Source organism: Aotus nancymaae, unplaced genomic scaffold (genome assembly GCF_030222135.1).
Source record: "Aotus nancymaae isolate 86718 unplaced genomic scaffold, 86718_ANA_hifiasm-v0.15.2.pri h1tg000011l, whole genome shotgun sequence".
NCBI classification, from domain to species: Eukaryota; Metazoa; Chordata; class Mammalia; order Primates; family Aotidae; genus Aotus; species Aotus nancymaae.
The window spans coordinates 82,867,848-82,996,070 of record NW_026988422.1 but is presented as its reverse complement, the minus strand read 5'-3'; the positions used below and the strand labels follow the sequence as shown (position 1 = coordinate 82,996,070).

The 128,223-nt window shown below is 56.2% G+C and overlaps 1 protein-coding gene across 1 annotated transcript; it reads left to right on the top strand.

Annotated features, from left to right (window-relative positions):
- Positions 1–40,514: 40,514 nt before the first annotated feature.
- CCDC85C (coiled-coil domain containing 85C) lies at positions 40,515–127,007 on the top strand. Its single transcript, XM_021675215.2, has 6 exons — positions 40,515–41,307; positions 106,111–106,184; positions 119,591–119,698; positions 124,465–124,560; positions 125,311–125,409; positions 126,108–127,007. The coding sequence occupies exons 1-6, from the start codon at positions 40,515–40,517 to the stop codon at positions 126,195–126,197; spliced, it is 1,260 nt and encodes a 419-aa protein (XP_021530890.2). The 3' UTR covers positions 126,198–127,007.
- The last annotated feature ends 1,216 nt before the right edge of the window (positions 127,008–128,223 follow it).

Sequence of the window (128,223 nt, the reverse complement as noted above, 5' to 3'; positions counted from 1 at the left end):
CTCGCCTAGGGGAGGTAACCCCTGAAGCCAGCCGTCCCCGAAAGCTCTCAGGGAACAGCCTAAACATGGGGGTGCAAGGGAAAGGACAGGAGGTGTTTCCCCAGGACTCTCAGGGAGAAGTGAAACCTGGCCTGGGGGGGAAGGGGAGGGAAGGGAGGGGAGGGGAAGAGGGGAGAGGGGAGGGAGAGGGGAGGGAGGGGAAGGGGATGAGGGCGGAGCAGCCTCCCAGTCCACCCTTTGCCCCCACTGTGGGCTTCTTCCCAGTCTCTGCTCCTGGGCTAGCGATTCCCCTGCAGTCCAGGACCCACTGGGGCTCCCCCTTCCAATCTCCATAGGGAGCTCTGATGAGTCTACCTCCGCGGGGGCGGGGGGCATCTAGCCCTTTATTCAGCTGGTCCTGCTGGAGCTTCAGACCCAACCCCCACACCCCCACAGAGACACACATACACAGACACACACACAGACACATACACACAGACACACACACAGACAGACACACACAGACACACACACAGACACACACACAGACACATACACACAGACACACACATAGACACACACATAGACACACAGAGACAGACACATACACACATACACACAGACATACCTACACAGACACACACACAGAGACAGACACATACACACAGACACACATACAGACACACACAGACACACACACAGACACACACATAGACACACAGAGACCGACACATACACACAGACACACAGACATACATACACAGACACACACACAGATACAGACACACACACAGACACACACATAGACATGCACACAAAGACATGCACACACAGACACACACACACTGTCTCACCTACCCCAGAATCTCACAACACCAAAACCACCCAGGCATTTTCCCAAGCAGACCTCAGCATTTGCTCTTCCCTGGAGTGCCCTTCCCCATCTTCTCTGTCCAGTGAGCTCCTACTCCATCTTCATGGGCCCCAACGTACACATCCATCCTCTGCAGGTCTCTTTGGACTGTCCTGAGGAACCAGGTCTGTCCTTGGGCGCATGCTCCTGGCAGAGCTGGGGGTGGAGGGTGGATTAGAGGCTTCAGGGATGGAGCATGCAGAGGTCAGCGGCTCTGGCCTGAACAGGTGCAATGTAAGAGACGGGGTCTCCACACGAATCCAGACATCACTGAGTATTTGAAACACAGGCAATTTAATGCAAAGAATTGAAGCCAAAGAGGCTAAGAAGTCGTACAGGGGTCAGTGAAGTAACCTTGAGATCAGCCACAGTAGGAACAATCCCCAGGTCCTTGATGCAGGGAGAGCAGGAGATGTTGCAGGAATCAAGGAGCTATGGTCACCTTGTCAAAGCTGGACCCTCACACGGCCTGTCTGGCCAGAGCTGGAGACAGCCACTGTCAGAGATTCTGCACAGACAGAGCAGGAGGATACCCCAGCTTCTCCCTGCCACCTCCCCTCCAACTCCCACCTGTGCTTTTCATTGGCTGAAGTTAGCAGGGGTCTGCTAGGGTGGGTCATGCAGCCTGCAGGGGCTCCCTGCACAGAGAGCTGGGCACAGGCAGAGCCAGGATGGAGTCGGAGGGCACACAGCCCCAGGGAGGGCAACTACGATGGCCCCTGCTTCCCAGCTGGGACTCAGAACTGGGTGATAGTCACACATCAAAACAGGGCTCCAGATGGGTGTACGCAGGCAGAAGTGACACAGAGCCTGGGCCATAGTCATGAGGTCTGGGCTCCTACAGCCACAGAAGACGTCAAACACAGCCCAGCCCCAGCCAGAGCAACGTAAATCCTCACCCTAAGACCTACTTACCTCAGTTCCTGTTATCTAGTACATCCTGGCTGGCTCACCAGAAAAACAACAAGGCATGAAAAAAGATAAGAAAAGTCACAGTCAGAACGAGCATCAGAGCGAGCCTGGAGCATGACACAGATGCTGACATGAGATTTAGAATAACCATGACTAATACGTTAGGGGCTCTGGTGGAAAAAGTTGACAACATCAAGAGCAAACATCTCTGAGTATTGACAAGGACACTGGCAAGGACAAATGGGTAATAGACGCAGAGAGAGGTCCACTTTAAGAAAAAAAATTAAAAGACATATTAAGAATAAAAAACACCGTAACAGAAATAAAAATGCCTTAGGCAAGCCGGGCGCGGTGGCTCACGCCTGTAATCCCAGCACTTTGGGAGGCCGAGGCGGGTGGATCACGAGGTCAAGAGATCGAGACCATCCTGGTCAACATGGTGAAACCCCGTCTCTACTAAAAATACAAAAAATTAGCTGGGCATGGTGGCGGGTGCCTGTAATCCCAGCTACTCAGGAGGCTGAGGCAGGAGAATTGCCTGAATCCAGGAGGCGGAGGTTGCAGTGAGCCGAGATCGCGCCATTGCACTCCAGTCTGGGTAACAAGAGCGAAACTCCGTCCCAAAAATAAAAAAGAAAAAATGCCTTTGGCAAGCTTATGAGTAGACCGAGACCGCCAAGAACATCGGCGAGCTTTACGATGCACCAACAGCAACTTCCCGAACTGATAAACCAGAGAAAAACAGAAGTTACAAAAACAAATGACAGAATCCAAGGACTGTGGAACAATTCAAAAAATATAAATATAGATAACTGGAAGATGGAAAAGAGAAAAAGGAGCTGAAGAAATATTTGAAGTAAAAATGGCTAAAAGGGTGAGCGCGGTGGCTCACGCCTGTAATCCCAGCACTATGGGAGGCCGAGGCGGGTGGATTACCTGAGGCCAGGAGTTCCAGACCAGCCTGGACAACATGGTGAAACCCTGTCTCTACTAAAACTGCAAAAATTAGCCAGGCATAGTGATGGGCGCCTAATTTCAGCTACTTGGGAGGCTGAGGCAGGAGAATCAGTTGAACCCAGGCGGCAGAGGTTGCAGTGATCTGAGATCACACCACTGCACTCCAGCCTGGGCCACAGAGCTAGACTCCATCTGGAAAAAATTAAAAAATGGCTAAGAATTTTCTGAAACTCATGATAGATACGAAACAGCAGATCCAGGAATCTAAGAGGCATAAGCAGGAAAAATACCAAAAGTTGACAGCGAGGCATATCCTATGCAAATTGCAGACAAGCAAAGATGAAGAAAAACCTTGAGAGAAGCCAGAGGGGGAAACATACCTTACCTAAAGAAGAACAAGGAGAAGGATTGCAGCAAACTTACTATTAGAACCCAGGCAAGCAAGAGCGAGTAGGGCGAAATAATTAAAGTGGTGGGAGAGAGAGAGGAAAAAAAAAACCCATCAACAGGGTTTAGATCCGGTGAAATTATCCTTCAGGAGTGAAAAAGAAAAGAAGGTTTTCCCAGAAAAACAACAATGGAAGAAATTCATCACCAGCAGATCTGCCCTACAAAAAAAAAACACATTAAAAGAAGTTCTTCAGGCCGGGTGCGGTGGCTCATACCTGTAATCCCAGCACTTTGGGAGGCCAAGATGGTTGGATCAGCTGAGGTCAGAAGTTCGAGACCAACCTTTCCAACATGGCGAACCCCCCCTTGCTACTAAAAATACAAAAATTAGCTGGGCGTGGTGGTGGGTGCCTGTAATCCTAGCCAGTAGGGAGGCTGAGACAGGAGAATTGCTTGAACCCGGGAGGCAGTGAACTGAGACTGTGCCATTGCACTCTAGCCTGGGTGAGAGAGTGATACTCTATCTCAAAAAAAAAAAAAAAGTTCTTCAAAGAGAAAGAAGATGATATAGGTCAGAAATTCAATGTTCTGGGTGGTTATAGCCATGAATGAATGAAATCGATGATGGCAAAGTCATGAGATGGGAGGAAGGAACTGGAAATTCTGTTTTAAGTTATCACACTGCACATGAAGTGGTATAGTGTTATTTGAAGGTGGACTTTTATTAGGTTAAAAAAATGTATTTCCTCTGTACTATATGCTCACATTTTTCTGCAAATTGAAAATGGTTGAAAAGGTCTATTAATTAAAAAAACCCGGCTGGGCGTAGTGGCTCACTCCCGATATTCCAGCACTTTGGGAGGCCAAGGCAGGCGGATTGTTTGAACCCAGGAGTGAGACCAGCTTGGGCAGCATGACAAAGCCCTGTCTCTACAAAAAATACAAACGTTAGTTGGCGTGGTGGTGTGCACCTGTAGTCCCAGCTACTTGGGACACTGTACAGCTATTGGCTCCACAGGGTCGTGGGGTGTCCCTTATGCTGTGCTGAGGTGCAGGGTCCGAGAAGTAAAGAGACAGGACACTGAAGAACTGGTGAAGAGCAGGTGGACTCAGGGTGCCACACCACCTATGATCAGAGACAGGTGAGGCCTCGAATGCCCAGAAGTGTCTGTATTTATTAGGTACAAGCAGGAGGAAGGGTTGCAAGTGAGGTCATCATCTACAGGCTTAGTGATGGGGCATACATAATCACGTGAGTCACAATCGAGGGGGCCACCCCATTACGTCACCTGGGCAGAGAGGTGGGCTGTGCACAGTAGGGGGCTGTGCCATGCACAGTAGTAGAGGGTCGTGTACAGAAAAGGGGTCCACCCCCATTAGGTCATGAGGCAAGGAGGTGGGCTGTGCGCAACAGGTGTCGTGCGCAACACTTCTTATCTGAGGGCTGGAGACTTCAAATGGTTTCTAATAGATAATATAAGCCAATGCCATGGGAGCGGATAGACTTGTGCTAGGATGATTTGAGCCAGCACAGAAGCGAAGAAAGACTGACAGGGTGTACAGCCGCCGTGACTGGTCACACCAGAGGGATTCTTCTCCCTCAGTTATTTGTGGGATCTCAGGCCTGAGGTCTACTTTCCACAGGAACTGGATGCAAAGTACTACAACTCCTTTATCAGGAGGAGAGGCACTTGCTCCAAGCCTGCCATACAGAGTATGCCCTTTCAGGCAGGGACGCCACCGCCTGGGTCTTTGGTTCTCATCCTGGTCTGGCTGTTTTCCCATGTACTGCTTCTGTTCTGTGACTGCTCTAGGCATTCCTCCTACTACAAACTACTATATGGTTATATAGAAGGATTATATAAATCAGCACTAAATGTGTCCGTACACCTCTGACTACAATACTATATGATTCTATAGAAAGTATGCTAGATATAAGTACTAAGTATGATTATGTAAGCTAGATATCTGTAAGCAGTAAGTTACACTTCAGGCACTAATTCTATAAACTAATACATGATTATATATAAAGGAAATAGCTGAGTAATAACACTATAAACTAAGATATTCTTCAGGCACTAATTGTGCCTGGGGTTTGCACAGCTCTCCTTCCTCGGTGCCCATGTGGGGGTTACCCATGGGAGCCTGAGGTAGGAGGATCACTTGAACCTAGGAGGTTGAGGCTGTGGTGAGCCGAGATTGTGCCACTGCACTCTAGCCTGTGTGACAGAGCAAGATATTATCCCAAAAATATATAAATAAAAATTTTTAAGTTTTAAAAAACACATAAACAAAATATGTTTTGCATACTCTAACCCAACCATTAAAATAATTGTAAAAGAAATATAATTGATATGCTTTAAAAGAAGGTAAAATGAAATCATATTAATAAATGCTCAATTTTTAAAACCAGAGAAGGTAGGTTAAAAAAAAAAGGGGGGGAGGCAGCAGCTGGGTGTGGTGGCTCACACCTGTAATCCTAGCACTTTGAGAGGCCAAGGCAGGCAGATCATGAGGTCAGGAGTTCAAGACCAGCCTGGCCAACACGGTGAAATCCTGTCTCTACTAAAAATACAAAAATTAGCTGGGCGTGGTGGCAGGCATCTGTAATCTCAGATACTCGGGAGGCCGAGGCAAAAGAATTGCTTGAACCCAGGAGGCGGAGGTTGCAGTGAGCCGAGATCGCACCACTACACTCCAGCTTGGGTGACAGAGCAAGACTCTGTCTTGTAGATCATAATCCATCTCTATCAACAATCACTTTAAATCTGAATGATTGGAATAGATGAATTAAAAGACATAGATTGTCAGAGTGAATCAAAAAACAAGGTCTACCTGCCATGGTGGCTCACGCCTGTAATTCCAGCACTTTGGGAGGCTGAGGTGGGCAGATCCCTTGAGCCCAGGAGTTCAAGACCAGCATGGGCAATGTGGCAAAACCCTGTCTCTACAAAAAATCCAAAAACATTAGCCAGGTGTGGTGGTGTGTGCCTGAAGTCCCAGCTACTTGGAGGCTGAGGTGGGAGGATTACTTGAGCCCAGGAGGTCGCGGCTGCAGTGAGCCATGATCACACCACTGACTGCACTTCAGCCTGGGTGACAGCGCAAGACCCTGTCTCACAAATATAATAATAAAAAAACAAAAATAAATAACCAAGGCCCAACTATATTCTGTCTACGAGAAACCCACTTTCAATATAAAGACTGAAGGTTGAAAATAAAGAGATGGAGAAACATATACCATGCCACCATGAATCAAAAGAAAGCTGGAGTCACCATATTCATTTCAGATAAAGCACATTGTCATGATATAGAAGCCAGAACCAGGCTCCCTAGTCTCCACCTGTTAGGCAGCTCCCTGAAGGCAGGGGCCCCACTGTGGAGCCCCAGTGTATGATATCTGGCACATGATGGACATCTTATTATTTGTAAGAACAAATAAGCACATTAATGGACAAAAGGATGAATGAATGAATGAGTGAATGAATGATCAAACGCTCTGACTTGGCTATTTCTATGGCCCAAGCTCCGGCCACAACTGGACAATTCCACCCAATGCCATCTGGAGCCAGGGCTGTCGGCGTGTTGGTGGGGTGTGCGCCACCAGGGCAACAGAGACTCAGCTAGTCTTTTGGGCCAAAGATGCCTCACGCTCCATCGGACAGAAACGCAGCTTCGGAAGCCAGACCTGGGGCTTGGAAGTCTTCCAGTTTTCTTCAGCAAATGATTCAGGGCCCACAGAGGCTGCCTTGCACAACGGAGCTGCCTGGCCCTGCTTCAAATTCCCCATGCAGGACTCTCCCTCAACACAATCTCTGTTTCCCTATCTCTTGAGTGGGAGTGGGGAAGAGGTGAGACCATGCCTTTGCTGGCCCCTCTGGGGCATCGGGCGTGGGGTCCAGGAGCATTGCCCACATTTCCAGGAACCCAGCAGGCACCATCGGCTGCCACAACCAGGTCACACAGGCCAGTGGACACCCAGTGCCTCTCTGGCCATACTGGGTGGGTGTGGGCAGCCACGCATCAGCTCCCGCAGACCAGGCTCTGCTAATTCCATGGTTTTAAGTCCCTTCTTCAGAAAGACTGGGAAGGCCTCAGGCAGCCTCTTCCCCAACAGGCCGCCCGTCCCCACTGTCTCGAGGAGAACAGCCAAAGTATTGGTGAATCTGTTCCCCCCAGGGCCCAGGCCTCCTCTGCCACTCTTAGCTGCAGCAGGAGAATGTGCCAGGACCCAACTCGTGAGTGCTGGGGAATGAGTGGGTTGTTGCTCTGCCACCCTGGCAGCCGGGATACCTGTGTGATATGGATCATGGCCAGGCAAGGGCCCCGGGGCCAGCAGAGGCCTCAGGCCAGAGGCGGTCCTTGTAAATATCCTTATGGAAAATTACCAAGAACAGAAGAAGGAACTCCCAAGAACACACCACCAGACTTCAACCATGCTAGTGTTTGACCACGCCTCCTTCAGGTGTCTGAAATCTTCTCTAAAACACGAAGTGTGTGCCGCAGTGTGAGAGGCAATATGGGTTGGTCACGAAGAGCGGTGGGTTCGAGCTCTGGCTCTGCAACTTACTAACTGTGCAGCCTTGGACAGGGCACTTGACATCTCTGGGCCTTGGTTTACTCATCTGTTAAATGGAGGTAATCAATGAGGCCATTGGAAGAGTGCCTGGCATGTAGTATGTGCTCAATGAACAGGAGCTGTTACAGACCCAGTGGGCTCCCAATACCATGCCCTCATGTCAGCCTCAGAACCTTTTCCTCTGCTCAGGGAATGTTCTCTTGAAGGTGGCTGTGTGCGGGCTCTTCAGAGAACACCGAGCAGCATCTGGCATGTTCTTAAACTTTGTATAAATGGTCTCTTGCCATAATTTTCTTTTTTTTTTTTTGAGATGGAGTCTCGCTCTGTTGCGCAGGCTGGAGTGCAGTGGCATGCTCTCTGCTCACTACAACCTCCACCTCTCGGGTTGAAGCATTTCTCCTGCCTCAACTTCCCAAGTAGCTGGGATTACAGGCACCTGCCGTCATGCCAGCTAATTTTTTTTTGTTTTTTTTTTTTTTGTTTTAGGAGAGACAGGCCTTCACCATGTTGGCCAGGTAGGTTTCAGACTCCTGACCTCAAGTGATCTGTCTGCCTCGGCCTCCCAAAGTGCTAGGATTATATAGGCGTGAGCCATTGTGCTGGCCTCTTGCCACATTTTTCTTTTTTTCTTTTCTTTTTTTTGAGAAGGGTCCTTCTCTGTCATCCAGGCTGGAGTGCAGTGGTGCAATCACAGCTCACTGCAGCCTTAACCTCCCAGACTCAAGCAATCCTCCTGCCTCAGCCTCCTGAGTAGCTGGGACTACAGGCATGCACCCCCACACCCAGCTAATTTTTTATTTTTTGTAGAGATGGGTCTTATTATGTTGCTCAGGCTGCTCTCACACTCCCGGGCTCAAGCAGTTTTCTCCCCTCAGCCTCCCTCCGTGCCGAGGTTGTAGGCGCGCGCCACCACGCCTGGCCTCTTCCTGCGCTTTGCTTTTCGTAACTGCCTCCTTTCCTCCCCATCTGGTGTTGGAGATTTGGCTACGCTGAAGGGCAATTCACTCCATTTAGCTGCTGTCTAGGACTCCACTCTGCGCAGTGACACCGTCTGCAGATCTTGCAAATCACCAAAAAGCAGCTCAGACTGTCCCTGAAGTCCTGCCTGCTTGACAATCTGCTGGTCTCTCTTCAAAACATCTATTTTAAAATTTAAACTTGGAAAAGGAAAAAAACAAAAGACAGAAATGGGCGTTTCTTAGGGACCCACAACTGGCTAGGAGCCTTGCCTCTGCCACGTCATGTGGGCCTCACGGCAGCACCAGGTCCCAGTGGGACCACGTGGACCAGGAGGTCATCTCTCCCCAGATGCTGCCCCACCCCACCCACGCGCCAAGGGAACTCCACCCCAGGTCTTCCCACGTATCTCTGAGTCTCCAGGGGTCCTGCCTGGACTCAGGGGCAAGTATTCTGCAGCCTCCAGGACATCTCTTCCCTCTCACACCCAGCACCCGGCCGATCATTCCCCACCACATGCAGATGAAGACGCTGAAGCACAGAGAGGTGACAACAGCGAGTCATAATCAGGTCACAGAGTGGAGGGGTCAGGATTTGAACCCAGTGCCCGGTGGCTCCAGAGGCAGAGACTCTTCCCTGAAGCCATATGTGGAGTTGGTGGCAGTGGCAGGCTAGAACCCAGGACTCCTGACTCCCAGGCCAGTGCTCTAGCCGAGACCCTCTGAGACCAATGCGCAGTAGGACTCCTGCTCCACATTTCAACCTTATTGAAGGCACGAGATAACTTTGCATGAACATACATTTGCATATGTGCGATTCATTTGAAAGAGAAGCACCAAGCCATAGCGCAGCTCTCCTCTGCCTCCAGAGGCTGGTCATGCTGTCAACCCTAGCAGGCATCTTTCTCTGTCCCCGCGTATCCCTCCTGGGCTGCAGGGCCTGAACTGCCTTGTATTTGTGGGCCTGGGTGCAGCCTCTTGCAATGTAGGAAATGAATGAATGAATGAATGAATGAGGTGGGTTCACCACTGCAGGGAAGACTGGGGAGGTTGTAAGGGGAGCTTGACTCTTGGTAACCACAGAAATAATGATGCCCTCACAGGAGGAGACCCCAGAGTCCATGTCCAATCTCTGACGGCCCAAGCAGGGAAACTGAGGCCCAGGGAGGAAGAGGCCCAGACCCACCTTCCTCTACATGCTCTGAGGGTCACTTTCCTTTTCGGGGAGGTTTTCCCTGCTACCCCTGTCCCTCATCTGATTCCCCTGCCTTTCAGTCCAAAGCCACTAGATTCTTTACAGCAGGGACAGGGACGGGCGCTCCCTAGATTATTTTGAGGGAAACACCCCATCTGTCCAAACTCTTCAACTGCTTTCCCCTAAGTCGCACTCAGGACGGCAGGCAGAGAGCCCTGGCTCTCATGTTTCCTGGACACCCCAACTGTCTGGCAGCCAGTATTTCCCTGGGGCTGTCCTATTGGGGTCTCTGGGATGCTTCCCCCCGGACCCCCATTTCCCAGACCCCAACTCTACCTCTTGAGTGTCCTTCCCCTGCCCTCACTGCAAACCCACTAGATCCCTTCTGGGTCACCACTGAAGACCCCGAATGGGGATTTGCTTCAAACTTGCCCTTGGGAGGGGAGGTAGTGAGTGGAGGTCGGGACACGAGACCAGCCTGGAGTTGCTGGCAGGTGGCGTGGGTGAAGGAGATGGAGGCTCATTAACTGCCCTCCCGTCTGCAGGTGTTTGAAGTTTCCTGTTAGAGGAAGCCTGAAAATCAATTCATCAATAAAAAGAAACTCATGAAAAACAACAGCACCCCCGCTGCAGACTGCCAGCCTGGCTCTCGGCCTGCCTTCCTCTTCTGACTTGGCACGGCTATCTGACCACACGCCCCTGGCTAGACGGTCCTGGGACCAACTCCACCATCTTTCCGACGACGGCATGACGGGGAAGGCCCTCACTGAGCCTCCGTTTCCATATCTGCACCACAATCACATGGCCCAGCTGTTCCGGGAGATTCCGATTTCAAATGTTCTAACATTTCCCATGCTCTGTCCTGTAAAACACAGTTTCTCAGCACTCTTCCCAGGAGCTGGGGCTGCGTAGGGTGCCGTAGTCAGAGAAGTATGGGAAACATCACATTCTAAGGCCCCCTTAAAGATTCAGGAGACAACTCGGCATGCTCTGAGAAGTCCCGCAGCCAAAGCCCGGTTGATTGACTTGCTTGAGTTCGACTTACTTCCCCAGCACACCTGTGAACACTTCTAGATGAGAACCCTCATGGGTGGCTCCCTTGTTTGGGTGGAAAAGAGTTAAATGGAAAATGCAATGGGAAGGACCACCCGCCACCACGTGGGGACTGACAGATGCCTCCCCAGTGCCCCCCACATCTCCACCCCCAGCCCTGGTAGAAATGCACACACTCGCACAGACACAAATGCGCCCTCTCTCACTGCTCAGAAGCCCCGGGGACACATGTCTACACACTCTGAGCTCACTGGGCTGGGAGATTTTCCAGAGGCAACTGTGAGTGCTCCTGCCTCTGCGGAAAGCCCCTGCAGCCTCCCTTTCCTCACCACCGCGTCCCAGGAGGCCTGAACGGCAGCTTTGCTCCTGCCCTGCCAGGTTTCCAGGCATCCCTGGGCTACAGCCCTGCACAGAGACAGGCCCTGACTTCACACTCAGTGCTTTTCTCACACACCAGGGGCCTTCCAGTCCTGTCCCGGACATAGGGGAGAGGGGGTGAAGCTATCAGAATGCCCGTTTTAAACCTGAAATTCCAGGGACAATCCTAGCACCTGGACATCAGAGCTAGAAAACAGGCTGTCATGTTACAGACCGGAAGGCGGAGGCTGCCTGCTCTCCTGCTCCCCCTGCAGCAAGGATGGAGGCCCCTGCAAGGGAGGGCGGGGTCCTGAATCCCCCTCCTGATAGCCCCAGATTGAGTAAGTGGGAGAGTTAAACCCAATTTCCAGCACTTCCCAGTCTCATCTAAGCCTGCAGCTCCCCTGCCCCGGACCCCTCTGCAGTGCAAATCCAACTGTCACTGGCACCCTCATCCCAGCTTCAGGGGCCCCTAGCTGGGCCCAGACCTGGCTCATCCCTCCCAACTCTGCAGGTCTCAGGCCACAGGGGCCCACACTCCATGGGCTGTGACATGGCTCTGGGGTCCCCAGGGTGGCATGTGTCACAAGCAGGTCTGCTCAGTTACTTTAGGGGCGGTCCGCCGGACATCACGGACTCTCTCGGGTGTCCCCACAGTGCCTGCCCGGCTTTCCTGAGGCTGCAACTGAGAAAACAGAAGATGGAAAGGCAGAGGTGTGCAGCCTAGGCTGGGACGAGCGCGGACACCGGCAGAGCCGCCCCAGGGGTTGGCGCACCCTCCCCCGGGGGCCACCTTCTGGGCTGCAGCGTCTTGCAGGGCTCCCCTGGGGCGGCTCTGTCGGCGTCTCCCCTTCCCCCAGCCTAGGCTTAGCCGGGTATCGGTTGGGGCTGATTGAGGAGTAGTTTGAATGGCAGCTGCTTTCTCTGTATGCAGGGCTTCTCGCCTTCCTGTGCGTCTCTCCTGGCACTGGGAGGCTCCTCTGTCTCTCACACAAATCCACCCACCCAGCCACCCACTCACCACTTGGCCAGACTCACCCAGATGGGTCTGAGTGTCAGCTCCATGACACCGCAGATAGGACCCTCCCTCACCCGCTCCTCACTCCCCCATCTATACATGCAACACACATGCAAACAGTCTCTCTCTCTCTCACACACACACACACACAAACACACACACACACAAACACACACCCATTTGTTCATAATGTGGGTTTGAAATAGCCTGAGGCTGGCAAGAGAAGAATTCACATGATTGACGCAGGCTTCCGAAGGCTGTGATAGGCTGGAGTGATGGCCAGCGCCCCACCAAGCCGACACAGAGGGAGAGACTTCAGTCTAAACGCTTGCCTGTACAGGACAGCGCAGGAGGCAGATGCTGGAGCAACACCTGTGAGCAAGTCCAAGCAGAGGTTGGGGTGATGCAGTCACCCAAAACACCACTGTGGTCCTGGCTGCATTAATAGAGGTCTAACACTCAGAACAAGGGAAGTGATAGCCCGCTCAGAGCTTGGCTACTCAGAACCACTTGTGATAAGGTCGAATGGGAGCATATTTAGAGGTGGAGGGGGAGAGGTGGGATGGGGTGAGGACTGGAGGTTCTCAACAGAGAGAAGGAAGCAGCCACGCGCTGTGAAGCCACAGGGTGAAGCTGGGGCCAACAGAAAGAGGGTTTCCGTTCAGTCTAATGAACGGGGATAGGGTTTCCCCCAGAGGCAGTGAGCTCCTTATCCTTGGAAGCAAGTCAGTAGAGGCTGCAAAGATGCCTCTGGGAGTGCAGGTAAGAAATGCCTGCTAGGGCCTGGATAACGTTTAAGATTAAGCGCAAGCAAGACTTCGGGATTCTCAGAAACACAGGCACCTGCGCATGTGCAAAGCTACTCCTGCTCCTTCTTCCTCCTCTACCTGGGAGGATGACAGAGACTAGCACAAGATCCAGAATGTAGGTCAGGCAGGCTGTGTCTGGAAGACGGGCCGGATGCTGGTGGTGTTCTGGTCTTACCCCCACTGGCCCTGTCCCATGCTCACTCCCAGTCTTACTCCCAGACTCTGTCCGAGGCCCCTCCCAAGCGAATCTTCCTGAGCTGTCCTTGTGCTTAGAGCCCCACCCCTCATCCCAGGTGGTCTGGGGCATGGGCTTGGAGCCAGAGGAGGGGCTCCAGGGCACTTTGGGCAGTAGGACAGTCAAGGCCCAAGGCAGGAGAGATCCCTTTGGACCATAGGGCAGAGTTGAAGGCAGGGGAGGGCAGAGTTGAAGGCCAGACATGGTGATGCACACCTGCAATTCCAGCTACTCAGGAGGCTGAGGCAGGAGAATTGCTTGAACCCCGAGGCAGAGGTTTCAGTGAGCTGAGATGGTACCACTGCACTCCAGCCTGGGCAACAGAGTGAGACTCCCTCTCAAAAGCCAGAAGTCACAGAGGATCCGTACAACTGAGCAGAAAGGATCCTCAGAGCATGGCTAGTCCAACCCCACATGCCCCAGGCTCCACATGAGGAATTGAGGCCCAGAGAGCAAAAGTGACTCCCATGTCTAGGCGGGGTTGGGGCAGAACTGTAGGGGATCAGTTACGAGCTGAACTGTCTCCCCAAAGTTCATATGTGGAAGCCTTGACTTCAGCACCCCAGAAGGTGACCATATTTGAAAATGGAGCCAGGCCAGGCACAGTGGCTCACGCCTGTAATCCTAGCACTTTGGGAGGCTGAGGCGGGCAGATCACCTGAGGTCAGGAGTTCAAGGCCAGCCTGGCCAATATGGTGAAACCTAGTCTCTACTAAAAATACAAAAATTAGCCCAGCATGGTGGCAGGCGCCTGTAGTCCCAGCTACTTGGGAGGCTAGGGCATGAGAATCACTTGAACCTGGGAGGCAGAGGTTGAAGTGAGCCGAGATTACACCACTGCACTCCAGCCTGGGTGACAGAGTGAGACTGTGTCTAAAAAAAAAAAAAAAGAAAGAAATTGGAGCCACTGAAGATGGACTTAGTTAAGGCGAGGTCATTAGGGTGCGTCCTAATCCAGTAGGATTGGGGTCTTATCAGAAGGGGACATGTGGACAAAGAACATGTGTGCAGAGAGAAGGCCATGTGCAGGCAAAGGCTGGGATCCAGTGATGCTTCCACGAGCCCAGGAACACCAGGATTGCCAGCAGCCCCTGGAGCCCAGGAGAGAGAGAGGGGACAGAATCTCGACCTCGCAGCCTCAGAAGGAAGAACCATTACTGTGAACACCTTGATCTTGGACTTCCAACGTCCAGAACTGTGAGAGAATCAACGTCTGCAGGTACAGCAGCCCTAGCCAACTAACGCAGCGTCCGTGTGACCGGGAGGCCACATGTCCTGTTCCTGAGACCCACATGCCACATGCTGGCCGTGGCCTTGGGTGGTGGACCCTGCTCCTCCACCACCTCCCGGGCTCTCACCACACCCCACAGTGCCCATCACACCACTCTCCCCCTCACAGCCACTTCCGGGGTGAGTCCTGTTATGAACCCCTATCTTATAGATCAGAAAACTGAGGCTCGGGGATGCTGAGCCGGCATCTAGGCTGGCTGAGGCCAATGAGCACACCCACTGCAAGGGTGTGAGCATCCCACCTCGGGGGCCAAGGCCCTTCTGTAAAGGCTGACGGAGGAAGCGGAGTCAGATGACAAAATGCAAGGGAATGACAGGGACTGCGGATGGACCAGGGGCTTCCTCCCCATTGTTGCGCACCACTGCCTGCCAGGCGTGCAGCGGGGGCGGGTCCTGCATTGGCTGCAGCTTCCACCAAATGGCCCCAGTGCCCTGCCCGTGCTGAGATCCCAGAAGCTGGATACCGAGCTCCTCAGGGGCTGAATCCACAGCCACTGTCACCGGTGGGGGCTCGGCCAGTACTAGTGATCTTACAGACTCCCACTGGGTTATCTCGGGAAGGGGGTAGAAACCAGGGCGACGCATCTGACGCATCATCTCACAGAGAGAGCGTCTTTCTACACCAGAAGCTGGCTGCTTAAGGGGTGAGCACCCTGTCACTGGAGGCAGGCAAGTAAATATTGCCCAGCAGCCTCCTGTCAGTTCTGCTGTAACTGAGGGGAAAACGAGGACACTTCCACGCTGCTTTCTGTTCCTGAGCCTGAGTCTATGACTTCTTAGATCTTTAGTGTAATTTTAAGTATAGACAATACTTTTATATAGTTCAAAAATCAGAAAGGGCTGGGTGCGGTGGCTCATGCCTGTAATCCCAGCACTTGGGAGGCCAAGGCGGGCGGATCACCTCAGCTCAAGAGTTTGAGACCAGCCTAGCCAACGTGGTGAAACCTCATCTCTACTAAAAATACACACACACACAAAAATAGCTGGATGTGGTGGCATATGCCTGTAATCCCAGCTACTTGGGGAGGCTGAGGCAGGAGAATTGCTAGAACCCAGGAGGCAGAGGTTGCAGTAGCCAAGATCGCACCGCTGCACTCCAGCCTGGGCGACAGAGGGAGACTCTGTCTCAAAATATAAATAAATAAATAATCAGAAAGTCCAAAAGGAAATCCAGTGAACATGGGTCCCTCCTACCCTGTGCCCCAGCCCACAGCCCCGCCTCCCAGGTAGCCTTCCAGAAAACCCAGAGTGATGCCAGTCTCTTATGTAATCCTCCAGAGACAGCCTGTGCCTGCGCCAGCATACTCGGTCTTTATTTTTAAGGTAAATACATATTCATGTCATGTTTTATTTATGCTCTGCCTCTTGCTTATTTCACTGAGTTTTGGCAGCATAGTCCAGCCTGTGGCTGTACAGCAGCCTGAGGATACGGAACAGTCCCCTGGAGGTGGGCACAGGTATGAAGTGGGGAAATGCCCACCTCACAGGGCTGCCAGGAGATGGTGTTTCCCTGGTCTGGGACCCAGCGCAGGGCCTGCATGTGGTCTTGGTCCCCAAGAAAGGGCCTACATCAGCGGGTGTCTGGGAAGGACGCCTGTGCCAGTGTGGCTGCAGCAACTCCTCAGGCCGCCAGGGGGCCCCTTGGTGCCGCTGGTCTTATTGGCGGCCACAGCGCAGCGCGGTGGTGACCAGGATAACAGGGGAGGCTCCTCGGAGGCAGGGAGGCACCTGGGCTTGGACTTGGCATCTCGAATTTCCAGAAGCACTACCTCGTCTTCTGTCCTCCTGCCATCCTTCACGGTGGGCAGAGCAGATATGGCTAGCTCCATGAAGCCACAGGGAAACTGAGGCCTGAGAGGGGAAGAGACCTGAGGCCACACAGGAAGCTATAAGGGACCACTGGATGGTGCAACCTCAGGCAGGCAGGAGGGGAGGGCTCCAGGAGTTTGGGAACAAAAAGCTGGGGTCACCTGTGACCCCCACTCACCTACCCAGGAAAGGAAAAAAATACATGTTTACTAAACCTTGTTGCCTTGTTGGTATTTTCTTTCTTTCTTTCTTTCTTTCTTTCTTTCTTTCTTTCTTTCTTTCTTTCTTTCTTTCTTTCTTTCTTTCTCTCTCTCTCTCTCCCTTCCTTCCTTCCTTCCTTCCTTCCTTCCTTCCTTCCTTCTTTCTTTCTTTCTTTCTTTCTTTCTTTCTTTCTTTCTTTCTTTCTTTCTTTCTTCTTTCTTTCCTTCTCTTTCTTCTTTCCTTTCTTGGGTTGGAGTTTCACTCTTGTTGCCCAGGCTGGAGTACAATTGTGTGATCTCGAATCACTGCAACCTCTGCCACTCGGGTTCAAGCGATTCTCCTGCCTCAGCCTCCTGAGCAGCTGGGATTACAGGTGTCCACGACCATGCCTGGAAAATTTTTTGTATTTTTAGTAGAGATGGGGTTTCACCATTTTGGCCAGGCTGGTCTTGAACTCCTGACCTCAAGCCATTGGTGTTGTTCTCATTCAGAGAGGACAGAAAGGAAGAGACTTCCCACACACGAAGTCACGGCATACCTGCCCCATCCAGTCCCATGGCCTCAGCACCTGGACCCTTTGCCAAGCTACCTGCGGACCTGGGCTTCCGCCTGCCTAGGAGCACTCTCTGTGGGACCCTGGCAGCTCTCGCCTCTCTCTGGGCCTCAGTCCTCCCACTGGCACTGGTCATCTGGCCCATCACAGTAGTCCCTCATGGCCTGCCTCCTCCAATCCATCCCCCTCTAGAACTGCCAAACTGATCGTGCATCTTCCCTGCCTAACAGCCCCCTCTCCCACCACCTAAAGAATCAGGTGCAGACCCTTGGCCAGGTATTCCAGCTCCTTCTCCTCGGGGACTTTCCTGCCCTCTCCTAGCCCATCCTGACCTCACGGACTCTGCTCTGTCCATCGGTTGTCTCCAAATGCACCTTTCCCGTCCTGCATTTACATGTGCTGCTGCCTCTGTCTGGGCTGCCTTGGACAGTTCCCCCCAAGTTTGCCTGGTGGCTTCCTTTCCAGCTCTCAAGGCCTGTTCCAGTGCTCCCCCCACCTCACTGTGTTCTCCGGCCAAGCCCAGCCTACCTGGGTTTCAGCAACACTTTCCTGCCTCTTGCAGTTGCCCGAGCTTCCTGGGCTGTCCTTCCAGAGCACTTGTTACCCCAAGTGCCACTGAAACAATGCCCAGACCTGTCTCTCTAGCCTGAATGAGTGTCAGGACCTCTCCTCATTCATCCCCGGCACCCTGGCACCTGGCACAGAACCTGGCATCCACTAGGGGTTTAGAAGATGGGTACTGAATGAAGAAATCCAAACAAGGATGGATGCATAGGTGGACAGATGGATGGGCAGACAGATGGGCAGATCAATGAACAGATGGATGGATGGATGGTTGGATGGATGGATGGATGGATGGATGGATGGATGGAAAGGCAGATGGATGGATAGATGGATGGGAAGATGAAAGAGTAGATGGATGGACAGAGGGGCAGATAGGTGGATGGATGAATGGGAAGGTAGGTGGGTGAGTGGATGGATGGATGGATGGATGGATGTGTGGGTGGATGGATGGATGGAAAGGCAGATGGATGGATAGATGGACGGGTGGATGGATAGATGGACGGATGGATGTGTGGGTGGATGGATGAATGGAAAGGCAGATGGATGGATAGATGGATGGGTGGATGGATAGATGGACGGATGGATGTGTGGGTGGATGGATGGATGGAAAGGCAGATGGATGGATAGATGGACAGGTGGATGGATAGATGGACGGATGGATGTGTGGGTGGATGGATGGATGGAAAGGCAGATGGATGGATGGACAGATGGATGGATAGATGGACGGATGGATGTGTGGGTGGATGGATGGATGGAAAGGCAGATGGATGGATAGATGGATGGATGGATGGATAGATGAACAGATGGATGTGTGGGTGGATGGATGGATGGAAAGGCAGATGGATGGATAGATGGACAGATGGATGGATAGATAGGAGGATGGATGGATGGATGGATGTGTAGGTGGATTGATGGATGGGAAGATGGAAGAGTAGATGAATAGATACAGGGACAGATAGGTGGATGAATGGATGGGTGGGTGGCTGGATGAATGGATGGATGAAAAAGGTGGTGTGGCATTATGAGTGAGAGCTCTGTCTCTGGGCTCTGACAGACTCAGGCTCAAGTGTCCTGGTTAGCACTAACTCCATGTCATGGACAGTCCCTGGTGCTCTCCCTATCCTGAGCCATTCAGTGACATATCACTCCCTTCCTCACTACCCCAATATTCCCCCAGGGATAAGCCCTGAATCAGGATCTGCAGGGAGGAGCAGATTCAGGGAGCCAGAAAAGGGGAGTGCAGAGGAGCCTGCAGGCCCAGCTTTCAGAAGGCCCGAGCTGAGCACTGCTAGCCCCTGAGCCCTGTGTTGTGTCACCTAGGCATAGAGTGCGCAGGGCAGACATCAGGGAGAGAGGAATCCTGGCCATCCCCCAGATGCCCAGGACCTAGAATGCTGCCTCAGACAGCAGAAAGAAATTAGCCCGGCCCTTCTCAGGCCTGTGTCTATGGAGCCATCCCTTTCAGGCAAACCGCAGTCTGGGCACCCATGCTGTTGGGAGCTCACAGGGCCAGCTTGGGGCTGACTCAAGCACTGGACTCCCTGATCTCCAGACTGTGGCCTTGGCCTCTGATCCCAGAGTTGGGGTAGCTGGATGGGCTGTGTCCTGCAGGCCAGGAACAGTCCGGACGGTTTCCACATCCTCCCCACAGTCTGGGCTGGCAGGACAGGGCAGAACAAGATGCAGCTGGAATCCTGATGGGAGCAGGAAAGCCGGAAACCTGTTTGGCAGGCTCCCTGCAGTCTCAGAGCCCTGAGGATCACACGCAGACACACACACACACACACCTGTATCCCCACAGCTAGCAAGCTCTCTGGTTTCACCAGCCCACAGCAGCTGCCTGCTGGGGTCCTGGGAATGTCTCAGCCACAGCAGCCACACATCTACTAACCGAGAGGCCACCACTCCTGTAGGGTCAAAGTCAGTCTCAGCCATCTCTCCGCGACTCCTCCAGCATCAGGCCGACCGCTCCTCTGGCTGCACCCACCTGAAGGGATAACAATGCAGACGTTCCTCGAGCATGGATATGGCTGCCCATATGGCTACACAGGTGTAGCTCACTTAATCCCCACAATGACTTTGAATTTTGCACTGTTATGCAGATGGGGAAACCGAGTAACTTGTGGGGAGTCTTGCTTGCTGCGTGCCTCAGTCACCCCGTCTGTAAAGTGGGCAGCCCACTTTCACATGAGGAGTGGGCACAGGCACCAGGTTTGAGCTCTGGAAGTCTGGGCCCAGAGTCCATGCAGGAGCCTTTGAAACTAAGGGTCTTGGCTGGCATGGGGACTGTTTGATAGAAGTGGTGTGTGCCTCTGGTTGAATGTTTAATGTTCACATCCATGAATCTCCACTCTATCCATCACCAGAGGCCTCCAGGGCAGATGGGCATTGGAGAGGCTGCCTGTGCCCAGCACTGGATGGAGGGTGGGGTGAGGCCCCAGGCTGCTGACCCAGGCTGCAGGTTGGGCTCAGCCTCCCATCTCCAGCATTCTCCTAGTGTGGATATGGACAGGACCTGCCTCGTTGTGGGCACTGGTCAGCCACCAGGCCCTGGTGACACGGAAACCGAGACCTGTCTGCCTGGAGAACAGCCCTCCACAATATTCGTAATTACGACAACTATTATCAGTATTCTATTGTGGTGACCATAATAACCAGCTTGGCGTCGTGGTCAGGAGACCAGACTCTGTGCCAGGCAGACCTGGCTGCACCTCCCAGCCACCTCTTGGCTGTGGGACCTTAGAGCAGTGACTTGCCCCCCCACACACCTTAGCTTCCTTCTCTGCAGATCAGAGGAGGTTACTCAGATGCCTTGGTTCCTGCCTGCCTCAGGGACGGGGCTGCTCGGGCAGAGTTCTGGCCACCCCGGCCTGGGATGGTGCCTGAGCCGCAGCCACAGAAAGGCAGGCCCCGCAGCACCGTGTGTTTTCAGGGCTGGCCCACCTGGCCTCCTAAGGGAACCCATGATGAAAGGTTCCTGTGGCTACGCTGCTCGTCAGTAATCAGCCCACGCGCTGTTTCACCTCCTGTAATGACAGCCCTGGGCAGTGGCTTACCCACGTCGCATGGCAGGCACCGTGCAATTTTCATGAGGTCACATATTCATTATTTCTCCAGATGACTCTCAGGGAGATGGGAATTTGATGGGCTGCCCACTTTACAGACGGGATGACTGAGGCATGCAGCAGGCAAGGGCTTGCTTCCGGCCTTGGAGAGGGCAAAAGGGCAGTGGTTCAAGTAGGGCTTCTGAATTTGGCCTCTGTGTGGTTCCCTGAACGAGGCTCCTGGGGAAGAGACTGGGGAATCACAGTTGCTGGGAGTGGTGCATGGAGGGGCAGAAGGCGTCGGTGGCCTGCAGGGGCCGCTAGGCCCCACGAACAAACTCACGCTCACTCACAGGCCAGCTGCTTGGGCCGCTGCCTGCCCTGTCCTCAGATCCTCAGATCCCAGGATGGGGACGTGGGGACAGGGAGCTGGATCCCACCCCTGCTGCTGCCAAGGTCGGAGAAGGGGTGGGGTGTGCCTGGGTTGGGAGCTGGGGCTGTAAATGCCTGACCACGTGGGAGTTGGTAAAAAGACGACACAGTCTTGCCCCTTCCTGAGCCCTGGCTCGGGTCTGTGTCATGGCCTTTGCAGCTCCTTCTGTCCCAACCATAACCCCGTGGGGTCAGTGACAGCAGGTCTGCTCCCGAACCCAGGCCCCAGTGCCCCAAAACCCTGCAGTAGCTCATGTCACACTCCAGGGAGCTACAGCTAGGGAGGAGCAGCAGCAGCAGCAGCAGCCGAGCGCTGCGGCCGGAGTGAGGGTGGAGAGTCAGTTCTGGTTCCCGTCCTGGTCTGCCAAGCTCTTGGCAAGCCTCAGGCCCTTCTGAGTTTCCATTCTCTCACCTGCAGGGGTGAGTAGCTCCCCCGCCTGGCCCAGCTGCCTTGTGGGCTCAAAGGCAATGTGAGAGGTGTCCATTTCATGCTTGGCACATAGTAGGTACTCGAGTACAGTAAGTTTCCATCTTCCTTTTCCCTCAATAACAGAGCAAAGTGTTCCCTCTCCTAGACAAAATATTTACATTTTAATAGAGGCCCTTGTCTCTAGAAGGGGGATGAGTGACGATGGAATTCTAGGCAGCTTGTCGGGCTGGCATTGGGGGGCCCATTAGGAAAAGCTCCCCGAGCTCCTCAAATCTCAGGAACAGCAGCCTCTGGAGGGGAGTCTGGCGCTGCCTGCTGCAGGCAGGGGTTTCCACCTCCTCTTCCTTCAAGAGTGTCTATCCGGGTCAGGTGTGGTGGTTCACACCTGTCATCCCAGCACTTGGGAAGGCCGGGGCTGGAGGGTCGCTTGAGATCAGGAGTTAGAGACCAGCCTGGGTAACATAGCAAGATCCTGTCTCTACGAAAAACAGACCAACACAAAATCAGCCAGGTGTGGTGGTGCACCTTTGTAGTCCCAACTACTTAGAAGGCTGAGGCGGGAGGATCACTTGAGCCCCGGAGGTTGAGGCTACAGTGAGCCATCATTGTACCACTGCGCTCCAGCCTAGGGGATAGAGCGAGACCCGGCCTCAAAAAAAAAAAAAAGTGTCTATTGTCATCTCAACTGCACTACTTCCCAAAACTTACCCAGATTCTCCTGGGCTGAGTTCATTTCGTAATCTCATGCTAATGGGGAGTGCTTTCCCTGGACTCATACCTTAAGGAATTGTGGTTCTCTCAGAGCCAGCCTTAAAGGGTAACAGGTATTCAAAGTTGCAGACAGCTCCCAGGCACCATTACACTTCTATTGAATCACACACACCAATAAAAGGATAAAAGCCGGTGCTGGCAGGGCTGTGGGGAACGTAGCACGTGCGTACATGGCTTTCTTCCTAGGATGCTCTTCCCCAGCTCTGCTGCCTAGAGGAATGGGAGCCCCTTAGGGCTCAGCGCACTAGTGACGCCTTCCCAGCTTCCCAGTCAGAATCGCTGTCCTTCCCAGCAGTTCCACAGCACATTGGTCTTGTTTACCACACTTAGCGCTGTCTCTGTCTTACTCCCAGGTAGGCTGTGAAATTGATGACGGGGGTGGAAGCTCATTTGTTCAGTCCACAGCGTGCTGGGTGCTTTCTGCTCTTGGCCTGTGATCCTCACTACCACCCTGTAATGTGGTGACCATCCCCGTTTTACAAACGAGGAAAGTGGGGCTCAGAGAGGTTCAACCATTTTCCCAAACCTGGCTGACCCCGGGCCTGGGCTTTCAACAGCACAGTGCTGCCTCTGCAGGGGCTCCACCCTCGGCTGGGTTGTGGGGAACCCAAGACCCCCCGGTGGAAAGGGTGGCCAAGCAGGTAGGCAGACAGGGCCAGCACAGTACGTTGCTACCATGATTGTGGACCCTGGGGTTTGGTGGGAGCCCGACAGGTTGGGGGAGCATGGGAAAGAGCTTCACAAACCTGTGTCCTGGCACGAGTCAGTCAGGTGAGGAAGAAGGACAGGGTTTCAGTGCCGAAGAGAGCACCATGTCACACAGCCATGTGACAGTGACAGTTGTCTGGGGAGCAAGCTCTTCATGCTGTCACTTGGGCAGAATGGAAATTGTAGGCTGGAGAGCAGGGCAATGAGAGGCCCCGACTCCCCGGACAGAGCACCCAGGGGTGACACTCTGTAAATCAGTGCAACCTAGAATTAAAGGGTCTCTAAAGGTGGGCCACAGGTCTCTACCTTCATTCCTGCCTGTTTCATCAAGTCTGGATGGAGCCATTAGAGTTTATCAGATGTGCCAATGGCAATATCACGAGAACATTACACATTTCCAGAAACCTCAGCAGGTGGAAACAGAGACCGAAACCAACAGAAGGGAACAGAACAGAGAGAACGAGAATAGCCTGCCTTCAGGTGCAAAAGGTCAATTGCACAAACTAAACTGACAAGTTGATGGCAAGGTCTTTTTTTCCCCTTGGCTTCTGAATTGTGTTTAAAAAGGGAATTTGCAGGCCAGACACGGTGGCTCATGCCTGTAATCCCAGCACTTTGGGAGGCTGAGGCGGATGGATCACAAGGTCAGGGATTGAGACCATCCTGGTTAACACAGTGAAACTCTGTCTCTACTAAAAATTCAAAAAATTAGCCGGGCATGGTGGCACATGTTTGTAATCCAAGCTATCTGGGAGGAGAATTGCTTGGACCCAGGAGGCGGAGGTTGCAGTGAGCTGAGATTGTGCCACTGCACTCCAGCCTGGGCGACAGAGCAAGACTTTGTCTCAAAAAAAAAAAAGTGAATCCTCTGAGGCTGAGATGGAGAGATCTGTTTGCCAGGCCTGCCCACAGAAGCTTCTCTAAAAACATCTGTGGTCAGCGGGTCCTGGATTGGTGTCCCGACCTGGAGGAGTCCTTGCAAGGAGACAGCCAGTGCTCCTGCACCAAGATGGGGCTAAGCCAGCATGACTGTGAGGCTCCTGTGCCCAGTCACAACAACTGGGGTTGCTGTAACCTGCATAAAAGCTGGCAGGGCATGGCGGCTCACACCTGTGATCCCAGCGCTGTGGAAGGCCGGGGCAGGCAAATCACCTGAGGTCAGGAGTTCAAGACCAGCCTGACCAACATGGAGAAACCCCGACTGTACTAAAAATACAAAATTAGCCTGGCATGGTGGCACACGCCTGTAATCCCAGCTACTTGGGAGGCTGAGGCAGGAGAATCACTTGGACCCGGGAGGTGGAGGTTGTAGTGAGCTGAGATGCACCATTGCACCCCAGCCTGAGCAACAAGAGCAAAGCTCAGTCTCAAAAAAAAAAAAAAAAATCCCCCTGTCCCACCCAGGAACAGACATCCCAGTTGCCTCAAGACCAGAGAGGGCCATCGCCAGCTGAACAGCAGCAGTGGGGTGGTGAGGACAGAGGGTGGCTTCTGTGCCTGCAGTGAACTATCGCTTGAGCCCAGGAGTTCAAGACTAGCCTGGGCAACATGGTGAGACCCCATCTCTACAAAAAAAATACAAAACTCAGCCAGGCATGGTAGTCCCAGCTACTTGAGAGGCTGAGATGGGAGGCTGGTTTGAGCCAGGGAGGTCAAGATTACAGTGAGCTGAGATTGCACCACTGCACTTCAGTCTGGGTGACAGAACAAGACCCTGTCTCAAAAAAAAGAAAAAAAAGTGGGTATAACGTGAAGAGCAGGCACATCGTGGTCAGGCGGTGACCTAAGGTGGGGACTCACAGTAAGCACTTCCTCCATACCTCTGCCAGATGCCCATGCTCTCAGCTTGTTCATCTCCAGGGACAGGGAACTCACTACCTTGAGCCTGGGACAGGGCAGACCCCAGTCCTGCCTTCGGAGAATCGGCAGTCTCATGGGGAAGCGAGCTGGTGGCAGTGGCAGGGCCGGCCTCCAGGTCTGACTCCCACTGCTCCTTCAGAGAGTGTCCCCAGAGGAAAACGGGCCAGAGTGCTCCAGAGATGGGCCCTGCCCAGAGGCCTGGCCCCACTATGTTCTGCAGGCAGAGGGCGAGTGGCCCTTGTGCCCATGCAGCTGCCCAGAGCCCTTCCTTCCTGTGGGAAGGGGGGAGGCCGCTGCCCACAAGTGACTCTCTCACAACGCCCCCTGCCCCTCCTTCCCTCACTGCTCCTGATCCCCTCCCCCACCTGAGTGGTGATAGCTAGGAAGGGCTGATGCCTGCCCTCAGCCCCCTAGGGAGATGGAGGGGCTTCCTTGAAGAGGAGCCTGGGCACCCCCCCTCCTGTGCCCCTCAGAGGGTGGATCTAGCTGGGGGCCCCTGACCTGGATGTAGTGGGGGGGTGGGGAGGAAGAAGAAGGGGGAGGGTACTCCCTGCAAGAGGCCCAGGTCAGGGCTGGGGGCGGGGGTAGAGGGGAGGTTCCTGGCCCCTCAGCCAGCCATTCCTGTCCAGCAGGTTGGAGGGACCAGAGGCCAGAAGCCCTTTGTTATCTAGAAGGGCAGAGGGATTATCTGCCCACCGGGTTTCAAGCCCTCCTTTCTGCCCTCTCCCAACGCTGCTGACAGACCCGCCTCCCTGCGGAGCTGAGGAACAGCTTGTTTCCTGTGATCTCCACAGAGAAAAATCCATCACCGGCTGGCTGAGCAATCCAGGCGGGTCCCAGAAAGATGGCATTGAGTCACCTGGGCCCTCACTGCCCTGACAGCCGTGAACGCATCCAGCGGTAATTAGCCCTTACAGGAAGGGGACAGGGCTGTCATTTTCCTCCGGAAGTGCCAGGCAGTGATTGCCTGCTGCCCCTCCTTGAAGCCAGAGAAAGGCCGGATCCTCATCCTGGGGCCAGCCTCTGTTAAGGATGTGGGCCAGGGATGGGAAAATATCCCTCCTTCCACTTGGGAATCCCACTTCTGGGAACCTATCCCAAGGAAACAATCCAACAGGAAAGCAAAGCTGCGCACCAACACGTCCCCATGGGAGTTCTGTGTAACAGAACCGGTGCCCAGCAGCGGGAACAGCCACGCACCACGGCTGAGCTGAGTATCACCTGGTTGTGAAATCGGGCAAATAGGGAGGATGGGGGGCGGGGGCTCGGAGGTCCTGGGCTAGCACTCTGGGGTTCCTGGACATCCCAGCCCGACCCCCATCCTGACACTGGCAAACAGACCAGTTCCAGAACTCAGAGGTGGTGACTCCATCTCTAGGCAGGGGACCTGGCAAGCAAGTGTCCCACTGAGTCTTCATCATGCAGGTGTGAGAAACCCTGCTTACATTGCCTCTTCAAGGATGCATTTATTTAAACTCTCAGTCTTAGTTGTGGCATCTGTAAAATGACCCCAGCACCAGGGCTGGCCCCCGGGGTGCTAGGAGGGATAGTGAGATCATGATGAGGCTCGGTGAGTCTCTGCTACCAATTACAAATGACACGGCCCCTGTCTCCCTCTCACCGCCCCAGTCTCCAGCCCACACAGGCTGCTTTGAGTACATACCAGTACCCAGAGCTGTGCCCAGTCCTGGCAGGAGGTTTCTGCAGGACTTCTCCATGCTCCCCCTGCCCAGCCAGGGCCTGCTCCAGTCTCTTTGGAGAGGAGTGAGCTCCAAGGTGCACATGGCCAGCCCCCTACACCAGATGTGCTAGGACCTCTCCCAATCCTTTCCTCCCTGGGTCCCCGAGAGCCAGCAGTGTTCCTGGGGTGTCTTAGCCTCTGCTCTGTGCCCACACGGCCTAGGCATTGGGAAGGACCCCATGAAGAGGAGGCACCTGAAGGAAGCAGCTGAGATGAGTTCCAGAGAATCTTCGAGAAAGAAGGAAAAGCCAGGCAGAGGCCCTGCCGACGCTGTTAGGTTTTCAGCTGGGGGTGGGGGTGAGGCCAGAGTGGACATCAGGCAGTGGCTGTTTGCACAGGTCAGGGCTGGAGATGTAGGCTTTAGGGACATCAGGCTACAGCGGGGACTTAGAAGCCAAAGCTCATGTACCTCCTGGCGACCATGAGGTGAAGAGAAGACCTAAGTGTGGAGTCCATGGGGGAGCTGGGCGTTTCGCTCCTTGGGTGAGTCCCTCCTAATGGGGCTCAGTATCTCCAAGTGTTCTCTAGGATCAGACCAGTTCAGTGCTCCTCAGCCCAGGTGGGCCTTCCATGGTCCGCTAGGCAGCCTGGCCACCTCCCAGACTAGCTCTCCCATGGGCGTCCAGGACAGAGTTCTGGGATTCCAAGGATGCGTAGTCTTCGTGCAGCCCCAGTTGGTGCCAGCCCTTCCTCTTCGGTAGCTAGCGGTGTCCCCTCTCCAGGGCAACCCCCACCTGCTTGGAGAAGGGCTCCCTCTGACAGACACTGAGGGTGGGATGTGTGACTAAGAACACGCTGTACAGTCAAGGGAAGGGTTTGCAGCCATCCCGCTGGGAGCCCCTGGACCAGGCAGGGTGCCTCCCTGCTCTGAAATTCCAGCTGGGACTGCCTGTCTGTTGCTCCTGGGTCCTCCACCTGCCTTCACTGGCATACCTGCCGTGGGATAAATCTGCTACAGACCCCCAACACATGCCCCAGCCCCAGCTTCTGTAGGTAAAATGGGTACAGTCATCCTTGCCCACGTTGCAGGCTTGTCGGAAGGATGAGAGGAGGGAGGAGCCTAGAGAGTGCTTTGCAAACTGGAAATGACTGGGGAAACAGGGCTGACCAGGCTTCCTTCTCCAGCAGGGTGGCCTGGGCCTGGAGTGTTGCTGATGAGGGTCTGGTCTGGGGGCTCCCAGCAGGGAACATTCCTGACCTTCCTTACGTGTTTCACACGCCACAGCCCAGAGCTAGGTTATCACTATTTAAATAAATTATGTTTATATTGTAAATAAAATAATGCATGCACTTAGGGTAAAAACAGCCCAGTAACACTAAAATGCCTGCAAGGAAATGAGATGGTTGCGTTTCCTCCTTTTCCCACTCCCCAGAGCAACCCGTTTCCACATTTAGTTGTTCTTTCTGGCTTTGCAGTCTCCACATTTCTCATAAGATGTTTACGTTGCTATTTCTTGATTTTTCAGTTCTAGACATTTCTGTTCCTTTCTCATGGTGACAGATGAGGCTTCAGCTCTCTGAAACCCTCCCACTGCCGCCTCCCCTCCCTCAGCCTCTCTAGAGGGCTTTATGCATTTCTAAATTAACAGCTGGTCAAGGGTTTTATGATGATGATTGCGTAAATGTTATTCCGTGAAAGGAAGTGGTCAATGGCGGTTTCTTGCACAGTTTTATTTGTGTATGCCCTGGAGTGAATGCATCTGTTTGTAACTTGCAAGGTATCATGTGTCTCTTCTTAATTTTTCATCTGATCTACTGGAAACCGAGTGCTGCTGCTGTCAAATGCCCTGACAGTCTGCAGTCTACTCCCTTTTGCCCTAAGCTCCCCATCTTCTGCTCTGGGGCCACTTCTCTGTCCCCCCTGCCCCTGGAAGGATCCTTCCTCCTGGGTGATCGCCCACTCCCTGGTTGTTCTCAGCTCCCACGACAGTACCTGCAACCAAAGCTTCCTAGAAGGTGCACAGTCGTTCTGGTCTATTTAAACTTAAATTTCATTTTGAGGTTCTGCATTTTTGCAAGGTTTGCAAGGTCGATCCTTCCTGTGGACATGCAGTCCAGGCAGGAAATCCTTTTCCCCCAGATTTGAAAGGCAGTTGATTGTGTTGTGGCCCTCTAGCTTCCATTGTTGCAAGGAGAGGTCCAATGCCAGGCTTTTTTTTTTTTTTAATTTAAAAACACATGCATAGAGTTTCAAACATAAAACTATAAGGCTTATTAAAAACACAGACACACACACACACAAAGAAAAAAAAGTCCCTGCCTTCTCTCTCTCCACCCAATTCCTACTTCCCAAAGGCAACTTTTCTCTGTATTTGAAAACAGCACACTTGTCCTGTTCTTTATTGACTCTCTGGCTTGAGACACTCTCGCTTGCTTTTCTCTTACAGACAGGAGGCTTCAGGCCACTTACGTCCCCACCCCTCCCCCCACACACAGATCTCCTCTCCCATCCTCCCAAAGTGTCTACATCAGAATTTTTGGTTAAATTAGTATTGTTGACATGTTACAGTCGCGTGTCACTTAACTGCAGGGATATGGTCTGGGAAATGCATCATCAGGTGATGTCGTCCTTGTCACGGAGCGTACAGTCCTAGATGGGATAGCCCACTACGCACCCAGGCCAGATGGTCTAGCCTATTGCTGCTAGGCTACAAATCTGTACAGCATGTGCCTGTACTGAATATTGTAGGGAACTGTAACCCAACGGCAAGAATTTGTGTGTCCAAACATAGGAAAAGTACAGTAAGAACACAATAGTCTCTGATGGGACCACTGTGGTGTATGTGACCCTGACCGAAATGTGATGAGGCAGCACGTGACTCTATGTAAACATCATGGCCGGCTGAGCCACGCTATGGACTATGATTGGATTTCCTCCTTGTACGACTTCTGGGTTTCCCTGGGGATTAATAATTGCCTCCTTGCCAGGTTTTTTTTCTGGCTTTTCACCAAAGTTTTACAGAGCTCTAATATTCTTCTCTAAACAGCTAAGGCCCCCAGGGAATCCAGGAGCTTGGGCAGCTCCTCTGGGAGCCTCCTTTTCCGTCTGGTCTGCGTTGATTCTTCTGTCTGCAAAGTCCTCCCCCTGGGCTTCCCTTTCCCTGTTGTCTGAATCTCATGTCTTGTTTCTTTTCTCTTTTCTTTTTTTTGAGATGGAGTCTCTCTCTGTAGCCCAGGCTAGAGTGCAGTGGCGCAATCTTGTCTCACTGCAACCTCTGCCTCGCAGGGTTAAGCAATTCTCCTGCCTCAGCCTTCCAAGTAGCTGGGATTACAGGCGTGCACCACCAAGCCCAGCTAATTTTTTGTATTTTTAGTAGAGATGGGATTTCGCCACGTTGGCCAGGCTGGTCTCGAACTCCTGCCTCGGCCTCCTAAAGTGCTGGCATTACAGGCGTGAGCCACTGCGCCTGGCCTCTTTTCTTTCTTTCTTTCTCTCTCTCTCCCTCCCTTCCTCCCTCCCTCCCTCCCTTCCTTCTTTTCCTTTCTCCCTTTCCCCTCTCTCTTCTTCCTTTCTTTTCTTTTCTTTCCTTCTGACACAGGGTCTCACTCTGTCACCCAGGCAGTGGGTGCAGTGGCGCAATCACAGCTCACTGTGGTTTCAACCTCCTGGGCTCAAGTGATCCTCTCACCTCAGCCTTCTGAGTAGCTGGGACGACTGGCATGCATCAAGCCCAGCTGAATTTTTAAATTTCTTTTTTTTTTTTAAGAAATGGGGTTTCACCATGTTGGTCAGGCTGGTCTTGAACCCATGACCTCGTGATCCACCTGCCTCAGCCTCCCAAAGTGCTGGGATTACAGGTGTGAGCCACTGCACCCAGCTTAATTTTTAAGTTGTTTGTAGAGATAGGTTTCCCCATGTTGCCCAGGCTGGTCTTGAACTCCTGAGCTCAAGCAATCCACCCCCTTTGGCCTCCCAAAGTGCTGGGATTACAGGTTTGAGCCACCATGCCCGGCCTTCATGTCTTACTTCTTGGTTTAATTCCTAATTTTAGAGAAAGGATGTCTGGGAAATAATTTTTCATTTTTTTTAATTGGAAAATGTCTCACTCTACCCTCCCACTGGACTGCATCAGTGCTAAAATAGTTTTCCTTCAGAATGTTGAGACATTGCTCCATGACCTTCTGGTTTCTGGACTTACTGTTGAGAATGTCAACACTATTCTGGTTCCTCTTCTCTGCACTCTACCCAGCATGGTTGGAGGATTTTCTCACCCCTGGTGTTGTGAAGTTTTGCAATCATGTGCCCAATATGGTCTTTTTTTCACTTTGCTGCTGGCCCTTTTTACTGGGAGACTTGTGTCCATGAGTCCCAGAGAAGTTTTGGATTTTATATGTTTATTACTTTCTTTCCTTTCATTTTATCCCATTAGATATGGGGCAAAAAATCGGGGCATTAAGCGAACGCTATCCTGAACTCCGGAAACCCTAGTCAGTCCCCTTCCCCGTCACTAGACGTATGCATTCCAAGTAGCACGTCTGAGGACTATCTGGGGAATCTGGATAAGCTTAGAGAAAGATCTCTGTGTCAGATGCTTGGGGAGGGGTGTGCCCCACAGCAATAGGGGTGTCTCCTTCTAGCTCAGCCTGATGCCAGCAAACAAGCATCTCATGTAGCCCAGAGCATCTCTGGCTGCTACATCACTGTCTCCCAAGATTCTGATGGACTTGGTCTGGGGTGGGACCTGAGCATCTGAATTTCACACGCTTTCTGGTGATTCTAAGGGTGGCTGGGTCTGAGAGCCCTGGGGCTGACCTGCTGCCCTTGCTCCGAGAGCCTGACCAGCTGCCTCTTGGGCCCTGATTTGCCCACAGGGGTTCTGTGAGTCCAGGGTGCTGAGGTGGAGCTTCCTCGTTGCAGAGTTCTGTGTCTGGGGGTTGGGGCTGAGATGGGCGAGCTGCTCTTGGGAGGAGGCTTGGCTCTTCAGTTCGGTTTTTAGATGCTCAGGAATACTCTGGGCTCCGGAGCACTCACAGGACTCAGCCCGTTCCCGAGGAGAACAGCCCCTCCCACCTCACCGTGTGGCCTGGGGTTCAAGCCTCCTTTTCTTGTCACTGGACTATCTCCCATCTTGCAAGGAGGATGAAATGTCCTATTTCCAGGTCCTGATCCAGAGGCTCAGAGAGGGTGTACAGCTTTGCCTAGGGCCACCTTGCTGGTAAGGGTCAGGCCAGAGACACAGACTCTATATCTGGGGTTTTTCTACTTAACTCAGCTTCCTCCTTTATCATTTATTCATTCAACAAACATCTCAGGCTCTATGCTGGGAACTTTAAATTTTATTTATTTATTTATTTTTGAGATGGAGTCTCGCTCTGTCGCCCAGGCTAGAATGCAATGGTATGATCTTGGCTCACTGCAACTTCCCGCTCTTGGGTTCAAGTCATTCTCCTGCCTCAGCCTCTGGAGTAGCTGGGATTATAGGCATGCATCACCACGCCTGGCAAATTTTTTTGTATTTTTAGTAGAGATGGGGTTTTACCATGTTAGCCAGGCTGATCTCGAATTCCTGACCTCAAATGGTCTGCCCACCTCAGCCTCTCCAAGTGCTGGAATTACAGGCATGAATCACTGTGCCCAGCCTAGAATCTCAAATTTAAAAACACATTCCGGCTTGGCGAGGTGGCTCACATCTATAATCCCAGCACTTGGTGAGACTGAGGTGGCAGATTGCTTGGGCCCAGGAGTTCCAGACCAGCCTCTACAAAAAATATAAAAATTAGCTGGGTATGGGGTTGTGCACCTGCAGTCCTAGATATTCAGGAGGCTGAAGTGGGAGAACTGCTTGAGCCCAGGAGGTTGACGCTGTAATGAGTTGAGATGGCATCACTGCATTCCAGCCTGGGTGACAGAGTGAGACCTTGTCTAAAAAAAAAATTTAAAAAACCCACAGGCATGGAGTTTCAAAGATAAAATTATAAGGCTTATTTAAAAGAAAAAAACAACTAAAAAAAAGAAGCTTGGCATGGGGGAACAGTGGGCCTCCTGGTCTGGTTGCTATAGTTACTCATGTCACCACTTCTCTCTGGCCAGCTGGGGCTCCTGGGACATCTCCATCTCAGTCCAGCCTCACCCAGGGCAGGTCATGAAAAGGCCTGGGGTGCACAAGGAATTACTGTTACTGCTGTTGTATCACACAGGAGGGGGCTGGGAGGGCCGGGCCTGCAGCCAGCAGAAGCTACATTAACAATTAAGGTCTTTGCGACTCATTCCACCCTCATTGCATGAAATATTCAGGCACCGGAGAAGATTGGTCTCAGATCTCTGTGGTGGGCAGGGCAGGGCAGGGCAGGGCAGGGCCAGGTGGGGTGGCTCTCTGGGTTGTAGGCCTCAGGCCTAGGGCAGTACCCAAGGCCTGGCATGCATGCCATTCAGAGGCTGGGGGGGGTGCTGGAGGTGCCTGATCCAGAGGGGGCAGTTGCAGGATGCCCTAGGGCACCCCTGGGGCCAGGCACTGAGGGTCCCAGAGGAAAATGAGGCTTAATCCTCCAAGAGTGCACAGCTGGGGAGGAGGCAGAAACACCCCCACATCACTCACGGGCCTGAGCCTCCCCACTCCCAGCACAGTGGAGCGACAGTTTCAGAAGTACATAGCTGGGCTCAAAGAAAGACCATGTGTCTGGGGCCTGGAACTTGTGACTTGAAGTAAACCCCGTAATTATTTTATAAGTAGCATAAATCATGTTGCATTGTATTTGTGTACGTGTGAAAGCATCAATTTGATTAATACAAACACTTCAATTAAATCCCAAGTGAGTAAACCTGCTGTGCTGCTTCCTCTTCTGGTTTTTCTTCCTAATGCTTGGGGCAACTCCAGGATGAAAGGGGGCCTGGGCTTCTCTTGTGCTCTGAGAGCCTGATACGGTTTGGCTGTCTCCCCCGACATCTCACCTTGAATTGTAGTAATCCCTGTGTATCAAGGGTGGGCAAGGTGGAGATAGTTGAATCATAGGGGTGGTTTCCCTTATAGTTAGTGAGTTCTCACGAGATCTGATGGTTTTATAAGGGGCTCTCCCCATCGCTGGGCTCTTGTTCTCTCTCCTGCCACTGTAACTGTTAAGTTTCCTGAGGCTTCCCCACGATGTGGAACTGAGTCAATCAAACCTCTTTCTTTTGTAAATTACCCAGTGCTGGATATTTCTTCAGAGCAGGTGAGAATGAACTAATACAGAGCCTCAAGAAAGACAAAGCAGGCCAGGCACAGTGGCTCACACCTGTAATCCCAGCACTTTGGGAGGCCGAGGCAGGTGGATCACCTGAGGTCAGGAGTTCAAGATCAGCCTGTCCAACAGGCCCTGTGAAGAACTCCCCTGACTCAGTTTCCTCTGCATGTTGAGCCTCCCTCTTGGCTTGCTCCATCAGGCGATGGTGTGAGGAGATGTCGGCAGCTGAAGCGGGAGAGGGAGAATTTCCTCGGCTCTGGCTGGGAAGTCATGGAAAGGGAGGGGTTCAGATGCTGACAGCTCCCATCCGTCTCTTTACTTCCATTCCCACTTGGCTCTGGCCTGCCTGGCTTCAAAGCCTTCTCGCTGTCTGCCGGCCTCGGTGGACCATGCCCTGAAACCTCCTGTTGGATGCTCTCTAATCACACACAAGTCTGGCCAGATCTCTCCTCTGCCATAAGCCTTCATGTGGCTCCCCACTGCCATCAGCTTATACTTGAGGCTTTTTGCCAACATGTGAGGCCCTTTGGGCTTCGGCTTCACCCAGCGCCCTGTAACATCAGCGGTTCTAGGCAGCCGTCCTGTGCAGGGCAGACTTCCTGAGCTCCAGAGAGATGCCTGGAACACTGGTTAACTGTGGCAATGAAGGAACCCATCCTCCCCTCGCCCTCTCACTGCTGCTCCCAGGGGCCCAACATCTAGGCAAACTGGTAGTCCCAGCTTCATGCAGTCTCCCCACTATAAATATGGGAGTTGAGACACATGATCTCTCAACTCTGTGTTCTTGAGGATCCCCATATTCTGGGCTGGACCCACCTGAAAAGGAAGAAGGTGTCAGCCCAGGGCCATACTCAGAATCCTTTGTAGCCCAGTCTGCCAGGGGCAAGCATGGGGTTTCCTGGACAATCCTGTTTCACTGGACCTCAGTGTTTGCCTCTGGAAAATGGGTATAAATATCCTCACGGGAAGAGTCCTGGTGCAGAGGATGGGAGAGGAAGCACAGCTCCCTTCCCCGGAACTTTGCATGAGCTCTGTCAGGTGCTTCACACTAGCTTTGTCAGGGAAGACTTGGATGAGAAAACTAGGGCTCTGAGAGGGCAAAGGACTGGTCTAGGGACACCCAGCAAGACAGTGATGGAGTTGCCGGGAGACTGAGCTAATGACATGCAGTGATCTATCAGCAGAAATAGCTGGAAAGCTCTGACCACAGGTGCCACCCAGAGGCGCCAGAGTCACTGAGGCTTGGTCACAATGTGGAAAAGTGGCAGGAAATGGGTTCATGCACCTTGAGACACCCAGCGTCACAGAACCAGAGTCACAGCGGAAGAGACATCACAGAGCATCCCCTCCATTCCTCCTCCTTGAGAAGGGAAACTGAGGTATGGGAGAGAGTAGTCTATGGGGTCAGGTATGCTCCTGAGCTCAGATGGTCCTGGGTTCAAGTCCTGGTTCGGCCACTTGCTAGCCATGTGACCTTGGGCAAGTGACTTAGCCTGTGTGAGCCTCAGTTTCCTACTCTGTAAAATGGGAACAGAGGGTTCTTACTGCATCAGTGAGGATTCAGTGAGACAATCTGTGAAATTCTAGCACATGCTGGATACCTAGAAAGGGCGCAGTCAACGCTGTCCATATTAGTAACACTTCACCGCTTTCCAGTGGACCCTGGCTTCTTGCTGCTGGGTAGGCTTTCAGGATGATACCTCATAGTCTGGCCCTGACGTGACCAGCCGCTATCCCCTCACTGTCCCAAAACAGATTCAGCTACCACCAAACACTCTGTTGGCCACACCAGAGTCCGTGAGTGTCCACAAGCCTCTGAACACTGCCTGTAAGTTCACGCCCAACGACCTGAGCTCTGTGGAGGCAACCAAGCCGACAAGAACCCACGTTCAATCCTCGAAGGGCCAATGACACTTTACATAGGTATATTATAACCCTCAAAAGAGGGCAGGTTAGAATCCTTGGCATTTACTGGGTCCAGGGTAAGTGGCAGGTGGTGTTGGTCATTCTTGTCATCGCTATTATTATTAGCTATCAGAGCCCCCAGGGAAAGGCCCAGCTTCCTTCTGAGGCTTTACAAGGCCCTCCTCCACCCAGCTCCATCGCTCAACCTCTTCCTGACTTACCTCGACCTGCTGTTCCCTCCTGGACACCCCAGATGTGTGACCGCGTCTCTCCACGCCCCTCGCCTGCTCACCTCTAGGCCTTTGCTGGTACTGTTCCCTCCACCCGGAGCGTCCTCCCCACGCACAATATGACAAACTCCCTCAAGATTCAGCTCCTCTAGGAAGCTACTCCCAGCGCCTGAGACACTCTGTAATGATGTGTTCCTGCCCATTCTCATTTGCAGTACTTACCACAATGCACTGCAATGCATATATACATGCCAATTTAAATGCGTTTGTGCATAAATGCATATACGCTCACAGATTTCCTCTCTGTTCAGTGACCTAATGAATGAACGTGATCTTGGGCCAGGCATCTCCCTTCCAGGGCTCTGTTTCCTCACCTTCAAAATGAAGGCCTCGAACTCAATCTGTCATACACTGAGAGGTCTGACATTCACTCAGCAAACACCAAATGGTACCACTTCTGGGGTTGGAGCTCAGAGCCCCAGTCACAGAAAATAATAAAGAAGCCTATTCCCACTGAAAGCGGGGGGCACACTCTGCCTGTCACCAGCTTGCACCAGCACCCCCCTACGGACCCTAGGTTTTGGAGTATTTTGTCTACCACGTGTTAGCGTACCTGGTCTTGGCCTCAGCTGACTCTCACAAATGCATGTGGCTTTAAATGAACACACACATCCTGGGAGATTCTTTAAAAAAGGGGTGTGGGGGGAATGTTGGTGAGGCACCTTTATTTTTTAAAAGACTCACGACGACTTTTCCTGGGCATCTAGAGTATGACTCTGTGAGAGCACCATGATTTGCTTTTACTGTTTTCATAACAAAGCAGGGTTGTCATGACCAAGGGGCTTAAAAAGCAAAGTCATTGAGGCAGGAGGATTGGATCGCTTGAGCCCAGGAGTTTGAGACCAGCCTGGGAAACAGTGAGATCCTGTCTCTCCAGGGGGTGGGGGTGGGGCAGGAATTAGCCAGGCATAGTGGTGCTCCCAGCTACTCAGGAGGCGGAGGCAGGAGGATCTCTTGAGCTTGGAGGTTGAGGCTGCACTGAGCCAGATGGTGCCACTGCGCTCCAGCCAGAGAGACAGAGTGAGACCCTGTCTCAAAAAAAAAAAAGGCAGTCACATGATATTTTGGGATCCTGGTTCTGTTGGGCTGTGAGTGCTCTAGGGGGCGTGGCACCCACTGCTGGACCCTGAGATATGAGCCCGCAGGGAGGGGGCTCTGGCCTGGGGAGCCCCTTTGCCTTGAGGACCCTGTTTCAGCCATGGGCCTCTCGCCTCCTCTGTCCTATGCTGTTCTGCCCAAGCATTCCCAGCCCTGGTGTGGGGAGCAGAGAGACCCCCCTTAAGCCACCCAGTGACACCACCACTAGCACCTTGTCTTTGTTCTACCCTGAGGATGTGAGCAAAGCTATCAGGACTCCACAGGGGAATCTTGGTCCTTGGTCCACACAGCCTGTAGATGATGCAAACAAACCCCAACTAGATAGAGGCTTCATTTTTTTCTTGGAAGTTCAGCGGAAGCTGCCAGCCCTGGAGGATCGGGGGCAGAGATAACAAGCTCCAGGAACCACCTGGGGCCAAGCACGGATGGGGAGGGGCTTCTCACCAAGCACAGTGCTGTCTCAGCAACTTTCCTGGTGAGCCGGTGGGTTTTTCCTGCGGTGTACTCTGTTTACCCTTCGATCTCCCAGGAGCAACTCTGTGTACAGGTTTCATTCTGCAGGGGGGCTGCAAAGAGCTCCTTGAAGTTAATCTGGCTTCCTGGGGGTAAAGACAGACCCTCGGCTCCCCACGGCAGAATGTGAAAGCCCCTCCCTCTCTAAACCTAAACTGAGCTGTGCTGGGCCAGCAGAGCAGTGCCTCAGAGGGGAGGATGTCCCCTCCCCTCAGGGACTGGCTCACTTGGGCAGAGCCTGGGAGACCCTCAGCACCTCTGGGTTTAACCCTGGAAGCTGTGCTCTGCCCATCCTATCCCCACCACCCTCTCCTGACCATCTGTATGAAGAGGGGTGAGCGGTGAGCAGGTGGGAGACAAGATATTGAATCTGGATCTCTCTGTATTCTCCCCCCATCTCTTCTCCACACATGGGCCAGGGTGAGCCTCTTAAAAGGTAAACTAGGCCGGGCGCGGTGGGTCACGCCTGTAATCCCACTACTTTGGGAGGCTGAGGCAGGAGGATCACAAGGTCAGGAGTTAAGAGACCAGCCTGGCCAGTATGGTGAAACCTCATCTCTACTAAAAATTAGCCAGGCATGGTAGAGGGCACCTGTAGTCCCAGCTACTGGGAAGGCTGAGGCAGGAGAATCACTTGAACCCGGGAGGCAGAGGTTGCAGTGAGCAGAGATCTTGCCACTGCACTCCAGCCTGGGGACAGAGCAAGACTCCATCTCCAAAAAAAAAAAAAAAAAAGATAAACCAGGTCATGTTGCTTCTCTGCTAAAACCCCCCACTGCCTCCTCAGCACGCCTTGGAATCATGATCTGGCCCCTATGACCTCTGACCTCATCTCTCAAGCCTCTTCCCTGGCCCACCCCCAGCCCCACTGGCCCCCTGGAACAGGCCCCTAACAGGCCAGCCCCAGGGCCTTGCACTGGCTGTTCCCGCCGCCTGGCTTCCCCTTCCCCTTATCTTTGTACCTTCCCAATCAGACTTCAGCTTAGATGTGCCTCCTGAATCCCTCCCTGACCGCTGGATCTAAAGTAACTGATTATGCTTTCTGTGACAGCAGTTCGACTGAATGCTCCGCACAACACATAGGGCAGTCTCCTCGCGATCTAGTTCGTCTGTCTTCTCCCTCTCCTGCTTCCAGGAGGCCAAGTCCCCCGCAGAGGGCAGTGGCCTCTGCTGTCCCGAGCCCTGCAGAATCCCCCGGGGCTGGAGCAGGCCCCGCGGCGAGTAGGCGCCGAGTACACAGCTGAATGAACGGCTTAGCAACTGTAAATGGGGCATCAGCTGCTGCGCGGGCGCGCGCTCCAGGCCGTGGGCCGCTCACTGTCGCGTGCGCGGGTTTGATCTCGTTGCAGGTTCCGGGGGAGGGACACCCCCGTGAGCCCGCTGGCGGCAGACGCGCCGTAAAAGCGCTTTGGGGACCAGAGGATAACAACACAGACTTACAGGCAGTGGGAAGCCGGGGGGGGGTCCGACGAGGCCGCCGGTGGGGAGGGAGTTCTGAGTCCGGCTCGGCGCCCCCGGACCCCGGCTTTCAGGCCCCAGTTGGATACCTTCCCACCCTTCCCAGTGGTTTCCACCCCGCGAATCGCAGATTATCTCCCGAATCCCAGGGACTTAGCGGTCGAGTGGCAGAAGGGGGAGTGGGGCTCCGAGCGCCGCTCTGGGCAGGGGCAGGTTCCCGGAGCCCTCGCCCCATCGGGGCAGAGTACGGACCGCGCTGCGGGACGCGGCTGGCAAGGCCCTGGCCCTGTCGGGGCGAGGACGCGGGAGGTCGGCTCAGCCTTGGGCTGGGAGTGGAGACGCAGCCCCGCCGCGCGCTCCGGCAGGGGACCCGGGTGGAGACGGGGACGGAGGAGCCTGGGGGCAGGGAAGGGGACAAAGAGCCGTCCTGCCGCGGGGGAGAGCGACCCCAGAGTCACAGTCCTATTGTTCGCGGTGTCTCAGGCTGCCCTGAACTCTGGTGCCCCCGGGAGGGAGAAGGGGCGCTGTCGCCCAGATCGTGGGTATTTGTTTATTTGGGGAGAGGGAGGAGGGCGGGGGACGCGGGCCCGGGAGGGGGCTCGACTGCCATTTCCGCGCGTCGCCTTTAAGGGAAGCCCGGCCCTACCTTTCCCACCGTCCCCCTCCCCGCAGCTGTACCTGCATTTTAAAAGCGCCCTGTAGCCCTGGGATTGGCCAAGGCCGCGTCCTCCGGGCGCAGAAACTTGAACCGCCGGGAGCCGGCTGCGGGCGGGGGTCGGAAACCCCGCGGATGGACCGTACCACTGCCGCGGCTCCCCCGAGCGCGCCCCGCCCCTCCCGCACACCCCCGGAGCGGCCCAATCGCACGGGCTGGAGGGCGGGACCGCAGCCGGAACGCGCCTCTGAGAGGGCACCGGCTGGGCGGGCGCACCGCGCGGGGGGACAGCGGGGGCCGCGCCTCGGCTCCCCGGTCGCCCTCGGGGGCGGGGTCGGGCCTTGGATCCCCGCCCACTCCCCGCCCGCAGTGGGCGGGGCGGCGGGGGCTCCGGGAGCGGGGCCGGGGGCGGGCCTCCGCCTGCCTCGCCACAGCCGGGAGAGCGCCCGGCACCTCGGCCGCCGACGCAGCAGCCGCCTCCGCTCGCTCAGCCCCGAGGCGCGCGGGGTCCCGGGCAGCCCCGGCGGGCGCGGCGAGAGGGCGCGCGAGGCGGCGTGGGGCGGGCCGCACGCGCCCCTGGCCGCCCCCCGCCCGCGCGCGGACCGGCCCAGCGGAGCCCCGGCGCGGGGAGCGCCGGCCGGGCGAGGGCGAGGGCGATGCCGCGGTGACGGCCCCGCCATGGCGAAGCCCGCGGCGACGGCGGCGGCGGCGTCGGAGGAGCTGAGCCAGGTGCCGGACGAGGAGCTGCTGCGCTGGAGCAAGGAGGAGCTGGCGCGGCGGCTGCGGCGCGCGGAGGGTGAGAAGGTGGGCCTCATGCTGGAGCACGGCGGCCTGATGCGCGACGTGAACCGGCGGCTGCAGCAGCACCTGCTGGAGATCCGCGGCCTCAAGGACGTGAACCAGCGGCTGCAGGACGACAACCAGGAGCTGCGCGAGCTCTGTTGCTTCCTCGACGACGACCGGCAGAAGGGGCGCAAGCTGGCGCGCGAGTGGCAGCGCTTCGGGCGCCACGCGGCCGGCGCCGTGTGGCACGAGGTGGCCCGCTCGCAGCAGAAGCTGCGCGAGCTCGAGGCGCGCCAGGAGGCCCTGCTGCGCGAGAACCTGGAGCTCAAGGAGCTGGTGCTGGTGCTGGACGAGGAGCGCGCGGCACTGGCGGCGGCGGGGGGCGCAGGCGGCGGAGGGAGCGGCGGCGGCGGCGCCGGCTCCCGCAGCTCCATAGACAGCCAGGCCAGCCTGAGCGGGCCCCTGGCGGGTGGCGCGCCGGGCGCGGGGGCCCGCGACGTGGGCGACGGCAGCAGTACGTCCAGCGCGGGCAGCGGCGGCAGCCCCGACCACCACCACCACGTCCCACCCCCGCTGCTGCCCCCCGGGCCGCACAAGGCCCCCGACGGCAAGGCAGGAGCCACACGTCGGTCCCTGGACGACCTGTCGGCGCCGCCGCACCACCGCAGCATCCCCAACGGCCTGCACGGTAAGGACTTCACGGGCCGGGCGGCGTGGGTTTCCCGGGCTGCAGCCCTTTCCCCAGCCTGCGATGAAGGCTGGGCCCAGGGGTGACGAGAGGAGGTGCGGCCGCCACTCCAGACCCCTCCTCCAGCTGTCATGGATCCTGGGCCAGGGGATCCCGCACCCACCCGAAGTTCGGCTTTGGGCGGTGGTGGGCCAGTCCAGTGGTGAAGCGTGTTTCTGTCCAGCTCAGAACCTGCAGCCGGTCTGGTCCCAGAAAAGTTTCTCTCAGGCGTAGTTGCCAAAATTATCGTCTGGCACTGCTGGGCTAGCGGTGGGCGCCTTATCCCAGCCTTAGAAATCCTTGCCCAGCAGCGGGAAGTTCTAAACAGAAAAGAATACAAGGCCCCTTGAGCGCAAGTGAATTTCCCCTCTTGCAGCAACAGGTGTCCTCCAAACCAAACAGTGTCCACGTGTGCGCAGTGGCTGGAGTTCTGCAGTAAGGCGTGGGGATTGGGAAGGAGCACAGGCAGCCGCCTTGAGACCCAGAGGCAGCTGGGAAGAGGCCTGGGGCGAAGAACCTTTCTGGTTTGCCATAAATTCTGCCCTTCTGGTCCCAGGACCTTTCTCAGCCAAGGCTCTAAGACTTTTCCGAGGGAGATGTATTTGGAACTGATTCTAGCTTTTCTCCTCTGTGTGCCTCAGTTTCTTTGTCTGTAAAATGGAGATGATGACCTCTGCCTCGTGGGTTTGAGGCGGAGATAAACCTTCTGAAGGGATTTGTAAACTGTTGATCGCCTTACAGGAAGTGCCGTGGTCGTCTGCGACCAGGGTGTGGGTGGGAGGACCTTTGGCCTCTGGAAAACTCAGCGGCTGTCTTCCACGCCCGTGTTCCTGCTGCGCCCAGTGCAGAGGGTGGCCCCAGCTTGGGGCTGTGGGATCCTGCAGGCTACCCCCTCTCCCAGCCCCCTGCTCAGGTCTACTGCTGCCTGCCTGCCTGCCTGCCGGCTTTCTGGTCCCTGCGGAGGATCTGGGGCCTCCCTGATCGTCACACTTTTGGTAGCTTGGCTTCTAGTTCTGGTGGTAGTTGCAGCTGCCTGAACTTTTTGCCTGGTGGTGGAGAATCAATAGTCCTTTCTGGTTCCCTTTAAAGCCTTTCCTAATTCAGAGAAAGTGTCTACCCTCCCCAGAACCCCTCAGCCTGAGCTGGGGAGGGCTGTTTTCTCCTTGGTGTGGTGGCCAAGTGGCCTCTGCAGGGGTGTTGGGGTGGGGGCTGGGGTGGGAACCATACCCTTGGAGCTGGGGCAGGGGGGCAGTGCAGCATGTTTTTCCTTTATTTACCATCCTGGGTCTGTAGGTTCAGGGCAGGACTGGGTTTAGAGGGATATTTGGTTACTGATTAGCAATCTATGGCTACAACTCGGGTTTCTCTTTGTAACACTGTATCCACCCCCACCTCCCACTACGGGCTGCTTCAGGCCAGTGTGACTAGTGCAAAGTTTGCTGGTTTAATTTGTTGGGGCTGTTTAGAGCACCTCAGTCTCTTTGACGTCGCCATCCTTTTGAAGGGTCAGTTATCTGGGCCTCAGTTTCCCCAAGTGCAGTACAAAGGAGCAAATTGCTGCAGTCTCATGGCTAGAAAATGAAATGTTTCTGGTTTTTAGCTGCGTCATCAGTGACACTTGGCGAGCGTGCCTCTCTGCAGGACACTGGAGGGCTGGAGTGTTCAGAGCCTACTTGCAGGAAAGGCTCTGTCGTGTTTTGGGCCAGGAGATGCACCTGATCTGACTCAGCCTGGCTCAGCGTGTCAGCTGCCAGAGTGAATAATGCAGGAGTGGAGGACTAGGCTAGACTGAGTTTTCTACCCCACTGGGGGCCAGTGGGGGGTGAAGTATAGGGTTTTCCACAGAACCCATCCTCTCCCAGGTCCACTTAGCACAGGACTGCTGCATGTGGCAGCAAACCTTTGCTTTGGGGTAAAATGAAAATTCAGCATTATTATTATAAATTTCAGTTACAGAAGGAATTATTCTTATGTAGTTTTGTTTCTTAAAGCCACGTGTGGCCTTGAGAGGTTGTCCCACTAATAGAAATAGAATGCTTGGAAACCAGGAAAGGTCTTTCTCTTGGAAACTGAGCTTTTCCTTTTTTTCGAGCTAGGGTGTCACTCTGTCACCCAGGCTGGAGCACACTCATGGCTCACTACAGCCTCAACCTCCCAGGCTTAAGTGATCCTCCCAGCTCAGCCTCCCGAGTAGCTGTGATTAGAGGCGTGAGCCACCTTGCCTAGTGAAAGTGGGCTTTTCTATTCTGAGACGTGTAGCTTTAGTTGAGCAAAGATTTCCCCTGAGCTGAGGGAGATAATGGGTCTGTGTCTGGGTGGTGTCTAAAGTGGGGTCACACACCAGGCTTGTGCCTTATATGCTTGGTCTTAGCTCCTCACAGGAACCCTGGGGAAGTAGTATTGTCCCCATTTTACAGGTAAGCAAGGCTTAGAGGGCTTCCTAGCCTTGCCCGGGAAGGTGGCTGACTGGCAGTGTCTGTCCCGGGTGGGTTTGCTCCCAGGATCATCTCCCGTTCAAGGCATGGGTCTAAACCTCTTGTGCTTTTAGCCTGTTGTCATGTTTGCTGTTACTGTTAATCGGGGACACTGGCGATTCCCTATTCTTGATTCCCGACCCAGGTTTGCCCTCTTTCTCCCATGCTGGGAAGTGTCACTTCCTTATCGGTGGCCACTGAGCAGATGGCTGATAACCCCATTACCCAGAGGCCAAGGCTGACTCGAGTCTGAGTCTTAGCTCCTCCATGTATATTGGGCAAGTTATTAACTGGCCAAGCCCCACTCCGCGCCTCTTCTGTAATGTGGACGGAACCCACAGTGCCCCATTGTCTACACGAGGTTGAGTGTGATCAGGATCTACACACAGTAGGTTTCACCTGCTGTGCAGTCCTTGGGGGTTCTCCCAACAGACCTTGGTTTCCTCTTCAAAACTGCTGGCTGTTAAGACAGCTCACCTGAATTTTGCATCTGAGCGCCTTGTGTGGCCACATTTGCTGATGAGCTAGCGGGGACAGTGGCCCTGCCGTCCTTTCTGGGGAGCTGGTGGCAGTTGCAGCCCTGCTGGGTGCCCTGGGAGGACTCCAGTGACTGAGGTGGGACGTGGCCCATCTGTATGCAAGACAGCCCTGGCTGAGGCTGGCCTGGCAGGCCTGGGTATGCACATGCAAATAGGCTTTTCTCCTTGGCTGGCTTTTTTTTTTTTGAGACAGGGTCTCACTTGTCACCCACACTAGAGTGCACTGACACTATCATGGTTCATTGCAGCCTCAACCTCCTGAGCTCCAGTCATCTTGCCTCAGCTTCCTGAAGCTACTGGGATGACAGGCATGTGCCACCGTGCCCAGCTAATTTTTGTATTTTTTGTAGAGACAGAGTCTCACTATGTTGCCCAGGTTGGTCTCGAACACCTGGGCTCAAGCGGCTCTCCTGCCTGGGCCTCCCAAAGTGCTGACATTGCAGACGTGAGCCGCTGCACTTGGCCTTGGCTACCTTTGATAGAGGTCTGGTCGGGGCTGACTGGACTTGGGAATAGGGTGTGCTGTGCTCTAATCCAGTGTGAACCCCAGACACCAGAAAGTCAGGTTCTCCTTCATGAACTGATAGGATTTTCAAACCAAACAAATTTCAGTTCTTTTTCCACCTGCCCCTCCCCTGTCCCGTGTGCCCACCACAGGCACCAAGCCCCCCTCCTGCCCATCCCCAGGCGATTGCTCCCCTCCCCTGATTACCTCCCCTCCACTGCCCACTCCCCTTCAGCAGCACAGAGGAACCAGAACTTCTTCCAAGCCTGTGCATGAGCCCCATTTATGTTTTAAAGTTTGGACTAACTTTTTGAGCTTCTCAAAACGGGACAGGTTTGTTCTCTTGCTGTTGTTTTTGTTGGTTTAAGAGGGAGGATGGAATGGGGTGGTCTGGGCCTTTAGAAAAAGACAGAGCATGCTGACTCTGAATAGGGCTTTTCTGTGCAGCAGCTTCACTAATAAGGCCGCTTTTCCTAAACCCAGCCAGGCCCAGGAGCAAAGGTCAGTGAAGACAATGGGTGGGTTAGGTAAGCCTTTCCCCCTCCTTCCCCAGCCTGTCCCAAGGGATCCATCAATGGCCTTAGGATGCTGGGCCTCAAAAAGGAGGGCTGGCCTTGAGAGGCTCCCAGGCAGATGACCCGGGGGTGGGTGAGCTGTGCTGAGCACTTCACAGTTTGCCACAAAGAGCGTCCCAGTCCCAACTCTAGTCTGTTCAGAGCTTCCAAATGGTCCCAGGAGGGAGCCCTCAGCGTCTCTGTATCTTAGGTGGGGAAACTGGGGCTTGGAGTGGTGGTGCAGTGACTTGCTCTGGGTCTTGTGGGGCTGGAGGGGGCGCCTGGGTTGCGTCTTGGGTCCCTGTGTCAGAGTTCTGAGGCTGTGGCCCTGTGCCCACTGCCCAGGGAGTTCCAGGGGAGTGGTGACCTCTGCCACAGGGCACCTCCTCCCAGGACGCCAGGCCCTGGGCTTCATTCCTGCCTCCCAGTGTCCTGGCATGAAGGAGGGTGAAGCCTGCAAGGGCTGTGCCTCCTCCCCTCCCTTCTCCTCCTGAGGCTGGCTTCCCACCTCGGTGGTCGCCATACCAGTGCTCTTGCTCAGACCCGGCTCCAAGTTCCCAGACCAGCACGTGATACGTAAGGAAATCAGCGATTGCTCTTAATCCGTTTTCCACCCGTGGGGATTTTCCAATCCGTGCTCATGGCCTTCATTTGTGCAGAGAATTAGAATTCTGTTAGGGAAGTTCCTGAGCCTCCATGGGCCTCTGCTTTCTCATCTGCAAAGTGGGAAAATGTTACCAGCCTTTGTGTTGAGGGAGGAGGGTGTGTAATGATGATCCATGTAGCCTGTGCGGTGTGGCAGCTCCTGGTGTGTGAAGCCCCCTTCTCCTCCTGCAGCACTCGGCACTGGGCATGCCGGGGGCAGTGTGGCCCTCTGGTTAGTGTTCTGGCTCCAGGGTCAGAGAGCCCTGGCTGAATCTTGGCCTTGCAACCTGCTTTATGACCTCGGCAGCTTACTGAACCTCTAAGCCTCGGTTATTCACCTGTATCCTGAGGCTAACAAGGCCTTGACCCTAGAACTGGCCCTTAAAAGATGGGTTCCATGTCCTTTCATTATTTCCTGGCCTCTGCGGATCTGCCTCCCTTGGGTGGGGGTGGGAGATCCACTGACATATGCTTGTGCCCAGTCTAGGGTTAGAGCCAGTCGAGTCCTGGTCTAGTTGAGGGAGCCGGCATTCCAGGCAGGAGTAAGAGTGGCTGAAGTCTGGAAGTGAGGTCTGGAGCATGGCATTGAGAACCGGGGGCCTGCAAGGTGGACCCAGGATGCATGTGGGGAGATAGCCCTTAGCGGGGCTAGTGCTGTGTGCAGCCCCACAGGGCGGACCCCAAAGTCCCAGCTTTTCAGACGTCAGTGTCCACAAGCAAGATGGCCCCCGTGGACTGTGTTGCCTCCCGGGCTGGGGAGCGCTGTGGCAGGGGAGGGTGTGTGGACACCCCAGACAGCTCTGGGAATCTGGTTGAGAATTGTCAGAGGCGAGAGGGCAGGGCTGGGTTGTCAGCCAGGCAGGAGGCGGGACTTGAACTCACAGTCAAGTGAGGTAATTTGCTCTTCAGGAGGAAGGGAAGTGTCAGCGGACTTCACTGAGCATTGACTGCCCCTGAGGTCGGAGTGCCCCCCGCGCAGCGATTCCTGGAGTCTGGCTTGGGGGGTGGTGGTTCTGGGGCATCACTCTGTTGACCGTCGTGGTGTGGGCTGGGCTGGACTGGGGGTAGCAGAGGCAGAAGCTGAGGGCCTCTGTCGGAAGGAGAGTCCTGGCCAGGAGAGTGGCCACAGGACAGAACCTTCTCTGTAGGTCCCAGACCTGGTGAGTCTGCTCCAAAGTCCTGCTCCCAGCTGTTGCCTTCTCATGACCGCTGACCTCTAGGGCAGGCGTCCTGAGCACTTGGGCAGGGCTCAGGCAGGACAGCGTCTGTGGGAGATGCTGGTGTTCCCAGGTGGCCGCTGTGTGGTCCTACCCTCCATCCCCAGCACTGGTGCTGCCCCCCTCCCCCCTACTCCCACCCCTACCACTAGGGTGGTTGGGATCACCATCTGGGATCCAGGCAGGGACCGCTCTGGGGTTGAAAATTCTCATCTCCCTGCTACATGATAGCAAGAGACCCTAGTGGCATCCCCAAAGGCTTGGGGACAGAGGAAGAAATTGTCTGCTGAAGGGACTTGATGCTTCTTTGATCACAAGATGTCAGGAATGGCCCCCCTCCCTTAAGCAGGTACCCAGGATTGGTCACTCACACATCCCCTGTCCCCCTACACAGAGAGTTCTGGGCAGGACTGGAGCCGGGTCACCTGAGGATGGGTGCCTGGTCTTCAGCAGCTCACCGCTGACCTTCAGCTCTCGGGGGGAGCAGGGCAGAAAGAAGAGCAGGATTGTATCGATTGCCTGTGTGTGCTTGGGTTTGCCTTATGTATGCTGTTCAAACAGAGGTGTGGAGCATCGTTTACTTAACGTGGATGGAGGAAGTGAGGGTCTGATTCCCTTTCCTTCTTCCTGATTCCTCAACGGCAGAGACATTCTGCCATTTCCTCAATTCAAAGCTGGGCATTTTCCCTTCCCGGTTGTAATGTGGGGCGTGTCTCAGAGCCCAAGTGCACATTTGCTGTTGGGTCTTCCCCTCTCTGCCCCGGAAAAGCTCTTGAGTAGACTGTGTATCTGCGGCTGATGGTATCTGAGAGTAGATACCATCTCTCCATGCCTGGGAGAGCCGGAAACCCCTGAGCAAACAGCACGTAGTCCTAAGGCACTAAGAGACTTGAGAAAGACAGGGACCTGCCCAGGGCCAGCCACATGGGTGCCGGAGCCCTCCCTGCACTCCTGGGGCCCTCTGCCATTATGGTCTGTCCATCTGGGAGTTTATCAGCCTGGGGCTTTGGTCCTCTTGACTCCCAGCCTTGACACAGAGTGGCAGGTTCTAAAAGTCTTTTGGATGAAGCCAAACCTGTGCCTGGCAATATGCTGAGAACAGCTGGGTTTTTTCTCGCTCGTCTCCCATAACAGTTGCTAGTTTCCAGTGGGGTCCCCATTTCAGCTAAGGAGCAAGCCCAGGGTGGTGAGGCAAGTCACAGCAGGGGTGGGATGGGGCTTGGCCAGGCCAGGGGCTCCAGTCCAGCTAACCCCGGAGCCTGTGCCAGCCGGCGTGTCCTGGTTCCCCTGCCTTGTGGGGGTGATTATTCATCATGCCCCTTTATCTCCAGGAAGTGCCCAGGTTGGGCTCTTAACCTCTGCACGTATGCTGGGAGCTCGGAGGAGGGGTGGCTGAATTGGGAGTTGAGATGGGCCTTGAAGATGGAGTTAGTAAAAGCAGAAGAGAGGTGAGAAGAGAGACCAGGCTTCGCAGAACGAACAGCTGAGCCGGGCAGATCACCTGAGGCCAGGAGTTCAAGACCAGCCTGGCCAACATAGCAAAACACCGTCTCTTCTAAAAATACAGAAATTAGCTGGGTGTGGTGGCACGTGCCTGTAATCCCAGCTACTCAGGAGGCTGAGGCAGGAGAATCGCTTCAACCCGGGAGGCAGAGGTTGTAGTGAGCCGAGGTCGCTCCACTGCACTCCAGGCTGGGCCACAGAGCAAGACTCATCTCAAAACAAAACAAACAGCTGAGCAAAGGCATGCAGTGGGCATTTGCCTGCACCTTGGGCTCAGCCGGGGTGATGGATGATGAGTGGGGACTCAGGACAAGGGTTGGGGCAGTGAGCAGGGCCAGGCCAGGTGAGGTCTCGGAAACCCCTCCCGCTGTCCCTGAAGTCCCTGGGTTGGGCTTTCCTTCGGGGCGTGGGCAGTTCCAGCTCTAACCGTTTCTGATGGACTTTTCCAAGGGGACCCAGAGTTACCTGTTAGAAGTCCTATTAGAAACTGTAACCTTTTTATAGCCTGTCTCTATCTTTGTTTCCCTTGCTTCCTACCTGATAAATATGCAGACATGTCACCTGCTGGGTCAGAGTGGCCTTGTCAGCTGACATGCTCCCTGCCTGGGGGTCTTGGGAGATTACCACTGTTCTGTGGATTGGACAATCCAGACAGAACCAGCGACTTCAGTCCACTTGAGACCCAATCACGTATAAGTCCATTCCTCTCCCTGAGCCCTCATTTTCCCAGCTATCTGTAAAATGGGAAGCTTGGATGGGCTGAGGCCGAGGAAGGGGTGGCCTCCCCTGCTCATCCTGCCTCCTGTTGGTCACTCTGTGGTCCCATGAGCCGGCTCTTTTATATTCCTGGGGATTCTCTTCCTATACCCTACAGCCCGGGTTTTGTCTCCTGCCTGGTGGTTGGTCCTTGCCTTGGGGCAGGTGGGGATGGTGTGGCTGCCTGTGACCACATGGGTACCACCATGGGGCCTAGAGATGGCGACCCGCTTAAGCGCTGTTTGAGACGGAGACCCCTGCCCTCCTGCAGGGCCCCAGTGGAAGTACCTGCCTCCCCTCTCTAATTGCCTCTGCTTGAAGGACTCAGTACTGGGTTTAGTGCAAGAGGAGAATGTTGAGCTTCGATTCTTGGTGCAGGTTTGCTGGGGACAAGGCTGCTTGTTCCTGGACTCGAGCTTCCTCCACTTGCTGTCCTGTCTCTCTCCCTGTCCAGAATGTTGTTGTGATGCCCAGTCAGTGTTGGAGTGAAGCGTCCTGGAGGTGTTGACCAGGTGCCAGTTGGTGGTTGACCCACTTTGGCCACCTGCCTTTCTTTTCTCATTTGTGTACTTGGCACCAAGTTAAATAAGCTACTTCCGCACCCCAGCAAAATCAGACCTCCCCAAGAGGGTGGTGATGTGTGCAACCCCACCTTCCCCATTTCCCCTGAATAATTACTAAAATCTATACCTTTTGGCTTTTCCCAGTCGTTCCTAACTGTGGCTGTATATTAGCTGTCACTCAGGGAACTTTAAAAAATACCAGTGCCTGTGCCCAGCCCCAGAGATGGATGCAGTTGGTCCTGGTGTCGTTGGAGGCTGTGAAGGCTCTGGGGGTTCTGCTGGGTGGCCAGAGCCAGGATCCCGGAGAGCAGCCACGGGCCCTGCCAGCAGGCCAGCCAGGGGCGAGGGTGCGCCCACACTGGGCACCACAGGGCCTGCTGGCCAGGGTTGGGAGGCCGGTGTCAGTTCATGTTAGCAGTGATGGGGAAACAGGCCTTCCTGTGTTGCCCCCTCGCTGACCTGTGCTGCATGGATGCCGGGGAGATGGCTTTGGCGAGGCCATGGAATGCTGCTTTGGGCTCTGGACGCACCCAGTTTGCACCCGTACCTCCTCACCCCAGGAGCTCATATCAACTGCCAGGCATCCCCATGGAGGTGGCTGCCTTCGCCACCCCCTTTTGCAGGCCTGGGCAGGCGAGGTGGAGGGCTTTTTAGGCTGTTTTGAAGGGGACAGATGCAGGCAGGGTCGGTGGCACCGAAACGGCAGCTACGGAGAAGAGTCGACCCATTTCCAAAAATAGACCATCCATTGTCAGGGGAGGCATCTCTTTGTCTTCCCAAATCTGTCTTTCCGTTGGCTCCCAGGTTGTAAGGCAAGAAGGAGGCCCACTCTTGTCTAGGAATCAGAGGCTCCCTTGAGCGCGGTGCTCCCCCTCCCGCCACAAGGGCCTGATTGTGTGGGGCCCTGAATGCGCCCGCCTGTCCCCGCGTGCGGCACCGGCCCGGCTCCCTAATGAGCCCGCTCTGGGAGTGGCTCTTTGTGGCAGGTTCCGGCCACACTGTCTATGCCAAGCCTCCATTTCCCGGCTGCTTAATATCTCTCAGTGGCCGCTGGGACATTGGGACGCTCCCCCCACCCACCCACCCACCGTTACCCCAGAAAATGAAGAAGCGAGTTTCTCCCTCTTTCAGCGCCTTCTGTCCTGGTTGGCAGAGGAAGGCTCCCTCTTTTCCCGTGCCTTGGCCCAGCCCCTCCTGTGGGACCTCCCCCTGCCATTGTCTCCTTTCTCTTGTTCCTTTTGGGTCTGTCCTGGCTCCTTCCCTGCAAACAGGCTCACGTTTCCTGGACCAAAGCAACACAGACCCCCTCCCATCTACTGCTGTGCCCCTCCGCCTTCCCCCTTCACCAGGGGATAAACCCTAGAGACTGAGGCCACCTCCTTCCCTATGTTTGCTCCTTGGCCTGGGCAGTCCCAAACCCTGGGAATGGTGGCTGTGGCTGTGCCCCACAGCCTCTTCTCATCTCGACTTCCTGGTGGCATTGGGTGTCCCCCTGGCTTGTCTTCTAGAAGGGGGTGGTGCTGGTCACCTAGGACCTTCCTGAGCAACTTTCAGCACTCTCTCCAGCCCCTCTTGCCCTGGGGAAAACATGGCCTGGGGCTGGGCTGAGCCGAGTATCTCCTTGGCCTTGAGGCTCAGGTGTCCAGATTGCTACTGGTCACTATGCTGTTCACCTTGTGTCTTCTGGGTTTGGGCCCCTTCCTCACTCCCCGGCACTCATCTGCTCCCCTGCCTAACCCATGATGCCTCCCAGTCAAGGTTTCCTGGCTCGAAGCCTGAGTGCTGTCCACTAGCCATGTGTGGCTGCTTCAGTTTGCTTTCGTTACAATTAAGTGACATGCAGCTGTACCAACCACCCTGCCTTCGCACAGGCTGGTACCCTGCTGACAGCGAGACAAGGAAAATTCCATCATTGAGAGAATTCTGCTGGGCAGCGCTGGTCTAGACGATTCTTCCCTGGGCTGTGCGACTCCTACTTGTCCACAGAAAGAAACCTGACACCTGGTGGGGCTCAGTGGCTCATGCCTGTCATCTCAGCACTTTGGGAGGCTGAGGCAGGTGCATTACCTGAGGTCAGGAGTTTGAGACCAGCCTGGATAACATAGTGAAACTACTAAAAATACAAAATTAGCTGGGCGTGGTGATGCATGCCTGTAATCCCAGCTACTTGGGAGGCTGAAGCAGGAGAATCACTTGAATCTGGGAGGCGGAGGTTGCCATGAGCCGAGATTGTGCCATTGCACTCCAGCCTGGGCAACAAGAGCAAAACTCTATCTCAAAAAAAAAAAAGAAAGAAAAAGAAAAGGAACCTGACCCCTGAGCGTGGAGTCAGGGCTTCCTGCCACCTCCCCGCAAGCTATGGTGCTTTACTACCCTGTCCCTGGAGTTGTGGCCCCACGACCACTTGCTGCACAGAAGGCACATGGCAGACCCTCAGGTGACCTGCCCCCCTCGTCCTGCCTCCTGCATGGACTGAAATCCTGCCCTTCCTCTGAGGTGCAGGGCAGCCTTTGGAGGTGGCTGGGCTACAGGATGTGGGAGCTGCAGCCCTCTGCACTCAGCATCCGTGGGAGCTGTGCGAGCCTCTGCAGCCCCAGGCCAGGCTCTTGGAGGATGCCCTGCGGCTGTGGGTGCCAGGCCTGCTCATGCAGGAGAGGCTGGTAGCCTTGAGCGGGCACATGTGGGGGTCCATGTGTCTGGGCAGGAAACCTAAGCCCAGAGAGGGCTGCACAGCCACAAAGCTTCAGGATCAGAAAACAGAGCGTGGCTTTTAAACTGGTGGGTGGTGGCAGATTGGCCACCAGCCAGTGAGGCACCCTCTCCCTCCCAGGGAGGCTGCAGACTGCCCTGGCCTTGTCATTAGGGCTTTGAGCGTCCTCCCCTCCTGCCCTCTGTTCTGCTGTCTCCACTTGGCAGCGTCTGTGGCAGGCAGGCACCTCTTGGGGTTAAATGAGCCACGTGTCCAGCTGCCGGCCATTACTCTGGCTGTCCCTGGTGGATGAGGCCATTAGCACTGCAGCTGAGGCTCTGGCTCTGGGCTTGGCCCCTGCTCACTGCAGTTTCATGGTGCTCTCCTGTTGTGACCTGCTGAGCCTCTGGTATGTTGGGGGAGGCGTCAGGGTGACATCAGTGTGATCATAGCAACAACTCACAGAGGCTGGACCTGGGTCACACTGACCCCAGCCCAGCTCCCAGCCTGTCCCCTGCTAGGACTTGGCTGGCACACTGGCTTCATCCATAAACAGAGGCTTCCCTGACCTTGTGGATTGGGAAGGTCACATGAAAGCCCCTTCTATTTTTTTTTTCTTTTTTAAGCCACTAGACCACCAGGAAGAAAGATCTTTCTAAACTGCCTCTTTCTGGAAATGGAATGGCAGTGTCGACGGTGGGGGGAGCCGTGGCAGTCAAGGGGATCTCTGATGTCAATGGCCCTGGAAGCCCCGGTACCCCAGACAACCCATCAGCCTTCCGTTCCCCGCTGCCCCTCTTTTGCTCAGCTGTCCCTGTCAGCCAAGGGTTTCTGGTGAGCCTGCCGCCAATGCCTCTGCCTGCTTCAGCCTCTGCCCTGCCCCATTCTTTCTGCTGACAGATTGGATGGAGCAGTGCAGGGAGTGTGGTCAGGAGGCCCTCGGGATGCTGCCCGCCCTCCTGCAGGTGCCCCTACCCTGGAGAGTGGTCCCCAAGCCTGGGAGTTTGGAGGATCCCAGGAGGGGTCAGGAGGCCCTCGGGAAGCTCCTTACCCTTTGCTGGCGTCCCCACCCCAGGGCTGCTCTGATCTGCGGAGCCTCTAATCCCTCTCCACTGAGTTAAAAGCTTGTCCCTGTGAGTGCTAGTATGGTGTGGACAATGTGATCCGCTCTGCAGTGTGTGGTGCTGAAATGTTGTGGGAACCGTGGATGAAAAGACGCCTTGTTTTGGTGCAACCCAAACTCTGAGCAGGAGGGAGGCAGCGGGAGAGCAGCCATCACTGGTGTCTGCCTTCCTGCCTGCAGCAAATGCGCAAATGCGCAAATGTGGCTGTAGTGGAGGGGTCACTTGGGCTCTCGGAACCCCTGGGCGCCGGCAGGGGTGTAGGCAGCAGCATGATCCTCCTGGGTTGCTTTATTTTGGGGGTCATGACAGAAGGTAGATACCCTGCTGCCTCTGAGCAGCCTGCCCTCCTCTCTACACTGGTCACGTGGACAGAGGCCTCTGCAACCCATCAGCTGGTGCATCCTCAGTGGACTCCTTAACTGGAACCCCTGAACCCCCAAAATGACTGTGCACTCATGCATTTTTCCTAGATTAGAGACCTCAGCTTTAATCAAAGCCCAAAGTGGTTCATGACTCAGGAAAGATGAAGAATCCAGGTAAGAGAGTTGGTGAGGCTCCTGCCTGAAGCCTTTAAAAAGTAAAAGTAGATCAGCTGAATGCACGTTCACGGTCAGGAAACTCCACACAGAACACAACGCATAGAGTCGAATAAAATCCGAGTGTTCCTCGGGTGCCGGGTACCCTGGGTACCCTGGGCACCCCGCCGTCCTGGCGGCGTCTGTGGTCCGGCAGCTCCAGGCTGTGGCTCCATGCTCACCCCTAGCCGCTGTCCTTTTCCTCAGCACTCACTCTGTTGACACTGCTTGGGCCTCTTTCCTGAAGCTGTTTTTGTTTATATGAGGGCTTTAGGGTTGGGTGGATGTTTTCATGCAAACATCTGCTTCCTGGACTTCTTCCTCCTGATTATTTTCTTTCTGCCTCCGTCTCTGACCAGTCTTCCCAGGCCTCAGTTTACCTATCCGTGAGGTGAAGCAGTTGGATCAGATCCATGGTGCTGGGAGACCCTGGAGGAACTTGGGAAAGTTCTAGGAGCCCAGGCCATCCTGTTTGTCGGCCTGGCCCAGGTCTGCTCCTAGCCTGGCCTCTTCTCTCCGTCTAGTAGAACCCATACTTTTGGGGGCTTTTGTGGATATTCCTGCTGCTTGGGGCTGTGAAGATCTGCAGTGCACTGGTCTCTCACTTCGGGACCTTTCTTTGCAAGCGCTTAGCCGGATGGGGGAACGACCTGACCCCCAGACCAGAAAGGACAGCCGGGGGAACCTTTGCCACCGCCTGTGCCAGGCTTCCCTTCCCCAGCTCGCCCCCTCAGCCCTCCTGGGGCAGCGCCATTGCCAGCAGGAACAGAATAAAAATGGGAAAAATCCCATTTTCTTTTGAATTGCAACCTTGATCTTCGTACTCCCACATCAGGCCTCTGGTGACTTTTGGATGGGTCCGTGGGCTCCCCCTCCCTTTTCTCTGGCTAAATATACAGGTGTTGACTGGCATTGGCGTCTGGAAATGGCAGGCTTGGGAGCACCTGGGTGGCGGGGGGGCCTGGGGTGAGGAGAAGGCGGTTGTGCACAGGACTCACTGGCCTGGCTGAAGAGCCACCCTGGGTGGGTGTCCTCACCGATGTTTGACTCAGAAAGATGCTGGTGTACCCCCATGCCAGCTGCACCCCAAGCGGGGTGAACTCAGCATCCCTTTGTGGTGGGAAAGGCTGCCCTGAGGGGGACTCTCGTGTTCTGCTGAGATGCCCATCTCCCCAGTCGGCCCTACCCGTCCCTTGTTGGTTTGCTGATTGGCAGCTGGAGGAAGTGGGAATGACGGACCCAATGGGGCATCCGGCCCAGGAGGCCTGTGCAGGCCTGGGGGCGGGGAAGGGGACTTGGGTGAGGGGTGGCAGGCACAGGCGAGCTGGGAGGGCCAAGGGGAGACCGGTGGGCACTGGACTGGGACTTGCCACGTTATCCACGAGGACAGGAGGACAGCGTGGCTCTGTTACTTGCGTAGCAGACATTTCTGTGACTGGCTGTGATGTGGGGGCTCCAGGCTAGAGTAACCCCCTGCCTGCTGCACCATCTTACTCCGTGCCCAGGGATGAGCCTGTGGGAGAGGTAGAGCCAGCCCCCCGCAGCGTGGGGGCGCCGAGGTCCTCAGGCACGCGCTGTGCAGGGTTCTGCTCCAGGATCCCCGCTTGGCCAGTCTGCCTCCTGAGACGCGTGGCTGTCCTCAGGGGCTCGGGCCTCTCCCCCAGGCCAGGCCCATGGCCTTTCCCAGTTGGAAACAGTGAGTGAGGCAGAGTGACCCAGAAGTGGGTGGGTGACTGACCTTGCCAAGGGGCTGTGAGGGACGGGCTAGCTGGGGTCTTGGAAGGTTTTTGTCCCCTGAGAGGCAGACCCTTGGCTTAGCGCTCTCTGGGGCCGTCCCACAGTGGGGTGGAATAAACCCATGTACACCGTTCTCAGCTTTTCTTTTCTTTCTAAACAAAATCTCTCCCAGAGGCCTTAAACGAGACTGAGTTCTGACTGCTAACTTCAGGCGCTGAGTGGTTTTTTGGTCAGGAGGCTCCGAGGGCTTTCGCAGATGGTTAATTGCCCTGCGAGGATGTTGGGGAAGGCCTTGGAGGAACAGGCCGCAGTGACTCGTCCTGCTCTGAACCTGGGGTTCTCCTGAGGCAGGGGCGGCCTGGGATCACGTGTCAGCACCCAGCTTCTCTCTCCTAAGATTTGATCCTTTTAGTGCCCCAGGGTGGCGTGAGACCTCTGGCAGGCCCGGGGTGGTGAGGGTTGGGAGGAAGAGGGAGGGCTCCTTGCAGAGACTGCTCAGAACCTCAGGATGGGGGTGGGCTTCAAGGGGCTGGAGGGCCTGGCTGGGACCTTGGCCGTTGCTCTGTTGGGATGTCCCTTCCACTCTCACCCCCAGAAGCAAGTAGGCCCCGGGTAGGAGGGCAGAGGCCCTCTGTGAGCACAGGAGTGCCACCTGTGGCTGTGGGCTGGGCTGTGGTACCCCAGCCCTGAGGCTGCCTGGCAGGATTTGGGGTATGCCATAGGTAGGGGTTCCCTCTGGCAGGGGGGCCTTGATGGACAGTGGCAGGCATAGGGCAGAAGGGGTGGCCGGTGGAGCAGAGGGGCTGGCTGGGGGTCCCCGCCGACACATTGCTGCTGTCCACGTTTCCAGTGGCTCAGTCAGGAAGAGGCTCATGTGCGACAGTGATGAGTTGGCATCTGGAAATGATACCTCATTAAAGAGGCTTCTTTCTAAAAATGGATGCATTTATCATGAAAGGGCTTCAGTAGGAGGAACCCTTGGGGCTGCATGAGTGTGGGAAATGTGCATATGGGAAGCAGAGCCCCTGAGTCTATGGCATGTCACATGTACCCCATCCATGCCCCCACTCTAGCATATTCTAGTGAGTTCCCTAGTGTGGTGTTCAGACAAGTGCCTCCCCACCCCGTGCCTCAGTTTCCCACCCGGGTAGGTAGAGGTTTTGGTGATTCAGCTCCCCAGACCTTTTCCACTCCAGGCTGGGCCATCTTCTTCAGCAGTGCTGCCACCTGTGAGGGGCGTTTGTGGCAGAGGGGACTGTGCCTCTGGTGCCTACTGATGGTCACGTCCCCACCACCCAGGCTGTGCCTTGCTTGCCAGTGTTTGGGAGACAGATGGGGCCTGGTGTCTCTGAGTTGGCCCTTCTGTGTGTGGGGAGGGGCAGGGGCAGAGTCCTCTGTGGGAGCCCTCACATCCCATGGGAGGGCCGAACAGGTGTGGTATGGAGGCAGTTCTTCTTTTTGGGGGTGGAGGGGACAGGGTCTCACTCTGTGGCCGAGGCTGGAGTACAGTTGCCCAATCTGCGCCCAGTGTCCCCTTGCTGCTAAATAATCCATTGCTCGTGGTGGAAATGCTTGGAAGATACTGTAATGTTCAAAATCACGATTTAAAATCATCTCTAATCCTACCCTCACAAGAAGTTGCAAAAGTAAGTCAGGCACGGTTATGCGTGCCTGTAGTCCCAGCCACTTGGGAGGCTAAGGCAGGAGGACTGCTTGAGCCCAGGAGTTGGAGGCCAGCCTAAGCAACATAGTGATCCTCCCTTCTCTACAAAGAAGAAAAAGAAAGTTGTAAAAGTAGTACAAAGGGCTCCTGTGTACCATTCCCCCAACTTCCGCCAGGGGTGACATCTCAAGTAAAGAGTGCATTCTCCAAGCCAAGTCCATGATGGTGGCACAGCACAGCAGGCTGGACTGCAGACCTGAGCTCAGATTGCACTTGCCTTTTACGTGCACTCATTTCTCTGTGTATGCGGCATTTTATGAGATCTTATCGCATGTGTGTGTTAGTTATACACACTTTATTTTTTTTGAGACAGTTTCACTCTTGTCCAGGCTGGAGTACGATGGTACGATCTTGGCTCACGGCAACCTCCGCCTCCTGGGTTCAAGCAATTCTCCTGCCTCAGTCTCCCAAGTAGCTGGGATTATAGGCATGCACCACCACGCCCAGCTAATTTTTTGTATTTAGTAGAGAGGAGGTTTCACTGCTTTAGGCTGGTCGTGAATTCCTCACCTCAGGCAATCCACTTGCCTTGGCCTCCCAAAGTGCTAGAATTTCAGGTGTGTGCCACCATGCCCGGCCAGTTATACACACTTTTAAAAATAAACTTTGTTTTTTAGAGCAGTTTTTCTTTTTAAAAAATTTTTAGTTTAATTTTTTTAAAGGCTTTAAAAAAGAATGTTTTTAAAGGCTAGTCAAGCAAAACGATGGGAGTGGAGAAGGAATAAGAAATCTGTACCTGGTTGTGATCAATTAGTTGTAAAACCCACTGCACTTGGAACAGGCTAGGGCCGATTTTAAATTTATGGAAAAATTAAGGAGGTGGTACAGAGAGTTTCCGTAAACTCTGCATCCAGTGTCCCCTGTTAACTTCTTAACTGGTCTCGTGTGTTCATTACAGTGAATGAATCCATATTGATTGGTATCAATTAGAGTCCATTCTTGATTCGGATTTCCCTAGTTTTTCCTTTTTTTGAGATGGAGGCTTGCTCTGTCACCCTGCTGAAGTATAAATCTCAGCTCACTGCAGCCTCCACCCATTGGTTTCAAGCGCGATTCTCCTGCCTCAGCCTCCCAAGTAGCTTGGCTCACAGGCATGCACCATCACACCCGGCTAATTTGTATTTTTAGTACAGATGGGGTTTCACAATGTTGGCCAGGCTGGTCTCGAACTCCTGACCCCAGGTGATCCAACCGCCTTGGCCTCCCAAAGTGCTGAGATTATAGTCGTCAACGACCATGCCCAGCCAACTTAACACTTTTTTCTGTTCAGGATCGTATCCAAGACATCCATTTCCAGCCGAGATCAGGTGCGTTCACACTGGTGTGGCTGTAGACAAGGCATCCATTTTCAGAAATATGTTTTGCCACATGGTATTCCTATCATTTTTGATCCCAACTCTTTTTACATGTGCAGGTGGAGATGATCTTGTCATACCACCGACTGTTCTTTATACACCTCATGTGAGGTGGCTGTTTGCTTGTTCCATGGTGTGGACGTCCCCCCGGGGACCTTAGGGTGGTCATCGTCAGAAGTGCAGCTGTGTCTACTAGGCTGCACCTAGCCCTTTCTGACAGTGATGGGGGGCCAGGCATGGCACCCCCTTTCATGCCAGCATCCCTCCGCCCCTGCTGGATGTGGCCACCTGAGATGGCCGATCCTGAGTGAACACAGGGATGTGTGTTTGAAACAGCCTAGGCTAGGTCACACAAAGGGATGTGCCTCAGTTTCCTGAGCCTCAGCTTCCCCTTGGGGAAGTGGGGCACACTCTGACATCCTTCGCAGACTTCTTGGGAGGAGCCAAAGAGGGTTCACAGAGGGAAGTGACTTGCCGTGACCGCATCAGTCATGGTCAGTCACGGGAAGACGCAGGTTTTAGTTTTTAAGACTGAACGACCTTTCTGACGAGCTCCTTATCTACCACTCAGCCCGAAGATGGCTCAGTTTAAAATAGCTGCTCACATCTGGGGCCATTTACAAAGGGTCCTCGGGCCCCCATCCTCCTTTGTGGCCTTTCAAGGAAGGCCCCGAGCAGCAGGTCCTGCAGACAGGATGTTTCCCTGTGAGCCCATTGAGAAATCCCCCAGGAAATCCTCCTTTGACCTGGCGCAGGCAGGCGAGAGAATTGCAGACAATGGGGAGCCGGAGAACAAAGGGAGCGATTGTGCAGCGGCCCAGGCAGGGGTCACGGACGCCCCAGGCCAGGCAGCAGCCCTGCACCGGTCACTGGGTTTCCGCCCACCCGTGGAGTAGGCAAGAGCGCTCCATGGAGGAGGGGGATCGAGGCCAGACCCCTGGTCTGAGGCTCCGTACTCTGTCCTCCTGCCTGACAGCACTGTCCCAGAAGGTAGTTCTCTTCCACGTTTATCTTCAGGGGCTGCGTTCTTTGCAGGCGGGGTCCGGCACCCAGTGGGTCTGAGCAGCTTGGCTGGTGGTCTGCCCGTGGGGCTCTGGGTTGACCAGGCCCTGCCCACCCTGCCTTACTCAGGTCTTTGCCCTGGAGAGCCCCGAGGTTTGAGCATAGCTGTGACCTTGGTCAGGGAAGGGTGGCACTGGGCACACCTGCCGCCCCTTCTCCAGTGCTGATGGTGGGGTTTCACCTTCCCTGTCCTCCTCTTTGCTTCAGTGATTGTGGGACCAGCCTCCCAGCTGGCCTCCCTAGCTCCGGGATGGTCTCCTCCAGCCCTCACTCTGTCCTTCTGGAGTGTTCTTCCTGAAACACTCGGCCCTGTGATCTGGCTCAGATGCCTTTGCCACGCTCCTTTCTCATGTCTTTTGGAAGGAGATGAGTGGAAGTTCTTTTTTTTTTTTTTTTTTTTCCTTGAGACAGAGTCTTGCTCTGTCGCCCAGGCTAGAGTGTAGTTGGGTGATCTTGGCTCACTGCAACCTCTGCCTCCTGGATTCACGCCATTCTCCCGCCTCAGCCTCCCAAGTAACTGGGACTACAGGCGCCTGCCACCACGCCTGGCTAATTTTTGCGATTTTAGTGGAGGCGGGGTTTTACCTTGTTGGCCAGGCTGGTCTCGATCTCCTGACCTCAGACGGGCCTCCCAAAGTGCTGGGATTGTAGGTGTGAGCCACTGCACCCCGTCATGAGTGGCAGTTCCTTAACAGCATTACCCAGGCGTTTCTGTACCTCCCTGCTTTCTCTGTCTGTCTTCTCCATCTCCAGTTCCCGCTCTGTGCCCCCTTCCCCTCCTGGCCTCACTGGGGAAGTCCCGTGTATTTCTCTGTGCCCGAAAACCCCTCCTGCCTCCACTGCACTCACAGTGACTCTTGGAGGTGTGCTTCTGTCTGGGCTGTGCTGTGTTAATGGCAGTCTCTATCTTGAGCTCTTAGGACAGCGCTGTATCTTAGCTGGTCTGTCACCCACTGTGCAGGGCTGTGTCCCTGGGAGTGGCTGGCGGGGGCTGGGGACAACCTCAGTAGGGCAGGGGAGACCTCACACCAAGGGCCGGGTGTGCCGAGCTTCGGGGTCACATGTGAGTCGCCCAGCCTCTCCTTCCTTTGGGAGCACCAGGGGCCAGGCCTGCTGGCTGTCTGTCCCAGCAGCTCCAGTCACCTTGCTGACCGAGTTCCTGGAAGGTGTCTACTGTCTAGGAGTGTAAGGCCAAGACAAAGGGGCCAGCCCTGCCCAAGTGACTCACTGCAGGGTATGTGGGGTTTGTCACTGTGGCCCGCTGCTAGGTCATTAGTGCCCTACCCTGGCCAAGACTCCAGAGCCTTGGGACTGAGCCAGATGGTGGTGGGTGGGGTGGGCTGGCCTTGGGCAGCCGCTGGTAGACAGCCTAACAACCAGCAGCCATGTGTGCCTCAGTTTCTTCATTAATGGGATGGGTGCCCCTACCCCTGCTCCTGAGTGGGATGGGAAGGAATCGGGAAAGGTGAAGGCAGGCAGGAGCTGGCATGTGGGTGCCTCTCTTCTGCTGCCCTGGACTGCCCAGGCCTGCCCCTGCCTTCCCCAGGCCATGTGTGCCTCACCTCAATCCCAAATCCAGTCCTCACCTTTCTGGCCCCTCCTCTTCCTTCTGGGTTTCTTGCCTGGGCTGTCTGGGGCTGGCCCTGGAGAAGGCTCCAGGAAGAGTCAGGAGCCAGTCAGTCAATAGGGCAGCGGGGAACGCACACCCTGGGATCTGGGCAGAAGGACCAGGGAGGGGAGGACAGGGCAGGGGGAGCCCCCAACCCCAGGCCCCTGCCAGCTCCCCTGCAGGTCCCACTCACTGTGTGAGTATCCCTGAGCCCACAGCAGACTCGGAGTCACACTGAGCCTCCCTGCCCCCTCCCAAACTTCTCTGCCTCCACCGGCAGAGCAGGTTCCAGAGGTGTGGATGGGACACCACAGAGACACTGTGTCCAGGACGGTGCCTGTGGGGGCAGCCCTGCCACTTCTCTGGCTTGTTTGGTGGAACTTCAGCCCCAGGACAGGGGTCTCCCCGACTTCATCTCACAGGGAAAAGGCACTCAGGAGCCCAGGGGACTGTGTGTGTCCCCAGGTGGGCACCTCTGGGCTTGGGGCTGCCTGGGTCAGACAGGCCTCCATGATGTGACCTGAGCAGCTCCCTCGGGCTCTGTGATGACTCAGTTTCCTCACCTGCAAGAGGGGTTTCATGAGCAATGGAGAGGGTTCTCAGCCCGAAGTGTTGGCAAGAGAGCACCCTCCTCCACGCCCCAGCAGGGCTTGGGGATGGAGGCGGGGCAGGGAGTGTGTCAGCACCAGCAGGGTGACACGGACCACATCCACCTGTCACCTAGAGCCTTCCACGGCACATCGCACCTTCCAGCAGGTTGTTACATCCTCGCCTTAGAGAAGCGCTGAGAGAAGTCAGCTCTGTTCTTGGAAAGGGGCTGGGGCAACAGCACTTGTATTAAAGGAAATAAAACTGTCCTCTCTCCCGATTACACGTGATGAACTCACTGCTGCGCCAACAGCCCAGCAGTTGTGAGCATTTCACTAAAGGTCAAGAGCAAAAATAGAAGCAGCGGGGAGGGATGCTTTTAAACCATTGAACATGACCAAGAGGAGTGTGCAGGCTGTGGAGACACACACACATGCACACACTCACACATACACACACAGTGACAGGACATAGGTACAGGCCATGTGGGTCTCAAGACACGTGCACACGCACTCACACTCACACACACAGTGATGGAAGTAACAAACACAGTGAATAAGCAACCACATCACTACCATTTAAGAACCTACTGCATGACGGAGGACACAGCTGTGGGCTGTATGGGTGTGGTGTGTAGACACACACACACTGATGGGGATTCAGGATGGGCTGTATGGGCACGGAGATGTGTACACACACACACACACACACACTGATGGGTTCAGGACGGGCTGTATGGGTGTGGAGATGTGTATACACACACACACACTGATGGGGATTCAGGACGGGCTGTATGGGCACGGAGATGTGTACACATACACACACACACACACTGATGGGGATTTAGGACGGGCTGTATGGGTGTGGAGATGTGTACACACACACACACACCTGATGGGGATTCAGGATGGGCTGTATGGGCATGGAGATGTGTACACACACACACACACACACACTGATGGGGATTCAGGATGGGCTGTATGGGCATGGAGATGTGTACACACACACACACACCTGATGGGGATTCAGGACGGGCTGTATGGGCATGGAGATGTGTACACACACACACACACACACACTGATGGGGATTCAGGATGGGCTGTATGGGCATGGAGATGTGTACACACACACACACACCTGATGGGGATTCAGGACGGGCTGTATGGGCATGGAGATGTGTACACACACACACACACACACACACACACACACACTGATGGGGATTCAGGACGGGCTGTATGGGCATGGAGATGTGTACACACACACACACACACACACACACACACACTGATGGGGATTCAGGATGGGCTGTATGGGCATGGAGATGTGTATACACACACACACACCTGATGGGGATTCAGGACGGGCTGTATGGGCATGGAGATGTGTACACACACACACACACACACACACACTGATGGGGATTCAGGATGGGCTGTATGGGCATGGAGATGTGTACACACACACACACTGATGGGGATTCAGGACGGGCTGTATGGGTGTGGAGGTGTGTACACACACACACACACTGATGGGGATTCAGGATGGGCTGTATGGGTGTGGAGGTGTATACACACACACACAGAGATGGGGATTCAGGATGGGCTGTATGGGCGTGGAGGTGTGTAAACACACACACACACACACACACACCGATGGGGATTCAGATGGGCTGTATGGGCATGGAGGTATGTACACACACACACACTGATGGGGATTCAGGACGGGCTGTATGGGTGTGGAGGTGTGTACACACACACACACAGATGGGGATTCAGGATGGGCTGTATGGGCGTGGAGGTGTGTAAACACACACACACACACCGATGGGGATTCAGATGGGCTGTATGGGCATGGAGGTATGTACACACACACACACTGATGGGGATTCAGGACGGGCTGTATGGGTGTGGAGGTGTGTATACACACACACACACACACAGATGGGGATTCAGGATGGGCTGTATGGGCGTGGAGGTGTGTACACACACACACACACACCGATGGGGATTCAGATGGGCTGTATGGGCATGGAGGTGTGTACACACACACACACACACACACACAGATGGGGATTCAGGACAGGCTCTATGGATGTGGAGACATGCACCTCACCCCTTTCCGCTCCATCCTATACATTCCCAAGTGCAGTTCCTCAGCTCCCCGGCTCCCCAGCTCCCCGTCTCAGGCCTGGCTCACTGTAGGACTGTTTCCCCGAGCCCACCTAGCAGCTGGAGACCCAGGCTTGGAGAGGTGAGACGGCGTGCCCAGCAAGTGGGCTGCAACATGGAGTTACCCTAGGCCTTCCTGCCTGTCCTACCCACCCTGTCCTGGGCCTGGGGAGCCCAGTGTGACTCCATGTCTGCTGCCCACTTGGTGGACACACCATCTCCCCTCTCTGAGCCTCAGTCTCCTCAGCTGCTAGGTGGGCTCGGGGACGCTCCCACAGAACTCTGCAAATCGGAGGCACACAGTGGCATGCGGTAGGTTCTTAAATGGCAGTGAGGTGGTTGCTTATTCAGTGTGTGTTTATTAAGCGCTGTGGGCAGGCCGCCTGGGAAGGGGAGTGAGGAGTAAGATGCGTACTTGGAACCAGAAAGGAGCCAAGCCCAGGGGTGTTGTTTTCTGAGGTTTGAATTGGCCCAGCTCCATGCAGCCCTGCCCCCTGAGATGTCTGCTCTTACTCCCCAGGCCTCCAGCCAGCTGTGGGACTGATCAGGGAGGGGAGGGCAGGGGTCCTGGGCGTGGTGTTCACTGGTGTCCACGGTGCCTCCAGGCAGCCTGGGGGCGAGGGAGACTCAGCAGTGGGTGTGGGTAGGAGCTGTGCCGAAGGCATCCAGGGAGATCCGGAGAGAGTGCTGCCTTGCTGTGCCATCTTGGGCATGTGGCTTACCCTCTCCGAGCCACCACTTCCCTGTAGACTGACTGATAGTCTGTTCCACCCTCTGAATCCCCAGGGTGTCATGGGGTAGGAAGATTGTAAACCTGGAAAGACGCCATGCGATTGTTTGCTGCTATCCAGGCAGCCCTAGTCAGGAGCCGGGATCCCACCAAGTTTGGTGGGAAAGGGAAGGCTGGGGGGTTGGGGCAGGTGTCGGGGAGCTCTGGAGCCATTTGCATCCTGCCTGCCCCTGGCATCCCTGTGCGGACTCCCTGGGCCTCACAGGTTCTCAGAGGCTAAGCTGCAGGGCGAGAGAGGCAGGTCCCACAGGCCAGTTCATGAGAAGTGCATGGACAGCACCATCCCGTCCTGGGGGATGACAGGTCAGGAGTCTCCAGGCGGAAGTGAGGGTGGGGCTCCCGGGAGCTGCTGCTCGCAGGGACTCAGTCCTTCTCTTGGGCCAGCTTGGTCCTGCATGTTGGAGCAGGAAGAGGTACCTTAAGCCCTGTGGCCTGGGGACCCTTGGGACCACCTTTGCGGTGGCCCTGGGTTTTAGATGGGGTCAGAGGGTGGGCTTCAGGAGGCCTGTGTGCATAGCAGCCATGCTCTGAGTTTAACTTAAGGGCTCCTAAAATCCTCACCCAGTGTCACAGTTCAACCTGTGGTGTGTTTATGCCTTGGACGCATCCCTGGCCCTCTTTGTGGGATTGTGGCTACTCTGGGGATGGAGGGAGATGCAGTCATTAGTGTGAGCCACCCCCATTAGAGAGGCACAGACTGGTGAGGTTTGGAGGAGGTCATAGCAGCGGGTTTTCCCTCGGTTTTCTGTTGCAGCTCAAGTTCTGGAAGGGAGTGCAGGGGTGTCGTCTCTGCCCACATGTGTGATTTGGCGTGGTAGGTGATTTGGGGTCCTGATGTCCACCCCTGCCCCTGGTAGGCCTCTGTGAAACACAGGTGGTCTGTGGAGGTCAGTCTGTGTAGCATTGCTCCAGCTTCCAGCCTGGGTGTCCCTGCGTGGGCCCCTTGCTCCGGAAGCCAGCTCCCCACTTGTCTTGTTTTATCTCTGACAGCTGGTGATGGCCCTGGTGGCTCAAGGCAGGCTGGTAGAAGCCTGGAGGCGATGACCTCATGGCCTGCTCATCCCTGGCAGCCTGCAAGCCTGGCACATGCAGGCCTGCCGTGCACAGCACGATTCATACAGGGAGGTCCCACCAGCAGGTGGGACACACGGGGCTGCCTCCCTGTTGTCCATTTAAGGGGAAGAAAGTTAGCGGGCACAGATGTGTGTGGGTGATTCCCTCTGGTGTTGGCATTTTTGTAGTGCTTTCAGCTCTCGAGACAGTTGTCTTCCTTCCTCAACGGGTCCTCCTGGTAACCCTTCGAGGTGCATTACCAACAGAAGGGGTAAGGCTCGCTGAGTGATTGCTGGACGCTGGTGCCAGCTGAGCTCTGGATTGCAGACAGGCAGCTGGGGCCCTGGTGGCAGAGGGGACCCAGGAGCCACGCTCATGAGTCGTGGGGCCTCTCCCAGGCTCCTGAGGGCCTTGCCACTCCCCTGGCACCAATCGCTAATGCGTACTAAGCATCCTAATCCCCTGCTCTGGCTGAGGGTCAGGAGGTGGCCTCACCCCACGGAAGCCTCCTGTGTACAGAAACTCAGGTGGAACTGGGCCGGATCCTGGGGCCAGTGCCAGTTAGCAGGAAGGAACGGTACCCCAACCATCCCCGTGGAGGCTGGGACCAAGCCCCCTTCCAAAAGGCCACCCTCTGGCTGTAGTCTTGACTCTCCAGGAAGTCTTTCTGCCCCTCCTTGAAGGCATTTGCCTTGCGACCTTGACCACTCACTGGCTTCTCAGGGTCTGTGGGTACAACCCTGGGGATGACCCGTGGGGTGGCCAGCGTCCCACTCAGCAGCTTCCACCGCCAGTCCCTGGGTGGAGACCTGGCCCCTGGTGTAGAATCCCCTGCAGGCCCTCCACTAGTCCCTTTTGCAGATGTGGAAGCAGGTTCAGAAATGTGCCCAGGTCATAGCTGTGAGTGGTGAGGCCACCTGGCCTGGCTGGTGTCCCTCGGGCAGATACCAGGAGCAAGAAAATCAGATGGTGCTGATGAAGCCCCTGCCCAGCAGGCTAATGCCATCAGCACCACTGCCTCTCCTCCCTGCTGGCCTCTTATCTCCCTGCATTCCCTAAATTCCAAGCAGGCCACCCTGCCTCCCCTGCTCACAGGCCGGGAACTCCCCACCTCCCTCAGCTTTATGGCCTCCCTGCCCAAGGTCTGGATTGAACTTGGCAGGGTTCCCTGTGCCTCAGCCTGGGAGGATCGAGTGGGGATGGGGTGAAGGGAACAGGTGGGAGGGTGAGCGGAGCGTATGGGGTGCGTCGGGGCCTGGTTGGGGGAGAGTGAGCCACCACAGAGAGCAGCCCCGTGTCCTCCAATCCAGGAAGGATTCCAGCGGGGATCAGATCTAATTGCTTCTGCCAGACAAAAAATCCCCAGGGCAGTGTTCGCTTCTTTGCTGCTTCCCTGGCGGGAGGCTGAGGTCTTGCTGGTGTTGCTGGTGCCGAGGGCAGGTGGCAGGTCAGAGAGCACAGCTGGGTGGCAGCTTCCAGCACACGGGCTTGTTCTGGAGGCTGGGCGGGCACGGGGAAGCAAAGAGAGCAGCTCTCCTGTCTCAGAGTTTAACTCCTGCGTGTCCCTGGCATGCATGCCCAGCCCTTCTGTCAATGAGGACGTTCCATCAAGATCCAAATGCCAGTGCAAATGGCAACTCATGAACGTGGCAGTCCCTGACCACCATTGCATCCCAGGATGAGATGAGTTGATGAGACAAGGAGAATTGCACCAAGGGAGGCTGTGGGAGGCCCTGGTGGGTGCCCCTCACTTGCATGGTGGCCCTGGAGTGCTTAGAGGCCGGAGGAGCGATGCCATGCGCTCTAACCAGGCTTCTGTGGGGAAGGAGTGGAGGGGCTGGATGGGTTGTGAGGGGTGCATCTCCTGGAGGGCTGTCATCCCACCCAACAGCAGCACCACTGCCCTGTGATATGGGGACTGCAGGGCTACCCCAGGGCTATACAGAGCAGGGAGGTTGGTGTCATTTAGAGCCAAGGTCTGCGGCTGCGGGCCCCTGCCCTGGAGGGAAGTGTTGGCATCTGGTTGCACCCTGTCCTTCGAGCCAGAGTGTCCAGGCTGGGGCTGCCTCTTGAGTGACTGCCTGCCGTCAGCAAGGCTCTGGGTAGCCAGTGCCTCCATGGGGAGACTGACGCCCAGGGTAGGGAAGGGGCACCGGACCTCAAAGGCGTGGCCTCAGCTGGTTTTCCTGCAAGTCTTGGGTGACAGCTGAGGGTTCTATGCTTCCATTTGAGATTCAATGACTTTCAGTGGAGCTCAGAAGAAAACTCTTCTAAGGGGATTGGGAAAATGGGGGCCTGGAAGCAGCTTCTGAAACTGCTGGAGCACCCCACCCATGCAGCAGGCAGAGCCAGCTCTCTGAGGGTTCCCGCTAGAGTCCTGGCCACCCACGGCTCAATCCCCTGCAGGGAGCACCTGGAGGTCTTGTTTGCTCTAGGTGGGAGGCTGAGTGACGCTGGACAGCTGAGACTGTCCCCGGTGGGGACTCTGGGGCACTGGGGAAATGAAGTGGTGCCAGGCGGCCGCACGCCTGAGTCCCTGCCTGGTCTGAGCCTCTGGAAACAGCCGAGGCTTCACTTGTCCCCTCTCATCTTTGGCACCATGCTCTGTCCTCTGCCTTTATGTATGGCGTCTCCTGCGGTCACCAGAGTGCCTTCTGCCCTGAGGCAGCTGCCATCCTGTCTTGCAGGGGGTGAAGTCAGGGCCTGGGACTTGGGGCAGACATTCCTTCCTCAGCCATTCATTGAGCATCTATTGCACACCAGGCCCCATTTCCATGCTCCTGGGATACTTCCATGAGCAAGACAGACAGAAGTCTCCTTGGGGAGACAGATAAACCAGCAAACAAATCCGTGGACGGGATAGTTTCATATCCTGGTGAGTGCTAGGAAGAGCAGAAAACAGATGGTGGCGGGGGAGGCCTCTTAAGGGGGGGCCAGGTCACCTGGGGCTTGCATGATAAGGAGCTGTTGTCCCTGGAAGGTTTCCAGCAAAGGGCAGATGTGACAGCTTTCCCAGAGCTGACCAGGCCCTGTGGCTGGAGTCTGGTGACCGGAGGGCAGGGAAGGAGGAGCTACTGGGGTTGGGATTTTATCTTAAGCTTGGCGGAGGCGTGATACCTGGTCATTTACACTTCTGAGGCCCTCTGGCTTTTCTGTGGAACAGGGGCTTGGGGTGGGGGTGGGAGCTGGGATTGCAGGCTGGACACCAGCCCGCAGCCCCGGCAGTGTCCCGTGAGGAAGGCCATGTGCCACAGCTTCCAGTTTCCTTGGGAAAGTAGCGGGGAGGAGGTGGCAGTGATGGCATGAAAAGACCCAGCCGTCCCCTGCAGATGGAGGTGCCCTCGGGGGGGGGCCACAGCCTGGCCATTCACTAACACTGCTGGGGCCAGGACCACTGAAGCCCACCCTGGAGGTGCCTCTAGGGACCAGCACCCTGTAAATTTGACCCCTCAGGCTTGGAAGGACATGTGGGGAATCTGACCCTTGCCTCTGCCTTCCAGAGACTTCCAGGTGCTGTGTTAGGGTTGGGGGCTCCGGGCCTCCTGCTCTGAGATGCCCCATAGGCGGCTGCCTACAGCAGGCAGTCCCCAGCTCCGTAGCCCACATGCTCACCCCTGGTCGCCTCCAATTCCTTCCCCTGAGGCTTCTAGGCCAAGCTAAAGGGGGCAGGAAGCTGGATAGGTGTGATGTTCCAGGCCATCCACGTGCCAAGAGGTGCCAGAAAGCAGGAAGGAAAGGAGCAGGTGGGATTTGTTGTTCTGATCAGCTCACGGGAGACAGGCTCCCTGTTACAGGGGGCACCCAGACGGGCATCTGCCTGCCTGAAATATTTACATTGGCAAAGGCCCCAGACAGGCCACAAATTACCCTGTGCCTGTGATTCCATTTCCCATCCACTTTTTTTCTCCAAGGAGTTGCTAGTATTGTAAATCTTCCTGCAAACAGCGGGGAAGAAAAGCATCTGAGATGCCACAAAGCACGTTGAGCATCCATGACTGTCTTTCGGGTGGTGGAGGGGCCCGCCTGCTCCCCTGCGGACGTGGCTGAGCCTCCCGGCCAGGGCCGCCCAGTGCTGCTGCCTGTGGGCCTGTGACTCTACTTCCTTCTCTGGTCTGCGTCTCAGCCTTCCAGTACAGCACGGCTGTGCACATTCACCACCTGCACGCCCAAAAGGCACTTGGTCATCACAGCAGCTGGAGCTGGGGGTTTGTTGTAACCTGGTAGCCATTATTGTAATTATTATTGCTGCTGCTGTGGCTGCGATCGTTCCAGTAGCTCTGGCAGTCAGGCCTCGGCGAGATGGCCAGGGGTTGGCGGGGTGGGGTTTGTGAGGTGCAGGGTAGAGTCCCACGTGTTGGTTCTGGAAGGCACTTGGTGTCTCCCAGCCCCTGCCCCATGTCCCCATCTCTGGCCGGCCCCTCACTGGGCTGCTTTGTCCTCCTCATCCTTTGTCTCCATGCCTCCTTCCCATGAGGGTGGGGTGGTCTGCTGGAGAGGGAGTGCCCCTGGCAGGTGGGGCCACTGGGGCACAGGCAGGGGTGGCAGGGCTGGCTTTGTGCCGTCTCTGAGTTGGAGAAGCCTCTCATCAGATCTGGAAGACAGGATGGGTCGCCTTCCCCTGCCCCTTGGAGGGAAGGAGGCCCCTTTCCATTTCCTGGGACCACCCTCCGCCCTTCTTTTCTGCTGATGCCCTGACATTTGTATGCAGGTCTGGGTCTTTCTGCTCCTCTTCCAAAGTTTCAGGGCCTGTGAGCTCCACACTTTCTCTTCTGCCCAGGGGCCCGGGAGGTGAATCTCTAGATAAGGTGAATCTGGTGCCATGGGTTGTAGGTCAGCTCTCTCGAGGTCCCGGAATGCATTTTGTGTCTCCTGCCTGGCCTGGAGGGTTATAGCCCTGACCCCACACCCTCTTGTGACCCTCTCCTGCTGTCCCCCAACCCCCAAAAAGGAGCACCTGAGGACCAGCCTCCAGCCCCTGTCATCTGGGCTCTGCCGGGGCTCCTCATCCACAGAGTAGGGTCGGTTGATTTGTGTGGAAGGGTCGGGTGTGGCAGGGGCTGGGCAAGCAGGTGCTGCCGGGCTGTCTGAGGTCAGTGCCTCTCCCACTGTCCTGACCATTCTGAGCCTGGTGGGAGGGAAAGTCCTGTCCAGGGCCCCAGGGCCTGGCTCGCAGCAGCCCCAGCATTGGTTGCTGTGTGGCCCTGGGCTTGGTGAACCTCTCTGCGTCTCTTTCCTCAGGGGTAAAGTGGGGAGATTCTAGAACTTTCCATATTGCAGGGCTGCAATGAGAGCTGGATGGGATGAGGTGTGTGAGGCGCTCAGAACAGATGTGAAGGCTACGCGTGGATGCCTCTGCCTGGCAGGGGTGATTTGGTCTCAGGAGGGCACATTCCAAGCTCCACTTCCTTCTTGGAGCCCTCCCTGTCCCCACAGGTCCGTGTCCTGCCCAGCTGCGAGCCATTCAGGGTAACGCTGGGCCTGGGCTCCGACTCTTTTTTCTTTTTTTTTTGAGACAGTGTCTTGCTGTGTCACCCAGGCTAGAATACAGTGGCACTATCATAGCTCACTACAGCCTTGACCTCCTGGGCTCAAGCTGTCCTCCCGCCTCAGCCTCCCAGAGTGCTGGGATTATGACAGGTCTTTCCAGCCTCCAGCATCTGCAGATGTTCCAAATGAGTCCTGCCTGGGTCTCGATCCCTCCCTGCGTCACCTTGGGGCATTGCACCTGAAATGTGGGTGTGTGACGTGTTGGAGGGAAGCAGAGGTGCAGAGAACTAACAACGTCTGCACTGATGAGGTCGCCTGGGGTGGTGTAGGACCCGGGTTTGAGGCCGGATGTGCCTGGGTTCAGCTCTTGGCACTGGAGTGGCCTGGCTTTGTGGCCTGGGACTGTCGAGTCACTCACTGTCTCTTGTCTTTTCAAAGCCTTCCTGGGTAGGTGGCTTTTGTGGCTGTGGGTTTGGTCCCTGCCCCAGGGCAGCCGTAACTGCTTAGTCCCCAGACAGTGGTGGGTGCTTCTGTGGGCAGGGCAGCCTGGCGGAGCTGGGACCTAGCCGTGGACATCCAGGGAACCCTTTGGAATACTGTCTGGTGCAGCCGAGCGCACATCCCATTGGCCCAGGAGCCTGTTTGTTTTGGGGACATCAACGCTTCAGGAACCAGAGCCCCGTGTCGTGCGATTCCATTTCCTGGTTCCTTGTTGTCAGCCTTTGCACTGGAGGAGCGCCCCCGGGAGTCGGGAGGATTTACACCTTCCTTCGTAAAGATGGGTCGATGTGGGCCTTGCTGCTTTATTCTTTGGTTCAAGATGGATATTGCTGTGGCTGGGTGTGGGGACGGGGATCAGTGGACAGTGAGGACACAGGCCAGGAGTTGGGATTTGATGTCCCTCTTTGCAGCTACCTCTCTCTGCAGTGAGCCCTCCTGGGTTCCCTGGAACCCTCAGCTAGCCCATGGACCTGAGGCTGTGCCAGGCGCCAGCCCTCCCAGGAGAGAGAAGTTCCTCCTGCCTCCAGAACCCATGTTCAAGGCGAGGTGACGCGTGGACCCCGCAGAAGCCTGCTGGAGCGCCCCCTCGTCACGTTTCCTGTTCTGTCTGTGACATGCTGACGACTCCCTGCTTTGTTGACGGTCTGGCAGAGAGGCTGACTGAAGTCACGTTTTATCTGCCCTTTTCTCAGAGCCTGTGTCTGGCTTTGGGCCAAACCACTCATAATAAAGCAGCTTGAAGTAATCCTCACGTTTGTGGGATGTGCGGCCCAGCGGTCGGGCCCTCTTGCCCTCCTGCCCTGAGGGAGGCCCAGCCGCGTCCTCCCAGAGTCTTACCCTGTTGCCCCCGTTAGCTTCTCTGCAGCCCCCTAGGGTTGGCACTGGATCCGACGGCCATATCTTTCCTGAGCGGGGTCCTCATGTTCTCATGCAGGCTGGCCTGTGGCACGTGGGCGTGCTGTCTTCTGGGTGCGCAAGGACATGCTCCCCACCCGCAAGGAAGCTGGGGAGGTGGGATGTGCCCTGAGATGCCTCAGGCAGAGGTTCTGAGAGAGGAAGGCCAAGGAGGTAGGAGGAGTTAGGAGGGGCTGGGCACCTAGAGCCCCACCACTCCAGCCCTGTACGCCTGTCTCCAGCTTGCCACCTTGGGGCCGGGAACCTGCATCACTCAGGGTGCCACAGCCACATGAAGATGCCAGCACTCTGTTCGACAGCTGCGGGTGACTCCAAATACACAAGACTGGCCCTCCCATCCCCGGAAGAAATAGTTAAATGCCTAGGAGCTGAAGCAGGTCTAGACGCAGAGACTCCAGGGCACTGGTCCCAGGCTGGCCTGGCCCCTTTAGGCAGAGAGGCAGGAGGGGCTCAGGCTGGTGCAGCTGCCCATTTGAATGGGACCTGGTCTAGTGGCCCCAGGTCCAGGGGGCCCCCCGTTGGGGAGCAAATTCATGCATGGAGAACAGGGAAGCAGGGAGCCCTGGGGAAGCCACAGACACGCCCTGGAGGCCACCTACCCCATCTTTTATAGTTATTATTATTTTTTAAGACAGTCTTACTCTGGACTCCCAGGCTAGAGTGCAGTTGGGCGATCTTGGCTCACTGCAACCTCCGCCTCCTGGGTTCAAGCGATTCTCCTGCCTCAGCCTCCCAAGTAGCTGGGATTACAGGCATGTGCCAACATGCCTGGCTAATTTTGTATTTTTAGTAGGAATGGAGTTTTACCATGTTGGCAAGGCTAGTCTAGAACTCATGACCTTAAGTGATCTGCCCACCTCAGCCTCCCAAAGTGCTGGGATTACAGGCGTGAGCCACCACGCCCGGCCTCTTGCCCCATCTTAAGATGAGTTTTATCTGCTGCACCTGGCCTGTTGTGGGCCAGGGGTCCCTCCTGCTGATGCGAATGCAGCTTTACCAAGCTCTTGAGGAAACTGCAGGTGCCTGATGAGGTCTTGGCACTGCCCTGCCTCCCCTGGTTGTCACACCCCACCTCATTCACCCAAAAAACCTCTGTTCCTCCTGTGACCCTCCGGTGAGACCCAAAGCCCCATCTGCTGTGTTCCTGTGGGTCTGCCCTGTGTGGCCACATCCTTGTCACCATGTGCAGACCGTGCCTGGCTGAAGCGAGGCTGGAGGGTGACTTGTGAATGTGTGGGGACGAACCTGCCCTCCCAGGCGCTCCTGTGCACTCATCGCGTCCTCCTATATCAGTGCAGGTGAGAATCGGAATGGGACCACTTCCCATCTCACAAATGAGGAAGCAAGGCTGTGGGGCCCAGAGATGGACCGAGGTGGAGGGGAATCCACGCCTGGACAGCTTGGGGACTTGGGCAGCTCTCGGCTTGGCTTTGAAAGGGCAGAGGGTTTTGGGCACTCTTCAGGTTTGAGTGCTGTCTTCCGGTTTTCTGGGTGTACGGGGTGTCACGGTAGCACCCTCACCTCAGGAGGCCAGGGCACAGCAGACTGCCCGGAAATGTTCCAGCCCGCCGTCTCCTCTGCTACCATGAGGGCGGAAGCCATCTGGGCCCCTTCCCTTTAGCGGAGGGTGCAGAAGTGAAGTGTCCAAGGCGTTGGTCCCTGAGAGCCCCCTGCTGCCTGCCTCCTGCAGGCCCCCTTGTGAGGAGGGACCACCTGATGGGGTGCTTCGTGCCAAATGCTGCCCAGGTGCCAAGGTGGCCAGTGGACGTGGGGCAGAGTTTGCCCACAGGCCTTTTCAGGGTAGCAGGTGCCTGGCAGGAGGTGGTGCCTGCCCAGACGGATTCCATGAGGCTGCGCTACTGTAAATGAGGGCAGAGTTCATGGGGCCAGGCAATTGAGACCAGGGGAGCCGAGGGACCTTGGTACCTTGCACACGCTGCAAGCCAGTGTGAACCTACAGGCCAGTGTGAGCCCTGCCTCCCCAGATGGAGGGGAGGGGAGGTGGGAAGCCAGGGGTTTATGGCTGAAGATCCCAGCTCTGAGCTGGTCAGCCCTGGATTCAGAATCTCAGGCTACCAGGCACCATTCTGGGTGAGGTGCGTAATTTACAGCACTATCCAGAGCCTCGGTTTCCCCACCTGTAAAACAGGGCAATGATAGTGCTTACCTTGGCAGCTGAGATGATCCGTGCAGTGTGCTTGGCCCTGTGCCTGGCATGTGATAAATGCCCACAAGACCTTGGCAGTGATGCTGACTGGCAGGAGTGAGTCGTCCACTGAGTGGGTGGTCAGGAAAGACCAGGTTCCTTTTCAAGTAGCATTCAGCGCGATTCTGGAGCGTAGAGATTCCGTCACGTAGAGCCAAGAGGGCACAGAAGCCCTTGCAGCTTCCTCCCTAGTCTCCTGCGACCCTCTGTAAAGTCGTCTCTTTGCTGTCAGAGTTGTCTCCATCGACTGGCCTCATGGTCAGCGGCGCCCAGGACGTTCCGATGCTGCGTTGTAACAGCTCACTGTGCCTCTGGGCTCAGGGCTGGAGCAGCCAGGTTCAGTAGCCCCTTGGCTGAAAGCCGCCTTCCCTTGCCTTGGTGGGGGCTGCCGGCATGCACTTGCGTATCATCCTGCCTATTCTCTGGGGTCTCCCTGCCCTCCTCCCTGGCCTGGCCTTCTGGAAACTCATTTGTGTTTGTTGCTGTTCTGGAGTCTTTCTGCTTGGGTTGGGATGTCCACTATAGACTATTCCATGAACTCAACAGCCAGGCAACAAGTTATTCGGTAGGCAGAGTGGGGGCTGGTGTCCTTCCGTAGCCACCTGCACCAGGGAGACAGGAGGCAGCTCTTCCCGACTGCCCGCGCAGCCTGCTCACCTCCCAGCCTCCCTCTGGCTGCATGAATCATATGGACACACTCTACCCCTGGGTTCATGCACCTGGAGCATGTGACCAACCTCATTTTTAGGATTCCAGTTATTATAGAACTTGAATTTTTCCAAGCTAGTACTACTCAGGTTTTAGACGATCTCTTGTAGAGGGTTCTAGGTTGTCTTTCTTTTATGGAAAGGATTGAAGCCTCTCCTCCTTGTCCTTCCCTTCTTTGCATTGTGCCAGGCATTGCATGCCAGGGGTGCCAGCCCTGGCATTCCCTCTGCACCGGGGGCCAGACTTCTATGATGTGGGAGGGCCTGCTCAGAGCCTCGCCTCGCAGGGGTGGTGGAGGGGTAGAGGACTGTGCCCTGGGATGGGCTGTCGGAGGTGAGAGGGGCAGCCGGAATTAATGCAGGGGCGTGGGGTCCAGAGACCCCAAGAACAGGGCCAAGTCCCATCATCCCTAAGTGGCCATGCTTTAGTTTCAGCAGCTCTTGGTGGCAAAACCAGTTGGGGGACAGTGAGCTCAGTGGCCCATGACTAAAAGCTGAGTACAGCCGCCTGGCTGCGTAATCAGAGGCCACGGGCTGCCGGGACGGGGTTTGCTTCCCCTTCTCCTTGGAAGGTGGTTGGTTGCCTCCGGGGGCAGCTGCTGCCAAGCAGATCCTGCACCTTCTGGAGCTTCTGTGGACGAATGCTTGTTCCCCAGTGAGTGTTTTCTCTGCCCTTGTCCCACGCCCTCCCCACCCGCGTCCCGTGTCCCTCTAAGCTGAACTCAGTCTGTCCAGAAGGCTGAGGTTGGCTGGGTTCCTAGTCTTCTGTAAGGAAAATTTAATTTGGACGGTCACCAAGGGGACTTAAAAGGCTGGGTGCTGTTCGTGCTGTTGTGAGATGGGCCTGGGCGAACCAGCGGCCAGTCTTGCCTCAGCTCCTGATTGCCCCAACCAGATACTTCCCGCCACTGGGAAGGCACAGGCGGGAGCAGATTCGCCATGCTGTTCCTGGGCAGGAGCCAGCAGCCAGCACTGCCTCAGCCTCCTGATTCGCAGGACGGGCCCTGGGGGATGCACACGCCGCCAGCTGGGGCCTGCCCTCAGGACTCAGAGTCAGGTGGCAGAGACATCACAAGATGGGATAGAATCAAAAAGAACTAAAGGCGCTGGTGCCCAGGACAGAAAAACGGTGTCGCACAACTCAGTAGGGCAATCCAGGAAGGCTCCGTGGAGGAGGAGCCTTTAGAAAAGTGCTGACTCGCTCCTCCTGGTGTAAAACACTAGCTGCAAGGTAGGGCCAGGCATGTGGGGCATGTCCTGGGGTCAGCTGGGCCTTGCTGCTGCAGGCTTCTCCACCCTCTTCCATCTTGTGGGTCTGGGGAGGGTGCAAGGAGGAGGGCGCAAGACCCAGGTGCTTCTTGGGTATCAGGACCAGTGAGCAGCAAGGACGCAGTAGTGGGTGCTAAGAGGTCTCCACCTGCCTGTCTCCTTCACTGCACAGAACAAAGAACAAAACAAGAAACTTCTGTGGAGAGACGGTGCCGTCTTCCATGGCTAATGGGAGTGAGGTCCAGCCTCTGTGGAGGGTAATCTGGTAATTTCTAGACAACTGCAAAGGCATGTCCCTTCCACCAGCCATCCTACCACCTGCGTACATGTGGGCTGGAAATTTATCTTGCAGGAAAACAGGCTGCTTACACACTCGCAGGCGGCCCGTGCGCAGCCTACTTACTTGAAGCGACGCTTGAAATGGCCAAGTCTGGGAACAGCCCTGGGGTCCATTGCCAAGGACCTGCACCCACCACCTGCCCCACATGCCCTGGGGGCGGTGCTCAGAGGGCAGACTCTGCTGGCCTGTCTGGCTCGTGCCCAGGAAAGGCGCAGCGAATCTGCTCCTGCCTGTGGCATTTCGCAGGTCCTCTTGCCCACAGAGAGGCACACTGGGGATGCTGGACACGGGGGTGGGTGATTTATGTCTGCCGGCTGCCGAGCGCCATGCCGCTGCCTTCTGCCAGCCTCGCGGGAAGCATGGTGCCTGACATCTCGCTGCCGGCTCTTTCACCCTCCCATTTCATCCCTGTATCTTGCAGACACAGAGTGACCACCTTATTACCTGGTGCTTCTGCCGGCTCCCACTTTGGAGGATGTACCTGCCCGAGTTACTCCCAGATGGCCCAGTTGTGCTAGAAGCCACCTGTGCCTGGGAGGTCAGGAGCAGAAGGCTGCCAGAGCAGGGTGAGGGGGGCGTGGCTTGGGCCAGTTTCCCAGGTCTTCTGCCCACAGCCCTGCTGGGTCCCAACAGCATGAGCGATTGGCTTGTAGAGGCTGCTCCCCACACCGTGCCATCTGGCGGGGCTATTGTTGACCACACAAAGGATGGAACTCAGCAGGGCAGGGGCCCAGGCCCGAGGAGTGGACAGAGAAGCAGGAGGGAGGATGCCTGGCCTCCCAGCGCACCCGGTCCCTGCCATGGCCGAGGCATGTGTTTTATTGCTTCTTGGGCTAGGGAGTGGAGGGGGCAAAGGATGGCCCTTTACCCTTCCAGGATCTTCAGCTAGGATGCTTTAAACTCTGGTTCTGAGCTGATTTATTACTCTGCTAAGATGCAAAGGCAGTTTTATGTACCAGGTAATTAAGTGGCATTATAGACGGCTTGAGAGTAAGTGGCTGTTGTTTTAATAATTAAAATAAATGACCCCTGGACTGCTCCCCTGCTCCCCAGCTCAGTACTCTTTCTTCAATGCCAAGATCCTGGAGAGACAGTGTGTGAGTGTGCACATACCTGCGTGTGTGTATGCATGTGAGTGTGTGTGTGTGTGGTAATTTCTAGATAATTGCAAAAGCATGTCCCCTTCAACCAGCAATCCCACCATCTGTGTACATGTGGGCTGGAAATTTATCCTGCAGGCAAACGGGCTGCTTACACACTTGCAGGCATGAGGTTGAGTGTGCAAGTCACACTCATCACACATGAGGGTGAGTGTGTACTTATGCACATGGTGGATGTTTCTGGGGGTGTGCCTTTGTGTGTACATGTGGATGTGTGCATACATGTGTACACATGTGTGAGTGTGTGCTGGCATGCATGCGTGTGTGAGGGTGAGGTGTGCAGGAGGGATGGAGAAGGAGGTGGCTCCTTTGTGGCCTCCTGTTTCTGTGAGAATCCTCGGGGCACACTCCTCCCTCAGATCGGGGAGGTTCCCTGTGCTGGATGTTTTGTTCCACTTGGAGGCCAGGCCAACTCCGGATATCGCCTCCTGTGTGGGGCAGCCTGGTTCAGACCCCCGCTCTGACCCTGTGTGGCTGTGGCCAGCTGCCCTTCCTCAGGAGCGTGGTGTTGGTGCCTGTACATTGAGGCTGGCCGTGTCCATCTCATGCACTGTGTGCCTGACGCCCAGTGGCGCGTTGCTGTCCCTCAGTGATCGTGTGGCATTGTGCTCTAGCTCTGCGGCAGTGGCCTTGCGGTTAGAGCTTGTGGAGGCAGAAGGGTGAAACTGGCTGGCCACTACCCTCAGGGGTGCCAGGGGAGGGAGTGGCAGGGGCCAAGGTCATGGGCAGAGACTAAGTGGGGAGCAGGACCTGGGCCCCCCCAGGCAGCCAGGAGGTCTTCACAGGCCCGGGGGCAGGGGTCAGTCTGCTGGAGGGCGTTGCTCTCTTCTGCCTGGTTGTGCTTTTGTTTTGTGGAAGGGTGGCCTTCTCCCAGAAGACGAGGGCCATGATGACGTCATCGTGTCCTCACCCATGGGGTAACACTGGGCTGGGTGCCCCACTGGGCATTGCCGTGAATGGGTGGAGCTGAAGGAAGCAAGTGGTCCAGTCAGTAGCCTGCACCGAGGTCCTTGCGTGGGGAGCCCAGGAAGAGGGATGAGGAAGGAGGGGACACACATGTCACCACATGGCAGGCAATTGCCAGGCCCTCTCGGTACCTACCGAGTGGAGTTTCATTTAATCTCACCAACAGCACAGGGGATTCTTTCACACCTGGGTTCCAAAGCCTAAGGCCCTCTCCCCACCCCCACTTGGCATCCCTCCTCTGCCCCCTTCCCATGTTTACCAAGCTTCGTGCGTGCTGGGCATAGTGCCTGGAGCTTGTGGGTTCTCCAGGCTAGGCCGTGCCACAGCACCTCGTGGTTCTTGCCTGGCCCAGAGCCCCAGCACTGAGATTGCAGCTGTGGTTCCAGCCCCTGCACTGTGCCTGGGTGACCAGCCGAGCACACTCCCCGTCCTGGCCGAGGTTGCTTTTTCTGAAAAGCAGGAGTGTGTGAGGCCGCTCCTTGCCCTGGCTATGTGCAGCTGTGGCTGGGCTAATGCCATGAGGCTCTGCCATGCAACATGGAGAGGGCCCAGAGGTCCCAGGAACATGGATCATGGCTGGGCCTGACCAGGGTCCTAGGCAGAGAGCATCCTACCCACCCTGGCACAGTGGGCCCTTGGGGATGTGTCCAGGTGTGACTCCCTGTCTTCCCTCCCCTTTGCTCCTGTGAGCCTCCGGGCAGGCCCAAGGCCATGTCTGTGACTCCAAGGCCCAGCAGGGAGGAGGCACAGGTGCCTGGGTCTGCCTGCCTATGGGATGGCTGGGGACCTCTGGGCTCTAATCAGAGGTCACAGTGAGCCGAGATCATGTGCCACTGCACTCCAGCCTAGGCAACAGAGCAAGACTCCCTCTCAAAAAAAAAAAAAAAAAAAAAGAAGCCCGTCCTTGCCCTGCCCCTGCCAGCCCATTGTGTCTTCCCTGGGCCAGACCTTCTCAGCCCGGGGAAGGGAGCGTCACCAGCAGTTTGGTTGCCAGAGCTGCTGGCCCGAGCTCGTGCTGCGTTGCCCAGGGCTCAGATCCAAATTCCACCCACCACAGCAGTCGCTGCTGTGGGAAGGTTACCCTCGGGTGCTCCTGCTTCCCGAGCCACCCCAGTACTTGAGGTTGTCACTGGATGGGGAGTGGGCACGTGAGCACATAGGGCCCGGGCCTCGCTCCTGCCCCACCGAGGTGGGAGGAAGGGAGGCTCCTCCGGATGCAGGAGGAGGGACCAGTGTTGTCTGAGCGCCTCTCCCACGTGGGTGTGGTTCAGGCCCAGGCAGGGTTTGGGGTGAGCTGACTGTTGGCTGGGATGTGGGAGGCAGATTGGAATACTCTTGACAGACCCCAAAGTCCCTAGGTGGTCTTGGTGTGATGAGGGGCAGGCCCTGGGGCCTGTGGGTTTGGGGCAGGGCAGGGGCTGGGCACCCTCAGGGCTGCAGGCTGTGATTTTGGAGCCTCCCTCCAGGCCCCTGCTGGGAGCTTCTCAGCCCAAGGTCTGGGTCGAGCTGCCAGGTCAACAGGGAGGGAGCCCTGGGAACCAAGCAGGTGTCTGCCACCTCTCCCGTGCCCAGTGACAATGGGCCACATCTTCCTGTGACCAATTGAGAAGGAGATAATGGCCCCGTGGGGGCATCCCAGAAGCCCCTGAAGCTGAGGAGGTGGGGCTCAAGTGTGGGGCTCCCTCCACACCAGTTGACTGGGGGTACCCAGCGGAGCCGATGGGGCTCTGGGTGGCTGTGGTGTGCACCTGGGCCCCTGGGGTCTGTTTCCTCCTCTACAGACTGGGGGATGGAGGGTCTGGCCGCTTGCAGCACAGAGCAGGTCCTGCAAGGTCTAGTGCCCAATGAAGGACAGTGATGCCGATTTATGACCTGATTTTCCAATGGGGGAGGGGCTGCCTGGCAGGTGTCTCCTGGAGGGCGAGCAAGTACGGGCAGAGTGCTCTGCTCCCATGGAGGATGGCTGCGCAGGTGCCCAGGCTCCCACCCCTGCTGAGCCACACGCCGGCCCGGCTGGTCACGGGCTGTCCACTCTCAGTGACAAGGGTTTGTAGAAACAGATGCTATGTGCCTGGAGGGACCAGGTGCCAGCTGGTGTCCCTAGGGCCTGTGTCCCTGGAGACTGGGTCTCCCTGGCTGACCTTGGGTCTGGTGGCATTTTTCACATCTGACCTTTCAAGTTTCCCTCCTGGCCTTGGGTCCCAGGAGGCCAGGGCCGCCATGGCCACATGGCCTGTCGGGAGGCCTGGGGGCTCGTGGCAGCAGGCACCCCCCATGCCTTGAGGGTGGAGCTTTGGCTCTCAGTGGGTTGTGGATTCTGCCAAAGGGAGCAGGGAAGCCCCCCCACAACAAATACAGCCCTTGTCTGGGGAAAATGAGGGAGGCAGGGGAACTGTCCAGTTGCTCGGCCCAGGCTTCTCGTGGGCACAGGGGAATGGCCACATTGTGATGGTCCTTTGTGATGGCAGCCACAGCAAACGATCACGTGGGAAACCCTAGGGGTCTTAAAACAACAGAAATTTGTTCTCTCACATTTTTGGAGGCCAGAAGTTCAAAGACAAGGTGTCAGTAGGGCCAGTTCCTTCTGGAGACTCTCGGGAGAACCCTTCTGCATTCGGCTCTTCTTGCATTGCTGTAAAGAAATACCTGAGATTGAATAATTTATAAACAAAAGAGGTTTCATTGGCTCACAGTTTTGCAGGCTGTCCAGGAAGCGTGGCAGCACTTGCTCAGCTTCTGGGGCGCCAGGAAGCATACAGTCATGGTGGGAGGCGAAGGGGAAGCAGGAGAAACTGGGGGCGCGGTGTGGGGAGGTGCCTCACACTAAACAATCAGATCACAGAGGAACTGTATCATGAGAACAGCACTGGGGCAATGGCACTGAACCGTCCGAAACTACCCCCATGATCCAGTCACCTCCCTCCAGGCCCCACCTCCTGCACTGGGGATACATTTAACATGAGATTGGGGCGGGGACTCAGGTTCATGCCACATCACCCTCCTTGCCTCTCCCAGCTTCTGATGACTCCTGGTGCTCCTCGGCTTGCGGCCCCTCCTCTCCCATCTCTGCCTTTGTTTCCACCCGGCCGCCTCTGTTTTCATGTGCCCTTTTCTGTCTCTTATAAGGACACCAGTCATTGGATTTATTTATTTATTTTTAATTAATTAATTTATTTTTTTGAGACAGAGTCTTGCTCTGTCACCCAGGCTAGAGTGCGGTGGCGCAATCTTTGCTCCCTGCAACTTCCACCTCCTGGGTTCAAGCGATTCTTCTGCTTCAGCCTCCCGAGTAGCTGAGATTACAGGTGCCTGCCACCACGCCCAGCTAATTTTTGTATTTTCAGTAGAGGCGGGGTTTCACCATGTTGGCCAGGCTGGTTTGGAACTCCTGACCTCACGTGCAGTCATTGGATTTAGGGCCACCCTAATACAGTGTAGTCTCCTCTGGGCCTTACCTTGACTACACATGCAAAGACCTTATTTCCAAATATAAGGCCCGAGAGGGCCTGGCAGTTGCTTGCCATGCAGTGACATGTGTGTCCCCTCCTTCCTCATCCCTCTTCCTGGTTCTGGGCAGACGTGAATTTGGAAGGACACTACTTGGCCCGGCTACGGTAGGTGGCAGGGAGGTGGAGTGACTCGTCTGCTATTGGGCAGATGCTGAAGGCCAGTGGCTTTCACGAGTCTGAGTTCTCTGCCGTCTGTCCACACTGGGAACCTCGTGGTTTCAGGGAGACCCTGAGAAACTGGGGAGGTTTGCCCAGGGTTCCAGAATTGACTTAAATAGACAGCTGAAGTGGACCTGGTTGATTTTTTTACCCTTCTAAGATTAAACTGCACATATACTTTCTTCTGTGATATTTTATCCTTTCAGGTATTTTATATTATATTTGGAAGGGTATGGACTGAAATAGCTATTGTTTCTCTTTTTTTTGAGACAGACTTACTCTGTGGCCCAGGTTGGAGTGCAGTGGCACGACCTTGGCTTACTGCAACCTCTGCCTCCTGGGTTCAAGCAATCCTTATGCCTCAGCCTCTTGAGTAGCTGGGATTACAGGTGTGCGCTACCACGCCTAAGTTTTGTATTTTTAGTAGAGACGGGATTTCATCATGTTGGCCAGGATGGCCTCAAACTCAAGTGATCTGCCCACCTTAGCCTCCCAAAGTGCTGAGATTACAGGCATGAACACTGCTCCTGGCCCTTCTTTCTTAAGTGGATCTTTCTTAAGCATTGGCGATGAGAAACATGGTTCTCGGCTAGTCATTGAAGAGAATGCCTCACCCTCCCCCTGGACTTTGGGAGTCCTCATTTAGAGAGGGAATCAGGAAAGGCTGCCTGGTGTGCATTCTATTGGAGGCATCTCTGAGGAACACCATCGGGGTAGGCGCATCTGAGCCACCTGTACCCCGGGCATTCCTTCTCTGAGCCATTGTCTCCTTCCAGCCTGGCTTCACCTCTGCTGGGCCCACAAGTGACTTGGTGAAGAGCCAGACACAGCCTCTGCCTCGGGCCTGGCAGATGTTTAAAGATGGGCCCTACATGACCCCCTTGTTTCCAGATGGGGATACGGCACAGACAGGGAGATGGGTGAGCTCAGCTGTCCAGGGTCACAGAGTGAGCCAGGCAGTGGCTGAGGAGTTCCCTCACTGCCCTCGTCTCTTCCTCCAGCCCAGAACAGCCTGGGCTGTACTTGGTAGACGATCTCTGAGACCACGTGCCCTGGCCTGGTGGATGAGAGCCTGAGCCTTGGGAAAGGGCTTTGGGTTCGAATCCCGGCTACGGTTCTTTCTGCTTTGTGATCTTAGGTGAGTCTCTTCGTCGCTGCGAGCCTCAGTTTCCCCACTTTTCAACAGGAATAATTGCATTATTCTCTGAAGGTTATTGCGAGGATCTGAGAAGGTAACAGAGGTGAAGTGCTTAGCATAACACCTCCCACGTGGTTCTATAAATGGAGGTGAAGGTTTTTCTTTTCCTTTGAAATACGTTCAAACTTAGAGAAAAGTGGCAAGAATGTACAAAAGGCGCTGATAGCATTCATTTCGATTTGCCAACTTATTTGGCCTCATTGCTTGTTCTCTCTCTGGGCCTTTTTTTTTTTTCTGAACTATTTTAGAGAAGTTAGAGTTAACATACTTCTTTCACATGAAACACCTTGGTACAGATTTCTTAAGAAAAGGACTTGGGCTGGGCACAGGGACTCACGCCTCTAATCCGAGAACTTTGGGAGGCTGAGGTGGGCGGATTGGTTGAGGCCAGGAGTTTGAGATCAGCCTCGGCAACAAAGTGAAACCCTGTTGCTACAAAAAAGTAAAAATAAAAATTAGCTGGGTGTGGTGACGTATGTCAGTGGTTCCAGCTCTTTGAGAGGCTGAGGTGGGAGGATTGCTTGAGCCTGGGAGTTCAAGGTTTCAAGGGAGCCATGATCATACTGCTGCACTCCAGCCTGGGCAACAGCGTGAGACCCTGTCTCAAAAAAACAGTGAGAACTTTCATGTAACATAGTGATAGCAGTGATCAGTATCAGAACTTTTAACACTGATACTATTAATACTTGTCTCAATATGATGCTCTAGAGCAATTTTTTTTTTTAAGAGACAGGGTCTCATTCTATGGTTCAGGCTGGAGTGCAGTGGTGTGATCGTAGTTCACTGCAACCTCACCAGGCCTCAAGCGATCCTCCCACCTCAGCCTCCCAAGTAGCTGAGACTACAGGCACACACCACCATGCCTAGCTAATTTTAAAAATGTTCTGTAGAGATGGGACGTTGCTCTGTTGCCCAGGCTGGTCTTGAACTCCTGGGCTCAAGTGATCCTTACTCCCTGGCGTCTCAGTGCTGGGTGACAAGTGTGAGCCACTGCACCTGGCCTGAGTGACTATTTTCTAATGCAGGATCACATGTGGTCCATTCTCTGTTTAGCTTTCCTTTATTTGAAACTGTGTCTCAATCTTTCTTTGACGTTGATGTTTTTCCAACAGCACTGACGGTACAGACCGGATTTTTGGTAGAAGATCAGCCGATCGGGCTGTCTGATGTTTCTGTGTCATTAGGTTCAGGCTGTGTGTTTTGGGTAAGAACGGCCCACGAGGCGCGTGTGTCTGATCAGGGGCATCTGAGGTGTGTGTCTTAGGGTGTGAACTTGATCACTCGGGTTGGGAGGTTCCCTCATTGTAAGCCGAGCGTACACATCTCTGTAAATTATAACTGGTTTGCCGGAGGCCCTCGGAGACATGCAGATGTCTTGATCTCTATCAGACAGACACGCACTTGTCTCAGCCTCCGCCGATTAGCTGTCTGGTGGTGGCGACGCTGATTTTCTAACCTCTCCCGTCCTCCACCTCCTTCCACGCTTAATACTTGGCCTCCTGAGACGGCAGCTTCTCTTCTCCCTCAGTGACCTGTGTATGGATGCTTTTTTTATCAGCGTGGACTCAAGGATTTTTATTTCATCCAATAGGGCTGTAATCCCTGGCTCTTACTATCATTATTGCCACTTGGCCTGGGAGAAAAACTGGCTGTGTGCCAGGGAGGAGAAGAGATTTGAAGGCCACAGTGTGTGTACTCGTAGGACGGCTGTGGGCGGGGCCAAGGTACCTGCCGTCACCCTGGTCATGCCACTCACTTGACCTGTAACCTTGGACAAGCCAACAGACACCCTAGAGTCCTAAGGTTGCCCTGCTTGTAGGACAGGTAGGGACAGGCTGACCTTAAGGCCCACTTGTCCCATCCCATGAGGCTCTAAGGTCCCATGCCATCCTCCCTGCTGAGACCAGGAGTTGGCAGTGGGGCGGTTCTCAGCAGCTGGGCTGTCACCTCTCACCTGTGGGTGTGATTACACAGAGGGAGGCTCCCCAGCACCCTGCCCTGCCCGCCTCACTTCCAGCAAGGCCCATCCTCTGCAGGACTGAGGCCTGTTTGTTCTCATTAGTAACCAAACATTGACCTCACCCTGGCACTGGCTCTCCCTGACCTTCAAGTCTATTCTTGCTTGTATCTTTCTTAAAGAAACAGTCTTGTGGGCAGGCACCAAACCTGAGGCCTCCATGGGCCTGTGTCTGTCTCTGCCCACCTGTGCCAGAAGGGTCCTTGGAAGCTCTCAACTCTCTTAATTGTACACAGAGGCGTTCTGGAGCCCAGAGAGGGAAAGAAACCTGCTCAGAGTCACACAGCAAGGAGATGGTGGGACCAGGAGTCGTGGACTCTACTCCCCTTGCTGTGTGTGCCCCTTGCCCCCTTTATGATGACGAGCTTCGTGGCGGAACATCAGGCATGCCCGTTTGCTTCTCCGAGAGCCCAGTTAGGTATTGATCCTGCAGAAAGGCTGGAGCGACCCAAGAAGAGGAGCTTGAGCCTGGGTAGGGACCAGGTCAGACTTGGGCCAGTGGGTGGTCGCTTCCCATTGGCCAGGTCCTCATTTGACGGCAAGGCTAATGGTTCTTGCTGTCACCTGCTCAAGCTGGCAGCATGCGGTGATGTGCGGGGTGCCAGCGTGCGGTAAACCCCTGCCTACCTGCCATGACTTTGGGGCTGCAGATCACGCCGTGCCAGATGCAGCCCTGCAGGATCCTGCAGAGGGGCATGCACACTCCAGTGCCAGCCTTTTCTGTGCCAGGCGGGCACACTCAGGCGAAGGCCTTGCCTCCCATGGTGGCCAAGGCTGGGTGGGGTTGTATCTCCCTAGACACGATGGACTTGGTTAGAAGTGCAGTGCCCTGGAGGAGCTTGTGTATTGGGATGGTCACAATCCTCTTCAGTTACTGGAGCTGAGGGTACAGGCTGAGGGCATGGGGCGAGGGGACTGAAGCTGGGGTGGGTGGCTCTGGAGAGTTCAGGCAGGAAAGCAGTGTAGACAGATTCACGGAGCAAGCAGAGCCGACCACACTGGGTGGTGGGGAGAGGATCTGCAGCAGCTCTGACAGCAAGACACAGTCCTGTCCCTCCTGCCACCTGTACTTTCCCAGAGTGCAGAATTGGTGGCTTCCTGGGATGGGAGAGGCAGGACCCTGGTTCCTCTGTCCCCCAAGTTTGAGCCCATCTCTGGAGGTCATGGGCAGAGGGTACTGTCCCCAGCATAGCCCAGGGGAACTGTTCCTGTGGATGGACCCTCCCTCAGCTCCGGGTCCTTGCCTTGTCCCCACCCTCAGGTGCTCAGCCCAGCCCTGGGCTTCTGTGAGGGGCTTCCCATCTGTGCCCTTGGGGGCTCAGCATGCAGTCATTGAACAGCCTCCCTTCACAGAGGCGCTGCCTAGGTTGAGGGATGCCACGTATGCAAGAGCCACACGGGGAATTAGTGGCCCGTGTGGGATTTGAACCCAGAGTTTGTGCTTGTGAAAACTTTGGAAGGGCCTGCAAGAAGATTGTGACATTCCTTTCCCCATGTCCTGAGCTACAGTGGTCAGGCCTGGGTGTTCTGGAATCCTTCCAGCATCCTCTCAGCGGCCCAGTGAGGGGGCCTCATCCTTCCCATTTACAGATGAGAATGTGAGAGGTTCAGAGATGGTTAGTCACTGGTGCATGGTCACACAGCTGTGATGTGAGACAGGTGTTTCTGTGATTACACAGAGGCCCAGCTGACCCCAGGCCTCTTCTACCTTCTGTCTGGCTCTGCCAGGGGAGCCTCGGGTCCTTGTCCCATGGAGGTCCACACCCCCAGGCCAATGGCCTGGTAATCCAGTCCCTGGCCTGTCAGTCCTATTTTAGGCCATCCAGTGATGTCATAGTGCCAAGAGCCATACAGGAAGCACAAGTTTTCCAAGCCTTGCCCAAGGCGAGCAGATGACCCTTGAGCTCTGGAAGCTTGTGCCCCCTTGCGGGGAGAAGCTTGGGTCCAAAGGGCGATGATTCCAGCTGCATTTACTGGGTAAAAGGCAGCCTGGTCTATGGGTTGTTGGCAGCTGAGCCATGACCCGGTGACAGGACAGGGAGGGCCTGGTTGGCTTGGCAACCCCTCCCGCACCTCAGACACCAACAGCGCCATCAGTGCCAGCACCTGCAACTGGCCGAGCCTCTCCAGAAGGGGGCTGTCAGGTGCATGACCTTCCCTTTAGGGAGTCTGGAGAGCCTGACCTAGTCCCACTGGACTGAGGGGACACTGAGGCTTGGGCAGAGACACTCCTGCCCAACACATGCAGCCAGCCCAGACCTTAGTTTGTCACTATGTCACACCTAGTTCATGGTTCCAGTACTTCATGCTCTACAAAACCTCCACTTTAGAGAAGAGGCCATGTGCTGTGTGAATGATACCACATTGGCTTCAGGTCACTTTGCAGTGTGAATGCCCACATTGGGTAGCGCTGGCAGTGATGTGCTGGCCTTTGCTGGATTGGTGATGGAGGCTGGTGCCAGTAGCTTGGTCGAGCTGGGCCTGGGTGAGCAGTTGTGCAGGGGAGGAGGAATGTGGCCTGGGCACCCCAGACCTGGCATGGTACTGCTGTCCCCACGGTCAGCTGGTGCTGGTATCTCAGCTCAGAGGGCAGCTTGCCCTTCCTTCCCATCAAGGCTGGACAGTCAGAGTGTGAGCAGTGTGGGGACAGGGCAGTTTTTGTGAAGCATCTGCCAAGTCCTGGCCCTGTGCCAGGGCTTCCAGAGCTGATCCTCTCCTATTCTGCACTACAGCCTCTCAAGGTTGGGTTTTTATCTCATTTTTAAGTGAAACCGAGGCTCCGAGTGGCTAAGCAAGTAACCTAAAGTCACACAGCCATGACTTTTAATTTTTGTGTTGGTTTCCTATGGCTGCTGTCACACGTGACTACAACCTTGGTGGCCTAAGCAACACAAATTTATTCTCTTACAGTGCTGAAGGTCAGAAGTGACAATATCGAAGTGTCAGCAGGGCTGCGTTCCCTTCCAGAGGCCAGAGGGGAGAGCCCACTTTCCTGCCTTTCCAGCTTCTCCCCTTCCCCATCTTCACAGTCAGCACACTCACCTGCACACTCACCTGCTCCTTCACCTGCTCACCTGCACACTCACCTGCTCATTCACCTGCACACTCACCTGCTCATTCACCTGCTTGTCTGCACTCACCTGATTGCTCACCTTCATGCTTACCTGCTCATTCACCTGCTCATCTGCACACTAACCCGCATGATCACCTGCACACTCATCTGCTCATTCACCTGCTCATGTGCACACTCACCTGCTCATTCACCTGCACACTCACCTGCTCCTTCACCTGCTCACCTGCACACTCACCTGCTCATTCACCTGCACATTAACCTGCTCATTTACCTGCTCATCTGCACACTAACCTGCACCCTCACCTGCACACTCACCTGCTTATTCACCTGTTCATCTGCACACTCACCTGCACACTCACCTGCTTATCTGCACACTCACCTTCACACTCACCTGCTCATTTACCTGCTCACCTGCACACTCACCTGCTCATTCACCTGCTCATCTGCACATCCACCTGCACACTCACCTGCTCATTCACCTGCACACTCACCTGACTGCTCACCTTCACGCTCACCTGCTCATTCACCTGCTCATCTGCACATTCACCTGCACACTCACCTGCTCATTCACCTGCACACTCACTTGACTGCTCATCTTCACGCTCACCTGCTCATTCACCTGCTCATCTGCACACTAACCCGCATGATCACCTGCACACTCATCTGCTCATTCACCTGCTCACCTGCACACTCACCTGCTCAATCACCTGCACACTCACCTGCTCATTCACCTGCTCACCTGCACACTCACCTGCTCACTTGCTCACCTGCACACTCACCTGCTCATTCACTTGCTCACCTGCACACTCACCTGCTCATTCACCTTCTCACCTGCTCACTCACCTGCTCATTCACCTGCTCACCTGCTCATCTGCACACTCACCTGCTCACCTGCTCATCTGCACACTCACCTGCTCCTTCACCTGCTCACCTGCACACTCACCTGCTTATTCACCTGCACACTCATCTGCTCATTCACCTGTTCACCTGCTCATCTGCACACTCACCTGCTCATTCACCTGCTCACCTGCACATTCACCTGCTCATTCACCTGCTCACCTGCACATTCACCTGCTCATTCACCTGCTCACCTGCACACTCACCTGCTCATTCACCTCACCTGCTCACTCACCTGCTCATTCACCTGCTCACCTGCACACTCACCTGATCCACCTGCTCACCTGCACACTCACCTGCTCATTCACCTACTCACCTGCACACTCACCTGCTCATTGACCTGCTCATTCTTCTTACCTGCACACTCACCTGCTCATTCACCTGCTCATTCACCTACTCACCTGCACACTCACCTGCACACTCACCTGCTCATTGACCTGCTCATTCAACTTCTTACCTGCACACTCACCTGCTCCTTCACCTGCTCATTCACCTGCTCACCTGCTCACTCACCTGCACACTCACCTGCTCCTTCACCTGCACACTCACCTGCTCATTCACCTGCTCACCTGCACACTCACCTGCACACTCACCTGCTCATTCACCTGCTCACCTACTCATTCACCTGCACACTCACCTGCTCATTCACCTGCTCACCTGCACACTCACCTGCTCCTTCACCTGCACACTCACCTGCTCATTCACCTGCACACTGGCTATCCCACCATGGCTGCATCTCCCTCCGAGCTCAGCAGGGAAAGGCTCTCTGTTTTTAAACATTCATGCAGTTAGATTGGGCCCACCTGGATAATCCAGACTGCTCTCCTCATTTTGAGTTCCATAACCTTAATCTCATCTGCAAAGTCCCTTTTGCCAGGTCAGGTACCATTCACAGATCCTGGGAATTAGGTCTGGGGCACGTTTGAGGGGTGGTTATTCTGCTGACTACGGTTCACAAGCTCAGGCTGAGAACTTTATCCAGAACAAAGCCCTTGTGTTGTCATTTGGGGAAGCTGAGGCCCAGTGTGGCATGGAGGATGCTGCCAGGGCTGGGACTCCTGACCCAGTTTCTTCCACCATGCTACATTGCCTCTTCTGAACAGAAATTGCAGCGGCCCTCACGGGCTTACAGCTTGTGTTGTTTGCATTGCTCAGCACCAATTATCTCCTCTTGCAACATGCCCTGTGCGTGAAAGGAGCTGGTCCTTCTCCACAGCTGGAAGAATGTGTCCTCCCCAGGACCTCTGGGAGGATGGCACCATTAAGCTGGGCTTGTTGATGATCATTTTGGTCAAGAATCACCCTGCTGTTAGTTTTATGTGAAACACGGGAAGCCCAATTTGCTGTCCTCAGACTGAGTCTGTCTCGCTTCTCACCAGGCATGTCCACACTGCTCTGCCTAATTTCAGGAACGCTGTCTAGCGGGAGACCCAGTCACGTTCCTGTCCTGTCCTTCTGAGTCCTGAGTTGTCTGGGCCTCCTGCCCTCATTTCTCTGGGGCCTGGGAAAGGGAAGAGGCTTGTCCGAGGTCACAGAGCAGGTTGGGGCAAAGAGGAGGCCTGCTTTGGCCGCTGTGTGCTGGTAGGTGGCTTCCTACCGCTAGGCGACTTCCTGCTTTCCAGCCAGACCCTGCGAACCCCTCATCTCCCCGGGGCTCTCAACAGCTGGGAGGTCACTGCTGGGGATGTTTGTGGGGTTTCCATATGCAGCCCGGGAATGGGGACCTGGGGAGGGGACAGTGGGACATCAGGAGTTTCCAGCATCTTTTCTAGAATGGCTGTTGTGCCGCCCAGACTTTTCTTCCTTTAACTTGCTTCTTATTAAGAAATATATAAAAAGCAATAAGCTTGGAGAATAATGAGACCGAGATTACTCCACAGCCCGCCTTTATCACATTGTCAGCAATAAAGCATTTTAGCTTCAGATCTTTGCCTTTTAAGAAGTCAAGCTTGGCAGGTGGAGCGGAGGCACCCCATGTGTCATCCTCCTCCCTCCCCGCCTTTTCCCAGAGAGAGCTGCAGCCCAGAAGCTGGAGCTCAGCATTCTTGTGCAGTTTTAAAAAATTTCTCCTGCCTGGCAAGCCTCTAACAATGTGAGGATGCTTTGCAGGTTTTCAGACTTTACAGAAATGGCATTGCATTGCGTGTCCCTTGGTGACTTGCTCCCCATCCTCATCGTGTTTTTGAGATGTATTCCTATGGATAGGTGTGACTGTATCTGGCTCATCTTTTTGTTTTGTTTTGGTTTGGTTTTTTTGCTTTTACTTTTTAGAGATGGTCTTTTTAGATTGCCCAGGCTGGACTCAAACTCCTAGGCTCCAGCACGCCTCCCGCCTCAGCCTCCCGAGTAGCTAGGACCACAGGGGTGTGCCTCTCTGCCTGGCTCTAGTTTGCTCATGTTTATCTTGCTACAGTATTTCATTGTTGGGTTAAACCACAGTTTATCTGGTCTCCTGGGGAGGACATTTGGATGGTTTACAGTTTTTCACTAGTACGGCTGGTGTTGGCAGACATGGTCTTGTGCCTGTCTCGTTGGGCACTTGTGCTGGACTTTCTCAAGGGTGTGAGCATTTTCAGCTGCGGGAAATCGCGCCAGGCTGCGTCTGATCCACTGCGCCAATAATCAGCATCCCGCGTGCTGATTCTCACGTGTGCGCCGTCACACAGCATGACCACTCTTTACTCTCTGCCAATCCAATGGCATCTCATTGTTGGAACTGCCGTTTCCTTGATTACACTTGTGGTTGGGCGTCTCCTCACACTTCCTGGCCACCCAGGCTTCATCTTTTGTGGCTCACCTCTTCCTAGACCTCCGCCCCTTCTCGTGGATTTCCTTATTGATGTTAGGGATTCTGTGTCTAATCCTTTGTCTGGGAGGGGACTCACACATAGCTTCTCCCGGGTGGCAGCTTGTCGCCCAACTCTGCCACCTATCTGCTGTCTGGCGGGGTTTGTGATACTCACGTAGTTAGGTTTGACATTCTTTCCCTTCGTGGTTTGTTCTTTTGGTTCCTTGATTAAGAAATCCTTTTCTACCTGAAAGCTCAAGTTTTTATTTTTATACATTCTCTGTGTTTTAAAATAATAGCTTTATGGAGATAGAATTCACAAACTAAACATGTGTTACAAAACACATCTTTTGTAACATGTGACTAAACATATTCACAAACTAAATATGTGTGTGTATATACCTGCTCCACCTCCCATCTCGGCACATGACTGAGATGTCCCACCCCTCCCATGCCTCCCCACTGTTCTTACCAACTCTGCTGAAAGCGGGTTCTGGGGCAGAACTGTGAGTGGAGGGCGTCATCCTGGCCCCCCAGCTCCTCCTACAGGGCCTGGCACTTGGTGGAGATTTGGTTGACAAGTAGTGATGAAAGCAACCCCCATGCACTTTCTCCTGAAGCCAGCAAAGGTCTCCCCTTTAAGTTACTGAGAGGCTTGGCTCCTGCATTCTGGGCTTGGTAAAGATTGTTTATTCTCCCCTCCCTGCAGACTTCAGTGTGTATATATACATAGCCACACACATATATATGAAAGTATGCAGTCCCGTGGTTTCCTTGTTTTTTGGAGACAGAGTCTTGCTCTGTCACCCAGGCTGGAGTGCAATGGCATGATCTCAGCTCACTGCAACCTCTGCCTCCTGAGTTCAAGCAATTCTCCTGCTTTAGCCTCCCGAGTAGCTGGGACTACAGGTGCAAGCCACCATGCCTGGCTAATTTTTGTATTTTTAGTAGAGACAGGGTTTTGCCATGTTGGCCAGGCTGGTCTCGAACTCCTGACCTCAGGTGATCCGCCTGCCTCGGCCTCCCTAAGTGCTGGGATTACAGGCGTGAGCCACTGTGCCTGACCAATCCAGTGGTTTTCAGTATAGTCACAGAGTCGCACACTCATCACCACTCTAATTCCAGATCATTTTAGTCGCCCCAGAAAGGAACCCCGTTTCCATTAGCAGTCACCCCTTGTCCCCTCCTTGCCTGTACCAGCCCCTGGAAACCATTCATCCACTTTGTCCCTTGTGAATCTGCCTATTCTGGACATTTCATATAAATAGAAACATACGATATGTGATCCTTGGTGTCTCACTTCTTTCCTGTAGTATAAGAGAAGTTTGCTATTTTTATTATTTTATTATTTTTCATTTGTAGAGATGGGAGCTTGCTACGTCGCCCAGGCTGAGGTGCAGTGGCTATTCACAGGCATGATCATGGCACACCACAGCTTAGAACTCCTAGCTTCAAGTGATCCTCCCATCTCAGCCTCCTGAGTAGCTGAGACTACAAGCGTGTACCACCATCCCTGACTTCAGAAAAGCCCAAGTTTAAAATTAAAAAAAAAAAAAAAAAAATCACAATGGGGTCTTGCTATGTTGCTGAGGTTGGTCTTGAACTCTTGGGCTCAAGCGATCCTCCCACATTGGCCTCCCAAAGTGCTGGGATTACAGGCCTGAGCCACTGTGCCTGCTCAAAATAGTTTTTCACATACAACTCTCTGACCTACCTGGAATGGCTTTCTGTATGAGGTGTGGCTGAGATGGAGTTTTACTGTTTTTTGAGTGGACAGCTGGTTGCGGCTGCAGTCCCGTTCACGAAGCACTCTGTTCTTCCCCGCCATCACGCTGGCCACACACCAGGTGTGTGATCTTTTCTGGGCCCTACCTTGCCCCTCCACGTGGCTGTGTTATCTTCCCTGTAGATCTGGTGCACATAGGGCTGTCGTCTCTGAACTCTCATTGCCCTAGCAATCCTACCACCTGGCTGGTGAGGATTGATTCTTGTTTTCATTGCCTCAGTGAAAGTCAGTCCAGATGTGTTGCTGCTGCCAGATGGAACCGCCCAGAGCCCCCTCCTCTCGCTGCAGGGCCTTGGATTCCCACCGCTGCCGCTCACCACAGATGAAGTTCCTTCCCCGCAGCTGCTCTCCCAGTGCTGGCTGTGGTGACCCAGCCACACCTGGATTTCCGTTTCCTCTACCGCCTCCACCTGCTGCATCTCCCATCTCTGCACGTGGCTGAGATGTCCCACCCCTCCCATGCCTCCCTACCATTCTTACCAACTCTGCTGAAATTGGGTTCTGGGGCAGAACTGTGAGCGGAGGGCATCATCCTGGCCCCCCAGCTCCTCCTACAGAGCCTGGCACTTGGTGGAGATTTGGTTGACAAGTAGTGATGAAAGCAACCCCCATGCACTTTCTCCTGAAGCCAGCAAAGGTCTCCCCTTTATGTTACTGAGAGGCTTGGCTCCTGCGTTCTGGGGCTTGGTAAGGACTGTTTATTCTCCCCTCCCTGCAGACTTCAGTCCTGCGCGATTAGTTGCATCATAATCCCTCTAGCTTTTGTTGCATTTGCTCAGAGTTCAGCTCCACTAATTAATAGGCAGGGGGCAGGAGCGTGCAGGGTCCCTCGGAGTTGGAAGCCAGGAGCGAAACAATTGGAACAGTGACCACAGAGCTGCGTGTTAGAATCACCCACAGGGTGTTTAAAATGCAGAGTGATGCCCAGGTCCCTCCTCTAGAGAGTCCAATTCAGTTAGTCTCAGGGGAAGAGATCAGATTTTAAAAGCTCTCCAGGGAGCCAGGAGGGTGTGCCTTTCAGCCTGGTGCTGGGAGCCGCAGGCTGAATGTGATGTGGCCACTGTGTGGTGAGATGTCTCTCCCGGGCAGGACTCACTGATCTCTGCATGCAATCCAGATCTATCACTGATTCCCAACCTTACAGTGAAATTGGGGTTGGTGGGGGGGTGTGATGGGCATTAACAGTGCCGACACCTGCGCCATCCCTAGTACACGCACAGGTCAATTTCCAGATGCACGCAGACGTTGAAGGCACAGGGAAGGAATTCTTGTCTCCTTGTTCCCATAGTTGAAGCAATTACACTGTTTTAATTTGTCTTGTCAGGCTTCCCCAGCAGCGGATGGAGAACACTGGGGACTCCCAGGCAGATCCAAAGTAGGGCACGTTCTAGATGAGTGGAGTCGGAGCCGGCCTTCCCATTCAGCGGCTCCCTCCAGATTTCAGTGCCCTTGGGAAGCCTTGTGGCTTTTCCTGGAATTAAATGCTGGGTGCCCAGTGGCCCCTGAAGCTAGGGAGAGGCAGGCAGTTGATGTGTGGGGGTCCCCAGCCCAGAGTAGAGCAGCCCACGAGGGGACAGATGGCACCGAGAGGACAGACATGCACTCATCAGGGAAGGCTGACCAGCCAGCACCAAGAGATTTCATTCTCATTAGGGCAGCCATCCGTTTTCCTCTTCTCCAGCTACTTTTTCCCCCGTAGGCACTGGGAAGGGTGTCCTCGGCACGTGTGATTTCTAACCTGGCTGTGGGAGTGTGAGATGGAGAGGGTGGGGCTCTGGTCATGGCCCCTCTGTTTTTGCACACGTCCGTGAGGTGGGACTTTAGGTTCCCATGATCCTGCATCTGCAGGTGTGGAGGTGGATCTCAGGAGGGGCTGGTGCCAGCCTGCGGGCCACGTGTGACCTGGCGAGCCTCAGAAGCTGTGGGGTCTTTGGCTCAGACTGAAAACCTCACTCACATCAAGTCTTTTCACATCTGGGGCTGGGGGCTTATCTGGTGCCCTTGGAGGGGAGGTTGCGGAGGAGAGATGGGTCAAGGATAATGGAGTTCAGAGTCATGCTTCCTGGAACCTGGGACCTGAAAGTCACCTTATGTCTTGAAGAGAATTTCTGCTCTAGGAGAGGAGGGGAGTCAGGCAGTCTCCCAAAACCCATCCCCTGCCTTGGTGGGTTGTCTGGAAGAGACCTGGGTGTGGGAACACACACACACACACAGACACACACAGACACACACACACACACACAGACACACACAGACACACACAGACACAGACACACACAGACACACACACACACACCCTTCAAATTTTAGTCCTGGTTTTTGTTTGTTTGTTTTCGAGATGGAATTTCACTTTTGTTGCCCAGGCTGGAGTGCAAGAGCGTGATCTTGGCTCACCACAACCTCCGCCTCCTGGGTTCAAGCGATTCTCCTGCCTCAGCCTCCCGAATAGCTGGGATTACAGGAATGTGCCACTATACCCTGCTAATTTTGTATTTTTAGTAGAGACGGGGTTTCTCCATGTTGGTCAGGCTGGTCTTGAACTCCTGACCTCAGGTGATTCTTCTGCTTCGGCCTCCCAAAGTGCTGGGATTACAGGCATGAGCCACTGTGCCGGCCAGCTCTGTTTTGGTAAGTTCTGTGACTGAGTGGTTATGAAGCCCCTCAGAACCTCGATCTCTTTGTGGGGGGAGTAGGTAAAGTCGCTGTGCCTCCTTGCCAGGCAAAGCTTAGCAGGATCAGCCCTGATAACCATGGTGATGATATCTTGAGAGGCCCAGGGCCAGTGCACCGGAACCCCAGGGCTGGTATGGGAGCTGCGAGTTAGATGGAAAGAGCCTTGGCTGTGGACAGACCCAGGTTCAAATCCCAGCCCCACAAGGTTCCCACTAGGTGGCCCTGGCTTTGCTGCCTGACATCGCTGAGTCTCAGGCACCTTGTCAATGACACAGCGGTGGCAGTAGCAGGATGTCCCGCATCAGCTTGGTGTGATGAGGTTGTGTATACTCAGTGTTTGCTGGCATATGGTGGGTACTCAGCAAAATGCGTGTGCGAATGGGAAGATAGTTCTATTCTTTATGCCCCATGTGGATGGGAGAACTCTTTCCCATGCCCAGGGCCCTGGAAGGCATCGCTGAGCTTGCAGCCAGCTGCCTCCACCTGCAACACCCTGCATGCCCATTTGTGGGCTGTGGGCACTGAGACTTGCCTGGCTCCACACAGCCACCACCAAAAGGTATCCTCACAGGAACCCGATGCCCCTTGCCAGCCCTCTTGCCTTCATCCATAAATAATGCCCGTTTCACATTCAGCCTGCCCCTCCCAGAGCTCTGATGCCTTCCATGAGTTGGTGTCAGCTGGGATTGGCACAGCCACTGAGGCTCAGGGGTGCAGCATGGGTGTACCTGAACCTGTTGGGCTCCACCTCCCTGCCTTTGCTCAGGCCATGCCCTCAGCTCAGATGTGCCTTTTGTCTCCCCCATCCTCACAATCTGTCTGTCAGAGTCCTGCTTGCTCTGCAGTCCTCACCTTGAGTGTCACCTCCTTCAGGAAGGACACCCTGATTTCTCCAGGTCAGCACACCCCTGCTCTCTGCCCCTCTCCTCTGGGCTGCACCTCCTTACTCCACTCTCTGCCTTGCAGTAGATGTGGTTATTCCTGCAGATCCTTCATTAGGCCAAGGGTCCCTCAGAGGAAGGGATGTGCCTTGGCCAATAATACATTGCCCTACTCCCCCCTGACCCCCGCTGGTCCTGTGGGCATCTGGCTTTGTGACCTTGGGCAGACTCACCCGCTCTGAGAATTCCTTTTTTTCTTTGTTCCGCCCGACCAGTCCCCGTGGGGACTGGAGAAGCAGAGTTAGCCCTTCTGGCACTGGGGTAGGTAAGCAGCTTCCTGTGCCAAACTGGGAACCTTCATTGTTCCAGAGGCTCCTGCCCCAACAGAGACTATTTGGCCCCTGCTTTCTCTCCCCCTGTGATGGGGAACTCACCACCCCACTGGTAGCCTGGACTGTCATGAAATCGATAACTCCTTTTGGTCTCAGATGAGAGGATTCTCTCTGCTCTACAAGAATTCCCTTCCTTTGGCAACCTTTGGAATGCTGGGATCCAGGGAGGAGGCAGGCCTGGGGTTTCAGTATCTCCCGAGTCCCTCTAGAAGATGGGGCCATCCCAGGTTCTGCCGGCTCAGCTCACAAGGCTCTTTGGTGAACCCACACGAGCAGAGTGCCCCAGGCCTTGCAGGGAGAAACCCGGGAGTGCTCATACATCAGAGGTGCGGGGCGGCCAGGAACCTGCGGCTGTAGGACCTGCCGGGCCTGGCATGTGGGCAGTGGCTACCTCGGGATGAAGCAACGGCCAAGGGCTAGTGCCTGCGGGTAGGATGGGGTGCTGCAGGACGAGTGGCCAGTGTGGCCTTTCTGTTACCTCCAGGCCAGTGTGGGTGGTGCTGAGCCGGAGGGTGGGGAGAACTGCCTGGGAAGAGGAGGCCGGCTGCTACCCGGAGCCTCTGGGCTGCCACTCCCTGGGTCTGTGGCTGCCACTTTGCCTCCCTGACCCTTGGTTTCTTCATCTGTAAACTGGGTCCTGGTCACCTGCCCAGTGAGCAGTACTGAGCACTAATGGGTGTAAGGCACACTGTTGCTGCTCGGTAGATGTGCGTGGTCATGGATGTGTTTTCCTGGAATCTGCATCTCCGTCCGTGTCCCTGGTGCTTGGAGCTCCCTGCAGTTGGTGGTACCAAGAGCATTGGCTTAAGACCTGGAGCCTGGTTCTCCCTGGCCCTGCCCTGCCCGCATTACTTGGTGCATCTTTGCACCTTGTTTCTGCACTTTGTGGGAGGTACGTTTGTTTAATGAGGCCCTTCCACCCCGTGGAGCCACCAGCCCTGAGGCTGCAGCTGACCCCTGTTAATGAAGTGGAAGGAGAAGGGGATTTAATCAGCCAAGCGGCTGCACCACACAGCAGAAATGTCACCTGTCTTGTGCAGGCCCCATGGAGCTGCTGGGCATGAGCCCTGATGGAGGCCTGCAGCTCGGAGTGGCCCGGTCTGGAGGGAAGGTGAGGTGACATCATCTTGCCAGGGTGAAAACCAGGCGAGGAGGGGCAATACCACCCACCCCCTGCCTCACAGCTTCCCAGAAGGCCAGTTAGCCTTGGACCCAGTGGTAGGACCCAGCGCAGGGTTCTGGGATGCAGCTGGCACAGGGCCGGTGGGGAGGGCTTCGCAGACCTGCAGGCTGTGACTCCCACCTCTGTGCTGCATGGCTTCCCCCTCCCCCTCCTCACGGGAGCAAGGGATCCATGGAGAGGGCAGGGTGAGGGCTCAGGTCTGGCTCCTGGTCACAACAACATTGCAGGGAGACACCTTCCTCCCTGCTTGGCAGTTGGATCAGGAATCCCCCAGAATTGGTCCAATGGCCCCCAGATGGGTTAGGGGACCCCTTGGCCAGGTCAGCCCAGGGTCACCTCCCTCATTTTGCCTGCAGGCAGCCAAGCTGGGAAATGAGGTCCCCTCCCCTGTGGCTCCAGTGCTCATTACTGTAAACCCTGGGATTAATTTAATTACACGCTCATCTCCTAGAGGCTGGGGCTTGCAGGCGCCCAGCGGGATCACGAGTTTTGAGGTTGCCGGGAAGGATGGTCCTCCCTGGGAGCTGGCCCTTCCCGGGGCCTCCTGCCCTCCAGCCCTCGCCTGGGAGGGCCCAGATCACTCTTGTTCTTCCTGTCTGTAGGGTGCCTACTCCTGACCCAGGGGTGACTGATGCTGGTTTGCTGGCTCCTGGCAGCCTGGAGAGCCAGTCTAGGGAGCTGATGTCGGGAGAGGGTCGCGTTGGTGGGTTTAAAACGTCAGTTGCTTCAGTGGGTGGCCATGCATGTAATGTGAGGGTGCAAGAGTTTAATCCGTTCTCCTTTTTTTTTGGACAGAGTCTTGCTCTGTTTCACAGGCTGGAGTACAGTGGCGCGATCTCAGTCACTGCAACCTCCACCTCCTGGGTTCAAGCGATTCTCCTGCCTCAGCCTCCCGAGTAGCTAGGATTACAGGTGCCCACCACCATGCCTGGATGATTTTTATATTTTTAATAGAGACGGGGTTTCACCATGTTGGCCAGGCTGGTTTGAACGCTTGACCTCAGGTGATCTGCCCGCCTTGGCCTCCCAAAGTGCTGAGATTACAGGTGTGAGCCACTGTGCCCCGCCATTCTTTTTTTCTGAAAGGAGGATTTCAGAACTATATTAGAAGTACGTTATTTGAAAATTAATGAGAAATGATGTGAACAAATAAAAACCCACTGGTTCCCTCATCTGGGCCACCCGCAGTCAGCATTTCTGTGGACTTTCTTCCTGAACTCGTGTCGGTGCGTGGGTGTTTTTAATCGCCAGCCGTTGCACACCTTCCTGAACTCGTGTCGGTGCGTGGGTATCTTTAATCGTCCCAGCCGTTGCACACCTTCCTGAACTCGTGTCGGTGCGTGGGTATCTTTAATCAGCCGTTGCACATCTTCCTGAACTCGTGTCGGTGCGTGGGTGTTTTTAATCGTCCCAGCCGTTGCACATCTTCCTGAACTCGTGTCGGTGCGTGGGTGTTTTTAATCGTCCCAGCCGTTGCACACCTTCCTGAACTCGTGTCGGTGCGTGGGTATTTTTAATCGTCCCAGCCGTTGCACACCTTCCTGAACTCGCGTCGGTGCGTGGGTATTTTTAATCGCCAGCCGTTGCACACCTTCCTGAACTCGTGTCGGTGCGTGGGTGTTTTTAATCGCCAGCCGTTGCACATCTTCCTGAACTCGTGTTGGTGCGTGGGTATTTTTAATCGTCCCAGCCGTTGCACACCTTCCTGAATTCGTGTCAGTGCATGGGTGTTTTTAATCGTCCCAGCCGTTGCACATCTTCCTGAATTCGTGTCGGTGCGTGGGTATTTTTAATCGTCAGCCGTTGCACGTCTTCCTGAATTCGTGTCGGTGCGTGGGTATTTTTAATCGTCAGCCGTTGCACGTGTCATTTTGTGTCCAGCTCTTTCCACTGTCATTTTAAGTGTTCTCCATATTGTTTAGGAGAGAGACTCTTTCTAAACATTGTAATGATGATAGGGTGGAACCCTCAGCTGTTGTTGGACAAATAGTTATTTCCAGTTTTGGCCACTTTAACAGTCTGCTTTCTTCATCATTAGAATTAATTCTTTTTTTTTTTTTGAGATGGAGTCTCGCTCTGTCACCCAAGCTGGAGTGCAATGGTGTGATCTCAGCTCAGTGCAAACTCCGCCTCCCAGGTTCAAACAATTCTCCTCCTTCAGCCTCCTAAATACCTGGGATTACAGGCGCCTGCCACCATGCTCAGCTAATTTTACATTTTTAGTAGAGATGGGGTTTCACCATGTCGGCCAGGCTGATCTTGAACTCCTGACCTTAGGTGATCCGCCCACCTGAGCCTCCCAAGGTGCTGGGATTACAGGTGTGAGCCACCATGCCCAGCCTAGAATTAATTTTTTAGAATAGATTCCACTGGAATTACTTGATGGTCTAAAATATTTTTAAGGCTGTTATATTGTTATTTTGAAATTTAAAGAAAAACTCAACAAACGCCGATGGTCTGCAGTGTGTTTTGTTCTGCGTAGCTGCTTGGGGTTTGGGGTCAACCTGAACAGATGGATTTGTCAGGGGCAGCTCCTTGGTCTGGGGCTATGGGTGTGGCCTCCTGTCTGTGCCTACAGGTGGCCCTATGGGGAGGATGGTGGCCTGTGGGCCCTGAGGTGAGGTGCTGGCTATAGGCCTGTGGGGCATTGCTGTGACCGTGGGATGGCCTGTTGGCATCCCTTCTCCTGATGCCACGTGCCAGCCTGATCGGTGTCTTTAACCCTTCCTGGGAGGTACCCTGCTTGTGTCTGAGGGGGCAGACTGTTCAGACAGGAGCAGGGGCACCCAGCGAGGGTGCGGAGGCCGATGGGACAGCTGTGGACTCGGGTTTCAGCCTCCTCCTCCGATTGTGGGTGAACCGAGAGGCAAGCGCTGGGAGCTCTTGCTCACCCTGTGGGAACCGGAAGAGCGGGGCAGGTAGGCTGAAAGTGTACCCACCTCCTGTATGGTTCTGGGGCAGTGAAGCGCAGAGAACACGTTAGTGCCCATCTTGGGCTATTGGTCACACACAGTGGCTGGGTCCTTCCCCTGGCTCAGGGCTGCCCCCGGGAGCACTGTCCCATGGGGTGCTGTGGCGGACAGCAGCCCTGCGGCTGTGCCTGTGTCTGAGGACCGGCTGCAGAGAGCCTTGAGGACAGTGGCATAACCGGAACGGCGTCTTCTTTCTGAGTCTCTGCCAGCTTCTCTCCAAGGCTGGGGCCATCAGCTCTGCCCGGGGCAGCCAGGAACACTCTGTGCGTGGTCAAAGGGGCTAAAACCTGACCCATGGGGTAGGCCTGGGTGGTGGGGAGAGGGGCTGGAAGGCTCACTGCTGGTGGTGGGGACACTTTGTTCCCCATGGCCTCTGCATCTGAAAATGAGAACGGAGGCCTCTTGTCCTTTGCAAGGCACCAGATGCAGTGGGTACCATGCGTCCCACATGGGCATGGTGGGTACCCTCCCCGACTCCACCCAGGGGAGACCATACATGGGTCTGCAGTCACTGAGCGTTCTTGTCCTAGCTCTGGCAGGTGAGGGAGCTGGAGGGGTCTCTGCCATTTACTTGGTCACTGCTTCCCAGCTGCTGTTCCAGGGAGCCCTCCTGTGAGTGGGGTACAGGACATGAAGGTTTGGGGAGCTCATCTCCCATGCTCAAAGGGACCAGCACACCCTGAACGCTGAGGCCTCTTCCCGTCACACCTCTTTGCTTGGGGTGGGGATGGGAACTGCTTGTCAGGGTTGATAGAGTGATGAGTAAACTGAGGCCAGGGAGGGCGGGACCAAGGTTGGTGAGGTGTGAGGCCCTGAGGTCACCTGAGGGGAGGAGTGGCCTGCCTGGCAGGGTGGGGAGGCTGGGCCTGGCTGGGGAGCCGCCCTGCCCTTCTCGCCTCTCTAGAAGGCCCCACATTCCTGGGAGGTGACTGGGCTGGAGGAGGAGGGGAGGCTGGTTTGCACTGTTCCCCAGCAGTGAGTGCGGCCGGCCCGGGCTCCAGTACCTGCTCCTGCCGGTGGCTGGGCCTGGTCCAGGGCTGAGTAGGGGGCTCCCAAGCATCCTGTTATTGGCATGCTGGGGCAGACAGATGCTTCATTGGTCCCGTGGTTGGCAAAGTGGTCCTGGTTTGTCTCCGGCAGCACCCAAGCCCTTGCCCGCCCAGGCATGCTAACAGCCTGCAGAGTCCATCCCTGGCCCTGAGGTGGTCATGGGGGCGAGAGATGGCTGTGTGTGGTCAAAGAGGCTGATGTCTCTGCTTCTGCGATTGAGGGTTGGCGGGCGGCATGAACCTGGGAAGACCCTGTGTTCTGTTGTTGGGTGGGCCGGTGGGTGGACAGCTGTCGGGGTAGATGGGGTCTGGGCTTCCATCTGGGCCAGGTGATCTCTGGTGAGAGGCGTTAATAGCCCATCCCTTATCAGGTGGCTTCGTTGCTCACAGGGGTGCTTGGGACAGGCCTTGCTGCCCCCTTGCCTCTGCCTCCCAAACCTGCTGTTGCTGGGTGGTCCCCCGGCCCCCCATGTTCTGGGTCCCCATCCTGCCTCCCCTCCCTTCCCCCAGCCCTCTGCCCTGAGGGTTTGCCCTGGGCATCCTGGCAGCTGAGCTGACTCCCAGCCTGGTGGGGAGGAAGGACCAGGGGTATGGGATGGCTGGGCATGGGGACAGGATTTTTTCCTGTTTTCCTGGGTGACTGGAAAGCAGGGTTAGTGTGGTGAGGGTGGTGAATTTCACCCTGCAGCCATGGTCTGCACGGACAGGCCTCAATAGGCCTGAGTTCAGAACCTGGGGACATGTGACCGGGGTGGGGGGGTCCACGAGGTGTCTTTCAGGGGCTCCCGACTGTCCCGTGGGGAAGGTGACTGCTCACCTGTGGCATATGCTACGGGTACACTTTGCTTGTGAGAAGCTCATGGGCAATCAGGCCAGGTGGACTGAAGGGTCCAGATGCTGACTCTAGCCCCCAAGTTCAGGAGCCTGTTTCCCCACAGTGTAGGGGAGGGGGCTCCCCGACCCTGACCCTGGGTTGGGCTGTGGCCTGGCTGTGCTTATGAGAGCTCCATTTGAGCCTGCAGCATCTTGGAAGCTGAAGGAATTGCTCCCGGGCAGGCTGGCGAGGCCACCCCCTCACCTTTCTATGGGTCCTGAAGGTTCTGACGACGGCTGAGAGGCCCCTGGTGAGGGTGGCGGGTGGGTCCTGCAGGGCTGGCCTGTGTGTGTTGCGCGTTGGTGTCTGATGCTCCATATTGGGGCCGGGTCAGGGGTGGTGATTTGGCTGCAGGCTGTGCTGTTTCCCCAGGGTGGGCAAGGGCAGTCAGGGCTGGGGTCTCACCTGGCTGAGGGGTGGGACTCCTCAGACCCAAACCTTCCAGGCCAGCCCCGGGGCCAGTCGGGGCGGTGCACTGGCGACGGAGTCCGCTGGAGGCTGATGTCCCCCTTCCTCTCATGTCCTTCCAGATCCCTCGTCCACCTACATCAGGCAACTGGAGACCAAAGTCAGGCTGCTGGAGGGTGACAAGCTCCTCGCACAGGTAGGCCAGCTGCGGGGGCGCTGCCCTGAGGACCTCGTCCCAGCGCCACCTCTCCGGCTCACCCGGGGCACCGTTTCCCTTGGGACCCTTGCCCTCCCTGTCACCTCCTGGAAAGTGGGGTCAGGGACCTATCCCTGGCTCCCACGCCTCTGGGCTGCCCTCCCTCCAGCCCTCCAGGCTGACTACCCAGTATGCGAACTCCTCGCAGGCTGCCCGGGGTCTGAAAGGGTGGACAACATCCGGTTGGTAAAGAAATGAGCTACTTCACTCCTCTGGCAGACAGGCAGATCCAGGCAGGAGATGGGGCAGGCTCACACAGAAGCCTCCCTGCCTTTGCCGTGCTGGATTCACTGGCTGGTTCCTCCCTGGGCTGGGGTCCCCTGCTCCCTCCTGGGCCTGGCCCTGCCCGCAGACAGATGAGGCTGCCACCCCTGTGCAGAGTCTAGCAGCAGGGGCATAGCAGGGAGGGGTGGGCTGCAGGGGGAGGGGTGCTGGGTGAGGGGCTGTGCCTCTTGAGTGTGTCTGGAGCGTGGAGGGGACATGTGACTGCCAGGACAAGGGCTTTCCCTGCTGCAGGTGGGGCAGGTGTGGGGGCTGCTGAGAGGAGGCTGTGGGCAGCCATGCTTGGGTGTTGGGGTCTAGCTGGCTTGGCAACCCCTCAAGCCGCTCAGCTTCTGACCCCTTGGGCCCATCCCTGGCTTCATCCCAGTCTCCCTCTCCCTGCTCTCCCCACTGGGCTGTGGGTGGACAGGCTGGGATACCCAAAGCATTTCTCTGGAACCAACCCCAGGGATGGCTCAGCTGCCTGGCCCCGTTGCTAGGTGACCAAGCCAGGCTTGGTGCTGACTGCCCAGCTCAGGAATTCCACGGCACCCTCTCTGCCCACTGGGCAGCTGCTGGGAGGCTTACGGCCCCAGCAGGGAGCATGGCTCCCACGGAGGTCATCCCCACATCTCATCCCTGCGTGGGCCATGTGGGGTAGGTTCCCAGGGCCTGATGGGACTCAGGAGAGTACACGTCCTCATCTGGCTTCTTCCAAACTCTCCTCCACCCCCACCCCCACCATACATGCTCAAGAGCATAGCCAGGCTGGCTTTTGTCATTTCATGCCTTGCTGTCAGGTGCTCTATGGTGAAGGGCTTTGGCCACAGGCCGTGCTGGCTTCACAGGGCTGGTGGGGGCAGGAGGGGCCGGGGTCTCACCTGCCTGTGGAGTGGGGCTCCCTAGATGTAAACCTTCCATGTGGGCCTGGCGGGGCCGTTGCGGTTGCTAAGGAGGGTGTGTGGGGTGGGCTGCAGGAGCGGCAGGCAGAAGTGACACCAGGGGAAGGTCGTGGCTCAGGGACCTTTGCTTTGGAGAGCATCCCACGAAGTGTGTAGGAGAAGGAGTCCTGCCTCCAGGTGCTGGCAGGCGGCTTCTGCTCTGCAGAATGAGGGCCAGGACCTTGGTGGCCGAAGCTCGGGCCTCCACCATAGCTGTGTCCACCTGAGCCTACCTGTGCACAGGTGCAGGCGGATGAGAGCTTCAGCCTTGAGCCCCAGCATGGAGGGGCTGGATCTGCCCAGGGCCTCCTCCCTCCCAGGCCTATTCCGACCTGCTCCCTGGGGGTAGCAGCAGGGCTCTGTTCACATCCTCATCCCTGAGCCAGGCCTGCAGGGTACCGACATGAGACCCTGATGGCTGGGGAGCTGCTGGCCCTTGCCTGGACACAGGCTTGCTGGCTGCAGGCGGTGGGACTGGGTTTTAAGGACAGAAACCTGCTTTTGCCTGCTTGTTGCTACATACAACCAGGGTGTGGAACTCAGAGATCATCCAGTGCAGAGGAGTTCAGGTGTTTCATTTCTTTAGCAGAAATTTGCTTTCTCCCCAGATGAAGCCCAGTGAGGCCATGCTGCTGGAGTGGTGGCTGAAGGAGCTTGTATCTCTGTGTGGTCTGGCAGGAGGGCACTCAGGGCCCATCCCTAGCTTCTTCTTCAGCATGACCTCTGCAGCAGGCAGAGGTCTTGTCCCCGGCCTCCCAGCAAGTGGTGTCAGGGCACACCCAGCACCCTGAAAGGGGCAACCGTGTGCTGCGGGGGGCCTCGGCCCCTGGTGCTTGCGTGGTCTCCTGCCCCTGTCCCCATGCTGCAGTGGAGGGCCCTGAGCCTCACAACGAAAGCTCCAGGAGCTGGTGGCATCCCCAGAGCCCGTGGCATCAGCAGAACCAGAGGAGCCACGGCCGGGCACGGTGGCTCACATCTGTAATCCCAGCACTTTGTGGGGCTGAAGTGGGCAGATCACTTGAGGTCAGGAGTTTGAGACCAGCCTGGGCTGCACAGTGAAACCTGTCTCTACTAAAACACAAAAATTAGCCTGGGATGGTGGCATGTACCTATAATCCTAGCTACTTGGGAGGCTGAGGCAGGAGAATCGCTTGAACCCAGGAGGTGGTTTGCAGCGAGCCGAGATTGTGCCACTGCACTCCAGCCTGGGTGACAGAGCAAGACTCCACCTCAAAAAAAAAAAAAGAAGAAGAACCAGAGGAACCGGGATCTTGGGCAGGCCTCCTGCTGGCCGTGGAGGAGGGCAGTGCTGTTCTGAGCCAAGCAGGAGAGAGAGACAGAAAGACCCGGTGAAGGCGGGGCCCCTGGCTCTTGGCAGCAGTGGGTCCCAAGCCCGCCTTTGGATTGAGATTCCTGAGGTAGCGTCAATGGCACCAGCTTTATGTGGATCCTTAAGCCACTTTCTCTCCCAGGCCTCTGTTTGCTTATCTGAGAAGTGGGCACTCATTCACTCAGTGCATAACTGACAACCTACTAGGTACGTGGCCCTGGGGATGCAGGGCTGGCCAGGGGGAGGACTGCCCTCAGGGAGCTGCCAGTCTCACCCTTGTTCCTGCCTGACCACCACCTTGCCCAGCCCGCAGGACCCACATGCACAGAGAGGCCCCTGGAGGATAGGGGAGGTGAAGAGAGCTCGTGGCAGGGCACTGCCCATGAGGAGACTGGTGGCCCCATGCTCAGGGAGGCACCAGGAAGATGGGGTTGACTTAGACTCCGTCCTCCTGGCCTCCGGTCTGCAGCCCTCCCTGACCACCCACAGGTGGCCTGGTGCTTGCTCTGAGCTCTCTCGGTCCCCGGGCTGTGCACCTTTGCTGATAGGGTGTCCAGACCCACCCTTGTGGACCCTGGCCCCCACCCCTGTTGGACTGTTGTCTTCTCCAGGACAGGGCTGCAGGATCTGAGTGTCACATCTGTGTCTCCAGTGCTCAGCACGGTGGAACTGGGTGGATGTGCCTTGGGGAGCCTGTGGCTGACCCCTGTCCGGTCTCCAAGGCCAAGAGAGGAGGCTGTTCTTACTCAGAATGAGGAAGGCCCACTTCACCAAGGGAGGGCTTCAGCAGGTAGTGAGGGTGCCATCTTTGGAGATAATCAAGAGATGGCTGGGTGACCATGTTTGGGAATCTTGAAGAGAGAGATCGCAGCCTTGAATGAGATGCTGTCCTAAGCCTCATGGACTCTGGCTTGTGAGATGCTGTGATTCTGGCATCTAAATCTTGTTAGGGAAATCAAGTTGTACAGAAACCCCCACCTCTGCGCAAAGCAGGGACTCTTCCTGTCGCTGAAAAGCAGGAGAGAGGAATGCTCTTCTCTGGAATATCATAAGGTGACGTGGCTTTGGGGTTTGAGTGGAAGGGTAGGGAGCCTCCCCGGATTCCCACTCCCCACAGTCCCGCCCCTCCCCCCGTGGCCTCTGTTTAACTCCAAAATAGCTTTAATTAAAAATGTGCCAGCATGTTCACAGACTCAATTACTATATTGCTGTTCGTATTTTCTTTCTCATGTTGGCTTTAAAATTTCATCAACACAGCTGCTTTCTCTGTGATGATTCATCTCAAGACTCCGCGCGAGTTATTATTTTTCCTGTGGATTCTCTGTGCCCAGCCAGGCTGGGCTGGGGGCGGCTGTAATTGACGCTGGGGCTTCTTGTTAACTCCCCTGCTGGGCTGATAAATGCAGCCTCCATTGTGCGCCAGAAAGCCAGCTTTACAAAAGAGCAAGGCGTGCTCCTCTCCTACTGTTCACTCTCCCTAGGCCAGAGGGCTGGCTTGGGGCGCAAGGCTGGGTCCCCGCTGGTGAATGAAAGGCCTCCAGCCCACCCTCCTCCTCTTCACCCCTGTGCCCACCTCTCCCCTGGCCTGCCATGTACTGCAGGGCTGCTGAAAGTGACCCAGAATTCACAGCAGGCACAGATGGGGAAACTGAGGTCTGGATGGAGGTGGATTTCCTGATGTGGGTGTTGTATTCGTCTGCTAGGGCTGCCATAACAGAGTTGCACAGAAATTGCTTTCCTCACAGTCCTGGAGGCTGGAAGTCTGAGATCAAGGCATTGGCAGGGCTGGCTCCTTCTGAGGCCTCTCCTCGGCTTGTAGACAGGCTCTTCTCCTGTAAACTCCGATACCCCTGCCCCAGCGCTCACCTGCTATGTGGCTTCAGGTGAAATCCTCTATCTCCTGATGCCTCAGTGTCCTCACCTGGGAGACCGGGTGATGGTGGTACCAGCACAGTGCGATGTGGCCCCTGAGAAGCACCCCAGGTGGTCCCAAGGGCCTTGGAGCTTTCGAGGTCTGGCTGGCCATGTGCCCTCTGCTGCCGCTTGGGCCTGGCCCATCCCCAAGGGAACCAGTGCTCTTCGTTCTCTGAGTTCTGAGCCCACTGAGGCTGGGGGAAAGGGGATCGATCTGCCACTGTCTCAACCCATGGCTAACGATTCAGTTCTGTTTCCTGTGTCCCGAGGAGGACAGGCTGTCCTGAGCCTGGGTTCCTCCGGAGATGTTGACTCCCGGTGGCCCATGTGGGCATCTCTGTTGGTCAGTGTTTCCATGCCTTGGTAGCACGCTCCAAGCCCTTCCCTGCTCTGCGTGTTTGGCATCTGGGGTTGGCTGCCTTGCTCCTGTCACCCTTGTCATGGGCAGTGCAGTCTCTGGGTCTCTGGACTGGAGGATTTTAAGTGCTTCCTTAGTTGAACCTCAGAGTCAGTTCAGCCTCTCCCTCGCCCAGGGAGGAAACCCCCTCTTTCAAGCCTTCCAGTCGATGAACAGATGGTCAGTCTCACAACATGGGCAGAATGGAGACGGGAAATTCCACCTCTGTGCCTAGCGCCAGCAGTGTAAGGAGCATCTACCGTGAGCCAGACGCTGGGGGAGAGTCACCAGGGCTGACAGGCCACACGCAGGACTCTAGTGCCAGAGGGCCTGGTTCAAGTCTCACTGGTGCCACTTGGCAGCTGAGTGGCACTGGACAGGTCACTTAATTTCTCTGCACCTCAGTTTCCCCCTCTGCAAAATGGGGACATTAATGATGTGTGCCACATACATCGTTCAGAGGATGAAAAGGCAAACTGTGGAAAGTACTGGGAGTCGCGGTGGCCAGCGGTAAGGGTGGCGGGTTAACCACCGTGATCTTGCCTGTCCCCTGTGGGCCAGCCATAGCCTCCGGCCCCCTCCGCCTGATGCCAGCTTATGTGGAAACAGACAGAGGCCTGGAAAGTTGAGGAGCTGCTCTGGCTTACTCAGCCAAGGTGGGATTTGGGTTTTGCAAATCTGCACCCCTCGGCTGGGCACAGTGGCTCACACCTGTAATCCTAGCACTTTGGGAGTACCGCAGGGCTGCTGAATTTGTATTCGTGGGTGGATCACCTGAGGTCTGGAGTTCCAGACCAGCCTGGCCAACATGGTAAAACCTCGTCTCTACTAAAAAATTAAAAAAAATTAGCCGGGCGTGGTGGCTGGCACCAGTAATCCCAGCTACTTGGGAGGCTGAGGCATGAGAATGACTTGAACCCAGGAGGTGGGGGTTGCAGTGAGCTGAGATCGCACCACTGCACACCAGCCTGGGAGACAGAGTGAGACTCCGTCTCAAAAAATACCAAAAAACCAAAACTGTATCCCTCAAAGCCTCCCACAGGTCTGTCCCTCACTCACCTCACTAGGACAAGTAATGGGCCTGCAGAGGGACCCGGACAGGAGGGCGGCCAAGACCTGGTCTGCGTGTTACCTTGTCAGTCACAGTCCGCGTGAACCTGAGTGGTGCATTCACCCAAGTTTGAAAAATGGGATTTAGGGTATGAAGTTACATGGGACTAGGAGTAGCAGTGCCAGCCGTGGTAGGTGACATCGGCCACACATGGCACACCTTTCATCTCCACCGCCTGATCTGAGCACAGACTGGGAAGATGTCTCTGGACCCCAAACTGAAGCAGCAGCCCCTTTGTTGTTCTTTTTTATTTTCCTTTTTTTCCCCCATCAACTTTTATTTTAAGTTCCGTGGTACGTGTCCACGACATGCAGGTTTGTTCCGTAAGTAAACGCGTGCCATGGTTTTGCTGCACCGATCAACCTATCGCATAGGTATTAAGCCCAGCAGGCATGAGCTATTCTTCCTGATGCTCTCCCTCCCCTCGCCCCCAACACGCCCCAGCGTGTGTTGTCCCCCGCCCCCACAAATGAATTCTCTCAAAATTAAAAGAAAAAAAAGGCCGGGCACAATGGCTCACACCTGTAATCCCAGCACTTTGGGAGGCCAAGGTGAGCAGATCACCTGACGTTGGAAGTTTGAGACCAGCCTGACCTGCATGGAGAAACCTCATCTCTACTAAAAATACAAAATTAGCCAGGTGTGGTGGCAGGTGCCTGTAATCCCAGCTACTTGGGAGACTGAGGTACGAGAATTGCTTGAACCTGGGAGGCGGAGCTTGTGGTGAGCCAAGATCTGGCCACTGTACTCCAGCCTGGGCGAAAGAGCCATACTCCATCTCCAAAAAAAAAAAAAAACCTCAACCAACCAAACAAAACAACAATTAAAGAAAAAAAGAAAGTCAATCCAGTTGGTGTGACTATGTAGCTCTTGTGAGCAACCTGGCAGAGGCTAGAGCAGGGGCCAGATAGGGCGTGCATCCTCCACCTGGCCTCTCTGAGCTGCGGGGATCTTGGGGTGCTTCTAGGCCGGGGCATCCCATCCCAGGGCCTCTCACAGGGTTGCTTTTCCCTGGGAGGGTAGCAGGGTACATGGGGTGGCTCCACCCCGGTGTGAGCGTTGGGGTGGGCTATGGAGTGGGGGTGCTCCTAAGAACGCAGTGCCGGGTGCACGGCTGCTGCTCAGTGAGTCCTTGGCGAATCTGGAGTTTCTGAAGACATGGAGCTCCTGGGAGTCGCCTTGGCAAGTCCCAACTCTGGCCTTCGGTGTGGGAAACCACCCCGGCTCCGCTGGGGTCCTGCTGGCTTTGGGCTGATACGTGTCCAGGGAGGGCACTGGACAGAGTGATGGGCGTGGTTGGCATTTGCCGCTTGACACTGTTCTCCTTCCTTCCAGCTGCCCCGCCCCTACGGCCGCCCGAGAAGCTGGCTTCAGGTAGAGCTGCCTGGAGGGAGGGGTGTTTGCAGTGGTGTTTGTGGGGGCCTGGAGGCTGCTTTGAGTGCTGTGCGCTGCTGTGTGCTCTGTCCCCCACTCCCCAGCACCCCCCTGTTCTTTCCTGGGAGCACTTCCTTCCCAGGCTGCGCTGGCCCTACCTTTGGAGTCTTCTTGGGATCTGCCCTCTCTCTGAGCTGGCATTACTGGCAAAACTTCCAGCTTTGCAAAATAATAGCAAGAGAGTCATGATCGACCACCTCCCCAGGGCTACCCATCATGCAGGCCCCTCTCACGCTCCTTGCCAGGTGCCCAGGGCCCTCCCACTTCTGGAGGGTAGCAGGGCTGGTGCTCATCTCCACTTTGAAGTGAGACACCTGCAGTGTGTGGAGGGTGGAGAGGCTTGCCAAGGCTACATGAGTTAGTGGTGGAGACGAGGCCAGGGCCCACATGCCCACCCAGCTGGCTCCCAGCGGGAAGCTGCCCAGGTCAGGGCCCACATGCCCACCCAGCTGTGGCTCCCAGTGGGAAGCTGCCCAGGTCAGGGCCCACATGCCCACCCAGCTGTGGCTCCCAGTGGGAAGCTGCCCAGGTCAGGGCCCACATGCCCACCCAGCTGGCTCCCAGCGGGAAGCTGCCCAGGTCCTTGAGAAGGTCTCCGGGGCTGCTGAGCCGGGTGGGTGCTGGGCTGAGGGTTCTGCATGGGTTGCACATTCCCAAGGGCCAGCAAGAGTCACTATGCCGGGCTCCCTGGGCTACAGTCACCATGCCAGCCTCCCTGGGCTAAGCCAGATCCCTGCTGGACAGGGCCTGGGGCAGGGGAGCTGCTGGGTGAACTCAGCCCCCACCTGTGCCCAGCTCCGAGCCCTGGGAAGCCAGCCCCTTCAGGCACCAGCCACTCTTCTGCCAGCTCTCAGGCCACCCACACGGTCTCATCTCTGTCCCCTTCTCCCAGTCCTGAGACTGCCCGCCCTAGAATACCTGTGCTGCATGACCCTCCTAGGGGCTCTTCCACCCCATGCCCAAGCTGACACTAAAAGTGTCTGTAGACACTGTGAGCTGTCCTCTGGGGGCAGAGTCACCTCCATTTGAGAACTAGCGACCAACTGTGTGCCAGCCCTGGGCTTGGGCTGGGAGGTGAACCACACCTGTCCAGCCACACAGACGGTAAGCCAACAGCATTCCACAGTGCCAAGTTCCGCCCCTTTCCACAGCCGCCCGCAGGCATGACTGACTGGGGTGTGGACACGATCCTCCTGCCTGCCCTCATGGAAACAGCTCTGGTGCAGTTCCCCGTGGGCTCAGGTTGAGGCCTGTCTTCTGCAGAGGCCACTGCGCTGCACAGTCCTGTCCCCGGCCCTATCCTGCCCGCCCTGTCCTCGGCCCTATCCTGCCCGCCCCCACAGCACCTTTCACTTTCCTCACGCTCTCCCTCCGAGGATGAATGACAGCTGAGATCTCAATGGGCTTTAGTCTGGAGCAGGACGGTGGAGCCCAGGCCAGGCTGTGGTCCCAGCTGCCCCTGGAACTGCTGGGGTCCCTGGTGGGAGAATGGTCTCTTCAAGTCACGCATGGGAGCCTCTGCTTCCAGGTGGGTCCCCCAGCCCAGCCAGCTCAGGATGTGCCATCTTCCAGCACTTCCTGGGTGGCGGTTGCAGCCTGACAGGGTGCTCAGGCCCTGGGTTTATTATTCAGCACCCAGACCATGGATTACGTGTCACTGACCGACCGTGGGAGCTCCCACAGTGCTTCCTCTTCATGGAGGGAGGTTGCCAGGTCTTGGGGACGGGGTGGTCACTGAGCCCTGGCCTTACCTCTCGTCTCTGTAGCCCCTGGGATGATGGCTCATCTGTGGGAGTGGGATCGGCAGGAAACACGAACTGCGCTCTCTCCAGCTCCCTGTCCTCCAGCCTGGCCCCTGTCCCAGCCTGGGGACTGCAGGGTGATCACGGGGCCCTGGAGACCATCTCAGCACACATTCAGGGCAGAGGTGCTGTTAGTGCCTGCAGGAGCTGCCCGGGGCCTGGCTGCATGTGGCTTTTTCCTGCCCAGGTTCCCATCGCTCCGAGGGTGGACGTAGGCTCCTCCCTGCAGATGGCACCTTCCAGCTCTTCAGCTGCGGTAAAACTGGCCTCTGTGACAGACCCCCTGGAGCCCTCATGGGCCAGAAGCAGGAGGGCACCTGACCCAGGAGAGTCTGGGCTGAGGGAGGCCTGTGCTGGGCTCCTCTTCCTGAGCCCTGCATTGTCTCCTGAGTCACACACAGTCATTGGCGTGACCTACATTTGGGAGCGGGGTAGGGATGTGACTGTTGCTGTTCATGGTGGTTCTGGCCCTGGCTGCACCTGGCTGTCCAGTTGAGCCGAGCTGTGCTGTGCCACACGGTGCCAAGGGCCCATGCTCACCTGTTAGGCATCCTGGAGGGCGCTGAGGAAGAAACAGCCTTGCAGGTGCCCAGTGCCCTGTTAGGCACCCACCCATCCTGCACTGAGCGCTAAGAGACTGGTCCAGAGCCGTGCCAGATGGTCCCTCCAAGGAGACTCCTTCCTAGGGCATTCCGTGCCAGTCGGCCTGGGGCTCTGAGTCTGGTGGTGCGAGCGGTCACTTGCAGGCAGACTGCCCGCGTGGGGACACAGGGCACCCCCTCTTTGGTGCCTGCCTCCACCCCCCCACCTCCAGCCCTCACTCCTCTTCTGCTGCTGCCTCCCTGAGGGGGCACAGCACTACACCTGGCACACAGGAGGTGCTCTGTGTGTGCCTCTTGGACATATAACCGATGCAGCAGAAGGCACATTTGAGGGCTCTTTGGGAGCAGGAAGCAGGGTGAGAGCAGCTCCCTAGAGCAGAGCCCTGAACGGGCCTGCAGCGCCCCCACCCTTCCCTCCCAAACAAGCAGCCTCAGGTGGGCAGGTAGGGGGGCGGGCTCTGTCTCCATGTCCCACCCTCTTCCGTTCAGCACCCCCCTGACAGTGCACCCTAGGGGTGGCCCCACATAGGCCCCCTGCAGCTTTGCAGGCAGGTGAAGGACTGGGTGCGCCTGCTGTGGAGGAGGCTGGGGGCATCGCAGAGGCCCAGAGAGGGCGGCAGGACAACTGGAGTTTCCCCAGTGAGCCCCCACCAGGCCCCGAGTCGGGCAGTGTTGCAGTGAAGGCCCTGGATACAGGTTGGGGGTGGCCTGAACTCTGGGCCCCAGTGGAAAAGGGGTCCCTGCAACCTGGGTCTCTTCCTCCCTGGTCCAGGACACTCGTGCTGCCCTCTGGAAGCCCTAGAAGTGGGTGATGGGGATTGGTCCAGGCCAGGGTGGAAGGGGCCACGCTGAGTTTTTGCAGAGCTGGGCCCTACCATGTTAGCATCCGGGACATCTTGTTCCTGCTCTAAGTGGGCAGCTCTGTATGTTAAGATCCCTTCTCCCTGGGTCCTGAGGGAGACTCTGGGCAGGCGAGTGTTTCTGGGGAGCGGCAGTGGACCCTTCCCTCCCCGCTCCCACCCGCCCAAAAGGGCCAGAGCCTTCCTTAGCTGTGAGCTCTTCTCTGTGTGCAGACCAAGCCCAGCAGGTGATTTCAGCTCCTGCTTCTGCCCCTCGGTGAAATCCTAGGGAGTCTCATTCTGCAAAGGGAGCGACGTGGCTCATAGAAGGATTTTTAATTTGGATTTAAGTGCAATAATGGTTACTCATTTGATGCGTCATTGGTCACATTGCCCCTTAATGAGAGATTGTGCGTTTTTCCTGCCTGGCTTTGTGGCTTGCTAATAAAGTTCTATGGACATGCAAATGTTTATAGAGGCTCACCGAAGGCAAGGGTGGGAATTGCGAATTGCGTGCAGCTAATTAAAACCATCCCTCCTGCCCATGCGCACACGCCTCCTCCCAGGGAAATTATCTGGGGGAGGGGAGGGGATGGCAGCACAAAGCCACGTTTTCAGTAACAGCACGTGGGAGCCCATTGGCTGAGGGCCAGAGAGGATGTGGAGGAAGGGACGCCTGAGTCCAAACAGAATCTGGACGACGGGCAGGGCAGGGCGGGGCGGGGCAGGGCCGGCTGGAGGAGAGGGCAGCGGTTCCAATCCTAGGTGTTCCGTTCCTGGCTATGGGGCCCAGAGGAGTCACTGTGTGTGTGTGTTTGTGCGCACATTCAGAGTGTGTGCCTGCTTAGAATGGATTCTCCATTGGAGAGGATTTTGTAACTCTCTAACAAGAAAATCAGGTGGTTTGGAATTTTTGCCCTTAAGTGGAGCTAGGGTACCTCCCTCAGGAGAGGTGACCCAGGGAAGCAGGGGTGGCTCTAGTGGGGACGGGTCACTCACATTGGGGGAGGGTGAGTGAGTGCTGGGCCTCTTCCTCTTTTTGGTACCTGGTGGGTGGGTGGGGGACTTTCCTTGATCTGACCCCCAGCTGGGGGCTGTGAGTACCTCTGGTTAACCTAGGCAGGGTCAGCCAGGGCTAATGCCGTGGTCAGGGGTGCGGCAGTCCCGTTTGATGGTCAGGCTGTGCCCAAAGCCCCCTTTGCGCTGAGACCCCTTTTCGATGCTCGCCAGGGGCATCTAAATCCCAGCACACTTTGGGGGCCTGCAGGAAGGTTGGTTCCTGCTTCCCTCTCCCCTGTGCCCTCCCTGACCTAGGACCACACCCAGGTCCTTCCTGGGACCCAGGAAGCAGCCCCAGCCTCCAGCGCCCGCCTGCCCTGGCTGACAGGTGTCAGGGGGTGAGGGCGATTTAATGAGGGAGAGACTGCCCGGATCCCTGCTCTCCTGCCTTAGCTCTGCAGGCCTCCGTGGGAGCTGGTAATAGAGCATTCACTCCCCTCCTCACCCCCCACCCCCTGCAGGACATGGCTGTTTGCTGGCCCTTGAGCCAAGCTCTTGAGACCTCCCAGCCCGGGTGGGGGGCCTGGCCAAGGCTCTGATGGGGCTGGGAGAACACAGAGCTGGCCTTAGTGAGGCTGGGGCTTGTGAGAAGGGCAGGACCAGGTCCAGCTTTTGAAGGAGGCAAGCAGGGTATGTCGGGGGGGTCTTTCACGGCTAGGCCGAGGGGCCGGTGAGTGGAACTGGGACCCAGACGTGGCTGTAGCCTGTCCCACCCTCTTTGCCCCCGCCCCAGCCCAGCCCCAGCCTGGGCCTCCTCTGCCCCCAAAGTTTGTTTGGGTAACTCTGCAGCCTGCTGATTTATGGGACATTCCGCTGGTTTTATCTGCGCAGCCCTTTTCTCTCCTTTGAAATAGAAAAGGCTGTTTGGGCCAGAAACACCCAAAACCCCTTTGTGATACAGAAAGAAAGGCCTTCTGCTGGGCTGGGCCAGGGGAGGGTCACTGCGGGACTGACCTTCACACACTGAGAAGTTTCATGGGACCTGTTCATCCTGGCTCCTGGTCCCAGCTCCTGGGGGTTGGGGGTGTTTGCTTTGCTCTTGAGCCAAGAGCTAAGGCCAAGCCTCCCTCCCTCCCTCCTGTGTGCAGGGCAGTAGTTTACAACCCCAGCTTGCATGAGTTTTTAGGGATTCAGAGGCCGCACCCAGGACCTGCTTCAGGAGCTCCCTGTCCAAGGCAGAGGCAGCCTGGGCAGAGCCCCCCTAGAGAGTCCCGAGCCGTGCGAGGTGGGAGGCCTTGCCTATGGATGTGGCCCTGGGTGCTGCAGGTGGCTGGCCTGTGAACAGTGCCATCTGTGCGGGGACCCAAGGGCAGGATGTCAGAGTGGAGGAGCCAGGGTGGGCCTAGGGGTGGGAGAGTGCTCTCCTCACTCGCTCTCACTGGCTGTCCTTCATTCATTCATTCTGTTTATTCAGCTGTCCAACACATGTTTATGAAGTCCACATTGGAGAGTGAATTGTTGAGATTTGAGCTGGGGAGAGCGAAGATCTATTGATCCCGGCTGGGGGGAAGGATCAGGGGTGTGGAGGGGAGGGTAGAGGGGTCCTCTGAGGCTGTGCCTTTGAGCAGACCCTGCTGGCATGAGGAGCCATGCCCAGGGCCCTGGGCCAACTCAGCCTTGCCCTCCATCTAACGCCTTTTCCTCTCTCCCCTGCAGCAGGCAGGCTCCGGAGAGTTCCGCACACTGCGGAAAGGCTTCTCGCCCTACCACTCGGAGTCCCAGCTCGCGTCCCTGCCGCCCTCCTACCAGGACTCCCTGCAGAATGTGAGTGTGTGCCCCAAAGAAGCCCACGTGTTCCGGATGAGGGGCTGAGGCTCAGGCGGGCCAGTGACCTGCCTGGGGGCATGAGGATCTGGGTGCCTGACTTCAGCCCCGGCCTGAGGCCCTGTGTCCCTGTGTCCTGCTCAGTGTGGCAGTTAAGAGGTGGAGCCCCAAGTAGGGTGGCGCTGCAGGAGGTTCGGGGCAGTGTCCAGAGGCCACACGTGCAGGGCTGCCTGTGCCCAGCCACTGCCCCTCTGAGCAGCTCGTTAGCCTGTGCCACTCCTTGGCCACAGCGGGGAGAGGGTGCCCAGCCGGTCCTGGAGCTTGGGGCTCAGGTTTGTGGATTCTGCCACGAAATAACCAACTGGATCCTCTACCCTTACCAGCTGACCTGCTCTGGAGGGAACGGGACAGGCCGCATGGAGCCAGCTCCCGGGAAGGGGACCCTAGCTTGGGGCTGTGCCCCGTGGATAGATGTGATGGCAGTGGGAAGGAGTGGGAGTCCGGGTCCACTTGCCCTCCTCGCATGAGGGCCTCACCTTGTTCTGGGGCTTCCGCCTGGGGGAGCCCTGGCGGGTGAGTCGCTAACGCTCAGAAAGCGCTGGCCGTCCTTGTGGCGCCTGCAGAGCCGTGTGTGGAGGTGCTTCTTGGGCAGCGTGTGCACCCATAGCAGCTGCGCCCCTTCCTCCTCTCTCCCCTTCACCCCTGCCCCGCGAGGCTGACCTCAGGCCCCCGGAGAGCTGGCTCGACCTCAGTGCTGGCTGCCGGCTCTGCGATCTCTCTCTTGCAGCCCTTCCACTTTCTCCAGGAGTGCAGCTGTTGAGCCTGTGCGGGCAGCAAAGCCTGCTGACAGCCGATATTCCAAGTATTTATCCAGGAGTCCTGTGGCTGAACAAGGCTCTAATGCTTCAGGATGAAGAGCTCTGAAAAGCCAAGTGATACTCCCATGGGGCTGGCTCCTTAGCCTTCATGCCCTGGGCCTCGCATGTATTCAGCTCGTGGGAGGGAGTTAGAGTAGCTCGCAGTAACTCAGTGCTGTGACCAGCAGTCCTCCGTGCGGCCTGCAGGTTGGGAAGTTCTGTGCAAGCACAGCTGTCACAGCTGTCACGTGCACTGGGTCTGCCGACATTGTCACCCTGCAGGCCTCAGAGAGCACACCCCGTGCATGGGCCCAGCCTCAGGGCCTCACAGTGCTGATAATATGCTGTCAGAGTTCTGGAGTATTCGGGGAGGCTTCCTGGAGGAGGCAGCCTTGGGAGGGGCTTCGTGCCCCTTACCTCCTTTGTTCCTCTAGATGGCCCTGTGCATGAGGGGCTTTCCCCCACTTTGGAGAGGAGGAAGTGAGGCCCATGGGGTGGGGTAGATGGTCAGCCCCTATGGTGAGTGTGTATTGGTGCCTAGAGGTCTGGGGCCAGCGTGGGGCTGTGCAGGGGTCTCTGCTCCATGAGGCTGGGAGACTGGGTTATAAACTGAGGTGCGGGGGGCAGGATTGGGGGTGGTTGGTGGGAAGGCCCCTAAGAGTGATTATTGAGGGTCAAGGTGTCTCGTGGGAGGGGCTGCCACGAAAGCTGCAGAAGAAGCTGCCGCGGAGGGGCCAGGGCTAGCGGCCCAGGGGCCGGGCCTTGTGGAGTGCTCACAGGGCACTGGGCCCTTGCTGGGCCCTGGAGAGCCCATGTCCGTCACTCGGACCCCAGGGGAGAGTGAGGGGATTGTCCGGGGAGGGCCCTCTCTGGGTTCAGACAGTGCCTGGGACTCAGGCCCTTCCAGACCCAGGCAGGTCTCTAAGGCTCCCTGTGGCTCGTGGGCATTGTGAGGGCATGCCGGAGAGGGTCCCTGGGTAAAGCAGGTGACTCTGTGGGGTGGGTACCCCCTCCCTGCCCACTGCTGCCCCTACCCTCCAACCGCCGGCTGTCAGGGCAGGTGCCCAGGCTGGCCCCCAGCGGAGGCTGGGAGGTGGGAGGACACTCACAATAGAACATTTTCGTCACCCCAGAAAGGCACCCTGTACCCATTGGCAGTCGCGCCCATCCCCCTTCCTCCCAGCCACCGGTTGGTTGGTGCTTTCTGTCTCCACGGATTTGCCTATCCTGGATATTTCATATAAATGGAATCGCATGATGTGCGGCCTTTTGCGTCTGGCTTCTTTCACTCCGGATCTTGTTCTCAGGGTCCATCCACAGGTACCCTGTATTGGTCTCATTGCTTTTTCACGGCTGAACACCATGCGATCGTATGGATAGAGCACTTCCTTCATTCCTTGCTGCACATTTGAATTGTTTTCATGTCAGGCTCGCGTGAATGGTGTTCTGAGCATTTGGGGACAGGTATCTTGTGGATGTATATTCAGGTCTCTCTGGTGCACGCTGGTATCCTCATTTTGGGCACCAGCTCGGGAGTCCCACAGACTTGGGTTCAAGGCCCAGCCCCATTGTTTATAAGCTGTTTGGTCTTGGGCAAGCCATTCTCTTAGCCTTACTCTGTTCGTCTGTAAAGTGGGCACGTAGGCCAGGCATGGTGGCTCACGCCTCTAATCCCATCACTTTGGGAAACCAAGGTAGGAGGATTGCTTGAGTCCAGGAGTTCAAGACCAGCCTGATGAAACCCTGTTTCTACAAAAAATACAACAATTAGCTGGGCATGGTGGTGTGCACCTGTGGTCCCAGCTGCTCTGGAGACTGAGGTGGGAAGATTGCTTGAGACTGGGAGGTTGAGACTGCAGTGAGCTGAGATTGTGCCACTGCACTTCAGCCTGGGTGACACAGTGAGATTCTGTCTCAGACAAAAAAAAAAATAAATAAATACAAAAACGCATGTTTGGATGTGTAGAAAGATGGCGCCTGCAGCAAGCACTTGGTGGGCACTGCCACCCTAAGTGGGCACCTAGTCAGTGGGAGGTGTGTGTGGCCTGAGGGGGCTGAGTTCCAGTGCAGAAGGGGCCCCTGCTCCAGGGCATCCTGGGAATGCCCTGGAGGTAACACTGGGACTTTGTCTACTTCTGGCGTCACTTTCACCATCCCAGGCCACGCCCTTGCTGGCACCCACCACTGCCCAGTGAGGCGGGCAGGAGAGGGACAGCTTGTACCGCCCCACCCCCACACTCCCGGCTTCCCTCCTGCCTGTGCTGCAGGAATCCCAGCCTCCTGGAGCTGGAGGCTGTAACAGGACAGACATCCCAGGGGCCTGATGCAGATGGGGACATAAGGCCAGAGGTGCCAGGGGCTGGCTGGCACATGGACTGTGTTCTGTAGTGGAAGGTGCAGGCAGGTGCGGGTGCCCGGGTCTCCCAGGGCCGTGTGCATGTGACTGGCGCCCCCTGCTGGCCGGCATGGGGAGTGCCACTTTCTGTGTCAGGTTGGGGCACCATCCCCTTGTGCTGCCCCAGGGGGAACCCCCGGCATCCCTGTTGGGTCCCCACGCCACAGAGACCTGACAGCCTGGGCTGGAGTTAGGGGTTTGCACACACCCTGGGGCAGAGAACCCTTTCTGTTGTCCAGACAAGGAAACCGAGGCTCAGCGTGGGTTGGGCCCAACTCAGTGATGCTTTCCTAGACTCCAGTGCTCTGTGGGGGCCTCCAGAGGTGGCAGCTCCCAGGCCCCCAGCCTCGGGGTGGGGCCTGGTGTCCGACTGGAGGCAGGAGCAGGTCGGCCTGCAGAGCCCTGGGAGCAGGTCCAGGCCAGGGTGGGCAGGGAAGGCCCCAGGGGTCAGCTGCCAGGCCTGCGGGAGGTTCCCAGCCCTGTGGGTCGCAGAGCCCAGCCCTGCAGTGTTAGGCGACCCCTGATGCGGGCCTGGGCAGGCAGGATTCCAGCCCAGCTCTCTGAGCCTGCGAGGCTGTTGGGAAGTGTCATCCAGGCTCCATTTACAGAGAGGGCAGCAGACTCGGCTGTCAGGGTCGGCCCAAGGATTGCCAGAGTGGGGAGCCCTGAAGACTAATGGAAAGCCCGCTTCCTGTTCCCTCCCTGCCCACAGGGCACCGCTGGGGGTTTTCTATCTGGCTTTGGGCACTTGTAAGTTCCCCCTAAGCCTGTCCCAGTATCTGGCGACCTCCTGGTTCCTGTCGGCCCCCTGTGGTCCCCACTGCAGCTGGAAGCAGAAGCCCTGTGCTTGGCGTCCCAGTCACATGGACCCTTGCAGGCAGGAAGCTGGGGGTGGGATCGCCTGCTCCTGGGTAGACATACGTCGTCTAACAGAGGCTGGGTCCCCTCCCCAAGGCCTGATGTGGGAGCCAGGCACCTGGCGGCCAATTCATCCCACAGGGCTGGGAGGTAGCAGCCGGGAGGCAGGGCCCTGGGGTGATCAGAGTGGAGCCAGTCTCGCCCACAGGGGCACCAGAGTGGGAAGGGGAAGGGACTTTGGATTCAGGTGCCACGGTTGAGTCCAGACCTTCCTGGTCTTGCTGCGATTAGGGTTGCTTGCCCTCCCTGGGCTGAACTTGCTTTCTCTGCAAAACAGATGCTAGGTCTTATCTGTGGGAGGCTGTAGGGGAGCCTAAGAGGTGTGGGTGGACCCTGGACCACTCCTTTTGCCTCTGTACTGTCAGGGACCAATTCATCTGCAGAAGACCTGGTGGGCGGGACTGGCAGGTGGGGCTGTGGGCTCCTTGGGACTCCGTGCTCACACCTGCCTCCTCTGCCTCACACCCTGTCCCCTTTTCCTCCCACCTGGGCCCTGGCCCCTGAGAATCAGTGCCTTCTTGAGCCACTGGTCATGCCTGTGGCCACCACGTGGGAGTCAGCCAGGGTGAGCTGAGATGTGTGATTCCCTCCCCCAGGGCCCAGCCTGCCCCGTACCTGAGCTGCCCTCACCCTCCTCTGCCAGCTACAGCCCTGCAGGACAGAAGCCGGAGGCTGTCGTGCATGCCATGAAGGTGAGGGCCACGACCCGCTCCCTTAGGAGCCCCGGATGCTGGGTGTGCCATGGGACTGTGGGACCTTTGTACCTGGGGGTATCCAAGTGGCAGGGGTGGGGGGTTTCATCTGTGTATGGGTGGCTGGGTGACCATGGCTGCCTGGAGCACTGTGAGGGCAGAACTCAGAGGTGGCAGTCGTAAGTGTGTCACCTGTCTGCCACCCCTGAGCCACTGCAGCTAGCAAGACTGAGGCCTGGGGTTGGGAGGGCAGGTGCCCCACTAAGCCAGAGAGTTAGGGGCAGGAGTGGGGCTGGAACTAAGCTCAGGTCTCCCAGGCCCAGCCTCTGCAGGTGCAGGTGAGGGGGTCCGATGGGCTCGTTTGTCTAGGCTGTGTACACCTGAGCACAGTCCCCACTCCCGGGCCCCATGACATCTCACACGTGTGCACAGACGTGCCCACACATACTCCCACCCTCTCCACGTTGTGAGCGCCCACTCATCTCCAGCGGGCCCTGGGTTGGAGTAGGTCCACCTGTCTGAGGGTCGTCCCTGCCCAGCCACGAGCTGCTTCCCTTGGGCATGCACAGCGTTAGCAGGCTGAGGAGATGACCTGCCCCCCAGCGTTTTCCACGCTTGTCCCCAGGGTCCCCGCAGCTCAGGGTCCTTAGCTTTGGTTTGCAGTGGGGAGGCTGAGGCTCAGGGACCAGGCGACCTGCCCAGGGTCTGCCGGTGGCCTCTGACCCTGACCCTGAGGCGTGTTTCCTTCAGGTCCTGGAGGTGCACGAGAACCTGGACCGGCAGCTCCAGGACAGCTGCGAGGAGGACCTGAGTGAGAAAGAGAAGGCCATCGTTCGCGAGATGTGCAACGTGAGGCTTCCGGGGGTGGGGGCTGAGGCCTGGCACTGGGAGGGCGCCCAGGGCCACCCAGCATGGCCACACCCTTCCCTGAGTGGGACTCCATTTCTCGAATGCTCAGCCACAGCGGGGTGGCTTTGGACAGCTGTGGGGAGGCCTTGGAGGCACTGGGAGCCCCGGCCAGTCATCGCGCCCGAGCCCCCCACTCCCTGGGACTGGTCTTGTTCGCCCCAGATGTTCCTGGGTGTCTGGCCCCTGGGCCTCCCAGCTTGCTGGTACCGCCTGTGGCTGCCGGCTGGGCAGGTGGTGCTCGGAGCAGGAGGTCCAGGTGGAACCCTCCGGCCTGCCAGGCTGGGGCCACCCAGGAGAGCCCAGTGCCCCACCCAGCTGGTAGGAGCCATCGGGGAAGGGGCTTCATGGGGTCTGAACCCAGGGCTTACGGGGGTGGGATGGGAGCTCTGAACTGTGCAGCCCCTCCCCCGCATCACCTGGTGGGGCCTGTGGACCCCGCTGGACAGTTGCCAGGCCTGATAGTGAGAGTGGCATGCAAAAACCTGGTGTGGGTATCTCTGGGCCTGCAGTGGCCTCCGTGTCCCTCCTGGCCCCATGGCTCTGAGGACATGGGCAGTTCTGCAGTGATGAGGCGGCAGGTGTGCACAGCTGGCGCGTGGACGTGGGCGAGCCCCCTCACATCTCGCTCCCCTCCACAGGTCGTCTGGAGAAAGCTGGGAGACGCGGCCAGCTCCAAGCCCTCCATACGGCAGCACCTGTCTGGGAACCAGTTCAAGGGGCCTTTGTAGGGCCACTCTTCTGTGGACGTGGACTGGCCCCACTGGGGGTCCCCAGGGGGAGTTTCAGGCGCCAGCCACCGCAGGACCTCCGGCCGAGCCCGTCTTCTTTCTCTGTGGTGAATTGTACATAGGACGCTGCCCACCCTGGCCCAGCTGCCACGGGTCCGAAGCACTGGCCCAGGCCGCCATCTCCCGCCTCACACACCAGCAACCTGGGAAGACCAGACGCGCGACCGTAGCTACAGCAGATCGGCCTGGACGCTCGCTCCCTCTGGGCCCCGGGCCCTGGGCTCCATGAGCAAGAGGCCGCAGGCTGCTTCTGAGATCCAGCCCAGGGACTGTCCAGGCTCCTGTGTCCTGCCTGGAATGGAGGGGCCACTCATCAAACCCTCTTCTCCTGGCTGCCACCCACACTGGACGGAGACCACCACTACCTGCCGTGGCCTGGCCCCAGGCCCACCCAGCACTGAGTCCCCGGCACCGTGGACAAGGCAGCTCGCTGTGTCCGTGGCTGACTGGAGGCTGCCCTGGGCCCTTTCTGTGACCCTCAGCCCTGGAGCTCAGGGTCCCCTCACACCTGGGGATCCATCCCCAGCCACCCAGTGCCAGCTGCTCCTTTCTTTAGGAGGTCACGCCCCTCCCCCAACACAGTCTCTGCAGTGTCCCCTGCCACCCTGTCCCCCAACACAGTCTCTGCAGTGTCCCCTGCCACCCTGTCCCCCAACACAGTCTCTGCAATGTCCCCCCACCACCCTGTCCCCCAACACAGTCTCTGCAGTGTCCCCCCCACCACCCTGTCCCCCAACACAGTCTCTGCAGTGTCCCCCCTGCCACCCTGTTCCCCAACAGTCTCTGCCATGTCCCCCCACCACCCTGTCCCCCAACACAGTCTCTGCAGTGTCCCCCCCACCACCCTGTCCCCCAACACAGTCTCTGCAGTGTCCCCCCCACCACCCTGTCCCCCAACACAGTCTCTGCAGTGTCCCCCCTGCCACCCTGTTCCCCAACAGTCTCTGCCATGTCCCCCCACCACCCTGTCCCCCAACACAGTCTCTGCAGTGTCCCCCCTGCCACCCTGTCCCCCAACAGTCTCTGCAATGTCCCCCCACCACCCTGTCCCCCAACACACAGTCTCTGCAGTGTCCCCCCTGCCACCCTGTCCCCCAACAGTCTCTGCAATGTCCCCCCACCACCCTGTCCCCCAACACACAGTATCTGCAGTGTCCCCCCTGCCACCCTGTTCCCCAACAGTCTCTGCCATGTCCCCCCACCACCCTGTCCCCCAACACACAGTCTCTGCAGTGTCCCCCTGCCACCCTGTCCCCCAACAGTCTCTGCCATGTCCCCCCACCACCCTGTCCCCCAACACACAGTCTCTGCAGTGTCCCCCCTGCCACCCTGTCCCCCAACAGTCTCTGCAATGTCCCCCCACCACCCTGTCCCCCAACACACAGTCTCTGCAGTGTCCCCCCTGCCACCCTGTCCCCCAACACAGTCTCTGCAGCGTCCCCTCCCACCACCCTGTCCCCCAACACAGTCTCTGCAGTGTCCCCCACCACCCTGTCCCCCAACAGTCTCTGCAATGTCCCCCCACCACCCTGTCCCCCAACAGTCTCTGTAATGTCCCCCCCTGCCACCCTGTCCCCCAACAGTCTCTGTAATGTCCCCCCTGCCACCCTGTCCCCCAACAGTCTCTGTAATGTCCCCCCACCACCCCGTCCCCCAACAGTCTCTGCAATGTCCCCCTGCCACCCCGTCCCCCAACAGTCTCTGCAATGTCCCCCCGCCACCCTGTCCCCCAACACAGTCTCTGCAATGTCCCCCCGCCACCCTGTCCCCCAACACACACAGTCTCTGCAGTGTCCCCCATCACCCTGTTCAGGCCGCCCCCTTTTTGGGTTCCTCCTGCCCCACGCCTGAGGCATGCGCCTTTCTGTGGTTTACATGACAAAGGGCCTGGGGAGAGCTTCTGGGCTGAGCCACATGGGATTCTCCTGGTGGGCAGTGCTAGGCCTCAGCTGGGACTCTGGTTGGC

Excerpts from the sequence above, each read along its gene's own strand:
- CCDC85C (XM_021675215.2), top strand. The coding sequence starts at position 40,515 with ATGGCGAAGCCCGCGGCGACGGCGGCGGCGGCGTCGGAGGAGCTGAGC. Across the intron at positions 106,185-119,590 it reads GTGACAAGCTCCTCGCACAG|CAGGCAGGCTCCGGAGAGTT; the intron begins GTAGGCCAGCTG and ends TCTCCCCTGCAG. Across the intron at positions 124,561-125,310 it reads CTGTCGTGCATGCCATGAAG|GTCCTGGAGGTGCACGAGAA; the intron begins GTGAGGGCCACG and ends TGTTTCCTTCAG.